At 41.6% G+C, this 121896-nt stretch overlaps 1 protein-coding gene across 2 annotated transcripts; it reads right to left on the bottom strand.

The window, feature by feature from the left end:
* Positions 1-2650: 2650 nt before the first annotated feature.
* Positions 2651-73237, bottom strand: LOC122539259 (coiled-coil domain-containing protein 68-like). Of its 2 annotated transcripts, XM_043673984.2 has the most exons (11): positions 73038-73191; positions 63954-64092; positions 61353-61439; positions 44109-44258; positions 22684-22809; positions 21634-21762; positions 17649-17743; positions 10317-10422; positions 9143-9226; positions 4301-4377; positions 2651-3270 (listed from the first exon to the last, which is right to left on the bottom strand). In XM_043673984.2, the coding sequence occupies exons 2-11, from the start codon at positions 64068-64070 to the stop codon at positions 3204-3206; spliced, it is 1038 nt and encodes a 345-aa protein (XP_043529919.1). In that variant the 5' UTR covers positions 64071-64092; positions 73038-73191; the 3' UTR covers positions 2651-3203. The 2 variants fall into 2 exon arrangements, with proteins under 2 accessions (XP_043529919.1, XP_087846705.1); XM_087990579.1 differs by lacking the exon at positions 63954-64092 and having other exon boundaries at positions 73038-73237.
* Between the last annotated feature and the right edge of the window lie 48659 nt (positions 73238-121896).

The following is a 121896-nucleotide window of genomic DNA, read 5'->3' as shown; positions in this document are numbered from 1 at the left end:
TTCAGCTGTCCGCTGTAGTGGTTAGTATATTGGGTCCAGGTCGATGTGTTTGTTGATGGAGTTTGTGGATGAATGCCATGCCTCTAGGAATTCCCTGGCTGTTCTCTGCCTGGCTTGCCCTATGTTGGTAGTGTTGTCCCAGTCGAATTCATGTTGCTTGTTGTCTGCGTGTGTGGCTACTAAGGATAGTTGGTCGTGTCGTTTCGTGGCTAGTTGATGTTCATGTATGCGGATTGTTAGCTGTCTTCCTGTTTGTCCTATATAGTGTTTAGTGCAGTCCTTGCATGGTATTTTGTACACTACATTCGTCTTGCTCATGTTGGGTATCGGGTCCTTCGTTCTGGTGAGTTGTTGTCTGAGCGTGGCTGTTGGTTTGTGTGCCGTTATGAGTCCTCCGGGTCGCAGTAGTCTGGCTGTCAGTTCCGAGATGCTCCTGATGTATGGTAGTGTGGCTAGTCCTTTTGGTTGTGGTATGTCCTCGTTCCGTGGTCTTTCTCTTAGGCATCTGTTGATGAAGTTGCGCGAGTATCCGTTTTTGGCGAATACCTTGTATAGGTGTTCCTCTTCTTCTTTTTGCAGTTCTGGTGTACTGCAGTGTGTTGTGGCCCTTTTGAATAGTGTCCTGATGCAGCTTCGTTTGTGTCTGTTGGGGTGGTTACTTTTATAGTTTAGGACTTGGTCTGTGTGTGTGGCTTTCCTGTATACCCTTGTGGTGAATTCTCCGTTCGGTGTTCTCTGTACCATCACGTCTAGGAATGGGAGTTGGCTATCCTTTTCTTCTTCTCTCGTGAATCGGATTCCTGTGAGTGTGGCGTTGATGATCCGGTGTGTTTTTTCTATTTCTGTGTTTTTAATGATTACAAACGTGTCATCGACATATCTGACCCAGAGTTTGGGTTGAATTTGTGGTAGGACTGTTTGTTCTAACCTTTGCATAACTGCCTCTGCTATGAGTCCCGAGATTGGTGATCCCATGGGTGTTCCGTTGATTTGTTCGTATATCTGGTTGTTGAATGTGAAGTGTGTTGTGAGGCACAAGTCCAGTAGTTTAAGTATGACGTCTTTGTTGATAGGTTCAGCGTCCTGTTTTCTGTTCTGTATGTCCAATAGGTTGGCTATTGTTTCTCTGGCTAGGGTTTTGTCAATCGAAGTGAACAGTGCCATCACGTCGAATGATATCATGGTTTCTTCTTTGTCTATGTGTATATTTCTGATGATGTCCAAGAATTCCTGTGTTGATTATCATAGGGCAAGCCAGACAGAGAACAGCCAGGGAATTCCTAGAGGCATGGCATTTATCCACAAACTCCATCAACAAACACATTGACCTGGACCCAATATACCAACCACTACAGCGGACAGCTGAAACTGACAACCGGAAGTGGCAGGGACAGACCACTATAAACACCGGAGGAAACATCAAAGAAGCGCTTCACAGGAGGCTCCCAAGCACTGATGATGTCGCCTAGCCAGGGGACGAAACGTTTGCAACAAAAACTTCCAGATCGGCGAACAGAACCACAGCAACGAGCACCCGAGCTACAAATCTTCGCACAAACTTTGAACACTTTATCTATGCCTAGTTTTGGTCTCTTTAATAAGGAAGAATAGAAGTTTTCAACCTGTAGAGACATATCTGCAAGCAGGTGGAACTCAGACCTTCTACCCCAAGAGAGGGGCACTACCACAGGAGTCGTCCTTTTAAGTGTTCCACTACAAATGTACCTACAAGCATCTTGTCCTAGGGGTTTGATGATTAGATTAGATTCCCTACAGCGTGGAAACAGGCCCTTCAGCCCAATTAATCCACACCAACCCTCCGAAGAGTAACCCACCCAGATCCATTTCCCTCTGACTAATGCACCTAACACTTTAGGCAATTTAGCATGGCCAATTCACCTGATCTGCACATCTTTAGACTATGGTTGGAAATCGGAGCACCTGGAGGAAACCCACGCAGATACAGGGAGAATGTGCAAACTCCACACAGACAGTCGCCCAAGGCTGGAATCGAACCTGGGACCCTGGTGCTGTGATGCAGCAGTGCTAACCACTGAGCCACCATGCTGCCAGTATTTAACTCAGTTGGCTGGACAGCTGGTTTGTAATGCAGATTGATGCTAACAGTGGCGCGGTGGCTCAGTGGTTAGCATTGCTGTCTCACAGCCCCAGAGTCCCCGAGTTGATTATACTGTCGGATAGCTGTCTGTGTGGAGTTCACACGTTCTTCCTGTATCTGCATGGGTTTCCTCCTACAGTCCAAAGATGTGCAGGTTAGGTGGATTGGCTATGCTAAATTGCCAATAGTGTCGAGGAATGTGCAAGTTAGGTGGATTAGCCATAGGAAATGCAGGGTTACAGAGATAGGGTAGAGTGATGGATCTGGATGGGATGCTGTTCAGAGGGTCGTTATGGACTCAATGAGCTGAATGGCCTACCTTCACACTGCAGAGATTCTATTAAAAGTGTGGGTTCAATTCCAGCTGAAATTACCACAAATGATTCTCTGACTCAAGTTCACCCCTTGCCTGAGGTTTAGTGACCCTCAGGTTAAACTTGCCACCTCTAATGAGAGACTAGTTTGGTTGGAAGATGGTGATTTTATCTTTACATAACTCCACCATTTACAAGTATAGTCATTCAGAATAAAAAGAATTAAATAAAAGATTTATTTCAGACAAGCAAATTACCCTGTACATGTTTAACTCTGCCCATGCTACCTCAATTAAAAATTAAAATGGGCATGCAGCATTGTTTAAAGCTATCTGCTGCTGGCTCTGCACAATAATGTGTTCTGCAAAGCAGTAAATCATATGATAATGTGCTAAGAGACTTTAAATGACGCAGTACAGAAAAGGCTTGTTTTCATAACAATGCTTGAATAAAAGTTGTATCATCATTAATTTTCGAAGCTGCACCTCATAGAACATTTTCATTTCATTGCCTCAACATTCGTCTTTTTTCATTTACAGCATTTTATTTCTTAACATGAAATGTATCTGAAAGACCACAGACTCAGGCATGAAAACTTTTTATCATCGTGTCCAGTTTCAGTCAAATTTGATTTTTGCTCTTCATCCTCTGATGCTTGTTTGGTCCCAGGGCAGCTGGAAGGCAGGTTCCGTGTGCAGAGACATCAAGCTCTCTTCTGAACAGCCCTTCTGTGGTAAACACTCTGCTGTACAGAAGCCGCTGATCCATGTTCAGGCACTTTTCTTTTTCCACTTCATTAACATTTGGTACGGGGTTTTGTTTCGAGCAGATTCATAACTATGGAGTGTGGGGCAAAGAAAGGGCGAGGACCAAAGTAGACAAACAGAAAAGACCAAAATGACCATCATCTTTCAATAACCAAGGCTTATCTTGTGACATATTACATTTACTGATATGATTATCTGCATTTCTTAATCAGTAGAATAAGACACATTGAGCCTTTCAATAAAAGCCCCTTCTCATTATCCTGAAGATGATATGTGATTAATTCATGCCCTTGGTTACCTTTGCTTTAGTTAAACTTACTTGGGATTTTTCCTGATGTTTTAAAAATCCAATATGAATTATACATTCTTGTAATCCAGTTTGCATTCAACTTTTTTTGGTTTATTTTCTTGTGTTTGTGATGGGGCCAAAATTAATTTTCAATTCTTTGGTGAATATGCCTACTTTGTCTTATTCATTTGTGGGATCTGGACGTCACTGACTTGCCTGCATTTATTGCCCGTCCCTAGTTGCCCCTTGAAAATGTGGTGGTGAGCTGCCTTCTTGAACTGCTGTAGTCCACCTGCTGTGGGTAAACCCACAATGCCATTAGGGAGGGAATTCCATTTGACCCAGTGATGGTGAAGGAAAATCAGTATATTTCCAAGTCAGAATGGTGAGTGGGAATTGGAGGGGAATTGCAGGTGGTGGTGTTCCCTTTTATATGCTGCCCTTGTCCTTCCAGATGGAAGTGGTCATGGGTTTGGAAGGTGCTGTCTGAGGATCCTTGGTGAATTTCTGCAGTGCATCTCATAGATGATACTGCTGCGAGTGAGTGTTGGTGGTGGAGGGAATGGATGCTTATGGATATGGTATCAATTGAGCGGGTTGTTTTATCTAGGATGGTGTCAAGACTCTTGACCATTGTTGGAGCTGCACCCTTCCAGGCAATAACTTCTCCATCATTGTGCAGTAGTAATTTATTTTTTAGTAAGATAGGCACAATGCTAAGAAATAACAATTATTTTCACATATTGTGCTTTAAGTATCCACTTTCCAAACTCTTTAATGTACATTACTATGAAAAAAACTCAAGATTTACCTGACAGAGGATACTGGTGAGGCATTCTTGTTTTGCTTTTCAGAGTAAACTTCTGTTTTATATTTCAGTTCTTTGTTCTGTTTAACAATAAAGTAAGTCATTTGCTAGCATTTCCATATTCTAGTACTAGATTAAAATTGTGGCAATGCTGATGAAGTTCTTAATTTTTTAAAATTTCATTAGTATGAACATGTTGTATCCAGTTAAAGGAAGGTTGTAACTTCCTTTTGCAGAGTACAAAGCCAAATAGAACATGCTGTGCAGCTCTTAAAAATGTCATTCAACCCATCATGCCTACGCCAAACCTTTAACTGTGAGAAAAGTTTAGCCAAGTTGAGCTTGAATTCTTGTCATTTGAAAAGGTGAGACTTCAAAATAACTTCAAAGAAGGTTTCAGGATTTTAAAGGAAAGTGACATTAGTGTTAAAAATTGTTGAAAGGTTGAAATGTTAAAAATTAGAAGCCATCAAATAAGAAGGTAACATGAAACAAGTTTTAAGCCAAAATGTTATAGAATGTGAAATAAATTACCAAGGCAGGGGCCTGCTGGGTCTTTCTAGCTAATATACTATCTCTAATACCATGACCGCTTGTAAAATAGCCTAACTTGTGGCATGTTAACAATGCCTTCTGAAAAACCATTGTTTCCTCTTTATCTGCCCTGCTTGTTACTTCCTCAAAGCATTCATGTTTGGCATGCTTGCCTTCATTGGGCAAAGCATTGAGAACAGAAGTTGCAATGTCATGTTGCAGCTGTCCACGACACTGGTAAGGCCACAACTGGAGAACAGTGTATAATTCTGGTTGCCCTGAAATAGGAAGGATGTTATTAAACTTGAAAGGTGCAAAAAAAATGTAAAAGGATGTTACTGAGATTGGAAGGTTTGAGTTATAAGGAAAGGTTGGGGATGGGCTGGGATTTTTTTTTCTCTGGAGCATAGGAGGCTAAGGGGTACCTTATAGAGGTTTATAGAATCACAAGAGGCATAGGAGAAAATGAGGACTGCAGATGCTGGAGAGTCAAGAGTCGAAAAGTGTGGGGCTGGAAATGTTCAGCAGGTCAGGCAGCAGCCGAGGAGCAGGAGAATTGACATTTCAGGCATAAGTCTTTCATCAGGAATGTTGCAGTTAGGCAAAGGGCATAGTTGAGGTGAATAGCAAAGGTTTTTCCCCATGATAGACGAGTCCAAAACCAGACGAGCATTGACTTAAGGTGAGAGGGGAAAGATTTAAAAGGGACAACATTTTCACACTGAGGGTGGTGTGTATATGGAACGAGATGCCAGGAAAGTGGCAAAGGCGGATACAATTACAACACTTAAAAGACCTGAGGGTTACCTCAGATTATAACAGGATCTTGACTAGATGAGCCAATGGGCTGAGAAGTGGCAGATGGAGTTTAATTCAGATAAATGCAAGGTGCTGATTTTGGGAAAGCAAATCTTAGCAGGACTTATACACTTAATGATAAGGTCTGAGGGAGTGTTGCTGAACAAAGAGACTTTGGAGTGCAGGTTCATAGCTCCTTGAAAGTGGAGTTGCAGGTAGATAGAATAGAGAAGAAGGCATTTGGTATGCTTACCTTTATTGGTCAGAGTATTGAGTACAGGAGTTGGGAGGTCATGTTGTGGCTGTACAGGACATTGGTTAGGCCACTGTTGGGATATTGTGTGTAATTCTGGTCTCCTTCCTATCAGAAACATGTTGTGAAACTTGAAAGGGTTCAGAAAAGATTTACAAGGATGTTGCCAGGGTTGGAGGATTTGAGCTATATGGAGAGGCTGAACAGGCTGGGGCTGTTTTCCCTGTAGCGTCGGAGGCTGAGGGGTGACCTTATTGAAGTTTATAAAATTTTGAGGGGCATGGATAGGGTAAATAGGCAAAGTCTTTTCCCTGGAGTCCAGAACTAGAGGGCATAGGTTTAGGGTGAGAGGGCAAAGATAAAAAAGAGACTTAAGGGCAACTTTTTCACACAGAGGGTAGTATGTGTATGGAATGCGCTGCCAAAGGAAGTGGTGGAGGCTGGTACAATTGCAACATTTAAGAGGCATTTGGATGGGTATATGAATAGCAAGGGTTTGGAGGGATATGGGCTGGGTGCTGGCAGATGGGACTAGATTGGGTTGGGTAATCTGGTCGGCAGGGACGGGTTGGACCGAAGGGTCTGTTTCCATGCTGTTCATCTCTATGACTCTATGACCTTCGGAAAGGTTTAGAGGGCCTGTTTCCTTGCTGTATACCTCTATGACTCTATGACAGCTACCAGCATGGGCAGAAGTTGGGACAAGAGGTTATTGACTTAAACAGCTGTGTTTCATAATATCAAACAAGTTGAAAATGCTATCCATTTCACAGAATCACAGAATTATTATTATGGTACAGAAGGAAGCCATTCAGCCCATCATACCTGCACCAGCAGGAGGGAGGTGGGGCTGGGGGGTGTGGCGTAGGTAGCTGAGAGTGCAATAGGTGGGTAAAGGTTGGGCTAACAAAATATTTTAGGGTGCCACAGTGGTTAGCACTGCTACCTCACAGTGCCAGGGACCCAGGTTCAATTCCAGCCTTGGGTGACTGTCTGCATGGAGTTCGCACACTCTCGCCGTGTCTGCATGGGTTTCCTCCAGGTGATCTGGGTTCCTCCCACAGTCCAAAGATGTGCAGGTCAGGTGGATTGGCCATGCTAAATTGCCCATAGTGTTAGGTGCATTAGTAGGGAGTAGGGAATATGTCTGGGTGGGTTACTCTTTGGAGGGTCGGTGTGGACTTGCTGGGCTGAAGGGCTTGTTTCCGCACTGTAGGGAATCTAATCTAATCAGCTCTGTTATCAGTAAAAGGCAGGAGAGTGGCACTAGATATGTTTGAAAGAGCAAGAGATTTGAATATGTTGCCAACTTGACAGTTCCTTTCATGGCTTTCTTGAATATGCCAATGAAATTGACAGTTCCAATGATATTTTCCATTTTTTAAGATTCCTATCTACTTTAATAATGCTAAATATTGCCTGACATCTCTTAAATGACATTTGATGTTTTCCAAAGATGTCCTGAAGCTATATTCAAAAGTACAGGGTGGCACGGTTGCTCAGCGGTTAGCACTGCTGCCTCACAGCACTGGGGTCCCAGATTCAATTGCAGCCTTGGGTGGCTGCCTGTGTGGAGTTTGCAAATTCTCCCTGTGTCTGCATTGGTTTCCTCCGGGTGCTCTGGTTTCCCCCCACAGTCCAAAGATGTGCAGGTCAGGTGGATTGGCCATGCTAAATTGCCCATAGTCAGAGGGAAATGGGTCTGGCTGGGTTACTCTTTGGAGGGTTGGTGTGGACTTGTTGGGCCGAAGGGCCTGTTTCCACACTGTAAGGAATCTAAGGTACTCTATCCTATTGAAGAACTAAAATAATTTTAAACTTTCTCCTATCGGGTCTAAAGTGCCCAAGTCATTCTTTGCAAATCCTACCAGCAAAAGTCAAAGCTAACTGAAGGTTAGAATTTTGTCTTTTTAATAGTCACTGGGTGAGAGATTAACAATATCCGGTGAAGGCACAACACAGGACGACTTGCATGCCAAACAGCAGAAGCTGTCTCTAAAATAGACAAGACTAAACAATCTCATAGCCAATGGATGAGATCTAAGCTCTTCAATCCCGTCACACTCAGATGTGGTGACAGATAATTAGACATCAGGCTGAAGGAGGAGGTGCCACAAACGTCACCATCTTCAATGATGGGTGACCAGCACATCATCCTCATTCAGACAGAAGTTCTGAGAGGGTGATCCATCTTGGCTTCCTCCAGAAGTGTCTCATCACAAGTCTCAGTCTGAATCCAATTTGAATCAATCTATGCAATATCAAGAAATAGTTGAAAAGGCTATGTGCTTTAACAATATTCTGGACATAGTATTGAAAACTGTCACTGCAAAACTAGCCAAGTTGATCCAATACATCTAAAACAATGACATTGGCCCAACAATGTGGAAAATTGTCCAGGCATGCCCTGTCCACAAATCAGGACAAATTAAACCTGGAAAATTACTGCCACTGCAGGAATTCCTCAGGATGGTCTTTGAAATACAAGGGAGTCAAGGGTCATGGACTGCTGGCAGAAAGTTAAGTTATGGCCATATCCAGATTTATCTGATCTTAATAAATGGTGGAGCAAGCTCAAAAGGCAAAATGGCCTGTACCTGTTCCTAATTCATAAGTATCTACTGCTCTAGACCCAACCATCTTTTGCTCATTCACAAATGACCTTCCCTCCATCATAACACCAGAAGTGGGGATGTACTGTGATGATTTCACAATGTTCAGTACAATTCATAAGTCCTCAGATAATTAAGTAGTCCATGTTATGTGCAGCAAGACCTGGACAATATCCTGGGATGTAAGTGGGTGGTAATATTCATGCCTGGGGGTTAACATTGACCAGTAACTGTGAGGCTAGGTATTTGATTTGAGGTTTAGGCATGGATGTTTAATGCATTCTACTGCCCATGTACTTAATGTAACCTCCATTGTTCTTTTATATATTTAATTATCCCTAAGGATAAGGGTTTAGCTTTTTTTCTTTTCAAGGTGGAAGATATATTTGCTGCACTCTGTTAAGCACCTTTTGAAATGTTTCACATTGTTGTTCCACAGTGTTAATTGCCATATTTTCTGTTCATTTGAGTCCTATCTCACACAATAATAAATTAACAGTGCTGGTTTTAATTAGGAACAAAAAGATTGTGAGATGAAAGTTAACTCAGTCAATTCATATTCTACTGTCCTGATAGATGCACAATGCAATTAATGATCATTGCAATCAACGTGTTAGCTCCATGTGCTTATAATTTACAAATAAACACCTCTGCTTCAAGTATGCCAACTTGTTCCCTCAGAGAGAGTATAATTTGATCCTGTTTTGACAACTTCATTTTCAAATTTTCAATCTGTGAAGAGAATAAAAAAAAGTATTACATAAAATACAGCAGAAGATGTTTCAGATTTCTCCTTCGTGGGTGAGGAGGTCCCTTCTAGTTCACAGTTTTTACACACACATGAAATAAAAACAACTAACACATCATATCTTGTGGGATAACTAAGAGCCACTTTTAACATAGTAACATTGGGAGATGAGTGTAAGCCACTCAACTCACCATTCAATTAGGACATTGTTGGTTTTAACCTCAACTGTATTCATCTCCTTATATACATATATATTCCTTTTTAGCCTTGCCAAGTAAATAGGTATGTGTGCATTTTTCTGATTATTCATTCATCCATCAATATCCAAAACATTATAAGTGTAGATAAAGAATGCTGATATCTGGAGCCAAAACAGAAAAACGTTGAAAGAATGAGCATCAGTGTTGAGTTAATGTTTAGTTGTAGACCTCAGACTGAGATTAATGTAGTTTCCAAACTTCATATTTTAGAAATGAACTACAGTGTCTAGACTGCAGATAATTTAACATGATTTTCTGGTATTGTCATCTGGTTGGTTAAGCGGCTCACAAACTTCCTCCTGAGGAGTACAATCATGCTATTTCTGATTACTCTAGTACTTGAGGAGTCTTAGAATATCACTACCATCAGGAATTGGATTGTGCAAAAATAATGATTTGTTATGAACAATGATGAGACATTTTACCCTAGCTTATCATCTTTTCTTAGCCTCCTTCCTCCAAGTTGTTGCTAACCCTTTTTGAATTCTTGCACGATTGTCAGCAACTTTGTTTCCTTTCCTCTTGGTTCCAATTTCTTCAGTACTATGCTTAGATACTGAGTGTTGACGGACTGCATGGTCATCTCTCAACTCTCATCCAAACTGAGGCCAGAGAACTCAACACAGATTGTGGGATGAACCTGGCACTTAACCCTGTATGACACAATATTCCATTAGCTGGCATATTTGCCCACTGAGGCACCCGGACAGCTAGATAGCAGAAGTAGTTTGATTGTTATTGAAGTGATGAATATTTTCCTACATCATGGAATAAACATTAATGTCTTATATAAATATCATGCTCTGCACCTCACCGTATTTATTACACTGTAGAGGTTTCGATGTTGTTGGGTGACAACACTGTCCAGATGAAATATCTTTTCTTGTAGCGTAGAAACTTCTAGCTGAAGATCCTGAAACCTGTTAACAAATACTTTTTGGTTGATTTGGTTAATGGCAACATTGTAAAAGCTTTCTCTCATTGCAAGCCCTTTCACCACTAGAATTAGCGAGAAAAATAAGGGAAGACAGTGTGACAGTGATAAATGATTTTTTAGCAAATAATTAACATGTGTATGGATTCAGCACACGTTCCTTAACATCAATTACTCAATCATCAGCAGGATGGGAAGCCTATCCCTGGCCTTTCCACCCAGGAGATTAGAGTCAGAATGTAAAGGTGGTGGTGTCCATCCCTAGAGCCACTCATCTGATTGAATGCTTCCTCACCACTAAATTCAACAAGGTGGGGAGAGGGAGGGTCACAAGATTCCATCCAGACATTTTAACAGGAAGTGAGAGAGAGCAAGAGTGGGACAGAACAGCAGTCATTGCATTCTGCAGAGGGAAATGACTGTTTTCTCAATTAGCTACTGTACCAAATGCTGGGAACAGTGTGTCCATTGGTTGAAGAATGGGAAACTGTGTAGCAATTTAAATAGACTTGAAACCCCCCACCCACCTTGGTGAGGTTCAGAGAAGAAACTGCTAGAAAGGGCTTAACTGCTGCATGTCAGTCTGGGAGTTCTCAGAAAGTTGAGGCACAAGGCCTACAACAGTCACTGGGTGTCATGACTCAACAAATGAGGCAAGTGAACCAGTGGAAGCTGGAAGTGACTTCAGATTCTTTGCTGAAAAGGTTGCAAATTTTGTTGAAAGAATGCTGTAAAGTATATATATATATATATATAGTGTGGGTTTATTATACAGATATGGATTTCTTTCTGACTAAGTAATGATTAGGCAATATTGCTTTTAGTTTTATAGTTATAGTAACAGTCTTAGAACTTGAAATCTTGTTGTGCAATTTCTTTAAGTCATTCACTGCAAATACATAGAAGTTATGTGTATTATTTATTGGGATTACTGCAAAGATACGGATTATTTTCTGAATTAAAAACTGATATGTCCAGGGAGAAACCATAGAGGCAATCTGTGTATAGACCTGGGAGGCATGAGCACAGTCCTCAATGAATATTTTGCAACAATATTCAAAATGGAAAAGGAGGATGCAGATATAGACATCAGGATGGAGGACCTCAGAATATTACAAGAAATTAACATGAAAAAAGAGAGAGAGAGAGAGAGAGAGAGAGAGAGAGAGAGAAGGTACCAGCAGATTCCGCAGCCTTAAAAGGGATAGTTCCACATACCTAGATGAGAGGCATTCCAGGTTTCTAAAGGAAGCAAACAAGGAGTTAGCAGGATCCCTCATAGTAATGTTCAAGTCCTGCCTGGCTACAGGTGAGGTGCCAGAGGACTAAAGAACTGCTAATGCTATCTATTCTTAAAAAAAAACTGAGAAGCTGGCAAGTTACAGGCCACTCACTCTAACCTCACTGGGGGGGGGCAGTTATTAGAAAAAACACTGAGGAACAGAATATATTTGACCTTGCAATGACACAGAAGAATCAGGGATAATCAGTACTTTTTTATATATAGAAAAGTTATGTTTAACAAATCTGACTTAACATTTTGTGGATTTAACTCGAAATTTAACAAGGCAAATTTTAACATGAGATCCATGGCAACGTGACATACAAGATCCAAAACTGGCTGAGTCAGGAAGTAGAGGGTGTTGATTGAGGGATGTATTTGTGACTAGAAGTCTGATTCCAATTGGGTTTCCTCAGAGCTCATTGTTAGGGCCCTTGCTGTTCGTAGTGTACATTAATGTCATGGACTGAAATTTGGGGGTATGGTCAAGAATTTCACAAATAACATAAAAAGTGATATAATGGTAAGTAGAAAGAATAACCATAAACTGTAAGAGGATATTATTGGACTGCTGAGCTGGGCAAAACAGTGGCAATTGGAATTCAACCTGAGAAAGTGTGAGATAATGCACTCAGGGAGGGTTAACAAGACAAGGGATGAATGGTAGGACCCTGGAAATTCCTGAGGATCAGAAGAAACATGGGGTGCATATGTGTGCATATTTACAGATCCCTGAATAAAGATAAAGTGGTTAAGAATGCATTTGGGATACTTGCCTTTATTAGTTGAGGCATAGAATGTAAACACAAAGAGGTTAAGCAGTACCTGTATAAAGCACTGGATAGGCCACAACTAGAGTACAGCATGTGGTTCTTGTCACCATGTTATAGGAGGGTTGTGATTATACTACAGATAGCTCACAGGAAATTTATCAGGATGTTGCATAGGCTGTAAGGAAAGATTGCATTGGATTGTTGGCTGACAATGGTGTGTAAGATAATGAGGAATATTAATAGAATGGATAGGAAGGTATTTTTCCATTCAAAGAAGAGTCAGTAACCAAGAGAAGATAAGAGGTGGAAGGCTAAGAGGACCGTTGAGAATTTCTTCACCCCCAAAGGGTGGTGGAAGTTTGGAATTCACTGCCTGAAAAGGTGGTTGAGTCAGAAACTCTCATAAGCATTTAACAGTATTTTTACATTGATTTTTTGTAACATAGCTTCCAGGGCTGTGGGCCATGAACTGGAACATGGCATAAATGTAGGAAGTTCATTGTTAATTGGTGGATTTGATGGCTGAAAGGCTTCCTTCTGTGTTGTGAACATCTATGTGCTGCATTGCAGTCCCATAATGGCATAGAATGAGAAGCAATTTTATTGAAAGGAATAAAATTCTTAATGGGCTTTACAAGTAGTTGCTGACTGAACATCTTACTTGCTGGAGAGGCTAGCACCTTGGTTCATGGCTTCAGCATAAAGGGTTCAATTGTATTTAGGAGTTGAATAAAGAGACATTTCTTCAATAAAAGATTTGAGTACCTTTAAAATTCTCTATCAGAGTTGGCTGTAGGTCCTTATTTTCAAAATTGACATGAATAGATTTCTGGGCGCTTAATGTAATCAAGGGATATGGAGATCATGTAATCTTATTGAATGATGAAACAGATTGAGCTGAATAGTGCATGCCTGCTGCTATTTCTTATGCTCTTACGGATATATATCTTGGGGATGTGAACGAATATATTGCCTTCCTGATATCAAGATGAGAAACATTAAGGCTCATGCTTTAAACCATCTGAAAAGGATTGGGAGAACAGTTAAATTGTTATGATTGTTTTATGTCATTTAAGGAAGGAATTTTGCAGAACATTTTAAAGGAGACCTATTAAAAAGGCTTCATGACTGGCATTCATGCAATGTTTATATGTAAATATGCAAAGTATTAATAGCTGGCAATTGAGAAACATTAATTAGAGTGTGGTGTGATGGTGGTAGGGTGTAGTCATCAGTAACTTAATTGTATTAAAAATACATTTCTTTCATCCCAGAACAAAGAAAAAAGAGCAACAGAAAAGATAAAGGAGACACACAAATTGTCATTTGCTAATGTTCTTTAGACTAGGAATTATGCCAAAGAAATAATGGCTGGCAAATGTTACACTCTATTTAAAGAAAAGCAGGGTGAGAAAAACACGTTACAGCCCAGTTAGTCTCATCCCAACTGGAGGTAAAGCTCTAAGGGATATTTTATACTTCACAACTGTGGGTGACTGTTTTAGTCACCGTAAACAGATTTCAGAAATTTGGATTGCTATTGTGCACGATTAACAGGAGAGTATCTCCAGTCACATGCGACATCTGAAAGCTGAATCTCTGGATTCCACATTTTGAGATGAAAACAGAAAGACATGGGCTGCAAAATTACAAATTTACAATCTTGCAGTATCTTTAGCCTAGTTAAACATATTCAGCATTAAATAGTGAAAATTTAAACCTTTGAAAAGTAAAAAATAAAGAACTGATTACACCTAATTTAATCATAGCTCCTTGACAGTAGAGTTGCAGGTAGACAGGATAGTGAAGAAGGTGTTTGGTATGCTTTCCTCTATTGGTCAGAGTATTGAGTACAGGAGTTGGGAGGTCATGTTGTGGCTGTACAGGATATTGGTTAGGCCACTGTTGGAATATTGCACGCAGTTCTGGTCTCCTTCCTATCAGAAAGATGTTGTGAAACTTGAAAGGGTTCATGAAAGATTTACAAGGATGTTGTTGGGGTTGGACGATCTGAGCTATATGGAGAGGTTGAATAGGCTAGGGCTGTTTTCCCTGGAGCAAGGGAGGCTGAGGGGTGACCTTATAGAGGTTTACAAAATTATGAGGGGCACGGATAAGGTAAATAGACAATTTTTTTTCCCTGGGGTGGGGGAGTGCAGAACTAGAGGGCATAGGTTTAGGGTGAGAGGGGAAAGATATAAAAGCACCTAAGGGGCAACTTTTTCACGCAGAGTGTAGCACGTGTACGGAGCTGCCAGAAGAAGTGGTGTCGGCTATTACAATTACACCATTTAAAAGGCATCTGGATGGATATATGAATAGGAAGGGCTTAGAGAGATATGGATTGGGTGCTGGCAGGTGGGACTAGATTGGGTTGGGATATCTGGTTGGCATGGGTGAGTTGGACTGAAGTGTTTCCGTGCTGTGCCATCTCTATGACTCTAAGTGGAAGCAATGCGCATTTTTGTGCTTCATCACTTCCTGAACCACTTGCACTGTGTCAGCATGCTCCACTGAATCAATAGGTTACACCTATTTTGATGGACACCAAGTAGGGGGAAAGCCAAGGAGGCAATTCCTACCATTGCCATAGGCTTCATTCTCTGCATTATATTCAATCCTCTAGCCAACTGAGCTGTCTGACCCCCAAAGTAAGAAGCAAATCGTAAGAAAAAGATGTACAGAAGGTGGGACCGGTCGAGACAACTGTGAGACAGACATTAAAACATTTCACAGGTGTTCTGAAAAATGTTCATGCTGAGAAAATCAAAAAGACCAAATGGATAATTTTCACTTCCACAGCTTGCATAGTAACCTGATGGAGCAGTTCACACAGTTAATATAGAATCAACTTGATTTCAATGGAAACGAAAATTGGGCAGGAACTGCAGAGGACAATAAGATCATTAGACCATGAGACTTGGAAGCAGAATGGGATCCAGAGAGAGCTGACTAATTGGATACAAAATTGGCTTGACAATAGGAGTCAGAGGATCATGGTAGAGGGTTGATGTTCACAACGAAAACCTGTGATCAGCAATGTACCATAAAGATCAGTGCTGGGTTCACTGTTAACGGTGAAGAAGGTTAGCTAAGACTACAATGGGATTTGATCAACTGGACCAGTGGGTCAAGGAATGGCAGATGGAATTTAATTTAGATAAATACAAGGTGTTGCATTTTGGTAAGACAAACCAGGACAGGACTTACACAGTTAATGTTAGGGCCCTGGGGCATGTTGTTGAACAGAAGGATCTGGGTGTACATGTACATAGTTCCCTTAAAGTGGCATCACAGGTACACAGGATGTTGAAAAAAACTATTTGCCTTCATCGATGAGAGCATTCATTATAGAATTTAGGATCATATTACAGCTATACAAGACATTGGCAAGGTCACATTTTGAGTACTATTCTAGTCGCCCTGTTATTGAAAGGATGTTATTAAACTGGAAAGAGTGCAAAAAAGGTTTTACAAGGATATTACTGAGACTGGAGGGTTTGAGTTATAAGGAGAAGTGAATAGGCTGGGACTTTTTCTCTGGAGTGTTGGAGTCTGAGGGGTAACCTTTTAGAGGTTTATAAAATCATGAGTGACAGTGAAAAGGTGAATAGCCAAGATCTTTTCGCCCTGGTGGGGGAGTCCAAAAATGTTTAAGGTGACGGGGGAAGATTTAAAAGGGACCTGAGGGGCAATGTTTTCATACAGAGGGTAGTGCGTATATGGAATGAGCTGCCAGCGGAAGTGGTAGTTAGCTAGTACAATTACAACATTTAAAAGATATTTGGACAGATAGATGGATAGGAAAGGTTTAGAGTGACACAGGATAATGCAGGGAAATGGGACAAATTCAGTTTAGAAAACCTGGTTGTTATGGACAAGTTGGACCAAAGGATCGCTTTATATGCTGTATGACTCTGATTCTATCAATTCATTACCAGCTGAGTGAAGAAATTCCTCCCCAACCCTGTCTGAAATGTTGAATCCCTTATTCTGAGATTATGTCCTCGGAATCTAGAATTAACCAGGAGAGGAAATAACCTTTCTCTACCTACCCTTTCAAATCTGCCAAGAATCATACATCTTTCAATAAGGTTGCGTCTCATTTTATTTACATTCCAATGAGTACTAGCCCAATCTACTTAACATTTTTGCAAGGTTTTTGCAAGGTTTGTGAAGGTTTGTACCTCAGATATAAATAGAAAGCAGGAGACAACAGATTTGCTTCACTTGGAGGTCGCCACTGATGATGTTACCTAGCCAGGTAATGAAACATCTGGATATCAAACCTACAGCTCAGCGAGCAAACCTACACCCTACTTAACATTTCCTTACAAAAGAGTCCCTCCATACCTGGTTTGAGCTGAATAAACTGAATATATAGTGGGCTACCTCCAGTGCCACTATATATTTCCATAGATAAGGGATCCAAAACTGCTCACAGTACTCCAGCTTCTAATTAATGCAGGGTACAGTTTTAGCAAAACCTTCCTACTTTTATACTCCATTTCCTTTGAAATAAAGGCTAAAATTTGTCATTTGCCTTCCCTATTACCTTCTGAATTTGAGTGCTGGCTTTTTCAGATACATGGTTGAGGACTCTCAAATCCCTCTGTTCTGTAACATTCTGCAGTCTTCCTCCATTTAAATAATATTCAGCTCCTCTATGCTCCTCAAATATTTTCTTATTATCGTCTATCTACCAAGATTTTGCCCATTCACTTAACCTGTCTGTTGGTTCTCTTTGGATTCTTTGTGTCACCACTTGCCTTCCCACCTATTTTTGCATCATTCATAATTATGGCAATAGTACATTCAGTCTATTAATATATATTGTAAATAATTTTCTGCTTGACTGATTTAAAGGTAAAGTCAAGAGTCCTTTCAGACCATAGGGCTGCTTCATTATTAGAGAGATGAGTATCTTCATAAAGGGAGAGGTTGAGAGGGACAGTCATTGATAGTAACCTCAGCCGGTATGGGAATTAAACCCGCTCTGCTGGCATCGCTTTGCATCTCAAACCAGATTTATATTCAATGAGCTAGCCAACTCCCATTGTTGAAGGTTAAAAAACGTAGCTCCAATAGACAAGAAATGGAAAGTATTAGACAATGGAAGACAAGCTGAAACATTTGTCATTGTAGTAAACCTCCTACCTCGATGAGCCATCGGGAACATCCATAGAAGTAGAACTCTTCCATTCCATGTTATTTTCCATAGACTGCTTCCTTTCTATCAACTCTTTCTTCTCCTAAATAAATATTTGAATCACAACTTCAGGAATTCTCTCAGAATACAAAATGTTTAAAACTTAGAGAGCTAACATTAATTTTCATATAGATTTAAAGAATTAGGAGTGACAAAACACTGTTCATCCAACTTGCTCTTTTGTTTAGGCCTTTATTTAGGATCCGTAGGAGACTTTATTTTCCTCTCATACAATTTTAATTAATGTATTCTTTTAAGCTTCCTTTGTGTGCTATTTTGAGACTGGTGTTAATTCATGAAACAGGTTGTGTTAAAATAGAACAGAAAGGAATTTTGTGTGAATATACTAACTAGTGCATTGCCAGAGGAAACAAAACTTCAGAAATGTTATAATCTTGCCTGTTTCTCCGTCTTTACTGTATCTTTGTTAACACAAAATATACTTGTATGCATATTTTCATTATTGCCATTAGGAATCCTGTAAAGACTGAGACTTTTGGACTGTATCCAAAAAAGCAGGGGTACAATTATAGATCCTGAGAAAGATGCTGCTGATGAAACTTAACTGGTGTGGTAGCATCTGTGGAGAGAAAACACAGTTAATGTTTTAACTCCAGTGACTCTTAATCAGAATTTTTCTGATGCACAGATGCTGCTAGACCTGCTGAGTTTCACCAGGAATTTCTTTTTTGTTTTGTTTCAGATGTCCAGAATTCACAGTTCATTGTTTGATTTATCTGAGAAAGATGTTTTGATCCCTGAGTGCATTGGATAACCTAAGCATCATTAGTCTGGATGGATAATGGAGCATGTTCTGCTACTAAGGTCTCTTTCTTTTACACCTGGACAATTTAATTGTTTAGACTTTCCACTTACAGTAAAGCAGCAAGTTTTTTTCATTAGTTGAATGCCTGATACAGATTAAAACCCATCACCACGTGTCTCAGCTTCAAATAACTCCACACAAGTAAAGTCTCTCTTTTGCACAATTTCTCTAAATAGGCCGCACTTTACAGACAGAAGGTGAATTGGTAATTGTTCCATTACATGTCCAGCAGGGATCACCCTATCCAGGAATTTTCCAGCCATCTGGAGTCAAACTGCAAAGATCCCAAGTCTGCTGACAGGTCACCATCAGCTTGGGAATGTTGCAGAGCTGTCTGCATCAGAACTTAATTGAGACAAAATCAAAATATTGCAAATATGAAATAAGAATAATTAAAAAAAGTGGAAATACTCAGTTGTGTCTGGCAGTATCGATGGAGAGAGACAAGAGTTAACTTTTCAGGTCAATGACCTCTCATCTGGATTCTGATCATCCTAGTTTGAAAGATAAGTTGTCAACCTGAAACATTAACTCTATCTGAGATGTGGCTGGTCCTGCAGGCAGCAGGAAGACAACTTAATGTGGTGGGTTGGCAGTATCCCAGAATTCTGCTGCATTCCCTCCTGAAAAAGACTTAAGTTCTGAGTGGGAACATCCAAGCTCATCTTTCACGCCCAACCACCAAGTGAGGCTCTTAATTGGTGAGACAACATAAGGACCTGATTCTTCCTGGGCTGAGATTATCTTCACACCAGATGAGATGAAAAGAAAGTTAGCCAACCTAATGCGCAGGCTAGTCACTGGCAGATTATTAATTAATGAGAGAATCACTCAAACAGCACAAGTTTGTGCTTAATTGAGGGACTGGAAATAGGGCAGAATCATGGCCACTGAGAGCCACCCCTGATCCTTGCTTCTGACACCTTTCTCCTGTGACCTCAATCCCATCCAAAAAACAAAGACCCTTACCTGACATCTTGCTCCTCGTGATCTCGGTTATACTCTAGCAGCAGTTGCAGTCTGCTGAAGATGAGAGCTGCGTATCTCTAATTGGCCAGCTGCTCTCTCTGGGCAGGCATTGTGTCAACCCAACCTTCCCTAGGTCTTTAGTTTGGAAGAAGGCCCACTGCTGCCTTCCAAACTGCCTGACTGGAGGGAGACACAGAGAGTTCTGCTCAGTCAAAATCCGTATGGGTTTCTTGCCATCTTTTTCAGCATGAAAACCTGACCTTTCATGAGGAAATAGACCAACTTCACCCCTGAGAATGGTTGTAAAGTAGAGTGTATGGATTTTATCGAGCAGAACCTCTCTTGGGTCATTACAGGCAGTGATTTTGTCTTGTCTGGAGTGGTGATTGGAAGGGAAAGCATAATTTCCTCCATGCAGGGAGCCAATATGTTAAATTGTCAGCACCATTCCTCACTGGAATAGTTCCCCAGAGGCTGGATCAAGATCAGGAATGCTGTCTGTCTTCAATTGAGATAAGTTAAAGAGCAATTAAAGCTAAAGAGCAATTAAAGCTGACTGGAATTTCCCAATCAGTCTGTGAGATCTACCCGCAGAATTAGCAGCATGGATATCAAAATACTGCCTCTAAGCAGACTCTGCCTTCTCCTGTTGCTGAATGCCTTAAAGGAGCAACTTCTTTTAATTTCAGATTTTATTTTTAAGTTGCTGAAAGACTACCTCATAATGATATACTATAGTTTCTTCTGTGCTGGAGGGCCACTTTTCTGACCCCACCCATTGAACAGCAAGTACATTCTCTCACCAATCAATGGAAAATTGCTTGTAACATGTTGCTGCCTTGGGTCCTGCATTGGATACCCCAGCATCAGAGTCCTGACCCAACAGGAAATTGTGATCTATGAAACAATACTGAAGTTGAAGGACACACTTAGAATGGACCCCAATCTCAAACACATTGAAAATCTTTCTTCTCTTGGTCAGGTTTCTTAGAGTCGTAGAGTCATAGAGTCATAGAGATGTACAGCATGGAAACAGACCCTTCGGTCCAACGTGTCCATGCTGACCAGATATCCCAACCCAATCTAGTCCCACCTGCCAGCACCCGGCCCATATCCCTCCAAGCTCTTCCTATTCATATACCCATCCAAATGCCTCTTACATGTTGCAATTGTACCAGCCTCCACCACATCCTCTGGTAACTCATTCCATACAAGTACCACACTCTGCGTGAAAAAGTTGCCCCTTAGGTCTCTTTTATATCTTTCCCCTCTCACCCGAAACCTATGCCCTCTAGTTCTGGACTCCCCGACCCCAGGGAACAGACTTTGTCTATTTATCCTATCCATGCCCCTCATAATTTTGTAAACCTCTATAAGGTTACCCCTCAGCCTCCAACGCTCCAGGGAAAACAGCCCCAGTCTGTTCAGCCTCTCCCTGTAGCTCAGATCCTCCAAACCTGGCAACATCCTTGTAAATCTTTTCTGAACCCTTTCAAGTTTCACAACATCTTTCCGATAGGAAGGAGACCAGAATTGCACGCAATATTCCATCAGTGGCCTAACCAATGTTGTGTACAAGCCGCAACATGACCTCCCAACTCCTGTACTCAATACTCTGACCAATAAAGGTAAGCATACCAAACGCCTTCTTCACTATCCTATCTATTTGCGACTCCACTTTCAAGGAGCTATGAACCTGCACTCCAAGGTCTCTTTGTTCAGTAACACTCCCTAGGACTTTACCATTAAGTGTATAAGTCCTGCTAAGATTTGCTTTCCCAAAATGCAGCCCCTCACATTTATCTGAATTAAACTCCATCTGTCACTTCTCAGCTCATTGGCCCATCTGGTCCAGATCCTGTTGTAATCTGAGGTAACCCTCTTCGCTGTCCACTACACCTCCAATTTTGGTGTCATCTGCAAACTTACTAACTGTACCTCTTATGCTCGCATCCAAATCATTTATGTAAATGACAAAAAGTAGAGGGCCCAGCACCAATCCCTGTGGCACTCCACTGGTCACAGGCCTGGAATTTCAGATAAGGTTAGCAATATTGAAATGGTCGGATTTTATGCTCCAACTTATCGTGCACCTTAAGGTCTCCCAATAGAATTTTCTCCAGGCTCACTCCATTTACCTTCTCCATCCTCTCTATTAGTTTTTCCAGTTCCGTGGCTCTATTCTGTTTCTGCTGAAGTTGTAATACCAGGTTATTGTAATTTTCCACATTTCTCTTCAAACTTTGTTCCTGCTCCTCAGCAAAAGTCTGAAAAGGAAGTGAAACATTTCAGAATAGGTCATAGATTTGATTATTGTAACTCTTATAAGCTCTAAATGAAAAAAAAATAAAACAAAGAACCATGGATCTGGAGATCTGAAACAGAAGCTGAAATTGCTGGAGAAACCCAGCAGGTCTGGCAGCATCTGTGGGAAGAAAGCAGGGTTTTGGGTCCGGTGATTCTTTATCAGCAGAAGAAGGGTCACCAGACCTGACACACTAACTCTGCTTTCTTCCCACAGATGATGTCAGTTTCTCCAGCAATTTCCGTGCTTGTTTAAAAAAACCCTGCTTTTTAGAGACTGTGGTTCCAACATCGTTTTCATGGCTTTAGTTCATCATATAACATAGACAATGAGTTGACAGACAGGCAATCTGCTCTCAGAGCTGCTGTTGAAATGTTCATTTTTCCAGGGTTGGGGGAGACCAAAACTAGAAAGCATAGGTTCAAGGTGAGAGGCGAAAGGTTTAAAAAGCATCTAAGGGGCAACAGTTTCATGTAGAGGGTGGTGCGTGTATGGAATGAGCTGCCAGAAGAAGTGATGGAGGCTGGTACACTTGTAACATTTTAAAGGCATGTGGTTGAGTACATGAATTGGAAGGGTTTAGAGGGATATAGGCCAAATGCTGGCAAATGGGACTAAATTAATTTAGGATATCTGGATGGCACAGACAAGTTGGACTGAAAGGTCTGTTTCCATACTGTACATCTTTATGACTCTTTGTGGACAAAGCCTGATCTCCAGCATACATCCTGGATATTTTGGTGAAGTATAGACACTGATCAAATTCAATTACTATCAATGTGTTAACTTCTATAGATGTGAAACTCTGTTAAATGTTTGCCATCCTCGTTCTGTCTTTGCTTTTTAATTTTTAATCTTCAGTCAGATGCTTAATGACACTGACCTGTAACTTGTGCTTCTCTTCATCATGTCGTTGTCTTAGTTCATCCATCTGCTTTTGGTAATTTTCGAAAAGTTTTTGTGAGGCTTTCCGAAGTGCTGCAGCTCCTGCTTCTTGACTGGCCTCCAACTAAACACATGAAATATTTAAACATGAGAACCACAGTCAAAACATGTACACCCAACAATAGACATTCCCACCATTTTCCTCATCCCAAATGGGAGCTCAGGGAGTATTTTGGGGAATGCATTAGCATCGATTGAGGATTGGTTAAGATGGAATGTCGGGATTAGTATGTCTTTTTCAGGTTGGAAAGATGTAATCACAAGAATCAGTCCTGGGGCCTCAAATATTTATTACCAATATCAATGACTTGTGGCAGTGCATCCATATTTGATGGCAACACAAAACAAAAGTGGGAGGTCATGTTGTAAAGAGTACATAAGGAATCTGCAAGGTGATACAGATAGGTTGAGTGACTGGGCAAAAACTTGCCAATTCGAATTTAATGTAGGAAAGTGTGAGGCTATATACTTTGGAAGGAAGAATAAAAAGGCCAACTTTAATTTAAAAACTAACATCAGACTTCAAAAAAAGTACAACACAGATGGGTCTGGGTGTTCTTGTGCATGAAACATAAAATGTGGGTTTAGCAAGAAATTAAAAACATAAATCGAATTTTGCCTTTTATCATTGGAGACTGAAGTTTAAAAATCAGAGAAGTCTTGATGCAACTGTATAGTGTGTTGGTGGGGCTGAACCTGAAATAATGTCAACAGTTTTGATCCAAAGAGGATACACTGGCACTGGAGGCTATTCAAAGAAATTCACTGGGCTGATTCCTGGGGTGAAGAGTTTACAAATAGGGAGTTCTGAAGATGGGTCACTGGACCCAAAACATTAACTCTGCTTTCTCTCTCTAGATGCTGCCAGATCTACTGAATTTTTCAAGCAATTTCTATTTTTGTTGGTGTTGTACAAATACGGAGGGCTTGTTACAACTGTACACAGGTAAAAACAATGACTGCAAATGCTAGAAACCAGATTCTGGATTAATGGTGCTGGAAAAGCACAGCAGTTCAGGCAGCATCCAAGGAGCAGGAAGATTGATGTTTCTGGCAAAAGGAATGTTGAAGGGCTTTTGCCCAAAACGTCGATTTTACTGCTTCTCGGATGCTGCCTGAACTGCTGTGCTTTTCCAGCACCACTAATCCAGAATACAACTGTACACAGCATTAGTGAGGCCTGACCTGGAGTATGGATACAGTTTTGGTCCCTATATTTAATAAAGGATATACTGGCATTGGAGACAGATTAAAAGAGATTCATGAGGTTGATTCCCGTGTGGTGACCTATCAAGAACGGCTAAGCAGCTTAGGCCTTTATTCATTAGAGTTTAGAAGAATGAATCTTATTGAAACACACAAGATTGTGAAGGGGCTTGACAGGGAAGATATTGAGAAGATGTTTCTACCAGTGGAGCATCTTGAACCATTTTGACATGGTTACAGAATAACAGGACATTCATTTAAAACAGAGATGTGGAGGATTTTCTTTTCCCAGATGGCAATGAATGTCTTAAATTCTCCACTTCAAAAAATTGTAGAGGCTAGATCACGGAAAGTATTTCAAGAGGGGTAGGGTGGACTTTTTAAATATCAGGGTGTTGATGCTTATGCTGAGCTTGCATGAAAGAGTAGTTGAAGCCTATGGCAGATCAGCCATGATCTTGTTAAATGGTGGACCAAGCTTGAGGGGCAAATGTCCTACTCTTGCTGCTATTTCTTATTTTGTCACGTACTAGCTGACTTACAAACAAGGAGCAGGAGTAGGCCTTTCAGCCTCTTGAGCATGCTCTGCCATTCAATAAGATCATGGCTAAACTTAGTGTAACTTCAAAAGTTCATTCCCACCTAACCCTGATTAACTTTCAGCCTCTTACTTAACATGAATCAATGCATCTTAAAAATAGTCAAGAACTCTGTTTCCATCAACTTTTCAGGAAGACATTTCCAAAGACTCATACCTATTAAATAGATGACTCCTTGACTGTCCCGTAAAAGAAAACATCCTCTGTCAAGATCTCTCAGGATCTTCTTACCCTTCTAATGTCCAGCAGATAGAAGTCTAATCTGTCCTATCTTTTCTGGTAAGACTTATTCCAGGTATGGTAAACCTCCTCTGAACTGCTTCCATCTTTACATCCTTCCTTAAATGACATGACTCATAATGTATGCAGTGCTCCAGATGTTGTCTCACCAATCCCCTCTAGAACTGAAGCATAAGTTTTTACATTTGTATTCAATTACTTCAGCAGTAAATTAAAATATTCCATTTGCTGTACCTTCCATCTAACTTTTTGAGAATCAGGCACGAGAAGACTCAGATCCTTATGTATCTAAGAGCTTGACATCATTTCTCTCATCATTTAGATAATATTCCTCTTTTCCATTCTTCCTTTCAAGATGGACAATTTTGCATTTTTTCCACATTATACTCCATTTGCAACATCTTTCTTTACTCAGTTAAACTATTTATATCCCTTTGCAGTTTCCTTATGACCTCTTCACAACTTAATTTCCTTCCTATCTTTGTGTCATTAGCAGATTTAGCAACAATTCTTCTGTCCCTTCATCTAAGTAATTTATATAAATTGAAAAGTATTAGGATTCCAGCAGATGATCCCTATGGCACAGCAGTCTTGTCAGGCAGAAAGTGACCCAGTTATGTTTACTGTCTGCTTCCTGTGACCTAACTAAATCTTCTATCATGCCAATATGTTAGCACAACACATGAGCTCTTATTTTCTACAACAACCTTTGATGAGGCATCTTCTGAAAAGACTTCTGGAGACCTAAGTACAGTACATCTGTTGGTTCTCCTTTATCTACAGCACTTATTTCTTCCTCAAAATACTCCAATCGGTTGGTTAAACTTGATTTCCCTTTCGCAAAACCATGTTATCTTTGTTTACTTATCTTGAATTTATCTCAGTATCTTGCCACAACTTCCTTAAAAATAGTTCTAAACACTTTCACAATTACAGATGTTAAGTTAACTGGCCTATCTGCTTTTGGGTAGTTGTTAGTTCTAGAAAATGGATTTTTAAAAAATTTTCAGCACCTTTATTCAGTATCAGCTGGTTGGCTTATATTGCATTTAGATGTCAAATATACATTTCTGTCCTGTGTCATAGCCATTTTTTAAATTCTTGTACACAAGTGTGATCTTCTTCATTTCCTCACCAAATATTCTCTCTAACTGAGATTACGGTTAAGTGCAGATTTTTCATGGATGTTTCACTGGAGTTGAGTTGGCCAGAGCGGTGTTAGTTGTGACTCCTGACTTCACATGCCGGATGCATGGAGATCTGGAATGGCTTTGGGTCACCAGCTGCAGCAATGGCATAGCAAGGACTCTTGGCAGTGGTAGACCTGGACCACAGACCCTTTCAGCGGTGAGAGGTGGTGGTGCCCAGAGCAGGGTTCCTGGCTCCCGTAGGCAAGGACAGGGGACCTTGCAGAAGTGTTGGAGCCATGTTTGAAACCCCAGCGGATGAAGATAAACTCTATTTAAGTACTCTCTCTATATTCCTTTGAACTTCAAAATGGCACCAGATTGTGGCAACAGAACAGTTTTCATTGTATCTCCTTAGATATATGTGATGATAAATCATTCATTCATTCATTAGCATTGAATCAGTAGTAAATCTATGTACATGTCCAAAAGGGACAGGGTTAAGACTGCCAAAATACATTCCACAGAGGTGTTAATGAGACTGACAGACAAGAAAACTTTCATTCCTTCATAAGGCTAACTTCACAATGGGGTTAGGAATAACAAGGAGGTATCTGAATAACTGGGAATGGGAAAAGCTCAGTAGGGAATCGCATCAAAAACACATTCTGTACATGTGCAATGGCAAATTGAATTAGGGGATAAAGCCCTAGCACTAAGATATATAACACCTTTAAATGGGATTTGAGATTGCTCCAGTAACTGTATGAGCAATTGTGTGTAGGGCTGGCTAAATGTCTAAATAATCCAGACCATCAATAACTATTTGCACTTGGAAGTAAATACAGCTTGGAACATGTACTAAATCTCTCAGTACACCTCCTGTACCCAAAATCAGTGTCCCACTTTAAGATGAAGACCAATGAAGTTATGTTGAAGCAAAGAAAAGTTTACAAATGCTTTGGAGTGAATCAAAAGTGCCTTTGAACAAAATGTCTTGGAGAATCAAACAAAATGTTCTAGAGATCAATACATGCTGTCAAAAAGTCATTTTTAATAAATGCAGATCATGAATCTGCTATTGGTGACGTGGGTGGAATGCTCCCCTGATTCATAATGAGTCAGAACAATTTTGTCTGTGTGAGCTGGGCTTGAAATTTGAAATTGGTCATGATGAATGACAGGATTCAAAATGGATACATTTAATAAGATTGAACAACTGAGAAAAGAGAAAACTCAGACGATAAGGGACTTTGATGGAAGGTCACAACTGTAGATTAGATCTTTCACTGGGACCACAAGCCACCTCCTGTAGTCATAATTTAATTATTCATATTAGATTCTAGAGCTTGAAGATTACTCAAATCAATATTTTATCATTTTTCAAATGCTGCATTTCCTACTGCCTGTGAGCTTCAGTGACTAAAGAAAGCTCATGACAATGAAAGCTGCAGCATTAAAATAACTGTATCAATGCCACGGTCTAACACCACAGACCATGCTGATGTGCATTCTGATTAAATTGTAAAGAGCTGTTCATAGTTACATACATTAAGGATCTCAGCAATTGTTGTAAATGAGATATTGCTGCAGTTGTTACAAGATATGAGTGGTGGTCTTGGAATCGGGATGAGTAGGAACATGGGAATAGTCAAAACATGTGGCGCTGGATAAACACAGCCAATCAGGCAGCATCCAAGTATCTGGATAATTGAAGTTTCAGGCACAAGCCCTTCATCAGGAATATGGAAGTTGGCCATTTGTCCCCTATGTCCTTCTCTGCCATCAGGGAGGCTGTAATCAGGGCAGTAAGAGGTGGGAGGAGATAGATCAGAGCCTGAAGAAGGAATCAGGCCAGAAATATTAGATCTGGAGGGGCCTTGGTCTGGCTCAAGATCAAAGAATGTGAGCACACTTCCTGTCTGCCATATTGGAAGAATAGTTCATGTCTGGAAAATGGACGGTGTGTGGTCAAATTTACAGACCAGGGCATACAGATTGTTAACACCAGGTAGAAGAACTGATGGCTAGTAGTATGAGTTTTTTAAAGGGGACATACAGTACAAGAAAATAGGGGAAGTGGAATTATCATTGGACTGTTAGTCCAGAGACGCAAGTAATGTTCTGGAAAGACAGGTTCGAATCCTGGTGGAATTTGAATTCAATGAAAATCTGGAATTAAGAGTCTAATGATGACCAAGAATCTATTGTTGATTGTCAGAAAAATCCATCTGGTTCACTAATGGCAGTTAGGGAATGAAACTGCCATCCACATCTGGTTTTGCTTACAACTGACTCCAGACCCACAGCAATGTGGTTGACTTTATGGGCAATAAATGCTGCTCCAGCCAGTGAAGTCCTCACCCAATGAATGAATAAAAAAACCAAAATCAACTTTAATTGATTCTTCTGGTGCAGCCAGACAGGCAGGCTGCTAAAAACAAGATTATTGACACAATCAACTGAAAATTACTTCCAATATTTTCCAACAGGATATGCATATTCCTAAGTAAGCCAGGAGTAACAGGAAGTTATACAAGGCAGGGCCTTTATATGTCAGGAAGAAGACAACGTGTTTTTAGCCTGTCTATAGAATTTCTGGGAACGAATAGGGATGCGGTGGAGTGTATAAGAGCTGCTTGATCTTTGTCTCCTGTCAGCTGCTGTGCATCATTTATACCTTTATTTCAGGATGAAAGTGGGCCAATGTGAATCAGACCCAATGGGTAAAATCTCATTCAATATTTCCAATGAGTAGGCACTCAATTCACTGGAGCAACTGCCCAATTGAAAATTACTCGGCGTTAATACACAAACAGTACTATTTCAACATAAAAAAAAACTGACAGCATTCTCTGGTTCATTTCCTTGGGTAATGTTTTGATCACTCAGAGTCAATAGGTCTTGTTTAAAATTTAAACTTGGCAGTTAACCATCTGCCATCATTAACTGATACATTCCCCACAGCAACCCATCTACCAATCAGAGTCCACTTGCTAACCAATCAGGACTTTCCTCTCATACAGTATAAATGTTGTTTTCTACTTACAATTTTGTTGCTTGCAATTTTGGCCTACAAGACAAAAAGTCTTCAAAGAAATGTGCCTTTTTCAGCAAATATTCAGATGATAAAATCGTTCATTTAATAGTAGATCTTTTGAGTGCAGTTTTGGACACTTTATTGAAAGGGCAGAAGGCCAGGAGCATGTATATGGTCTGGGATGATATAGATGTGAACCTGGATCTTCAAATGACTTAGGGAGGGTATTAAAACATCTCATCTGTAAGTTCAGACTGGGAACTTGGATTGTAGGGTGAAAAAGTAATACGCAGCAGCTTTCAATTTCACCCCAAAGTTCCAGCTGCCGAGTAGTCAGGCAATCCATCTACATTTAGCCCCCTACTCCATTAGTTAGGCTATAGGTGTCATTCAGTTTATATACAAACAAGGTGCAAGAGTAGGCCACCTGGCCCTTCAAGTCTATTATGCCACTGAATAAGATCATGGCTGCTCTGATTTTTACCCTCAACTCTACATTCCTGAATAACTCCAATAATCTTTCATTCTTGGTAATCAACAATCTACATACCTCTGCCATAAAATGTTTTCAGTTTCCATATCCAATACCTTTTGAAGAAGGGAATTCAAACAACTCATAACTCCCTAAGAGAAAACTGTTTTCTTCACCCCTGTATAAAGTGGCCAAACCCTTATTTTTAAATGATTATTTTTAGTTCTAGAAACCAATCTGCCACTTCTTATCAATCTGATCCCATTTCTTTAACGTTTTGGAAATGCCCAGTATTGGATTATAGTATAAATTTAATATTATAAGCAGTTCTAATAAATGCATCAGCACAAGGCCTATATATGCAATTCTGTTCATGTTTACATATTATTCCGGGTCAAGCGCTAAACCTAGAATTAGTTATTCAAGAGCAAGATAACTTTAACTAACAAACATAATAAATTCTTGGGTTAGGTTTGGCAGTATCAAACATGATAATTCTTTCTCTTAAATGATTCAATCCCTGACAAAAAAAGTGCCTGCATTAATAACTTTGGTTCATCTTATATTCATAAGCTTAAATGAATTAAAGTGCAATGAAATGGATTAAAATAAAATTGATGAAAAAGTTCATAATTCATGTCTCATTTCATTATTTATATTTCTTACTGTTCTAATCATAAATTCACTCTTCCCGAGAACTCAGAAATGGTCCTGAACTTGATCATGACCAATTCATTAACCATTGTGATGCAAACCTATAGCTTTGTCCTTCTGAAGCAGCAACACAGAAAGTCTTGGGCCCTGATTTGAACTTTGGTTAGTTTTTGGACAAGTGGACAAGAAGACAAGCTGAAAACGTACTTGCTCCCTCAGCAAAGACGCCGGTCAATACAATGCTAGGTAAGAAATCAGTAGAATGAAGCAGAAGAGTCGTCCATAGATACAAGGAAAACAGAAGAATCAACCATGTCATTAGGGATGGGTGAGGAAGGGAGTGGAATGTGCTTGCCAATGGTAAAGGTAGTGCCCATTCTGGAGGAGGTGAAAGTATTCCTATGTGGCATGGAGCTCCTCTGGCACCAGAGGAAAAGTTAAAATAGACTCACAAGATTGGGTCACTTCTGGCCCATAGATCTTCTTTCCTATTTCCATCACCATATGAGAAAGGTGGCTTCCCTGTTAAGATCACCAGTTACACTGACAGTAGGGTCTGCATGATTCTCTGTGGAACACTACTATATACAGAAGCACCTCCACTGGGTTTCCTTGCCACAAATTCTGATGCAATTCTCCAGTGGATCAGAAACCAGATCAATTTATCCGCTCATTAAGAGTCATTCTTTGAGAACAGCACTGGTAACAATCTCAAGGCAGGTCTCAATCTTATTGCAAATCTTTTCTGTTTTCAGATAATTCTCAATATAATGCAGCAGGATTGGAGGGTTTGAGCTGTGGGAGCTGGAGCTTCTTTCACTGGAACATTGGAGGCTGAGGTGTGACCTTACAGTGGTTTATAAAATCATGAGAGGCATGGATAGGGTAAATAGCCCACATCTTTTTCCAAGGGTAGGTGAGTCCAAAACTAGAGGGCTTTGGTTTAAGATGAGAGGTGAAAGATTTAAAAAGGATCTGAGAAGCAACTTTTTCATGCAGAGGATAGTGCACGTATGCCAAAGGAAGTGGTAGAGGCAGGAACAATTACAACGTCAAAAGGTATTTGGATGGGTACATGAATAAGAAAGGTTTAGAAAGATATGGACCAAATGCTGCTAAATGGAACTTGATCAGTTTAGGTTGGAGCAAACAAGTTGGAGCAAACAAGTTGGACCAAAGGGTGTATTTCTGTGTTGTGACTCTAAACCACCACCAATTCAACAAGAATATGTATCTTGTTGAGAACTCTCTATTTTTATGGGCACCTTAATTTCCCAAGAAACCTGGTAGGCAATTCTCCTCATCCGCCAACCTGATGACTTCTTTAAAGACATCCAATCAAATTTGTACCACACTCTCAAAAGTCAGATGTCCCTGAAAATGTCTTCACTTTCAATTTTTTTTTTCATTAAATATTGCCTTGAAGTATCTTACCAGTTACTAAAGTCAGGGCAATTTATGAACAAATTTCCCAGTTGTGTCCTATTTCCCTTTGAAAAATGCTTGAAACTGTGGTAGCAACCCACTACTCTCAGGAAACAACACGAGTATAGCATTTTCATGGCAGCCTGATCATAATTTCTTCAAAGATTTTAACCTGTTTATGATTTAAGCACAAAGATTGATCCATTAAAAAATTCTTTATTCCAGAATCAAGAGTCAGACCTGAGGATTCAACAATGCTCAGGTCAGTTCAAAGAATCTTTTCAAAGAAATACATTAGAGATTGCCTGATATACCTTTTGCAAATCAAAGATGATTCTGGCACAAGCAGCTAAATATCAGGAGACAGGTATTCCATCGCATGCTTTGGTAATCATCAGAATACTAGCAGGCAAAATGTGAGACAAGAATTTTCTTTGGCCTTTACATCTTTGTCAAATAACCACACTGAGTGTCTTGACATTATTTGGACAGAATTAAGAATATTCAGGAGCTTTATGCTGCTAAAGCACAGCAAATATGGCATCAAACCAAAGAACAAATTACTTAGTTCAGATTGTCAAGTACTCCTGGATGTGGGTGTATGGAAGACAAGACAGTGTGCGGAAGATGAATATATTTCTGACTGTGGGTGCCATCAATCTCCTGGAATTATGTCCCAGCAGCAAAATGGCAATGACATTGACCATATGTGCAATTTCTAATAGAAGTGCTGCCAGCATGGTTTAATAATGCGTGGACTTGTTTTCTTGAACTGTGTCAGATAACTTAGGTAGAGTCACTGCTACCAATCCTTCAGGTTGATATCAACCTTAGTTACAGATACCAAGTAGGAAAGGATGGTAACATGGAATTTTGTGCAGAAGATAGGTTAAATATTGATAACTAGGGTTTATTACATATTGCTTAGCTACTAACATTGCATCTGAGACACATGAGTGTCTATTTTGAGACATCAAGCTCAACGTATGGTTAGGTATACATGGCTAATATTGAAACTCTCTAATAATACATTTACGCTTTACTGATCACTGCAACTCTGCTTTATATCCTAATAGGCAGGGATTATCCAATGATGTCAGTTAACTTCCAGGTACTGACTGTCTTATATATTTCTCCCAAATTTTTCTGGTTATTAAATTCTTTACACAATTTTTCAAGTTTATTTATGAAATTAGTATCACTGGACCTGAAATATTAACTGCGCTTCCTGTCCATCGATGCTGCCAGACCTGCTACATATTTCCAGCAATTTCTGTTTTTGTGTCTGTTTCCAGCATCTGCAATTCTTTCAGTTTTTTGCAGTAGCACACATTGCTGTTACTGAGCGTCAGTGGTGGAGGGATTGGATGTTTGTGGATATGGTGCCAATCAAATGTGCTGCTTTATCCTGGATGGTACCAAGCTTTGTTAGTGTTGTTAGAGCAGCATTCAACCAGGCAAGAAGGAAGTATCCCATCATACTCCTGACTTGTGCCTTGTAAATAATGGACAGGCTTTGGGGAGTCAGGAGGTATTGTTTGACACAGGATTCTTATCCTCTAATCTGCTCTGGTACTCATTTTATATGGCTCATCCAATTCAGTTTCTGGACGTGGAACCCCCAGATTGTTGATAGCGGGGAATGCCATGATGGTAATGCCAGTTAATGTCAAAGAGTGATGGTTAGATTCCCTCTTGCTGGAGATGACCATTGCCTGTCACTTGTGTAGTGTGAATATTACTTGCCATTAGTCAGTCTGGTTATTGTAAGTTCTTGCTGCACTTGACCATAAACTGGTTTAGTATCTGAGTGGTCACAAATGGTGCTGAACATTGTTCCATCATCAGGGAACATCCTCACTTCTGAGCTTTGTAATGGAGGAAAACCATTAATTAAGCAGCTGAAGGTATTTGGGCTTGGGACTAAGTAAATGCAGAGATGTTCTGAACCTATATAAAGTAGATCTGCTGCTTGTGTGCAGGTTGAAGTTAGATTTATTGCTATACTGGAACATCAGTGGATTGGTTTTTGCTCCTGAATGCCCTTGTAGGAATCATTATGTGGCAGAAGTGCATTGCAGAAACATTGCAGTAAGTGGATCGGAGATGTGCTGTAAGTATGTGGAGAAGCTGGCATTATCAGATGCCAAGGTTCTCGAACATTGGGTGCCCTGAGCCCTTCGAGTGAGATGCCAAAATAGAGGTCCAAAGAAGCAAGCAGGGAACTGGAGTTGTATAGTATGGATTCTAATTTTCACATCAGGTATTGTCAATGTCTATTTCATATCGGCACCATGGTAGGATAGGAACCTATTAATTAATGCAGCAAGGTTCAGTGTTATTGATGGTGATAGCAAGAAAAAAAAACCCATTAATAGACATCCTGCTGCTCCCTAGTGAGAAATTTGCCGTGATGTCCTGGTTTCTGTTGGAAAATATAACTTGTTGCTCCCGCCATCAAGACATGCCTTGTCGACTTCTCCCAGAGTTCTTGACATAAATTATGTCTTTCAGGGCCCTATATAATTCCACCCCAGGTCTTCAGCAGATAAACAGTAAAGGTTTTCTAGATTTCTTTTATTCTTGCACAGAATATGGATATTGCTGGCTGGATCAGCATTTATTGCCCATACCTAAATGCTCAGAGAGCAGTTAAGCATCAACCACACTGCTGTCCATCTGGACTGGCATTAAGGCCAGCCCAAGTAAGAACAGCAGACCTCCTTCTGTAAAGGGTAGAATGAACCAAGTGAACTTTTACAACAATTTACAGTGACTATATTGGTTGCCATTCCAAATTTTGATTGAATTTAAACTTTACTATATGCCATAATGGGATTTAACCCATGTCCCTATAACATAAACCTGGAGTTCTGGATTGCTGGTTCAGTGAAAGTACCACTAAACCATAGCCGTTTACATCATAGCTGAGATACATAATGGTGTCTTGAAGACTGCAGGCTTAACTTAAGAGCAAGTACTCATTACTGTTACACACAGCAAGACTACACAAACTGGTCCGCTCCTACCAAGAACAGTCTTTTATATCCTGATGTGGAACTAGTTTTGGGATGTCAATTAACTCTCTCAGGTACTAAAAACAGCAATCCTGCAGAGATACACAGAAGTGCCACAATAAGTTTCTTATCTTCAGCCGGATAAACATATAACAGACTACACACGCTTCCCGCTTCTTGCTTGCCTACCTTTAGGATCAGGACAATTTTTCCAATCTAAAAGCAACATTTCCTTCTTATGTTGAATTATATTTTGTAGCTCGCTTAAGACACTAAAACTGCATTACACCAACCTAAAACCTCTTCCCCCATTTTAACACCTCATGCCTTTAAATTTCTGACCTCACCTCGCTTGTTCCATTAGGCATGACAATTTATCGACTTGCCTTAACTGGTTTACTTACCTCTTAATGTTGATAAGAAAGACCAAAGAAAGACCATTGGAAAGCCCTCCCCAACTTTAAACTTCTCTACCTCCGAAGGTATTGGAGGCAAGTACAATTAATATTTTTAGGTCGAGCTAGATTCATTCTTATTAAGCAAGTGAATCAAAGGGTTTTAAAAAATATATTCACTTGTGGCCAGTATTTTTAGTTGCCCTTAAGAAGGTAGTACTGAGCTGCCTTCTTGAACTGCTGCAACACATGCGCCTCTGCACAACACCATTCAGAGGATTTTGACCCAGCGACAGTGAAGGAACGTCAATATATTTCCAAGTTAGGATAGTGACTGCGTGGGGGGAGAACTTGCAGTTGTTGGTGTTTTTATGTATCTGCTGCTCTAATCCTTCTGGATGGAAGAGGTCTTGGATTTGGAAGGTGCTGTCTAAGGATTTTTCTGCAGAATTTTGGCAGTTCATCTTGTAGATAGTACACACTGCAGCTACTGAGCATCAATGTGGAGGGAGTGGATGTGGTGCCAATCAAGCAGGGTGCTTTGTCTTGGGTTGTGTTAAGCTCCTTGAGTGTTGTTGCATTCATCCAGGCAAGTGGGTAGTATTCCATCACAATCTTGATTTGTAGGAGAGCGTGAGGACTGTTGAAGGGTTGATGAAGGGTTTATGCTGAAACATCGATTCTCCTGCTTCTCAGATGCTTCCTGAATTGCTGTGCTTTTCCAGCACCACACTCCTGACTCCAATCTTGATTTGTGCTTTGTAGTTGGTGGACAGACTTTGGGTGTCAAGAGGTGAGTTACTTGCCACAGTGTTCCTAGTCTTTGACCTGGTCTTGTAGCCTTTGTGTTTATATGGTGAGTCTAGTTAAGTTTCAGGTAACCCTCCACAATGTTTTAGTGAGGGACTATCTGGGGGTAAATGGGAAGATGGAATTCAATGCCCACCCAGGGCAGCGAGGAACCTGTTGAACGACAGAGCAGGAGCAGGGTTGATGGACTCAATAGTCAACTTCCGCCTCTCATTTCCACACCCTTATGGCCACCTTTAAAACAAGGTCCGGCAATTCTGGAAGGTTATTCAACTTTTATTGTAAGAGGTATGAGAACTCTAGACTTTTGCCACGACCAGCTTATGAATGTCCCTTTTGGCATCCCTGTGATGCAACAGAGAATTATAAAACGCCATTCTCAACTCATTCATGTTGTTGACGGGCCTCACCACTGACACTTCCAATTAAAATTGGGGCTGTATATTGTGAGAAAATTACTTTATTTTAGCTTTGACAAAGGGTCAGTTAGACTCGAAACATCAGCTCTTTTCTCTCCTAACAGATGCTGCCAGACCTGCTGAGATTTTCCAGCATTTTCTCTTTTGGTTTCAGATTCCAGCATCCACAGTAATTTGCTTTTATCCAGTGTTTAATCCACTGCCACCTCTCTCCCAGGAAATGCCTACCCTGAAGAAGTACTGCTCTTCTCTCCGACAGGATTTTCGTTCGTCTCTCTCCCGCTGTCCACCTTCACTGCTTTCCTTTTCTCTCTCAGTGTTAGACAAGATATTTACTAAGACTCGCTTCCACAGCCATATTTCCTTCCTCAGTGACTGTCTTCGCCTCCAATTTACTCCACGTGGATTTCAACTCAAATCCACCCTGCATGCAGCCTCCAGGATTACAGGTACTTGCACGATATACAACATTTTTCCAACTGCTGTTCTCGCCGCATCCTAAACGACACACTCAGGGCCATGCGCCGCCACATGAAAGCACTTGATACTTCTCTCCCACAGCATCGACTTACTTTTAGCTTTGACAAAGGGTCAGTTAGACTCGAAACGTCAGCTCTTTTCTCTCCTAACAGATGCTGCCAGACCTGCTGAGATTTTCCAGCATTTTATCTTTTGGTTTCAGATTCCAGCATCCTCAGTAATTTGCTTTTTTACTTTATTTTTTGTTTTGTGTGTTACAGTATGGATGAAGACAATAACTGTGCTGATTGTTTTATTAAACTATGTTGTAATCTCCTCAGACCAAGTGAAAAATGCTTCCATGAAGTTATTGCAATACAATTTTCAGTTTTCTTGTGGTCTTAAGGAGGTTGGCAATTCCCCTAATTTTGTTTCAATGGCATCATTTCCATCTGACTGCTGAAAAGATTGTTATAATTAGAGCTCGAATGACTTCACATTACTCGCTATATAAATAAGAGACTTTCAAAATACTTGATGAAATGACCTGGGACAATTCTGAATTTCTACCAACTTCCACAGGAAATTATTTGTATGATTTGTGGACAGCAAACTCTGCTTAAATCACTCTTGAGTAAAACAAATTACATTGCCTGTATGTGTAACAACACAATGACAGTAATGTCATCAAATTGTAATGCTCAGTAAATTGAAGTGACTCAGTTACCACAGAATGGCGCCCAGTTTCTTGTTAGAACTTTAGTCGAAGTGGATGTCTATGTGTAGTTTATACTATGTTTCTAGCTATTCAATGATGTTTCTGCAAAGTTACAGCACATAAACAGGAGACACCCCATGAAAATTTGACTCTGCCCCTTCTTCCCTGAGCTGTGTACTTATCCTTCTTTTGCCCTCAGATAACATTGTATATTTATCACCGTGTTCCAGTATTGTCACATCTCACCAGAGCAAATTGTGAAACTGAATTCAGTTAATCAACTATTTGTTAATTTGTACCCAATCGTTTATCAACAAGTTACCAGACAAGTTTTTTTTCTAATTTCACGGGACCTCAAGGAGAGTAAATTAGTTTGGGGGAGTCAAGGACTGTTATGGTGCAAATTGTCTTGGAGAAGTTGGGATAAGCTGCCTTCTTGAAATGTTATAGTCCTGCTAAGGTGGAAGCTCTAGAATTTTGATCCCATGTCAATGGAAAAACAATGGTATAGTTCCACATCAGGATTGTGGTTTGTAGGGGAACATGGAGTTAGTGATGTTCCCATGCATTTGCTCCTCTCATCCTTCTAGATAGTAAAGATCACAGGTTTGGAAGGTGCTGTTGAAGGAGCCTTGGTGAATTACTGCAGTGCATTGTGTAGATGGTGCACACGGCGACAATTGTGCATCAATTGTGAAGTGAATAAAAGTCAAAGATGGTGGATGGGGTGCCAATTAAATAGCCCTGGATAGTCAATCTTCTTGAGTGTCATTAGATCTGCACCCATTCAGGCAAGTGTGGAGCACTCCCTCACACTTGTGCCTTGCAGATGGTGGACATAATTTTGGGTGACAAGTGGTGAGTTACTAGCCTAGCCTCCAACCTGCTCTGTAGTTCTATTACTGGTCCAGTTCAGTTTCTAGTCAATGTTTACTCTCAGGATATTGCTATGTTTAATTCAGTGATGATAATGTCATTGAATGTGAAGAGACAATGGTTACATTCTGTTTCTTGTTGGAAGCGTCATCACCGTGCACTTTTGTGTTGTAAATGCCAGCATGAGCAAAGCGGGGTGTTGGTTTAGCTCAGTTGGGTGAACAGTTGCTTTGCATAGTAGTTTGATGCCAATCGTGTGGGTTCAATTCCTGTATCAGCTGAGTTTACCATGGAGGACTCTCCTTCTCAATCTTTCCCCTTGCCTGAGATACGGTGGCCATTAGGTGAAATCACCATCTATTGTGTCTCTCTAATGAGAGGCCTGGAGTAGGTAAAATTATGGTGACACACTTATGAACAAAGGAGGCTTCTTCAACAGGGTACCCTACCATTCCAAAGACGTACAACATCTTTAGATCTCCTTTTTAAATTAAAACAAGTTGTATTTTGGATATCCAGTAGCATAAATTGTATTTCACTTTAAACTGTGCACTTCACAAGATATGCAAAGTACAACCTGTCCCCATTCCCATTTCCACTTAACTTCACTCATCCCGGTGAAAAAGATCAGGACTATTACTTCCCTGATGACAGTTTGGACAATCTCTCCATTAATATAAAATCTCAGATCATAGTGTCCAACATTATATATGATTGAAGATCATAAGAAATAGGAGTGGAACTAAGGCCATTCGGCCCATCGAATCCACTTCGCCATTCAATCATGGCTGATGGGCATTTCAATGCCAATTACCCGCACTCTCCCCATATCTCTTAAGTCCTTGCGTGATTAAGAATTTATCAATCTCTGCCTTGAAGACACTTAACGTCCCGGCCTCCACTGCACTCAGTGGCAGTGAATTCCACGGCCCACCAGTCTCTGGCTGAAGAAATGTCTCCTCATTTCCATTTTAAATTGACCCTCCTAATTCTAAGGCTGTGCCCACGAGTCCTAGTATCCCCGCCTGACAGAAACAATTTCCCAGCATCCACCCTTTCTAAGCCATGCATTATCTTGTAAGTTTCTATTAGATCTCCCCTCAACCTTCTGAACTCTAATGAATACAATCCCAGGATCCTCAGCTGTTCATCGTATTCCAGGAATCTCCGCTGGACACACTCCAGTGCCAGTATGTCCTTCCTGAAGTGTGGGGCCCAAAACTGGACACAGTATTCTATATGGGGCCTAACCAGAGCTTTATAAATTCTTAGTAGCAACTCCTTGGTTTTACATTCCAACCCTCTTGAAACAATATTACATTTGCTTTCTTAACCACAGACTCAACCTGCAAGTCAACCTTTAGAGAATCCTGTACAAGCACACCCAAATCCCTTTGAACTTTGGCTTTATGAATTTTCTCACCATTTATAAAATAGTCCATGCTTATGTTCTTTTTTCCAAAGTGCAAGACCTCACATTTGCTCACATTGAATTTCATCAGCCATTTCTTGGACCATTTTCCTAAACTGTCTAAATTTTTCTGTAGCCTCCCCACCTCCTCAGAACTACCTGCCTGTCCACCTAACTTTGTATCATCGGCAAACTTCACCAGAATGCCTCCAGTCTCTTCATCCAGATCATTTATATATAAAGTGAACAGCTGGGTCTCCAACACTGAATGCTACGGGACACCACTTGTCACCAGCTGCCATTCCCACTCTCTGCCTTCGGTCAGACAGACAATCCTCAATCCATGTCAATAGCTCACCTCGAACACCATGGGCCCTCACCTTATTCAGCAGCCTCCTGTGAGGCACCTTATCAAAGGGCTTTTGGAAGTCTAGGTAGATAACATTTCATAATTTGGCAGCAGTTATTGAACAAACCTGAGTGTACCAAGAATTGAACTGACAATCAATAGATTAGCAATAGGGCTCACAATGTGGCTCACTTTACTCACTCAAAAATTATATATATATTCATATGCATAGACCAACATTGTGCAGACTAAAGGAAATTGTTAAGGTGTTTTGCATTCTCAAATAAAAGCTTGGGGAACACATTCCATATGAATTGCTCATGGTAGCTGTTAACAAATTATCTATTCCCTGGTGCATATTCTATAGCAAAGCCTCAGCCAATAAGAAACCAGTTGCCTATGAATCTGCATCCTGTTTTCCATGCAACATAAATTGTTACCTTTGAGATTTGCTATTCTTGTGACTGTTCAGATGACTGCAAGTTGAAATACATTGACAGCATGTCTCTTTTTTTCAGTTCCCCCGCTTCCATTATCCTCCAATGTTCTAACTCCCAGTTCTGATGAAGAATCACTGTGTTCAAAATGTTAACATTTTTCTCTCTTCACAGACGCCGACAGACCTGCTGAGTTTCTTCAGCACTTTCGGTTTTTCTGATATTCAGCATCAACAGTTTTGTTCTAGATTCCAACCTGCCTAAAACTCCACCAGAATTAATAGGCTCTAAAACTCAGAGAGATAATCCAGACACAGGTACACAATGACAGAGGGCAGGGGTAAATGTCTATGATATAAAGGCAGCATTCACTGTTTCATCAAGAAACATAAGCAAGGTTGAAATCAGGGCGTGTCAGGGTAAAGTCTCTGTTGAGTGAAGTCATAACTGATACAAACAGAAATGCTTTTAAGGAATCAATCATCACATATTTGGGACATGGATGCAGGTATTTCTCAGGAAAGTAAAGCCCAACCATTGTTAGTTGTTTTGTCCACAACTGTTCATCCACAATATCTTTGACAATGTATTGTTAAGTTGCCAAGAGGTTGGTTTATTTAAGACTCCAGACAAGCTTTGATCCAAGATTAAAGGGACAATTTTCAATTACAAACATAGAGCAAGTTTTCAGAGCACTGCTCCTTTATCAGGTAACTGTTTTGCAGGACCATAAGACATAGAATTTATAGCAAAACATTGCATTGTCATGCAACTGAAATGATATACTGAACAAACCTAGATTGTTGTTAAGTTTGTCATCTTTTAGAATGGATTGCACATTTTGGTTCATTAATATGTAAATCCAAGAATTTCTTTTACAGCACATTCTCGAGATAACTTAAGGTTTTATAAAAATGGTGACAGCTCAGACAATGCATCAAAGGTGTGAGGTTAGAGTCTATCTATATCCCAGTCTTGGGTCAGACTGGTTCTATTTCCAAAGTGGAATTTATAAAATATTGATAATTTAGTAATGGATGTAAGCTTGCTCGCTGAGCTGGAAGGTTTGGTTTCAGATGTTTCGTCACCATACTAGGTAACATCATTAGTGAACCTCAGGTGAAGCACTGGTGGTATAGCCCACTTTTTATTTATGTGCTTAGGTTTCCTTGGGTTGGTGATGTCATTTCCTGCGGTGATGTCATTTCTTGTTCTTTTTCTAGGGGGTGGCAAATACGATCCAAGTCAATTTGTTTGTTTATAATGTTCTGGTGGGAGTGCCATGCCTTGATGAGTTCTCGCGTATGTCTCTGTTTGGCTTGTCCTAGGATGGATGTGTTATCCTAGTCATAGAGTCATAGAGTCATAGAGATGTACAGCATGGAAACAGACCCTTCGGTCCAACCCGTCCATGCCGACCACATATCCCAACCCAATCTAGTCCCACCTGCCAGCACCTGGCCCATATCCCTCCAAACCCTTCTTATCCATATACCCATCCAAATGCCTCTTAAATGTTGAAATTGTACCAGCCTCCACTACTTCCTCTGGCAGCTCATTCCATACACGTACCATTCTCTGCATGAAAATGTTGCCCCTTAGGTCTCTTTTATATCTTTCCCCTCTCATCCTAGACCTATGCCCTCTAGTTCTAGACTCCCTGACCCCAGGGAAATGACTTTGTCTATTTATTCTATCCATGCCACTCATAATTTTGTAAACCTCTATAAGGTCACCCCTCAGCCTCCGATGCTCCAGGGAAAACAGCCCAGCCTGTTCAGCCTTTCCCTGTAGCTCAAATCCTCCAACCCTGGCAACATTCTTGTAAATCTTTTCTGAACCCTTTCAAGTTTCACAACATCTTTCCGATAGGAAGGAGGCCAGAATTGCACGCAATATTCCAACAGTGGCCTAACCAATGCCTTCTACAGCTGCAATATGACCTCCCAACTCCTGTACTCATTACTCTGACCAATAAAAGAAAGCATACCAAACGACTTCTTCATATCCTATCTACCTGCGACTCCACTTTCAAGGAGCTATGAACCTGCACTCCAAGGTCTCTTTGTTCAGCAACACTCCCTAGGACCTTATCATTAAATGTATAAGTCCTGCTAAGATTTGCTTTCCCAAAATGCGACACCTCGCATTTATCTAAATTAAACTCCATCTGCCACTTCTCAGTCAAAGTGGTGTCCTTCTTCACCTGTATGTAAAAATACTAGTGAGAGTGTGTCATGTCTTTTTTTGGCTAGTTGATGTTCATATATCCTGGTAGCTAGTTTGCTGCTTGTTTGTCCAATATAGTGTTTGTTACAATTCTTGCAAGGTTTTTTGTAAATGACATTAGTTTTGTTTGTTGTCTGTATAGGGTCTTTCAAGTTCACTAGCTACTGTTTTAGTGTGTTGGTGGGTTTGTGGTCTTTACATACAGATGAGGAAAGACACCACTTTGACTGGGACAACATCTCCATTCTAGGACAAGCCAAACAGAGACACGCATGAGAATTCCTTCCAAACAAACCTGTTGGACTATAATCTGGTGTTGCATGATTTAACTTTTTCCACCCCAATCCTACATCAGCTCCTCTACAAACTGGGAGCAGACAAGGCTGTTACCAATGCCTGCATATTTAGAAAACAATCTCCAATTACAAGAATGTGAGCAAATATGATATTCGTAATTGGCCTAACATTTTTGTGTCTAGACACAGATTATGGTCACTGTATTCACAAGTATTTTATAATAACATATATTAACATGACAAATGGTCACATAGTACTTTTTCCAAGCTTTCACTTATAAAACTATTATAGTATAATGTATTTAGTTCACACAGTAGACCAGCAGTAAATTAGCTAGGAATAGAAAAATGCAAAACAGAAAAGCAATTACATTAAAAAATGATAACAGCTGAATTGAAGCAGACATGCACTCATGTTGCACAACAAAAATCTTTAAGTAGTAATGAACACTTAAAGTATTCTTTTTTGGTGTTATTTGTTGAGGGGAGAATGGTCCTCATACAATATAAGAAATAGCATGGTATCTTTTACTCTCAAATAAATGGGCATATGAGGCCTCAGTTTAACATTCATAATGCAAGTAAAACAGAAAAGGCTGGAGAAACTCAGCAGGTCTGCCAGCATCTATGGAGAGAAAAACTGACTTAATGTTTTGAGTCCGAATCGAAACCAGTTCTGAAGAAGAGCCATATCAGACCCAAAGCATTAAATCTGACCTCTCTCCACAGGTACTGGCAGACCTGTTGAAGTTTTCCAGCATTTTCTGCTTCAGCCAGTTTTGAGAAGATTTTTAGGTCAGGTTGAGGTTCTGGATATAGGTTTGCTCATTGAGCTAGAAGGTTTATCTTCAGATGTTTCATCACCATACTAGGTAACGTCATCAGTGAGTCTCAGGTGAAGCTTTTTTGGTGCTTCACTGGAGACTCACTGAAGATGTTACCTAGTATGGTGACAAAAAGCCTGAAAATGAACCTTACAGCTCAGCGAGCAAACTCACTCACATCCATTTTCTGCTTTTTTAAATTTCAGATTTCCAGCAAATGCAGTATTTTGCATTTATCCAAAATACAGTATGCAGCACTCCCTCAGTATTGCACTGAACGTCAACTTAAATTTCCAGTCCTGTAGTAATTTTATCTTTCCATTGAAGAATATTTCTGTCATAATCATTAATATTTCATACCTTTGTTAATAGCTCCTTGTTTTCCCACTGAATAGCACGGAGCTGGGCATCCTTTATTTTGATCTGTTCCAGGATCTGACGATATTTAGAACACAGCTCAGCCACACATGGCTCAGCTTCATTAACTCCAGGTGATTCCAACATTGGTCTCTATGAAACAGAAAATCATATTGGAGGAGTGGCATTAATGAAATGCTTCTTTACAAGAATATTACAAAACAAAGCATGATACCAAGCCACAAGGACACATTAGTTCAGGTGATACAAAGCTTGATGTTTGTTTCTAAGGAGTGTCTGACAGGAGGAAAGCAAGGGACAAAGAGGTGGAAGGAGAAAGTTTAAGAGCATTGCTGGGACCTAGACAATGATTCATAGAACATAGAACAGTACAATACAGGAACTGGCGCTTCAGCCCATCATGTCTGTGTTGATCATGATGCCATTGTAAACTAATCCCATCTCCCTGCACAGAGTTGTGGTTCTGTTTACCGAGCTGGGAATTTGTGTTGCAGACGTTTCGTCCCCTGTCTAGGTGACATCCTCAGTGCTTGGGAGCCTCCTGTGAAGCGCTTCTGTGATCTTTCCTCCGGCATTTATAGTGGTTTGTCTCTGCCGCTTCCAGTTGTCAGTTCCAGCTGTCCGTTGCAGTGGTCGGTATATTGGACCCAGGTTGATGTGCTTATTGATTGAATCTGTGAATGAGTGCCATGGCTCTAGGAATTCCCTGGCTGTTCTCTGTTTGGCTTATCCTATAATAGTAGTGTTGTCCCAGTCGAACTCATGTTGCTTGTCATCTGCATGTGCGGCTACTAAGGATAGCTGGTCATGTCGTTTCATGGCTAGTTGGTGTTCATGGATGCGGATCATTAGCTGTCTTCCTGTTTGTCCTATGTAGTGTTTTGTGCTGTCCTTGCATGGGATTTTGTACACTACATTGGTTTTGCTCATGTTGTCCTATGTAGTGTTTTGCGCAGTCCTTGCATGGGATTGCATAGCCACGAAACAACACGACCAGCTATCCTTAGTAGCCACACACGCAGATGACAAGCAACATGAGTTCGACTGGGACAACACTACTATTATAGGACAAGCCAAACAGAGAACAGCCAGGGAATTCCTAGAGCCATGGCACTCATCCACAGATTCAATCAATAAGCACATCGACCTGAACCCAATATACTGACCACTGCAATGGACAGCTGGAACTGACAACCAGAAGCGGCAGAGACTATAAATGCCGGAGGAAAGATCACAGAAGCTCTTCACAGGAGGCTCCCAAGCACTGAGGATGTTACCTAGAGAGGGGACGAAACGTCTGCAACACAAATTCCGAGCCACAAATCTTCTCACAAACCCTGCACATAGTCTGTAATGCTCTGTTATGTGTCTGTCTAGATGGCACTGCATCCATCTGTTTCTATCACCTCCCCTGGCAGCCTGGTCTGGGAACCTACCATATTGTGTATAAAAAAACTTATCTTGCACATCTCCTTTAAATTTTCCCCCTCTCACCTTAAACCTATGCTCTCTCGTACAATTAACAAGGGAAAATGTTTCCATCCAGCCATCCTATCCATGCCACTCATAATTTGTTATGTTTCGATCAGGTCACCCCTTAGCCTCCAACACTCCAGCAAAAACAACCACGTTTGTCCAACCTCTCCTTATAAGCTAATACACGCCAATCCAGGTAACATCCTGGTAAACCTCTTTTGCACCCTCTCCAAATCTTCCACATCCTTAATACAGTGCAGTGGCCAGAACTGCACATAATACTTCAAATGTGGCCTAACTACGTTTGATACAACTGCAAGATGATTTGCTAATTTTCACACTTGATGCCCCACCCAGTGAAGGCAAGCATGCCGTACTCCTTCTTTATCACATTATCCACTTGTTATGCCACTTTCAGGATGTGGTGGACCTCCATCCCAAGATCCCTCTGTATACCAATTCTCCTAAGGGTCCTGCCATTTACTGTATATGTTCCTCTTGCATTTTACATCCGAAAATACATCACCTCAAATTTGTCCAGATTAAACTCCATCTGCCATTTCTTTGTCCAACTTTCCAACTGATCTAATTCTGCTGTATCCTTTGATGACCTTCCTTACTTTCTTTAACTCCACTAGTTTTCATGTTGCCTCCAAATTTACTAATCTGACCACCTATTTTCATCCAAAACATTTATATGCATTACAAACAACAGAGGTCCCAGCACTGATCCCGGCAGAACACCATTCATCAGTGATCTCCCGTCAGAAAAACACTCTTACACAACTACCATCCTTCTTCTGTAACAAAGCCAATTTTTGTATCTAAATTATCAATTCACCAGGGATTCCACATGACTTAATCTTCTGGACCGGCCTACAATGACGCTTTGCCAAATGATTTAGTAAAGTCCATAGACAATATCAACTGTAATAAACTCATCAATCACCATCCTCCCATCTTCAAAAAACACAATCAAAATTGTGAGAAAAGCCTTCCCCCACACAAAGCTATCTTGACTCCCTCAAGTAAGTCTATTCTTTTCCAAACGTGAATAAATCCTGTCCCTAAAAATTTTCTCCGACAATTTCCCTCCCACTGATGTAATGTTCATCAGTTTATAATTCTCTGTTGTCCTTCTTAAACAAAGGAGCAACATTGGCTATTCGCTAGTCTTCTGGGACTTCTCCTGTGGTTAAGGAAGATGCAAAGATTTCTGTCAAGGCCTCAGCATTCTCCTCCCTTGTCTCCCTCAGTATCCCGGGATCGCTCCCATCAGGCTTGGAGGATTAATCTACCTTAATGTTTTTCAAGGCATGGACAAGTTGGACCAACTCCTGCTTCTTAGTATCGACATGACACATGATAGAGCAATTTAAATTGGAGCTGAACAAAAAGTGAGAGTTTGCAGAAATCAGATTTCTCTGAGGAGTATGTAGAAGAGGCAGAAACCTAAGGTCACTGTGGGATTCAAAAACAAGGATGAAATTTTTTAAATTATTTGTTGCTTTACCAGGAGCTAATGTAGGTCAGTGAGCACAAGAGTGATGGGGAATTGAATTTGCTCTAAGTTAAGGTACGGGCCACAGACTTCTGGATGACCTCAAGTTTACACAGGGTGGACTGCAAAAGACATGCCAGAAGTGAATTGGAATAGTTATGGAGAGGGACAAAGACATTCATGAGAGTTTCAGCAACAGAGGAGCTGAAACTGGGTTAAAGTTGGACAATGTTACAGAAGTGGAAATAGGTGATTTTAGTAATGGCATGAATATTACATCAGAAACCCATTTCAAACTCAAATGTGACACCAATATTGCAAACAGACTGAGTTAATCTTGGACAACATAGCGTTATACAACTTGGAAACGACCCTTCGGTCCAACTCGTCCATGCCGACCAGATATCCTAAACTAATCTAGTCCCATTTGCCAGCATTTGGCCCATATCCCTCTGACCCCTTCCTATTCATATACCCATCCAGATGCCTTTTAAATGTTGTAATTGAACCCACCTCCTCTGACAGCGCATTCCATACACACACCATTCTCTGCATGATAAAGTTGCCCCTCAGGTCCCTCCTAAATATTTTCCCTCTCACTTTAAAATTATGCCCTCTAACTTTAGATTCCCCTACCTTGGGAAAAAGACCTTGACCATTCACCCTATCTATGCCCCTCATGATTTTATTAACCTCTATAAGGTTACCCCTCAGCCTCCAACACTCCAAGGAAAACAACCCCAGCCTATTCAACCTCTCCCTATAACTCAAATCCTCTAATCCTTGCAATATCCTTGTAAATCTTGACTTTTATTTATAGTTATAGTTCTATATTGTAAATATATATCATCAAATTGATGCTGTCTTAGAAGTGGTTACTGGTGAGTGTAAATGAATTCTTTGAGATTATTTCTCAATCATCTGCTTAGTGAGGTGGTCATGGGGAATGTTCTCTGACAATCCATATGCAAATGTTATCTGTTTACACAGAAAATGCGAGATACGTAAAGAGAATGCAGGTCTAAATTACCTTATAGAGTAGTGGAATGAAAACCATTTGCATTTGAGAGAAATTTAAATGAACCAGAGCAAAAATAATGTAACGTTTAAGAGCTAACAAATGAAAAATCAAAGATATTTGCACATAGACCATTACTGTTCCATTACTGTTCTTTGTAAATGGGTTAACTGTGGAGTAAGGGGTTACTGTTAGTCAATAATACAACTGATAATGTAATCATAGCATAGGCCAAACGCTCTGTGAGAACTGTCTGAGGTGGAGACTGTGAGAGACACAATACTCTTTTACAATGCAGTAATGTGGACAGTGTTATTAAAGGGGTGGAATTATTTTATCATGCTTATATCCCAAATACTGATGGAGTAGAACAGATAGGTCAACCAACCTGTTCACCATGAAGTGGGCTGAGACAAGGCAAGTCTCAGATTAAGGGCTGACCCAACAATGGTTCAGACCCCTACTCCATAGTCAATACCATCCCAAGGCATTAACTACAGGGATAAAACAGGAATTAGAACAAATAGACTTTGTCAAAGAAGCAGCAGCACACATACTTCAATGCTCTAAGCATTATCCTACAGTATTTTACCAGGCTCAATTACATTGCTCAGATCTGAATTAAAGATATGAATCACGAGTAGATGTATATATTCACATATCATAAGCAATTACATCTACATGGAAAATATATTTGGATTAATTAACTTGTCACATGGAATATGAGAATCCAGCACAGCAATTAACCACCAATTTTACTAAAAAATTCCTGACCACTTAACTTTTTTCTTGAAGGGAGAATTGCATGTTTCTCTAATTTCCACTCTTTTCACTGTTTTAAAGAGATAAGTTCCAGAGATCCAAGATGGTGGTGATCTAGTAGGTTTGCCATGCTGAGCTCTGCATCATACCCAGGCAAGGTGGTGCATTTACCTTCCCTTTTTTAGCTATTATGGCAAAAATCAAAAATCTTACGTTCCCAGAATTGCTGTGTATTAGTTTTGTTAATCAGGGAAGATGACTAGGGGAAAAAGGTCCACGTGGATCACAACAAGCAGGGTACTCCCCTGTAGCAACAGACATGCCTGCAGATGCAGCATCGGCCTATGCGAACACTCTGGTCGACTTGATTAGAGTGGTGCTGGAAAAGCACAGCAGGTCAGGCAGCATCTGAGGAACAGGAGAATTGACGTTTCAGGCAGGAGCCCTTAATCAGAAATCCTGAAACTCCGAGATAAGATTGAATCAGCGATGGAAGAGACCTGGACCAGGCTGGAACCAATCTCGGCCATATTACAAAAACATGAGCAGGAGATCCAGCGTCTCGGGCAGCATGTGGATCAGGTAGAGCTACAGACCGCGGCTTCGGAGACTATAGAACATAGAACATAGAAGAATACAGCGCAGTACAGGCCCTTCGGCCCTCGATGTTGCGCCGATCCAAGCCCACCTAACCTACACTAGCCCATTATCCTCCATATGCCTATCCAATGCCCGCTTAAATGCCCATAATGAGGGAGAGTCCACCACTGCTACTGGCAGGGCATTCCATGAACTCACGACTCGCTGAATAAAGAACCTACCCCTAACATCTGTCCTATACCTACCCCCCCTTAATTTAAAGCTATGCCCCCTTGTAATAGCTGACTCCATACGTGGAAAAAGATTCTCACTGTCGACCCTATCTAAACCCCTAATCATCTTGTACACCTCTATCAAGTCACCCCTAAACCTTCTTTTCTCCAATGAAAACAACCCCAAGTCCCTCAGCCTTTCCTCATACGATCTTCCTACCATACCAGGCAACATCCTGGTAAACCTCCTTTGCACCCGTTCCAGTGCCTCCACATCCTTCCTATAGTATGGCGACCAAAACTGCACACAATACTCCAGATGTGGCCGCACCAGAGTCTTATACAACTGCAACATGACCTCAGGACTCCGGAACTCAATTCCTCTACCAATAAAAGCCATTACACCATATGCCTTCTTCACTGCACTATTTACCTGGGTGGCAACTTTCAAAGATCTGTGTACATGGACACCAAGATCCCTCTGCTCATCCACACTACTAAGTATCCGACCATTAGCCCAGTACCCCATCTTTTTGTTACTCTTACCAAAGTGAATCACCTCACACTTAGCTACATTGAACTCCATTCTGCCCAGTTCTGCAGCTTATCTATATCCCGCTGTAACCTGCCATATCCTTCCTCACTGTCTACAACTCCTCCGACTTTCGTATCATCCGCAAACTTGCTCACCCAACCTTCTAGCCCCTCCTCCAGGTCATTTATAAAAATGACAAACAGCAATGGTCCCAAAACAGATCCTTGCGGAACACCGCTAGTGACGGCACTCCAAGATGAACCTTTGCCATCAACTACTACCCTCTGTCTTCTTCCAGCCAGCCAACTCCTAATCCAAACCTCCAACTCACCCTCAATGCCATACCTCCGTATTTTTTGCAGTAGTCTACCATGGGGAACCTTATCAAACGCCTTACTAAAATCCATATACACCACATCTACTGCTTTCCCCTCGTCCACCTCCTTAGTCACCTTCTCAAAGAATTCAATAAGGTTTGTGAGGCACGACCTGCCCTTCACAAAACCATGCTGACTATGGCAGAATCCTTGGCAGGTCGGGTCCAGGACTTGGACAGGCAGGTACGGGCCTTAGCTGGGCAGGTTGCGATCTTGAAAATCGAGGCCATCGGAAGAACATTAGTCTGACCGGGCTGCTGCAACAGGAGGAAGCAGGCCAGCTAGTCAGCTTTATGGAGCAATGGCTCCTGCAGTTCTTGGGGCTGGAGGTCGAGGCAGGCTGGGTGTGAGTCAAGCGGGCCCACAGGGTCCCGCCCGGTTCTAGTGTGACTCCAGCTCTATAGAGATAAGCAAATGACGTTGGAGGTTTCCAGAGCACTGGGGAAGGATCCACAGGCCCTGATATATATGGGATCAAAAATTATGTTTTTCCAGGACTTTTCTGTGGCTGTGATCCACAAGAGGAAAGCCTTTGATGAGGTAATGAAGAGGCTGAGAGACTTAAATATTCAGAGCTCTGTAAGATATCTTACAGTGTTACATTTCAGCCATGGAGGGTCTGTGTATAAATTTGACTCATCAGGAAAGGCAAAGGACTTCCTGGACACTTGAAAATAGACTGGCTGGTTCGTAAATATGGACAATAGTGTTTTTTTTGTTTTGTCTATGGTTTACTTTGTTTACCTGTGTTTTTTTATCTTTTAATATGTAAGGGACCTTTGTTATCTTCTTTCTCCCCTCCCATTGTCTTTTTTCTATTATTTCTTTTTCTCTATTTTGGTCTGGGATGGGGTGTGGTTTTGGGGGTTTTCTTTCTTCTCAGTACTGACTGAGTCGAAGTACGGGTGGGATGGGTTGAATGCACACTTCTAATTTTCTTGTTATGAGATACATGTATACTTTTACTTTGTTTTGCCTGGGTTTGGGGCATGGCTTCAGCTAGAAGGAGCCATGGAGGGATTAGTGGGTAGTGTGAATGCCCCCTGTGGGCAAGGGGGCAAGTCTCCTTTTATTTGTTTTATGTGTTGGTTCATTGTAGAAGGTTTTAAAAAGTGATGTTTTGGTAGTTTTTGTGGTTATATTCTTAAGTTTATACAAATCTTATACTGCTTTCAATCAGCACGTTATGAGTAGGAATGTCCCCCCTCGGTCATGGGCTGTCTCGGACGGCTATGGCTAATTGTCCGTTTAAGTGGTGCACCTGGAATATTAAGGAGAGTCATTCACCGATTAAGAGAAAGAAGATACTTTGGAGCCTTAGAAATGAAAGGGTTGATGTAGTCATGTTGCAAGAAACACATTTAGGTGATAAGGAACTTTTAAATTTACAGCAGAAAGGGTTCAGCCAGGTGTTTTTCTCATCCTTTAATTCTAAAAGCAGAGGGGTAGCTATACTTATCCAGAAAAATCTCCTATTTCAGCTGTTTGACTAAATTAAGGATGAATATGGGTGGCTTGTGATCCTCAAAGCTTTAATACATGGAGAGGAGTATGGGATTTTGAATGTATATTGCCCATGGCACAACCCCTCAAATGTTTAACGGATGCACTTTCCTGGTTGATGGCCCTTGGAGCACATCATATGATTATAGGGGGAGACGTTAACCTGCTTATGGACCCCAAGGTAGACCTCAGGGGTCTCACGGGCATATCCCCGCAATCCAGACAACTGATGGACCTGTGGAGATGTCTTCACCCTGATAGTAGGGATTTTACCTTCTTCTCTAACCCACACAAGTGCCACACTAGGATTGACACCGGTCTTTTTGGCTTCGGTGCTGTCCTGTAGAATTGGGAACATAGCCATTTCTGACCATGCGGCAGTGTATCTGGAGGTTAAGGCCAGAGGCAATGGGACAGTCTTGTGGCATTGGCGCACAGATCCTTTCCTCCTAAAGGACAGTAAGTTTACTGACTATTTTTTGAGGGAATTTAAAATTTTTTTTGGATATTAATTCAAGTACGGCCAGTAACCCGTCGGTGTTCTAGAAGACTGCCAAGGGGTTTGATTATTTCTTACTCGGCGACCTGGAAGCATCAGAGGGGAGAGCACCAGTGTATGCTTGAGACCCAGTTGAAGGCAGCCGAGACAGCATACTTTGGCAGGCCGTCTGTGACCAAATTACAGTGGATTACAGCCCTCAGGGCTGCTCTGAACTCCGCGCCCACCCAAACAGCAAAGAGGGAGATCTCCTTTGTGAAACAGAAGTTATTTGAGTATGGTGATAAGCGGGGGCATATCTGGCCAGGAGGAAGTGTGCCCCAAATCTATCACATCCATTAGAGAGTGTGTTGATACTCTCACTTGCGATTCCAAAAAGATTAATGTGGCATTTAGGTGATTCTATTCTGAGTTGTACCGGTCAGAGGGCTGTGCCAACAGGTTAGGAAGACGGAGTCCTTTTTTAAGACCTTGGACCTCCCAGGTGTAATTTGGGAAAAGGCGTCCATTTGGAATGTCCCTCTGACAATCCAAGAGATACAGGAGGCGGTGAGGAAGCTCCAGAGCAGTAAAGCGCCTGGCCAGATAGATTCCAGAGTGAGTTTCATAAGCCAACATGTTGGCTGGGCCAATGTTGGACATGTACAATTATTTGTACAATCAGTACTCCTCCCATCCTCTCTGATAAAAGATAATATCTCCCTTTTCTCAAAAGAAGGAAAGCCCCAGAGGATTGTGCTTCATATCGCTATTAAACATGGATTTCAAAATGTTGTCGAAAATACTGGCATTAAGGTTGGAGAAAGTATTGCCCTCCATTGTAAAGGAGGACCAGCCAGGTTTTATTAAGGGTTGCAGGTCATAGAGTCATAGAGTCAGCTAACAACATTAAAGAGAGCTGAACATGGTCCAGGTGTGCCAGCAGAGGTCAATTCTGGGCTTGGTGTGTTTGACCGGGTGGAATGGCCATACCTCTTTTATGTCCTGGAATGGGTTTGGTCTTGTGGTGGGGGAGGGTGGGGAGGGGAGGGAGGTGGGGTGGGGGTGGGGGGTCTTCGTCAGGCAGTATTACATAGCGACCCTAAGGCAGTGGTTCTCACTAATGGCGTAAAGTCTGACAATTTTAGTATTGGTTTCGGCAGCCGACAAGGGTGCCCCTTCCACCGCTGCTGTTTACATTAGTGATTGAGCCATTGGCAGAGGCTATCCAGAGGAATGCCAATATAGTTGCTCTGGAGGTGGGATTGGGGTGCATAAAATCATCCTTTATGCAGATAACGCTCTTATTTTCCTAACTAACCCGACACCATCTGTGCCCCATTTACTGCAAATGATTAGTATATTTGGTTCTTTCTCAGGATATAAAATCAATTTTATGAAGTCGGAGACCAGGCCTGTGGGGGGGGTCTTGTCAGAGTACCCGATCTTGGGGATGGAATCCGATTCCCTTTTGGGTGGTCACAGGGAGGTTTCCTGTATTTAGGCATTTTTATTGCTCCGGCCTTTGATCCATTATACAAAGCTGATTTTGTGCAGTTGCTAGAGAAGATAAGACAGGACCTCCAGTGTTGGGACGCTCTTCAGATATCCTGGTTGGGTAGAATAGTTCTGGTTACAATGAAGTTCTTCCTCGTTTATTATATCCCATTCGAATGTTCCCTTTGATGCTACCTAGGCGAGCGCTACGTAGGCTTAACAGTTGGTTTGGGTCTTTTATGTGGCATCACAGTTAACCTCTGATTAAGGTTGGCAAATTGCAGCTCCCGCAGGGGATGGGGGTGTTTTAAGAAATATCAATTAAGTTCCCTATTATCTTATGTGACTGATTGGGTTGTCAGGACCCAAGGTCAATTTGGCTGGACGTCAAGGCTTCCCAGGCAGAATGCCTCCTCATTAATTTGCTGTTGATGGACAAGATGAGGACTGTCATGGAGCGTTTCAGAAATCTGTCCTTAAACGGTTAAAGCGCGGCGAATAATGCGACAAAACATGGGCAATTTAGATAAAACCTTTTTTACTCCCAAACTAGGAATGCCAGGATTTTGGTAGGGATCGATGGATTCTGGCTTTAGAGGAGTGTCCTGTTTAGGAGACTTATTTCAGGGGGAGGTCATGATGTCTTTTGATCAGCTGAGCCAGAAATATGAACTATCTAGTAGGTATTTCTTTCATTATTTTCATGCTTAGGGACGTTATACAGAAAAAGACTACATTATTGATAATCTTTTGAAGTCTGATGTGGAGAGGAGAGTACTTCGGTCCACAGGTACTCTCTTGTCCAGTACCCTCTGCCATTTATTAGGAGGTAGTGTCACAAAGGACATTGAGCAACTGTGCGGGATCTGGACTCAGGAATTGGGGGTGGAGATCTTGTCAGAGGCATAAGAGGATATAAGGGAGAACATAAGGAAAATGTTAATTTGTAATAGGATGCAGGCTGTGCAACTGAAGGTTCTCTACAGGGCTTTTTTGGCAGCGGAGCGGCTTGCGAAATTTAAGAAAGGAGCATCTCCAATGTGTCCCAAATGTAAAACAGATATTGGTGCTCTTACTCATTGCTTGTGGTCATGCCACAGCTTTGTAGGTATTGGGCGCTATAGCGAGTGTTTTGAAAGGGGTCCTGGGAACCGAGGTCAAGGTAGTCCCTCCTCTTGGGTCTGCCGAATCTGCCCTCTTTAGATGTGCATGGGAAGAAACTGTTTAATATTCTTTCATGTTCTGCAAGGAAGAACATTCTGATGAGCTGGATATCAGAGAATCCCCCAGGACTTTCAGGGTGGCGTAGGTTAGTTATGGAGCATATCCCCCAGACTTCCTTACAAGTGTGGTGCACCAAAAATGGAACATTTTTATAAATGTGGTGGCCCTTTTTGAACTATATAGATGCAGACTTGTCGGCTATGTTGATTAGGGCCTTTGTGTAGTCACGAGGGCTGTGTCCGGCAGGCAGAGGGCCCCTGAGAGGAAGAATCCCAAATAAATACAGGCATGTCAACTGATGCTCCCAGTGATGGTGGGGTTGTGCTGAGTGTTGTAATTTAAATGAATTTAATTTACCTTGGTTCAATCCAATTTAATTTAGTTTATTTTATTTAACTATATATTGAATTGTAGCATGGGTAGTTTTTAAAATTTTTTTTTCTTTTAAACTGTTTTAGAGTAGTTTGTTTACTGTTATTGTTGTTGCATTTTAAGATTGTTATACTATTTTGTAGTAATTTTATAATTTGTAAAAAATTCAAAACCTTTCTTCAATAAAAATATTTTTTAACAAAAGAGTTAGTTTCCTCTGCTAAAGAGAATTTCAAGCGAATGTGGAAAGTGCTCCTATAATGGTTGTGTCAGGGCCTTCCCATTCCTGTCAGAACTATTGAATGCATTTTGTAACTAACTGAGCAACTTCTAACAAAATATTATTGGAATCATACTGCAATAGCATAAAGAAACTGTGCAAGATAATAACTAATTGTCTTATGTGTGGTGGGACGCTACAAACGAAAACTGTATTATTCAGGGTAAAGCTTTCATCAGGTGATATTGCTGAGTGAGTCATGTTTTCACAATGTCACAGCCTGCAATGTGTACAACAGCCCTTTGTCAACCCGAAGTTTTAATGTTATAATTCAACCAGTGACATTGTAGTTCCAACAAAAATGCAAACATTCCGTTAGTATAGGGCATCCCAAAATGTGTTACATCTACTCAGTACTTTGAGTCATAGAGTGATACAGACTCTTTGATCGAACCAGACCATGCCGAACATAATCCCAAAGTAAACTAGTCCCATCTGCCTGCGCTTGGCCCATATCCATCCAAATGTTTCTTATTCATGTACTTATCTAAATGTCTTTTACATGTTGTAACTACCTGCATCTACCACTCCATCTGGAAGTTCATTCCAAACATGAACAACTCTGTGTAAAAAAACTGTCCCTCATGTCTTTTTAAAATATTTCACCTCTCACCTTCAAAATATGCCCGTAATTTTGAAATCCCCTATCCTAGGGAAAAGACACTTGTCTATACTGTTATGGACTAGGCTAGACCTCCTCAAAACATATCAAGACAGTAGGCTGGACCCTAACTTTGCGAGTTGTTTTAAGCAGGTGTTGAGTGGATAGGCCAGGAGAGATGCAGCTGGCCCAACCACTTAGTTTTAAACCAAACAGAATTTATTTGCAAGATTACAAAATGAAACACAAAACAGAATACAGAATAACTTAACCTAACCGAAAACTCAACAGATTATCCCAACTTAATGATGCTGTTCCAAGTACTTGCAACAATTCCACATTAACACCCCTTTACAAAAAAAAAACGAAAGATCCATCAAAGATTTTCACAGGAGAGATGTCAGAGAGAGGGAGAATAATCATGGAACTGCTTCTATGGGTCCAGAGAGAGGGAGGATTAGCATGGACCTTGTTTCTTTGGGTCCAGCAGCTTCATAACTGATTGCCTGCTAAAACCAAACCACCAAACCAGAGAAAAGCTGAGCTAGGAGAACTGGCCACTACCCTTTCAATGTACAAGTGTTTTTTTTAAACTTGAAAGCCTGTTTCCTGAGGCAGGATCTGTTAGCTATAATCAAACGGGCCCTAAAACCCTTCGCGAGTCTCTGTGTTTACGACCTCTGTGAGAAAAAAAAAATACAAGGACAACATAACCTTGTTAAAGGAACAACATCATCACAATGCCCCTCATTATTTCATAAATCTCATTAAGGTCACCTCTCAACCTCCTACGCTCCAGTGAAAAATGTCCCAGTCTATCCAGCCTCGACTTATAGCTCAAGCCTCTTCTGAACCCTCTTCGGCTTAATAGTATCCTTCCTATAACAGGGTGACCAGAAATTGACACAGTACTCCAGAAGAAGCCTCACCAATGTCCTGTACAACCTCAACTTAAAATCTCAATTCTATATTCAAACTCTGAGCTAAGGAAGCAAGCATGCTAAGCCCTATCTATATGTGACGCAAACTTCAAAGAATTATGTACTTGAACCCTTTTGAAGTGTAGTTACAGTCATGTCCAATAAATAGCAATAAGATAATAACTGGGTAATCTTTATTTGTAATATTGCTTGAGAGATCATATCTGTGGTCATCTAAATATTTGCGCCATGGGATCATTTGCCTCTATCTGAGAAGGCTTTGTCCCATCTAAAGATGAAGTACTGAGCAAAATCCTCCAGATTCCAAACCGACTTCCCATCCCATTGATGATACAACAATTATTATGCATCAGTTGTATTTGATTGATTGGGAGCACTTTGAGAGATTCTTATGTTACAAAAGGCTAAGTGGACGTTCTTCCTTTCATTCTTTGAACTAATTTGGTGTTGGGATAATGTAGATTATTCTACTCAACCAAAGTATACACAGTTTTTCATCACAGTGATGAGGCTCAATGACATTAGTTAATCCTTTTTTCGTCCTAACCCAGCTTCAATATTATCAAAGTGAGGCACAACAGAGTAGATGTGGACAATGATAACCTGCATGGTGCCACCCTGACTGAAAGTTCTCAACTCTAGTGGTCCAACTATGGAACTTCAGAGACTATCTCCCTCTGTTTAAAATACATTAGCAGTTGGAGTATTTCAGTGAAGGGTGAAAATCAGTGGAGAATTATTAGCCAGGGTTTCTACCTCTGTTGCCATTATCAATTCATTCATGGGATATGGGCATCACTGGCTAGGTCAGCATTTATTGCCTATCCCTAATTACCCAGGGGGCAGTTAAGTGTCAGCCACATTGCTGTGGGTCTGGACTCATGTGTAACCATTCAATAAGACCATGACCAATCACTTTGAGGGACTCAGCTCCACTTACCTGCCTGTTTACCTTAACCCTTAATTCCTTTACTATTCAAAAATGTATCTATCTGTGCCTTTAAAACATTCACCAAGGTAGCCTCAACTGCCTCATTGGGCAGGGAATTCCACAGATTCACAATCCTTTGGGAGAAGAAGGTCCTACTCAACTCAGTCCTAAATCTGGTGTCCCTTGTTTTAAGGCTGTATCCCCTAGTTCTAGTTCTACCTGCCATTGAATACAACCTGCCCGTTTCTATCTTATCTATACCATTTATAACTCTATGTTTCTGCAAGCAAGAGTGAAGAGGTCCCAGAGATTGAGAGACCAGTGGGTGACCTGTGAGGAACTTGGGAGTGACAGCAGTGAGGTTAAAAGGAGCACTGAGTGGAGAGATGTCCCAGATGCAGACAGATCAGTAATAGAGCTGTTTATAAAAAAATCAAAGTGAGATCTCCCAGGAGCTGCAGTTTAAGGAAGTCCATGCAGAGAGGGAATGGAGACCAATAGAGAGAAGAAGGGGAACAGCTAGAGGTTATGATCCATGTTGTGACTGATGACATTGGAAGAAAGAGAAATCAGATCCTGCAAGCAGACTTTAGGAAGTCAGGAAGAGTATTGAAAAGCAGAACTTCAGATGAGGTAATGTCTGCATTACTCCCGATGTGATGCAACATTGAGTATAACAATAGAAAGATAGAGCAGATGAATGTGTGGCTGGAGCATTGAGGGCTTTAAATTCCTCAGGCATTTGGGATCATTTCTGGGGAAGGTGAGTCCTGTATGAATCGGATGGGTTACTTTTTAACAGGAACAGGGCCAACATCTTTGTGGGGAGTTTACTGTTGATGTTGGGGCAAGATTAAACTAGATTGCCTGAAAGACAAAGCTACTAACAGTTCTGATGAAGGGTCACCAGACACAAAATGTTAACTCTGCTTTCTTCTCGCAGACCTGCTGAGTGTCTAGCAATTTCTGTTTTTGTGTTAGATCTTCAGCATTTGCAGTTTTGTTCGTTTTGCTTTAGTGAATTCTTATTTAGTATACTATCAAGACAATGGATTATACTATGAATGGTAGAACCCTAGAAAATGCTGAAGATCAAAAAGATCTTGGTGAGCACACCACAGATTTCAGAAGGTAACAATGCTAGCAGAAAAAGTGGTTGAGAAGGCATATGGGGTATTTTTCATTTATTTTCTGAGATATAGAACACAAAAGCAAGGAAATCATGCTGGGACTGTATAAAATGTTGGTTAGGCCACAATTGGATACTTCATACAGTTCTGGTCGTCCTATTATAGGAAGGAAATGATTGCATTAGAGTGGGTGAGGAAGTGAATTATCAAGATACTGACCTTGGAGGATCTGAGCTGTGAGAAAAGATTTTCCATTAGTAGAGGGGTCAATAACCAAATGGCAGAGAAGAGGAAGAAAGCCATGTGGAGAGTTGAGGACAAATGTTTTCACTCAGAGGGTGGTGGAGCTCTGGAACTCACTACCTGAAAGGGTCATTCTGTCAGAAACTCTTGTAACATTTTAGCAACATTTAGATATTCACTTGTGTTGAAAATGTGTTGCTGGAAAAGCGCAGCAGGTCAGGCAGCATCCAAGGAGCAGGAGAATCGACGTTTCGGGCATGAGCCCTTCTTCAGGAATGAGGAAAGTGTGTCCAGCAGGCTAAGATAAAAGGTAGGGGGGAGGGACTTGGGGGAGGGGCATTGGAAATGCGATAGGTGGAAGGAGGTCAAGGTGAGGGTGATAGGCCGGAGTGGGGGTGGGGACGGAGAGGTCAGGAAGAAGATTGCAGGTTAGGAAGGCGGTGCTGAGTTCGAGGGATTTGACTGAGACAAGGTGGGGGGAGGGGAAATGAGGAAACTGGAGAAATCTGAGTTCATCCCTTGTGGTTGGAGGGTTCCTAGGCGGAAGATGAGGCACTCTTCCTCCAGCCGTCGTGTTGCTATGGTCTGGCGATGGAGGAGGATGCATGTCCTTGGTGGAGTGGGAGGGGGAGTTGAAGTGTTGAGCCACGGGGAGGTTGGGTTGGTTGGTGCAGGTGTCCCAGAGGTGTTCTCTGAAACGTTCCGCAAGTAGGAGGCCTGTCTCCCCAATATAGAGGAGGCCACATCGGGTGCAGCGGATGCAGTAAATGATGTGTGTGGAGGTGCAGGTGAATTTGTGGCGGATATGGAAGGATCCCTTGGGGCCTTGGAGGGAAGTAAGGGGGGAGGTGTGGGCGCAAGTTTTGCATTTCTTGCGGTTGCAGGGGAAGGTGCTGGGAGTGGAGCCACTTGTGTTGCCATAGTCTCCAGGGCTATGGGTTAAGAGCTAGAAAATTGGATTAGTGCAATGAGATCATTATTGACTGACATGGACACAATGGGCTGAATGGCTTCCTTCTGTGAGACAACTTATGAAAGTCCATTCAAATAAGTAAATAAATGCCAGAAAGGGATCAGTTATCACAATTTCTACCTTCACTGCATTGAGTATGATGGATGCTGCTTTGACTAGTGTTTTACTGGCACTCACTATTTACTAGGTCTGAGGGAAGGGGGTTTGGCTGTATAAAAAGGAGGCATGCTCCTCCGGCTGCAGAGTTTGAATTTCACGGCTGCACACCAGGGTGACATTGGTGACACCCTGGTGTGACACCTAAGTGGCGCATATCTATTCTTATAGCAACTGTCTTCCCCAAAATGGTGAAATATTCCCTGGCATGAGTGGAATCACTCTGGGAGTGAATTTGTGAATTGTTTTTGGTCAGGTGAGTGCAAGGTCAGTCTCACCAATCTAATGTCAGCTATTTTAGCAAAACATGGAATCCTGATTCTAATAACACACCGCTAATGTTGACAGTGCATACTCTTGAGATTCTCACAAAGTATTAGTAAAATCAGCAAATATAAAGAAAATACAAAGAGTACCTTCAACTCTTGAACTTGTTGATTGTCAGCCACTTCACCTTCATTTCCAAATAGCTGTTGTCGCATATTCTGTAATGTAATTCGCATCTAAATAGAAAGGGAGAAAGATAAAAGTCTGGATAACTGAACACCCCTGACTCATCCTGCTCACAGACTGAGTTCCTGATTTCTCTGAGAGCCTTTGTCTTGACCAAATCCAAGGCTTTCCCTTAATCAATATTTTAATTAAAACGAACAACCTTCTTGTGTGAAGTGTCATTTTCTAATGTAAGAGTACTGTACTATGCTTGGAATAGTACATTATTTTGCAGTTATTTTTAATTTAGTTATTTGTAAACACAGCAAGATCTGGACAATATCTATGTTTGCGTTGAGAAGTAGTAGGTTACACTTGCACCACACATACTGTCGTGGAGTCATAGAGATGGACAACACAGAAATAGACCTATCGGTCCAACTTGCCCATGCTGACCAAATATCCTAAATTAATCTAGTGTCATTTGCTAGCATTTGGCCCATTTCCCTCTAAAAACTTCCTATTTTTACACCCATCCTGATGTCTTTTACCTGTAAATGTTGTAATTGTACCAGCCTCCACCACTTCCTCCAGCAGCTCATTTCATACACACACCAACCTGTATGAAAACATTGCCCCTTAGGTCCCTTTTAAATCTTTCACCTCTCATCTTAAACCTATGGCTTCTAGTTTTGGATTCCCCTCCCTTATCGATGTCCACACAAATGCCAGACAATGACAATCTCTAACAACAGAAAATTGAATCACTGCCCCTCGACATTGAATGATGTTTCCATCAATGAATCACTCAGTATGAACATCCTGAGGGTTACCATTGACCAGAAACTCAGCTGGACTAACCATATTAATACACTGGCTACAAAGAGTAAGTCAGAGGGTTTAGGAATACCCTGCAGAGAGCAACTCACCTGCTGACACCCCAATGCCTAGCCATTATCAACAAAGTACAAGCCAGGAGTATAATGGAATACTCCCCACTTGTCTGGATGAGTACAGCGAGGAGAAAGTGAGGACTGCAGGTGCTGGAGATCAGAGCTGAAAATGTGTTGCTGGAAAAGCGCAGCAGGTCAGGCAGCATCCAAGGAGCAGGAGAATCGACGTTTCGGGCATGAGCCCTTCTTCAGGAATGATTCCTGAAGAAGGGCTCATGCCTGAAACGTCGATTCTCCTGCTCCTTGGATGCTGCCTGACCTGCTGCGCTTTTCCAGCAACACATTTTCAGCCCTGGATGAGTACAGCCCCAACAACACTCTAGACGCTTGACACACCATCCAGAACAAAGCAGCCCACTTGATTGGCACCACATCTTGAAGCATCCATTCCTTCCACCACCAATGTTCATTAGGAACGGTGTGTATCATCTACAAGATGCACTGCCAAAATTCACGAAGGGTCCTTAAACCTTTCACCTTCCAAACCCATGACCACTTCCATCTAGAAGGGCAACGGCAGTATACACATGGAAATACGTCTGCAAGTCCTCCTCCAAGCTACTCACTATCCTGACTTGGAAATATATCACTGTTCCTTCAATCTCACTCGGTCAGAATCCTGGAATTCCCCCGCTAATAGTATTATAGGTCTGCCTAGAGCAAATGGACTGCAATAGCTCAAGCAGCCAGCTCACCACCACCTTCTCAAGGACAACTAAAGATGGGGAATAAATGTTGGCCCAGCCAGTGATGTCCACGGCCCATCAGCGAACTTCGAAAAAACTTTATTTTTATGTTGGCCTTTACTTTCAAGACAAGAAATTCTAATTGCTAAAAGTGAACATACATAAGATTATTCAAATTTCAATTGTTGCCTGGTCAATAAATGTTGCTAATTGGAACATACGTGCCCATTTATTACTGCAGTAGAGAAATACTCAGCAAAATAGTATTGTTTTATATCTGTCCCTAGAAATTGAAACATTCATGCTCATTACTTGGGGTGAAAATCTGGCTGACTCAGTTTGCACAGGGAAACATCACATTCCAATCTTTTAGGACACAGGCCAAAATGTTGTATTATGTTCATTGCCTGTGGAAATTATAGAATCATGACAACAAGAGGCCAGATGATCCATCATGTCTCTGCTGGCCCTCTGAGGGAGAAATTATTCTAGTGCCACGGTCTGTGATCTTGATTTTTCTTTTCAGCTAATAATCTAATTTCATTTTGCATGCCTCAATTGTTCATGTCTCTACCATGCTGTACCATGCATGGTCATACATTACAGTAAGATTTTTCCCTTGCCCCTTGGATGATCCACCCTCGTCCTCAGTTCAACCTCAAATCTCCAATGATCCCAATCTAATCTTCCTCTTTACTGGTACCCTAGTACACTGTCTGTTAGATGCCATCTAGAATCCTGGGATGCCAGTCATGCCTGATGGAAATACAGCACCTATTTTGCACAATCTTACACCTGGTTTTCAGACAGAAATTGTTGACATTACATGAATTAACCACGTGAAATATCACAGGAGTCACACATAGTGCTTTAAGTGATAATAAGAATAGGTTATTCAGCAAGTCTTTGCAAAGTGCATTATGAGTAATCAAGATTATTATTTCACCTTTTTAACGTATTCTGTCTCTTCCTTAATTTGTGTCATGGCAGAACCATAATAGAGTTGTTTCCCTTCTGATCCTTGGCTGTTGTTTTCCAACACTCTACTCTCGGTGCAATACATTTTAGTGCAATAAAAATGTAACCTTTTTAAATGACAAAGAAAGGAAAAATTCGATTAGACGACTCTTTAATTAGTTTTATTTTGTCATAAGTCTGAATTGTACTTGTATCTTCAATAACATTAACCTGCATTTTGTCCACAGATGCTGCCAGACAAGCTGAGTTTCTCCATTTATTTCTATTCTTGAATTGTACTTGTATTTGTTTAGATTAATATCTATTATCTCCTCAGACAGACAATGCTCAATTTAGATCCTTTATGTTGTAATGCTGAAAACTCTTGTAGCCTACATAAATAATCTCCCCTTACCTGGATGCTTGCAGCCGTAATGACAAAACTGGACACCATCCAGGTCAAACAGCTCACTGGGTTGGTACTCAATCCACCATTTTAATCTTTTGCTCCTTTCAACGCTGGTTACATTGGCTGCAGTATGTACCATCAATAAGATGCACTATTGCAAATTACCAAGAATTATTTGATAGCATCTTTCAAACCTTTATCTAGAAGATTTGCTCATTGGCAGGAGACACAGGATGGTGATAGAAGTTGTTTGTGTGACTGGAGCCTGGTATCCAGTGGCATACAACAAGGTCAGTGCTGGGTCCCTTCTTGTTCAAGATATGTATACTATATATATAAATGATGTGGATGAGAGTACGGGGGTTATGATAAGCAAGTTTGCCCATGATAATATGATTGGCCAAGTGGTTGGCATTGAGGAAGAAGGGCTTAGGTTACAGGAGGATATACACTGATTAGTAATATGGGCAGATCAATGGCAGATGAAATTTAACCTTGATGAATGTGAAGTGTGCACTTTGGAACAACTAAGGGAGTACTCAATGAATGATAGGACACTAGGAAACTCAGAGGAACAAAGGAATCTTAAAGTCCACAAATTCCTGAAGCTGACAGGACATGTTTATAATGTAGTTAAGAAGGCATTGTCTTTATCAGTCGAGGCATAGATGATAAGAGCAGGGAGGTTATGTTGGAGCTGTCCAGGACTTTGGTTAGACCACAGCTGGAGTACTGTGGTCACCCAAACTATAGGAGATAGTGAGGACTGCAGATGCTGGAGATCAGAGCTGAAAATGTGTTGCTGGAAAAGTGCAGCAGATCAGGCAGCATCCAAGGAGCAGGAGAATCGACGTTTCGGGCATGAGCCCTTCTTCAGGAATCCTGAAACGTCCATTCTCCTGCTCCTTGGATGCTGCCTTACCTGCTGCGCTTTTCCAGCAACACATTTTCAGCTCACCCAAACTATAGGAAAGATGTGATTGCACTGAAGGAGGTACAGAGGAGATTCACCAGGATATTGTTTGGTTTGGAGAACTTCTGCTTTGAAGCGAGCCTGCATTAGTTTGGGTTGTTTTCTTTGGAGTAGAGAAGGTTGAGAGGAACCTGATAGAGGTGTATAAAGTTATGAGGGGTCTATACAGAATGGATAACAAGCAGCTGTTGCCCTTAGTTGAAGTGTCAATTTAAGAGGGTATAATTTTAAAATGGAAGGTAGAAGGTTTCGAAGAGATTTGAGGAAAATACATTTCACCCAGAGAATTGTGGGGGTCTGGAATACACAGCCTAGGAGGATAGTTGAGGCATGAAACTTCATAACCTTTTATAAAATATTTGAATGGGCACTTGAAGCATCAAAATATTCAAGGCTATGGACCAAGTGTTGGAAAGTGGGACTACTGTACATTTAGTGTAGATTTAATGGTACTTACTCAATGGGCCAAAGGGCCTGTTTTACTTTATGGTTCTATTACTCTGAGAACAAGCGTAGCAGACACATAGGAGCACTGTCACCTGTTTGCTCAACTCCAAGTCATACGCCATCCTGATTTGGAACAATATCTACAATCCTAGAGACATAGTAAGATAGAGAATTGAAGCAGCAATATTCCTTTCTGCACTTCAAGCCTGCTCTGCCATTCATTTTGCTCTTGGCTCGTCAGTACAACATTCTTGCTTTCTCCCCATACCCTTTGATCGCTTTAGCACTAACAATTATATCAAACCTAAATTATTTAAAATCTAAATCATCACTAAGTCTAAATCTTATACCTGCACTGCAGTGTTGGTAACCTCACCACAGGGACTTTTTAAAAAATCTATTCCTGGAGAGTAGGCATTGCTGGCCGGACCAACATCTATTGCCTGTCCCTAGTTGCCCTCAAGAATGTGGTAGTGAGCTACCTTTTAGAAATGCTGAAGCATATCCTAAGAATGAATAAAAATTGTAAAGCATATCATTTCTTCTTAATTGAAGATCTAATTACATACTGCAGATCTGGAAACTAAGACCAAGTTGCACTATGTCGTTGGTGGGAATTTGTTAAGCACAGATAACCTGGTAAGATGGATGTTGACACAACACTCCCTGATCTTCAACAAAAACAAAATATTATTTACATCAGAAATCTTAATAAACCACAGAGGCCTGGCAGCATCCATGGTGAGAAAAACAGAGTTAGCATTTCAGTTCCAATATGTTGTTTCTTGATAACTGAAAAGTTGGAAAAATTATGGGTTTTAAGCAGTAAGGAAAGTTAGGGAGGAATTATTGGAGCATAAGGTAAAGTCAGAGTAAAGTTAGGGAGAGATTAGAGGTAACAAAGAACAAAAGGCAAAGGGAGTGGATATGGTTGTAGAGAAGAAAGGACCAATGTAGGTGTGAAACTGGTATGGCAAAATAAAAAGAAATACCTTTTGTGAATACTGGTAATGCTAGAGAGAGTGTAATTAGATGTGTGAATATTGATATACAAAAAATAAATGCATATGTAAGTAATTGTCTTAATACATAATTTTAAAATATCAATGTACTGAGAAAGGAATTTCATAGAGTCTCCACAATAGTGTTTAAGGATCAAATATCTTTGGGCAGCATGGTGGTTCAGTGGTTAGCACTGCTACCTCACAGCACCAGGGACCCAGGTTTGACTCCAGCCTTGGGTGACTGTCTGTGTGGAGTTTGCACATTCTCCCCGTGTCTGCATGGATTTCCTCCCACAGTCCAACGCTGTGCAGGTCAGGTGAATTGGCCATGCTAAATTGCCCATAGTGTTAGGTGGATTAGTCGGAAGGAAATGTGTTACTCTTCAGAGGGTCAGTGTGGATTTGTTGGGCTGAAAGGCCTGTTTCCACACCGTAGGGAATCTAATCTCAAAAATATTCAAAAATTGTAGGACTTCAGAATAAGCAAAACAAGGTTGAAAGGCATGTTGTTTTATAACACAGCATAATCTGCAAACTGGCAATATAATAGTTTGCCCACATTTGGTAACTTGACAGCCCTCCATATGTTACTTTTGCAGATGAACTATATCTTCCAAGCCATTGCATTGTGATTGACAGCACACCAATTCACAGCGGAGCAGAATAAGTATGAATTAACAGAACACGTTGCTACCCTAGTAGAATATAACGCAAAAGGTGCTATGCTGCATTTGTATTGTGTGTCAGTGAAACCAGATCTTGAATTATATATTTAATTTTGGTAAGAAAGCCAAAAATAGGAATGGTACTTTGCCTTCCTAGGTGGTCGATGATACTAAAGTTTGTCTTTTTTCCATAAAGGAAAATAACTGCCTATAATCTAGTGAACCCTGGGTATCTAGAGATATACTGGATTGGATGAAGAGAAAAAGGGAGGCTTATGACAGAGACTGAGGGCTGAAAACAGCAGAAGCACTGGAGCAGTACTGCTTGTGCAAGGGAATCATTATAAGGAAATTAGGACAGCAAAAAGAAGACATGAAAGGATAATGACAGATAAAATAAAGAAAATTCCAGTTATCCAAAAGTAAGTTAAATGTAAAAGAATAACAAGGAAAAGAACTGAGCCCATTAAGGACCACAGTGGTAATTTATGCATGGAGTTGGAGGACGCAGGTAGGGTTCTGAATGAACACTTTGCATCAGAGTAAACTCGTGTGAGGAATGAGATGGTTATAGAAATCAGGAGAAGGCCAGTGCTGCAATTAAATTAAAGAAATCAGCATAGACAGAGAAGAGATTCTGAGTGGTCTGCTAGGCTAAAAAGTAGGTAATTCGCCAGGAGCGGACGAATGTATCCCAGACTGGTGAGTAAGATAAGGCAGGAAATTGCAGTGACTCTGGAAAAAATGTCCAATTTCACTCTAGCCTCTGGAGAGGTGTCAGAGGACAGGAAGACAGCGAATGTGGTCTGATTATTCGGGAAGGGAGCAACGAATAAACGATGAAACTAAAGGCAGGTCAGTCTAACCACAGTGGTGGGGAAACAATTAGAAGCAATTTTGATGAGCAGAATTAATCTGCACTTGGGGATTAGTCAAGAGCAGTCAACATGACTTTGTTTAGGGATGTTACGGACAATACCAAACCCCTTCAAAACACATTAGGAAGATAATCTAGACCCTAACTTTTTCTTATTTAAAAGGTAAGTAAGGTGCTATGTTCTGGATGCAATTTGATTGGTCAAATTATCAGGTTTGAAACAAAACACACTTTATTCATACACTATGATTAAAATGCAAAACAAAATTAAAAGGAAAGAATTGGTTTAATTGTAACTATATCAAAATGCTTAACTACACACACACACATATATATAGATAAACTACTAATAATGAACTGTTTCAATATAGTAAAATCCCATTAACACTCCCTTGACAAAAGCAAAGTCAGTAAAATAGATTGTCTCATATGCAATTCTAGCAGGTGGATGAGAATCCCAGCCTTCTAGCTGTAACAGAGAGAGGAATAGAAGCTCCCATATTTCACTTCAAGACCCCAACTGCTACTGAAGGCTGCTTCTATTGTTCCAACTTTTAAAAAAAAAGACTTCACAAGCTGTTTACTTTATTAGCTTTGGAGCAGACTGCTCATCACGTATGTCTGAGTCTTTCTTCATAAAGAATAACAGGACAAAATACATCTCTTAAAGTCACATTATCCTCACAGGGGAGTCATTTCTGACAAACTTGATTAAATTTTTTGAAGAGATGACTAGGCATGCAGTTGAGGTCAATTTATTTAATGTAGTCTACGTGAACTTCATTGAAGCTTTTGGAAAGGTTCAGCATGGGAGATCGACAGTGAAGAGAAGAGCTCATTCGGTCCAGATTAGCTGAGCAGCAGGAAGCAGAGGCTGATGGTTGAAGGGTGTTTTTGTGACTGTAAGCCTGTGTCCAGTAAGGTTCTACAGAATTAGTGTTGGGGCCCTTGCTGTTTTTGATTTAAATAAATTATTTAGATTTGAATGCAGGAAGATTGATCAGTAAGTTTATTGATGATACAAAAATTGGTAAGGTGGTAAGTACTGAGGTGGATAGCTTTAGATTACAGGAGGATTTAGACAGGCTGATCAGATGGGCCGATCAGTGATGAATGGAATTCAGTCTGGATAAGTGTGAAGTGATGCACTTGGGCAGAACAAGCAAGGCAAGGGAATACATGATGAACAGTAGGACCCTGGGAATCAGCGATAATCAGAGGGACCATGGTGTGCACAATTCACCAGTCTGTTCGGACATGTCAATGAAGTGTTTAAAAAGGCATAGTGGATAATTAACTTTGTTAGTCAATGCACGGAGCTGAAGAGCAAGGAGGTATGCTGTTAATATATAAATCGTTGATTAGGCCTCAGCTAGAGTATTGTGTGCAGTTCTGGAAACCAAATTATAGCAGGGATGTGACTGCAGTGGAAAGGATGCAGAGGAGATTTATTAGGACTTTCTCTGGAGAGTTTTAATTATAAAAAGAGATTGGACAGACTGGGGTTGTTTTCCTTGGAGCAGAGGAGACTGAGGGAGCATATGGTTGAGATGTATAAAATTATGAGGGGGATAAATAGGATAGACAGGAAACTTTTACCCTTGACAGAGGGATCAATGGCCAGGAGTCATAGGTTTAGGATAAGAGGCAGTAGGTTTAGAAGAGATATGAGGAAAAGGTTTTTCACAGAGAGGGTGATGAGAATCTGGAACTCACTGGCTGTAAAGGTGATCAAGCAGAAATTCTCATAAAATTTAAGAAGTATTCAGATGTACACGTGTGATGTCAAGACAAGGATAGAGACAAGGTCCTGGAAAATTATATTAAAATAATTAAATTCTTGACCAGCACAGACTTGATGAGCCAAAGGACCTTTTTCTGTGCTATAGACTCTCTGAATCTATTACTTCTATTAGATATAATAAGCCCACAATTTATTACCATGGCTTCTCCCCTTCTTTAGCAACTTTCCAAGTCACAGTATGAAATTCATGCCTATTCTCAGCAAACGTGGGTCTGGCAGGCCATATTAGCTAACTGTCCAGATATCTAATCAACATCCCCAGACACGCCAAAAGATTGCTCCTGGGTTGTGATAGGGGCAAGTGAGGTTTGCAGATGCTGGAGATCAGAGCTGAAAATGTGTTGCTGGAAAAGCGCAGCAGGTCAGGCAGCATCCAGGGAACAGGAGAATCGACGTTTCGGGCATAAGCCCTTCTTCAGGAATGAGGAAAGTGTGTCCAGCAGGCTATGATAAAAGGTAGAGAGGAGGGACTTGGGGGAGGGGCGTTGGAAATGCAATAGGTGGAAAGAGGTCAAGGTGAGGGTGATAGGTCAGACTGGGGTGGGGGCGGAGAGGTCAGGAAGAAGATTGCAGGTTAGGAAGGCGGTGCTGAGTTCGATGGATTTGACTTAGACAAGGTGGGGGGAGGGGAAATGAGGAAACTGGTGAAATCCGAGTTCATCCCTTGTGGTTGGAGGGTTCCTAGGCGGAAGATGAGGCGCTCTTCCTCCAACCGTCATGTTGTTGTGGTCTGGCGATGGAGGAGTCCAAAGACCTGCATATCCTTGGTGGAGTGGGAGGGGGAGTTGAAGTGTTGAGCCACAGGGTGGTTGGGTTGGTTGGTCCGGGTGTCCCAGAGGTGTTCTCTGAAACGCTCCGCAAGTAGGCGGCCTGTCTCCCCAATATAGAGGAGGCCACATCGGGTGCAGAGGATGCAATAGCTGATGTGTGTGGAGGTGCAGGTGAATTTGTGGCGGATATGGAAGTTTCCTTTGGGGCCTTGGAGGGAGGTGAGGGGGAGGTGTGGGCGCAAGTCTTGCACCTCCTGTGGTTGCAGGGGAAGGTGCCGTGAGTGGATGTTGGGTTGGTGGGGGGTGTGGATCTGACGAGGGAGTCACGGAGGGAGTGGTCTTTATGGAATGCTGATAGGGGAGGGGAGGGAAATATATCCTTGGTGGTGGGGTCCATTTGGAGGTGCCAGAAATGACGGCGGATGATGCGCTGTACATGGAGATTGGTGGGGTGGTCGGTGAGGACCAGTGGGGTTCTGTCCTGGTTTTGTGATAGGGGCAGCAGGTAGAAGATCTGGGAGACATTTCATTGTAGTTTTGGTTTGTGGGTAAATGGGATAGTAACAGAATATCACCCTGAGCCACCCACATAAGCTGCTCTCCTTTCCAGCCATGATGTTTAGAGTCACAAATATTAAATACTGTAATGTAAACCTATGTCAGATTATGCTAATTTACTCAAATTAGGATACAGATTAAATTAGAATAAAGGTACGTTTTAGACATGGTAAGGAAAAAGCTTCTGCATAAAGTTCGTGCAATTCTATGCATGTATTTGATTCACAATATTACTCTTTTGTTTCCTGCCATAAGGAAGCTGATCCCTCTGTTCTTAAATCAAAACTAGTGCAACTAAGTGCTGGGAACAGACATGTACCTAACTTCCTGATCTTACTTCAGTGGAAGGCCTGTAGTTAAAAAGCAGTTCAGCAAGAGTTGTGATCCTACCTGATCCTAGCCTGTTCTGGTTTCCATTGCCTCACCTGAGACAAAGGATTCAGGCGTGTACCAAATTGAGACATTATTTTATATGCTCTAACAAAATACACAGTTCAACATATGCTACAGTGCAAACAGAATTCAACTTGACTCTTTGGATTGGAATTTTAACTGAAAGGCAGACCAAATGCAAAGTTAGAATTCAATGATTGAGGTAAGCATACTTAGTATCCCAATTTCCAATGGTTCAGTTTGCAGATATTATGAGGGCAGATTAGAACATAGAACATAGAACATAGAACAATACAGCACAGAACAGGCCCTTTGGCCCACGATGTTGTGCCGAACATTTGTCCTAGCTTAAGCACCCATCCATGTACGTATCCAATTGCCACTTAAAGGTCACCAATGATTCTGACTCTGCCACTCCCACAAGCAGCGCATTCCATGCCCCCACCACTCTCTGGGTAAAGAACCCACCCCTGACATCCCTCCTTTCCCTTCCACCCTTCACCTTAAATTTATGTCCCCTGGTAACACTCTGTTGTACCCGGGGAAAAAGTTTCTGACTGTCTACTCTATCTATTCCTCTGATCATCTTATAAACCTCTGTCAAGTCACCCCTCATCCTTCGCTGTTCCAATGAGAAAAGGCCTAGCACTCTCAACCTAGAGTGCTGGCCCAGACAGTACAGAACCCCCTGCAACTGTTGCCATATGAACATAAAGTTAAATACAAATGGCATAAAGGATTTAGTCTTCTCCCTTGTTTCTATATACCTTAATTTTAGTGGCCATTTTTATTTTTGACTGATGGGGAGACTGTGTGCATGTGATGTTAAACATCACATGCTGTTATGCTAATACTAGCACGAGAACAGAGGGATCAGCTTCCTTATGGCAGGAAACAAAAGAGTAATATTGTGAATCAAATACATGCATAGAATTGCACGAACTTTATGCAGAAGCTTTTTCCTCAACAAAGATTCTTTGTACATTCCAATCTAGAAATTTCTGATTAAAAAATCAGACTGTTCTATAAAAGAAATGAATACTACATTTTTTAATCTTTCATCTTAACCAGAAATCACAAACCAGGCTCTTTAGGTATCCCTAAATAATTTAAATATGTGCAATTATTGTTAACTTTTGTATATAAAAAAATTAAAAAGAACATCTCACTCACCTTTCTGAAATGAAATGAAACTAGATATGTCTGTAATTCAGCACCTGGCAACTGAGGCATTCCTGACAAAAACCTTTGTAGACTGATTATCCAAATCTAGACATGGTCACATATACCCCTGCATTTAGACAAGATATTTCACAGTTAAAGATCTATAGAGACCCATTAGTTCCTGTCCATACTGCAGAGCCTGTCACTGATACTCAAGCTATACATTTGTACTTCCTTATTGGCACGTTGCCACGAATGACAACATTACGTAAAGGTAGACTGTCATAGTGTCAGGTGCTAACAGAATAGTAAACTCATAAACAGACACTTTCTGCTGTAGTTGATTTTAATAGAAAGAATTGCACTATCACAGATAAATATCTCTGCGCCCGCAATGGGGCTACCTTGGTAATACAGCATTGAAGGTCATGCTTGAAGACATTCCTGGTAGTTTAACGCATGTATTCTAGCTAGTATTAGCATAACAGCATGTGATGTTTAACATCACATGCACACAGTCTCCCCATCAGTCAAAAATAAAAATGGCCACTAAAATTAAGGTATATAGAAACAAGGGAGAAGACTAAATCCTTTATGCCATTTGTATTTAACTTTATGTTCATATGGCAACAGTTGCAGGGGGTTCTGTACTGTCTGGGCCAGCTGTTTTATTAAGAGTTTAGTTTAAAGTTACATCATTGACTCCGCCTCGTTCTGCAAACAATTTTATTGTAACTCTGCTGCTACTACAGAATAAAGATACAAGCATGTCTTTACTACATTAATATTGTACTAACAAGATAATTCATTTGGACAGGACTCAATGTTTTGGACCAATGATAACATATCAGGAAAATGAAATTAAAATCGGACCTGATCAGGTACAATGATTAATCTCTGAAACCCACCCGATTGCCTGACGTGATTTAGAGGTAATGAAGGAAACCAGCTGTGACTATAACATGTTACTACATTAATAAATCTCAAAGAGGCAATTATCCAGCTACTTATAATTGTATTAATGATAATGAAGTTAATAGCTCAGCCCCAGCGTTTATTAAAGTTTTCCTATTGACATCATCAATAGTGCTCAATCCAAATACCAAGAGTGCTCACTTCCTCCAAAACTGTCATACATTTGTGGCCTGCCTCAGATTGAGCAGTTCAGATTGACTGTCTACCTGACCCATGAGTCAAGAATTCCAACTCTGTTTCCCACATCTGGGAAAATCACCTGGAAGTGGGATATAGGGACTTAAGAACACCTGAGAGATAAGGGTTTGAAGGAGTGCAGTGCTGACCAAACAAATTTCTTCCCACTTTCCTGATTCCTGAGCTGAAAAACTTGGCTCCAACCAAACATGCATTTTTTTCCTAGCTCTAAGTTAAGTAATTTTTTTAAAAAGGGATTAATCTGTTTGTTAATAGCTGCTGGCTGAGCCACTAGCTCCTAAAGACTTGGAATTGGTTGGCTTGATGCTCACAAATTGATTTAAGTTGCTTAACCAAACATTAGACAAATGTATTTATAAATTTAAGGGCTTAACACCTTTTAAGATCTTCCACCTGGGAATCCTGAGAATGATTTTCGGAGTACAGGATATCATCATCAGAACATTCGTAACAAACCTAAGAATTTGGATTGGGAGTAGGGCATTCTTCCCCTCCTGCTTGCTCTGCCATTTGATAAGATCATGGATCACCTGACCGTGGCCTCTACATTCCTATCTACTTCCTATAACCCTTTCCTCCCTTGTCAATTAAAACAAATAATTTGTCAATTCAACATTAAAAATACTCAAAGACCCTGCCTCCACTGCTCTCTGGGGAAGAAAGTCTCCACATGACCCCTGGGAGAAAGAAAATCTCCTCATTTCAATCATAAATGGGAGTTAACTAATTCCTAAAATGCAATCCTAGTTCTAGTCTCTCACCCAAGAATAAACATCCCTCAGGATAAGACCACTCAGGGTACTCTTATACTTCTAAACCCCAATGATACCGGCCCAATTTGTCCAACCTTTAGTTTTCTCAAGATTTTTTTTTTATTTCAGAATATACTTTATTTGTAGAAATAGATCTTTGGTACTTGTACAATTTGTCATGTCGTTCATAGATATATATATTGCATGTCTTAACATTACAAAGAACAGATTGAAATTAATCGAATTTACAGTTATCCTATTTACAGTTCCCTTTATTAACTATCCAGTCTCTTAGTATTTAGCTGTGGCTTATCTTGAGAAATTAGGTTCCTTGCTTTCTATGTGGAAAATATTTCGAAGACCTAGTTTCTATCCTACTATTTACTTCAGTGTGCTCATCTAATTCCCTTGCAAATGTTACGACAAACCTGCATTTAACAGTCAGTGCAAATTCTAGGTTTGTGATTAGCAGTTCCAGGAGGTACTTTAATTTCCTCTGTGTGATTGTTAAGTGACTCACTCAACCAGAGTTCCAGACGCATCCCTGAAATCCATTCGGACCTTGCTGACAGTCCGATACTGTGATATGTCCTGTTGAATATGCTCATTGTCGCTTTCGATTGCTATCTTGGTGGGGATCTCCTGATTAGTTAAGATGACTACAATGATGGCTCCCCTCTCCATATGATGTCACTGGTGTTTTCATGGTATCAAAATATGTTACATATCATTTTTACAGATAAATAGCCAAAGGAAAATTCACAATGATAGAAAAGAAAAGCATGTGCATGCATGTTTTTCAACTTACCAATACAGAAAGGTTAAAGAACATGTGCTGAAAAATGTGTTGCTGGAAAAGCGCAGCAGGTCAGGCAGCATCAAAGGAGCAGGAGAATCGACGTTTCGGGCATAAGCCCTTCCTCAGCCTGAAGAAGGGCTTATGCCCGAAACGTCAATTCTCCTGCTTCTTTGATGCTGCCTGACCTGCTGCGCTTTTCCAGCAACACATTTTTCAGCTCTGATCTCCAGCATCTGCAGTCCTCACTTTCTCCTAAAGAACATGTGGACATGATATGAATATGCATATAGGGATCACATGCCTACTGACGCTATCTTTAATTTTTTTGTATTTACTAAGCTAAAATGTAATTAGCCAAATCTAGATTCCCAATTAGTCATGTGTGACTCAAGACATATATATTGGACAAGATCAAATTGTGACATTGCAATTATCCACATGATACTCATGTTGAGTGATTAAAGGTTCATAGTTCAGAAGAAAAAACCAACGGCTCCAAGGAGCTGATTGTAATCTTTTAAAGGATGAAAACTTGCAATATGACTGAACAGAGGAATAGAGTTGCCACAATTTTATCTTTCTGTTTCTTCAGATAGAGATGGAGAAGTAATGAGCGCCATCTCCTTCAGCCTCCATAATTACATGTCCTCTGCAATTACTCTGCATGTGCCCTAGGTGGCTCTAAACCCAGATCATATAAGGAGACAGTGTCTGTCACTGCTCCCTCAGGGAGCCTTGATGTATTCCATATATTATCACATGCAGGTTGTAACCTAAAGCTGTGGATAGTAATAATGGAGGCTCCATGTTTCTCTCTATTACATCGATAACTTGCCATCCCTTTTAGACTTAACCACCTACAACATTTTGTTCCCTTATAGGTTCCGGACATCACTGGCTGGACCAGAATTTACTGTCCATCCCTATTCACCCTTGGATAAAACTAAGTGGTTTGCTAGGTCATTTCAGAAGGCAAATAGAAGTCAGCGATGTTGCTCTGATCATTGTAAGACTTTTAACTTCACATTTTTTTAAATTGAATTCTCAGTGGGATTCAAACGCAGGTCTTTGGGATTGATATAGTCTCGTATGACTATTTGGAGCATTTGCAAATTATCACGCAACTTGTTTGTGCTGCACACTGAAAGTACGTTCCTTGATGATCACATCCTGGGATGAGGCACAAAACTGCAGCTTCAGACTCAGAAACAGGGAATTAGCTAATCTGCCCCAAGATCCCATGTGTACATGTACATCCTTTGGGGTACATCTTCACTCCCTAGTTCAAAACACTACACATGGCAGAAATCTGAAATCGAAATAGAATACGGTGGTCAATTCTCAGCAACTAGAGTTGCCACTGTGAAGACAGAATTAACATTTTAAATGAATGGCCTTGCATAAGACTTCAAATGTCATCAGTCTGATATGTTGGGCTGAAATGTATTCCTTCGGTTGTGGGGGTTGGGGTGGGGTGGGGGGGCATGGTAATGACAGGCTGGAAAGCTGGAAAGTCCCTGCTTCTGCAGTTTGAGGGATCTGTGGCCCCATTTTATGGAGTCAGGCATGACAAGTTGCCTTAGGGGCTGCTATCCCTTTAAAGAATGGCCACAAGAGTTGAGATCATTCAGACAACTGGCAGCTCAGCAGAACCACCACCAATAATCATAGCATTGTATCTGGGAGCAGAAATACCACCGAATACCCCACCTCCTGTAAAGTAGAGTCTCAGATCTGGGATTAGTCAGGTTGGTCTTGAGAAGATCTTGAGGGCTGGGGCATTGGTGAGGGTAGTTAACCATTCAGCACCATTGCTTCAGGGGTAGTTAAAGGTTGCATGACAAGGTGAATTGTCCATCTTTCCCCATGCCCAGCAGCCTGCATCCTCATACCCCTGTCAATGGCAAAACAACAGTACCATTAGGAAAATGACCTTAATTGACATTTAAAGGGTACAATTGGCCCTGGAGTGGGATGGCCAACACCCACCTTCTCTATGACTTTAAATGACATGGCAGCAGGAAGACAAAGGGCACTGGACCCCCACTTTTCCTCACAAGATTATGGGCATCTTCCTCCCTGCACCCATCCTGCTGCGAGAGGACTGATAGAATCTGGCCTGTTGACTCTGTTAAATTAAACATTTCCTTTAAGAAGGTTCCAGCTCAAGTTAATGATTTGCATTGCCATAAATATGATTTTGACCTAAATGGGTCTACTTCTGTGATTAAGTATGGCTCAGTCGAAACATTTTTTTTTACAAGTTAATAAATGTATCTTTTTTTAAAATTATAGGAATTGCTATTCTTAACTGTTATTGCTATCGTTTATGTTGCAGGATGAATACCAAGACTTTGGAGAGGGTGCAGAGGAGATTTGTCAGACTGGTACCAGGGACGTGAGACATCAGGGATGTGTTTGAAAAAGGACTGGAAAATTTGGGATTGTTTTCTTTAGTGGAGAGAAGGTTAAAGAAGGATAAAGTAAAAAAAACAATTCCCAGTGCCAGAATGTGCAGTAAGGAGAGGACACAAATTGACAAAGAAACCGGCAGCAAGTTGGAGGTAAGGAGACAATTGTATCATATCGTTACAATCGGAAAGATATTTCATGAAATGTGGTGAAAGAACTTCAAAAGTAACTTTCACAAGGGAATTTGAGGTTGATAAACATTTCAGGATTATGGAAATGATGAATGGAATAGGACAAAGATTTTCCAAAGAACAGGCACAAAATAGTGCACTGACTTGCCTCTTGCTGCATAGTGTTGATGTGTGAAGTTGTGCCTGTCTGAATGAAGAAACAATGTAGAGTTCTTCCTGCCTGTCTGATTGGAAGTTCTGATTTTCACAGCAAACAATCAAATTATCAGCTCCAAACGGACAGTGACCATTCTATCTGCTGGAATGACAATGCCCTTTAAACAAGATTACCTCATTGAAATAATAACCTTACAAAACCAGATTGCAAGTCTCAACTGGATGGATAGAGCAATATTGCCTGAAGCCTGTTGTGCAATCCCATAGAATGCTGGCAGTGTTCTTAATGTGTTTGTTTGTTCTGACCCACAGTCAGCTGTTACTATCAGAGTGCTGGGGATGGTGTGCAGGAAAAGCCTCAGAGGTCATAGAGTCATAGAGAAGCACAGCAGGGAAACAAGGTCCTTCCATCCAATGCGCCCATGCTGAACAGATATCCCAACCTATTCTAGTCCCATCTGCCAGCACTTGGCCCATATCCCTCTAAACCCTCCCTATCCATATACCTACCCAGATGCCTTTTAAATGCTGCAATTGTACCAGCCTTCACCACTTGCTCTGGCAGCTCATTCTATACACGCGCCACCCTCTGTGTTAAAAAATTGCCCCTTAGGTCCCTTTTATATCTTTCCCCTCACCCTCAGTGCCCTCTAGTTCTAGACTCCCCGACCCCAGACTTTGTTTATTTACCCTATCCATGCCCCTCATGATTTTATGAACCTCTATAAGGTCACCTCTCAACCTCTGATGATCCAGGAAAAATTGCCCCAGCCTATTCAGCATCTCCCTATAGCTCAAACCCTCCAACCCTGGCAACATCCTTGTAAAACCTTTCTGAACCATTTCAAGATTCACAACACCCTTCCGATACAATATTCCAAAAGCTTTCAGCCACATCCTTCATCTTCCTATACTCTAGTGACAGCACAAAGGAAAAAGTTGACCCTGACAGAGTGGCACATTCCAAGATCTGAAGCTTGGGATAGCTGCTGCCACAGAGCGGTGGGGGAAAGACCACCATCGAAGGCCTTTCTGCCAAATGATAACAAAGGCCTCTTCAATTTCAAAACCTCCTTTGCCTTAATGGGCATGCCAATAAATTCCCTTTGTTATTAGAAAATGCCTTTTCTTTGTTCTTGCTCATGGATTCAAGCTCAAATAAAGAATGTCTAAATCTACCGCTTTTCTTTCATACAAAGTCCGTATAGAACTGTTTTGGACCTTTGTACAGTACATATAGATAATTTATGAATACGGCATGTTTTATTAATAAATAAGAGAAGATATCCCATCAGCACTTAGTGAAACAAAAGTCAAGATTATTGGATCATACATTAGCGTTGTTATTTCTGTTAAATATATTTAATAGGGAGTTAACAATGCATAGTCTTTTACAAAATACAAATAGTGATTGACTTGCATTTTTTTTTGTTTCACTTCTAGCTCTCCCTGTTACTTATTCCAATAGTCATCATTCAGTTCACCAATTCCAATTCCTTAGTATTGATGTCATCATCAAAGTAACTAACTGGAAGTTAAAAATCCCACAACATCAGGTTATAGTCCAACAGGTTTATTTGGAAGCACTAGCTTTCAGAGCGCTGCTCCTTCATCAGGTGGTTGTAGAGCAGCATCTTAAGACACAGAACTTATGGCAAAAGATTTCAGTGTCATGCAGCTGAAATGATAAACCTAGACTAAGTCTTTCATCTTTTAGAATGGGTTTGCTCGTTTCAGTTCTTTAATATATAAATCCCAGAACTTCGTTTAAGTCTCATTCTCAAATTAACTTCAGGTTTTCTAACAAAAACTTCAATCTCAGCTGAGACAATGCATTAAAGGTATAAGGTTAAAGGCACACAGTCTGTCTCTTGAGTCACACTGATTCTATTTCGAAAGCGGGATTTATAGAATATTACATGGATTGACTGTAGGCTATGCATATTTGAGCAAAATAGAATGCATCTGTAAATACAATTCTGCAGATACAAATTCACCTCAGAAGATTATATGTGCGCACGTGCAGGAGAGACAGAGTGAGTGTGTATGTGAGTGTGTGCGTGTGTGTGTGAGCACATGTGAAACAGTGTGTGTGGGCCTGTGTGTAACCTTGGTAAAATATGTGTGTGAGTGTGATGGGATATAAGCCTGTGAAAGGGTACGTGCATAGGTGTGGGTATGGGGGTGTATGTGTGTGTGTATGAAAGAGAGCTTGTGTATGAGGAAGGGTCTGTGTTAGTGTGTGAGTATCTAAGAGAGAGGGAGTGTGTGTGTGTGTGCGCATGTGTGCGCATGTGTGTGTGAGAGTGTGCAGTGCAGTGGGGTCTCCTGTAGTGAGACAAGCACGCAAGGTCCCAGTTGACCTTGGGTTCATGTCACACTACAGGTGGACCCACTGTACTATACACACATGCACACACACACACTCCTACATATTCACACACTAACACAGGCCATCTCTCCTACACAAGCTCTCTCTCATATGCTCATGCATACACCCCATACTCATACCCATGCACGGACCCTCTCACAGGCTTATCCACCATTACACTCACACACATACTTTACCAGGTTTACACACGCCCATACACCACACTCTCTCACATGTACGCAAACCCACACGTGCATAATCACAGACACACACTCAATCTATCTCTCCTGTACACACACATATAGGTTTTTGTGGTGAATCTGGATTTGCAGAATTATATTTTGTTTGCTCAAAAAATGCATAACCCGCAGTCAATCATATAAGATTCTGTAAATCCCACTTTAGAAATAGAACCAGTCTGATTCAAGATGGGAACACAGACGAACCTTACACCTTTAATGTATTGCCTGAGCTGAGATGACACATTTTGTTGGAAAACCTGAAGTTATCTTGAAGAATGTGACTTAAAAGGAGTTACATAGTAATGAACTGAAACTAGCAAAACCATTCTAAAAGATGAAAGACTTAATTTAGGTTTACCATTTCAGTTGTATGACACCGTAACCTTTTGCTATAAACTCTGTGTCTTATGATCCTGTTACACAGCTACCTGATGAAGGAGTAGCGCTCCAAAAGCTAGTGCTTCCAAATTAACCTGGTGTTGTGTGATTTTTAACTTTGTTCACCCCAATCCAACACTGGCTCCTCCAAATCATAACTGGAAGTTGATACTGGAACAGACTATATGGAAACAAAATTGTCAGGGCATAGCTTCTAAACAAGTTTATTGTCAATCACCTTATTTGATTTGATTTTATTATTGTCACATGTACCAAAATACAGTGAAAAGTATTGTTTTGCATGTTATCCAGGCAAATTGTAGCATTTAATAGTATGATTAGATTCCCTACAGTGTGGAAACAGGCTCTTCGGCCCAACCAGTCCACACCGACCCTCCGAAGAGTAACCCACCCAGACCCATTTTCCTCTGACTAATGCACCTAACATTATGGGCAATTTAGCATGGCCAATTCACCTGACCTGCACATCTTTTGGACTGTGGGAGGAAACCCACGCAGACACAGGGAGAATGTGCAAACTCCACACAGACAGTCGCCTGAGGCTGGAATCGAACCTGACACATCAGGGTAATAGAACAGAATGCAGAATATAGTGTTACAGCTACATGGAAGGTGCAGATAAAGATCAACTCTAATATTTGAAACGTCCATTCATAAGCCTGATAACAGCGGGGAATAAACTATTCTGAAATTTGTTGTACCCATTTTCAAACTTTTATATCTTCTGCCTGATGGAAGAGAGTATAACCAGGGAGGGAGAGTTCTTTGATGATGTTGGCTGCTTTCCCGAGGCAGCAGGAAGTGCAGAAGGAATCAATGGATGGAAGACTGGTTTGCGTGATGGACTGGGCTGCGTTCACAACTCTCTGTCATTTCTTGCAGTCTTAGGCAGAGCAGTTGCCATACCAAGCTGTGATGCACCTGAATGGGATGCTATCTATGGTGTATTGATAAAAATTGGTCAGAGCAATTGTGGACATGCCGAATTCCCTTAACCTTCTGAGGAAGTAGAGACATTGTGTGTCTTCTTGACTGTAGAATCGACATGGGTGGACCAAATAATTCATCCCTCAGGCTTATGAATGCAATAATTAATTGCAAATAATTAGTCACTAGAATTATTAACATCTTTAAATGAAATTATTCAAAATAATTACAGAAGTGAATGCAAGCCTGACAGGATTTTAAAAATAAAAGTGAACCACAGTGTATCAACATAAAAACCAAAAGAACTGCAGAAGCTGCAAATCAGAAACCATACAGAAGTTGATGAAAAAACCCAACAGGTCTGGTAGCACCTGTGAAGAGAAATCAGAGTTAATTTTTCAGTTTCAGTAATCCTTCCTCAGAACTGAAGGTGGCTAGGAAAATGTCAGTTATATGCAGAAGTTAGGGTGGGGGGGAGCATGTAAGTAGTAAACAATGGGTGGGGAGAGAGCCCAAAGAGGGAGAAGAACAGTTGGAATGACAAAGGACTGGAGAATGATCTGGCTAGGAGAGTGAATCACTGTTAAAGGAGACTGTTGTTGGTTAACAATAGATAATGTGTAATGGTAAACTATGTGATAACAAGGCCTGGTGTGTGTGTGGAGGGGACAAGGACATGGGAGAATTCAGGCCGTAAAATTATTGAACTCGATTTTGAGTCCAGAGGGCTGCGGGTTTGAAAATGAAATGTTCTTCTAGCTGTGCAAAGCTTCGCTGGAACAATGCAGCAAGCCTGAGACAGAGATGTTGGCCATGGAACAGCTTGAACACACCGCCCTGTTCCTTGGCCAACATCTCTGTCTCAGGCTTGCACATTGTTCCAGTGAAACTCTGTGCAAGCTGGAAAACAATGCTTCATTTTTTATTTGGAGTCCCTGCATAATTTCAGACTCAATAATTTTAGGGTCTGAATTTTGGAAAGGCTAATCAGGGCAGGACTTATACACTTAATGATAAGATCCTGGGGCTGAACAAAGAGACCTTGGAGCACAGATTCATAGTTCCTTGAAAGTAGAGTCGCAGTTAAATAGGATAGTGAAGAAGGCATTCCTTTATTGGTCCAAACATTGAGTGTAGGAGTTGGGAGGTCATGTTGCAACTGTAGAGGACATTGGTTAGGCCACTTTTAGAATATTGTGTGCAATTCTGGTCTCCTTCCTATCAGAAGGATGTTGCGAAATTTGAAAGAGTTCAGAAAAGATTTACAAGGATTTTGCCAGGGTAGGAGGGTTTGAGCTATAGGGAGAGACTGAATAGGCTGTAGCTGTTTTCCTCGGAGCATTGAAGGCTGAGGGGTGACCTTATAGAGATTTAAAAGATCATGAGGGGCATGGATAGGGTGAATAGACAAGGTTCTGGGGAAATCCAGAACTAGAGGGCATAGGTTTAGGATGAGGGAGGAAAAATATAAAGGGGACCTAAGTGGCAACATTTTTATGCAAAGGGTGGTGCATGTATGGAATGAGCTGTCAGAGGAAGTGTTGGAGTCTGGTACAATTACAACATTTAAAAGGCATCAGGATGGATATAGGAAGGATTAGAGCGATATGGGCCACGTGCTGGCAAATTGAACTAGATTAATTTAGAATATCTGGTTGGCATGGATGAGTTGGATCAAAGAGTCTGTTTCCATGCTGTCTATCTCTATGACTCTATGACTCTGTGTCCCAGCCCCCAACCCCACACACCAAGCCTTGTTATCACATAGTCTGCCATTACACACTACCCATTGTTAGCCACTAACAGTCTTCATTAACAGCGATTCACCCTCCCAGCCAGATCATTATCCACTCCTATATCTGTCCAAATGTTCTTCTCTCTCTTTGGTTTATCCCTACCTATCATTTACTCCTGACCTCCTCCCCACACCCTATCTTTTGCATATAACTTACATCTTCCTAGCTACTGTTAGTTCCAAGGAAGGGTCACCGGACCTGCAACGTTAACTCTGATTTCTCTTCACAGATGCTACTACCAGACCTGCGGAGCTTTTACAGCCATTTCTGTTTTTTTTATTTCAACATAAAACTCCTTCACTGTATTTATATATGATTATATTGTTTAGAAAGGAAATTGAAACAGTTTCATTGTGCATTGTATGCAATGTAGAAACAAGCTATTTTGGTGTAGTACATTGCTCATGAGTCTCCTCCGCTTACCCTTCATCTAACTTATCAATATATCCATCAATTCTATTTGCCATCATGAGTTTATCTTTGCATTTCATTATGTATCCATACCAGTTACTTGCCACCTGATGTTAGTGGTAGAAGGTTGTTTTTCAGACTGGAGGCCTGCGACCAGTTGTGTTTCGCATGTTGTTTTTTAAATAAATTATTTGGATTGGAATATGGGTAATGTAGTTTGTAAGTTTGTGGGTGACACCAAAATTGGTAGTGTAGTGGACTGTGAAAAAGTGGACAATGGGATCTTGATCAATTGGGCCAAAGGGTTGAGGAGTGGCTGACATAGTTTAATTTATATAAATGTGAGGTGATGCATTTTGGTAAAACAAATCAGGATAGGACATTCACAGTTAATGTTAGGGCCCTGGGGATGTTGTTGGACAGAGGGACCTAAGGGTTCATGTACATAGTGCCTTGAAAATGTTGTTACGGGTAGACAGAAGAAGGCATTTGGCATGCTTGCCTTCATTAATCAAAGCATTGAGTACAGGAGTTGGAACATCATTTGGCGGCTCTGATATGGTGAGGCCACCTTTGGAGTAATGCATACAGTTTTAGTCACCCTGCTATTGGAAGGATATTATTGAATTGGAAAGAGTGCAATAAGTTTTATAAGGATATTATTGGGTGTACAAGCATTGGCTTATAAGGCTAGATATCTGGAGATCTTGAATAATTACTTTGCTTCAGTATTTACAGTGGAAAAGGAGGATAGTTTGTCAAATATCCCGTGGAAAACAATAGTGGATAGGAAACAGGGACTGAACAATGTTAAAGTAAATAAACAATCAGTAATAAATCTATGGAACCTGATAGTTTCCATCTGAAGCTATTAAAGGAAGTAATGGAGCAGCTTGTAGATACCCTAACTATAACAGACAGGGAGATAAATTATTTCCACTGGTTGGGGATTCAAGAACTAAAGGCACATTCAGAGAATTAGGAGCAGACCAATCAGAAGAGATCCAAGGAAGCACTTTGACACATAAAGGGTGGTAGATGTTTGCAACTCTCTACACTACACAACAGTGAATGCTGGATTAATTGTTAATTTTATATCTGAGACAGTTAACTTTTTGATAAGCAAATATATTAAGGGATATTGTCCAAAGGCATATATATAAATGGAGTTAGGCCACAGATTAGCCATGATCTCATTGAATGATGGAATAAGTTTGAAGGGCTGAATGGCCTACTCCTGTTCTGATGTTCCTATATTTATTTCCCAAGGAGCATGGTCCACCTTGTTCTTCCTATCAAAATTAGTTTGTGCATTGTGGTTTTATTATTTTTCTTGAGTTCATAGGTAATTAACTTGCTCATTCTTTCACTCAAGAAAACATTTTAACTTTATTTAATCATAATGAGATTAATCTGCTAATTATACATCCATGCACAAATGTTTTTGATGGGCAAAGAGAGAGAAAGCAACATAGATTGAGAACAGCAAAGTTAGTGAAAGCTCCGTCAGTATCTATTAAAAATAATAATAGTAAATTTTATATTAAGAATATTAATAATAGGGTGGCATGGTGGCTCAGTGGTTAGCACTTGCTGCCTCACAGCACCAGGGACCCTAGTTCAATTCCATTCTTGGACAACTGTCTGTGTGGAGTTCGCATATTCTCACCATGACTGTGTAGATTTCCTCCCACAGTCCAAAGATGTATGGATTGGTCATGTTAAATGGCCCATAGCATCTTGGGATGTGCAGACTTGATGGATTAGCCATGGGAAGTTTCAAGGATAGGGTGAGGGGTGGATCTGAGTGGGATCCTCTTCAGATGGTCGGTGTGAACTTGATGGGCTGAATAATCTGTTTCCACACTGTAGGGATTCTGTGACTAATTTGTTGCAGGTTTTTTTGTGTTAAGTACACCTGGTATGGCTGTTGTGAGCAAATGTTGAAATGGTACTTCTGATTCTGAAGTCCCAATTCTTGATGTAAATGATGAACAACACTGCTCCCAACATGGCTCTTGTTAAACACACTTCCTCCTAGTTGCCTGGTTGAGTTTGTATCTTTAATCTGTATCTTCTACTTTACTGCATTCAGTTTGCAGCTGGATTGCTATCCATCAGAGCTTTCTATATTGTAACAAATATTGCAAACATTATTTTTCAAAGCATTTATATTGCTATGCACAGCAATTCCTTTCTGTGCTTGGGGATCAGTCACAAAATTGAATGTAATTTATCTGCAAATATCCTCTCTTTGTTTTTCTACTCATTAAGTTTGGCACTTTTATTACAACCAGATGAGGAGGGGTGAACAGCTTCCCTCTTTTTAACTTCTTCATGGCTGGTTGCAACAGTTAAAAAAAAAAATTTCTAAGCATGCAGCTATCACACCAATTAATTGGAAGATTTACTTGAGCAAAAGAAAGAGAAATGTTATTAGCTATAAACCCAAGAAAAATATTAAAAGTGCAACAGCAAACACATGCAGAAACCCAGATAATAATCCCAAGAAAGGGAGGTTGGGTCTCTCTTTGATGTCTGTACCAGAAGACAAAACAGTTACAATTTAAAAACCTTGCAGTCTTTGAGTTGTGAGAATGGCCAAATCTGTTGGACAATAATCTGATGTGTGCGATTTTTAGCTTTGTCCAACACCAGCACCTCCACATCAGACCTATGTGATGACTGTTCAGCTGTTGTCTTGTTTTTCCAGCTGTGATGAAGCTTAAAGTTTTGATTTTTAAGGTTGAAGGGGAGGAAGAGAGGGGTAGAGAAAAAGCTCCCAATGACTGTACTGTTATCAGTTCATGTTGTTTTTCTTGTCTCTGCTCACCAAAAACGAGCAACTGCAAAATGGTTCATTTGTGCATCCCAAGCCTAATTTCATTGTTTTTATCAAACTGGATATTCTGCAAGTGATCTTTCATCTTCCAATATGTGAATTTATCGTACAAGTATGTGTAAAACAAGTAAAGTAAATTCTTGATGCCTCATTGAGTTTCAGTGTCTGATGATTCAAATTGCAAATCTGATGCTACTCATGCGTGTATTTTGTGTGGATTCCTGTGAACATAGCAGCCATGTTCAGGCAGTGTTGTCCTTAGCAAGGTTAGATCTCATGGAGTACAGGGTGAATTAGCCATTGGGATACAGAACTGGCTCAAAGGTAGAAGAGTTGAAAAGAGTGGTGCTGGAAAAGCGCAGCAGGCCAGGTAGCATCCGAGGAGCAGGAGAATCGACATTTCGGGCATAAGCCCTTCTTCAGGACTGAGGCTGGTGTGCCAAGTGGGCTGAGATAAAAGGTAGGGGGGGGGTGGAATTTGGGGGAGGGGCGCTGGGAATAAGATAGGTGGAAGGAGGTGAGGGTAAGGGTGATGGTGATAGGCCGGAGAGGGGGTGGGGGCGGAGAGGTCGGGAAGAAGGTTGCAGGTCAAGAGGGCAATGCTGAATCCGCGGGTTGGGACTGAGATAAGGTGGGGGAGGGGAAATGAGGAAGCTGGAGAAATCTACATTCATCCCGTGTGGTTGGAGGGTTCCTAGGCGGAAGATGAGGCGCTCTTCCTCCAGGCGTCATGTGGCCAGTGTCTGGCGATGGAGGAGGCCAAGGACCTGCATGTCCTTGGCGGAGTGGGACGGGGAGTTAAAGTGTTCAGCCATAGGGCAATCGACTCAACACAGTATCCACCCGACCTCAAATTTACCTGGCCATGCAGACCCTGGCCAGCAGGAAAATCGATGTTTCCGGCAAAAGCCCTTCATCAGGAAGGGCTTTTGCCCGAAACATCGATTTTCCTGCTTCTCAGATACTGCCTGACCTGCTATGCTTTTCCAGCATCACTCTAACCTAAACTCTGGTTTCCAGCATCTGCAATCCTCACTTCTGACTCTGAGTCCATAAAATTTCAAATATTAAAGTTAAATGATGAAAGTTGACTAATGATAATCCATTTTCACTACGATTGGAACACGTTTGTATTGGCAAAGGCTTTGGGTTAGACCTGAATGCTTCCAAGTGGAAATACTTTTTCAAACATAATTTCTGAAATTACTACAAGAAATCAAACTAACTAAAAATACAAAAGATGAGAATTAACACTTTAAGTAAGAGGTAGGTCCTAGATCTTTCTTTTTAACCATTATTCTTAACACCATAATTTTTCTTAATGAAATTTAAATGAGATTTTCTCCTTTGATATTAATGTTATCTTGCATTAGGCATTTTCAGAATCAAAACAATTTTCTTGTGTTTTCTGTGGCAGATTTTTACATTGTTTGACAACCTTCCTGCAGAAATATTGTTTGAATTTTGATCTTCCCTCATTATTCTTTTGTTTTTCAGATCTCCAACCTCAGTACTTTCATCTGTATTTTCTCTCTCCATCTGGAATGGTGATGGGTTTTACAATTCTCGACACTGCTGAGCTCAGTTTCTTTTAGTGTCGGCTAATTATCAGGTGAGACTTTGAATTACGGGCTACGATGACATTCAAAGTTATTATTCACATTTCATGAAAGCTTACTTTGTATTAGTTGTGTAAGATCCGATATAAATGTGAAAAATTTGGATATCTGAAGGGTGTAACCCTGTCTGTAATTTGAACTAATGGGAATGAATAAGCAAGGGTGAACTCCCTGTAAAAGGTTCAACACTTGTCACACACCCTCCCAGGTGAATACACAATAGGCTCTGGTGCATTCTGCCTGTTTTGTATACTTAGGCAAGTCAAACTGATGCTGGGTGCAGCCAATTGAATCAGTTAACCTCTAGAGTGCCGGCAGCTCTAATAAATTATTTTCTCCCTGAATGGATATTTTCTTTCCTCCTGAAACAAATTCAACAACAGTTACAGCAAGGGGACAACGGTCTATCACACAAAGTCAAAGTGATGCTCCCTCGTCTGGCTCTATTGATTGGGCCACAACCCTTTCTTGTGTGCCCTCTTGGTTCTTGACAGGAGTCTGCCTGAGCACATCCACCTGTATCACAGTGTTGTATAACTTAATTGTCAGGTCCTTTTATAAGTAATAGTTTCTCAGTATTCTGTTAGTGGATCTAGTTCCTGCTAAGCATCTCTTCATCCTCAGTTCTTTCTTGATACAAACTGACATCTGTAAAGTTTGGCACCTTTATAAGAATTCCTTTCACTTTCCCAATGGAACAAATTCAATTTTATCAAACACCTATCACTTGACACTTACTTATTTTTTGGTTCATTCACAAGATGTAGGCATTGCTGGCCAGCCCAGCATTTTCAGCCCATCCTTAATTGCCCGGAGTTGAGAATCAACCTCATCTTGATCAGACCAATTAAGTTCAGAATAGTTCCTTGGTGAACCACTTGGGTTTATATGACAATTGACGGTGGTTGTGTTGTACAGACTTTTTTTAATAAAATGAATTTAAATTCCACCATCTGCCATGGCAGGATTTGAACCCATGCTCCCAGAGCATTAGATTCTGGGTTGCTAGCCCAGTGACATTACCATTACATCACTGCCTCTCTATATTGTGAAGCAAAACCCTGGCTTTCCTCCAGCTTTTCTCTTTCATTGCTTGGTGGCTGCAGTGATGGTTGTGGGGCATCTTAACTTTAGAAGTGGGAAGTTAAAACCATCCAGGTTACTGCAGTTACTGGGAGCTAAAGGCACTTGGGAATCAGAGCAAGACGCTATACCGATCCCTGTATTCCTATATTAATTTCTCTACGTGATTCAAACAAGCAGGAACACTAAATAAAGTGAGGCTCCACTGCTGTAGGGCTATTGGCATGACCCCACCAGCTGCCAGATTTCCTAACCTCAACATGATCCCTGCAGCCAAATTTGCCACAGATCTAAACATAGGAACAGGAAGCAAGTTATTAGGTCTATTGAACCTGCCCACCATTCAATATGATCATGGTTGACCCTGTGGTGTCAACTACTGGCCATTGAGGGCATTTTTCAATGCAGCCTACAGTCTTCCCACCTGGAGCCTGATGTTAACCTGAACGAGTTCAATCATGCCTGGCTCCTGTTCAAGGGCCATTTATGAGTTTGTGCACTCACTCAAACCAGCCTGCAGTTAACATGGGAGGCTTTTGTTCCAAAGCACTAGCCTGACTTGTCTGTTGCACTGGCTTTAAATTGTTGGGAATTTCACTGTTTCTCTTGGTGAATTGTAACAATTGAAGAGACTGTTTCATGACTGGTGCTGAATTTTAAAAGTATTCTGTACTTTACATTTAAACTACAGACTGATGACATGATTGACCTCTTGTACAAATTTTTGTAATTCCCTTGAGTAAAGTAATGAACCAATGACTGTACTAACCTCATTTGGAACACCATCAGTCCACTTAGCAATTAAAAATGTGAGCTGTTGTTTTATCTTCTTCCAAAAACTGTAATATGACTTTACTGCAAGGACTTCCCAATATTTGATGGGTTGGAAAGAAGTGACTATTATCATTCAACATGCAACTGCGATTGTGTACCATATTTGGTTTTCTATGTCACAATATCCTTAACCTAAGGAGTAGCTTATTTCCAATTCTGCTTGACTGGAAACTCTGCAGTGATATCCTCACAGACAAGGGTAACAATACAATCTGAAAAATTTGTTGCTGGAAATGCGCAGCAGGTCAGGCAGCATCCAAGGAGCAGGAGAATCGACGCTGCCTGACCTGCTGCACTTTTCCAGCAACACATTTTTCAGCTCTGATCTCCAGCATCTGCAGTCCTCACTTTCTCCTAACAATACAATCTCCCTTGAATACCAATTTAGTCAAATATACAGTAAAATCAATTTTCCTTTAGCATGCAAAATTAACCCAGCTCAGACAGTGATAGAGGAAATAAAATAAAACACTGAAAATAAGGCACGTTAGCAGACGAGACTGAGAGTATGATTAAAGTATGATGCAATGATGCAAGTATGATTAAATTGGTGGGTTTTTAAAGATTTTTAATGGCAAAGAAGGGGCACAAAGACACACTGCTTTCTGTATGGATTTCCTGAGAGTCGTGCTAAAACACTGAAGTTGTTCGACTAATGTTGAACATACTAGTTGCATCTTTTCTGTCTTACCTGTGAACCAGCTGAGGACCCTACAGTAATCTGTTGATTTCTCCATGACAATGCCAAAGGCAATCAGTGTTGACTTGCCATGCAGTACAGATTGTAATGATTGTTTGAAATTTATCATTCTCCTCTCCAGTCGCACCCCTCCATGATGTCATCTCCTACTGGGAGAATTCAGTGATAGTGGTGGCAATACTTTGTGGTACTATCGCAGGACTGTTAATCCAGAGACCCAGCTAATGTCTGGCAATCCTGCCACAGCAGATAGTGAAAATTACATGAAAATCTAGAGTTAAGAGTCTAATGATGACCATGACTCCACTGTTGATTATTGGAAAAACCCATCTGGTTTAAGGGAAGGAAACTGCCATCCTTTGCTGGTCTGGCCTACATGTGACTCCAGATCCACAGCAATGTGGGTCTTAGCTGCCCTCTGGCAACTGGGGATAGGCAATAGATGCTTCCCAGCCATTGATGCACTTATCCTGTGAATGAACAAGAAAAAAGATACCAATGTGTACCAAGAGTTAGATTGTCTCTCGGAGGAAATGTTCATTGCCTCACATTCATGTGACTCGAATTTTAAGAATCAAGTGCTGTTTCTGCTGCCTTGAAGTTATTGCACTGAAAAGTATTCTTACCACTTAGTGGGTCTAGTACCTTCTTCATCACTATTTGGCCACTTGTCTGCACTGTGAAGCAGCTGGGCCTTTGCCCTCCAATTTCCTCTTTTCATTGAGACAATAGCAAACCATGTTGTAACTTCCATTTGCCTCTGAGGATTCTACTCCAGCGTCAGTACCTGCCTCCTGGCAGTGCCCAGTGCCATGAATTGGACACTGAGATCATCTCGGGCCCAACTTAAGGCGTCTGTTAAAATAGACTTGCATTAGTGCTGATGATGCAGCATGGGATCAGAACCCAAAACTGACCTTAGAAGTCATATTAGGTTAGGTGGATTGGCCATAATGTCCAGGGACATGTAGACTAGGTGGATTAACATTGTGAAATGCAGGGTGACAGATGTCAGGTAGTATGTGGGTCTGGGTGGGATGCTTTTCAGAGGGTTGGTATTGACTTGATGGGCTGAATAACCTACTTCTGCAATGAAGGAATTCTAAAATTCTAATGAAGGGCTTGAGCAAGAATATCACAGCTGGCATTACAGTTTAATACTTGCGGGAGTATTATAATGTTGGAAGTACTACTTTTTGGATGAAGCACTAAACTGAGGCCTTATCTGTCTGCTCAACACCACCAGCTGCATGTCCCCCCTCCAAGACACTCATCATCCTGATTTGGAAATATGTTACTATTCCTTCACCGTCACTGGGTTAAAATCCTGGAATTCCCACCCCAAAGACATTGTGAGTCAACTCACAGCAGGTGAACTGCAGCAGTTCAAGAAGGCAGCTCACCACCACCTTCTCAAGGGCAGCTAGGGGCAGGCAATAAATGCTGGCCAGCCAGTGAAGCCCACATCCCACTAATGAATAATAAAAATGTTTTGTATAGTTAACCATAACATAGCAAACAAATGTGTTAAAGCTGCAGGAATTGTGGAAAGCAGTGTTTGTTTCAGATGCCCACAAAATGAAATAAACTGAAACATGACCATCTTCTCCTCTGCATGAAGTCAAGCTTCTAACTTCACAAGCTTCATTCCCCAGGAGAACTGTCTTAACTTCTCCAGTTTCATTACCTGAAGTTGATGTTCTTTGTTCTACAGAAATATTAAAGGAATAAATAAGGATAATAACATTATAAAATATTTAAATATAAGTTTACATTACGGTTATTGTACAGCTGCAGCATGTGAAGCGTGCTGGTCAACACTGCCATCTGCTGTAAATTTGCTGTACTATTTAGTGTGGAATATTTGCAAATCACACAAACTGAGCACAGGAGATGGGGAATTCATTTAGGCCCATTTTAGGGTTCAGGGATCATAATGAAGCAGACAATGCACAAACTGCATGTTTCTCCTGGTCAGAATGTTTTCAATGAATAGCTAACCTTATAACTTGCTGCACATTGGCTGTGTACAGCTGCTTGTTCCTCCTAAATGGGTCACTGTTCATATTGTACCAAAGCTGCTGTAGATTTGGACATGAGTGTAGGAGGAATGATCAGTTAGGCATAATCAGTAAGTTTGCAGATGACATGAAAATTGGTGGTGCGGTAAATAGTGAGGAGGGAAACCTTAGATGACAGGACAACATAAATGAGCGGAAGAGTGCAATGGAATTTAATCCTGAGAAGTGTGAGCTGTTGAATTTTGGGGGGAATAACAAGGCAAGGGAATACATGTTGAAAGATAGGGCTGTATGAAATATTTAGGATCAGAGAGATGGGAAGGTAGAGCAAGGCACGGATGCTGTGAGCCTGCAGGTAGGTGCAAAGCAAGCGAGTGCTAAGAGAGCAAGCAAGCAGCCCTGACACACTGCCTCGTCCGAACTTTGATTTGGTGCCTGTCCTTGCAGTGAAGTGTCCTTGCAGCAGCCCTTCATTGCTGGCTGTCAGTGTGCCCTGCATAGTTAGTCTGTGCTTTTTAAGCAATCTACAAGAGGAAGGGAAGTCGCCACAATTATTATGAGGAGCTGGCAAATGTCAGGTGCCAATGTTCGTGGGTGAGTGGTGTGTGTGGGTAGTGCCCGTGGATCATGCCCTGAGATGCCGTTTGGTGCTGGGTAATGTGGAGGCTGATCAGAGCTAGAGGTGAGCTAAAGTCGCCAGGTACCCACTCTAAATTCCATGTCAAAAATTCTCAATGTTTAAGTTAGAAAGTTGGATATTAATCAGGTGAGTTGTGTCATTAATAAGGTGTTTAACAAGCTATAATTCCCCTTAACTGCTAACTTGATGCTGCAGTAAGAAACAGTAAGCAGTAAGAAACACACCTCATCATTCAGCAATGGGGTGGCATCGTGGCTCAGTGGTTAGCACTGCGGCGTCATAGTGCCAGGGACCTGGGTTCAATTCCAGCCTCAGACCACTGTCTGTGTGGAGTTTGCGTATTCTCCCCTTGTCTGTGTGGGTTTCCTCCAGGTGCTTGGGTTTCCTCTCACAATCCAAAGATGTGCAGGTCAGGTGAATTGGCGTTGCTAAATTGCCCATAGTGTTCAGGGGTGTGTAGGTTAGGGGTAAATGTAGAGTAATGGAGAATGGGTTTGGGTGGGATATTCTTTGGAGGGTTGGTGTGGACTTGTAGGGCCGAAGGGCCTGTTTCCACACAGTAGGAATTCAAGGAAAAATCTATGAATAAAATATGCAGTGAATAGCTCCCAGCGTTGAGATATACCTTGTCAGGTTTCTCACACAAATCCCACCAGAGTCCTCATTGTTGAAAGCTGAACCTATTCGAACAGAAATAACCCTGGACGTGAGTAGAATTTTGATTTCTTAACAGAATTGGGTAGGAGTTTTCCAAATTTTGTTCTCCTACTTTCTGATTGAAGAAAAACATTCTGTGTCAACATACCAAGTTTGAGGAATATTGTGAGACTCTTGGAATGCTGCATTTAATTCTGGTTTGCCTGCGATAGGAAAGATGTTGCTAAACTTGAAAGGGTTCAGGAACGATTTACAAGGATGTTGCCAAGGTGAGAGGGTTTGAGCTATAGGGAGAGGCTGAATAGGCTGCATGAATTTTACCTGGAGCATCAGAGACTGCGGAGTGATCTTATAGAGGTTTATAAAGTCATGAGGGGCATCGTTAGGGTGAATAGCCAAAGTCTTTTCTCCAGGGTAGGGAAGTCCAAAACTAGAGAGCATTGGTTTAAGGTGACAGTGAAAAGAATTAAAAGAGAATTTAGGGCCAACTTGTTCATGCAAAGGTGATGCATATATGAAATGAACTGCCAGAGGTACTGGTGGAGGCACATTTAAAAGGCATCTGGATGAGCACATCAATAGGAAGGGTTTAGAGAGATATGGGCAAAATGCTGGCAAATGGGACTAGATTAATTCAGGATATCAGGTCAGCATGGAAGAGTTGGACTGAAGGATCTGTTTCTGTGCTGTATATCTCTATGACTCTATGGCAAGTTGCTTTCATGCATCCTATACATGAGTGTTATTGTGGCTCCATCTGTTACAGCAAGAAGCTAATACTCCATTTCTGATGAGCTTGTAGATGATAAAGAAGCTTTAACAAGTCCATAGGTTCCAAAGCCACAGATTTCCTCTGCCTCGCTGTTACTGATACATTGATCAGTGAAGCTTGATGTCAGTGGTGACCCCCTAGATAGTGATCAACTCAATAATTAGTGCCATTGGAAATCAGGAAGAGACAAGTGGAGATTTTCTTGTTACAGATAATTACCTTCATGGCTAATGTGTTACCTATCAATTGTTTAAACTGGCACGGTGTACACCGGAGTCATAGCCTTACCTGAAATCAAAACATTAATCATGGCATAGTTTCTACAACAAATCTTGTTACTGAAATGAAGCTATTGTTGTTTACTTGTGCAGAATGATATTAATAAATTATCTTTTACATGTATTCCCTCCCAGAAATGAAACCTGATTTGCTTTGTTTTGTAATGTTTTAATACAGTTGAGACAGACTGATCATGCTGTCAATGTGCAACATCAAATTCCTGGTTTTAGCTGTGCAATGCTAGGAAAACAGCATCTAGCTGGGTGGAGTGATGAGTTAGTTGTTAGAGCACTTGGGCATTATTTAAGTAGAGACAGGGAGATGTAGGAAATAGTTATCCCATACCCTGCCTGTACAATATTAACAAAAACTCAGCTGCAAGCAATTTTGAAAACATGTGGGAGAATAGAACTATCCAGAGTAAGTGTTTGAATTCTGATGTGCATTGCCAATAAGAGAAGCTCCTGATGGGAAATGGGAAAACTATTCTAAAATTATTTACCTCACCCTCCTCTGAAAGTAGAAGTTGTCGATGTATGACTTCTCTAATCAGAAGTACAGCCTCTGTTTCTGTTTGTCAATGTGTACAATGGTTCTCCATTTGCTTCAGTCCCCAGCAGGTATTGTTCATCTCTCTCTCTCTCTCTCTCTGTCTCTCGTCTTCAAGCTCTGCTGGCAGCAGATGAATCTGTATTTCAACATGCAGGCATCAAAAGCTGGATTTGAAAGAAAAAAGTGATGCTGTGGAAAAGTAAGCTGCTTCTTAGCTTTGATGAGACAAGTATGAAACAAATGTCATCTCATCAGTAACATCAGAGAGTTTGACCCTCCAGCTGTGAACCATCATTGTGTGTTTACTTGCTTCCTGTGATGTCTGTTCAAATGATACCCTCCAGGTCAAGAGGGAGATCCTGGCTCCACAGAAAGATTTTTTTTTAAATTAGCTGAACTGATTTTTCTGCCTCCATCAGTCCATTTAAGCATTGCTGGTTGGATTGTTTTACATTTGGAAAGTTAATTAATATGTGTATGGCATATCCTATGACTAGACTGTGGCTAATATTTGGGTGGAATCTAAATGTGGTTTCAGGTACATTCTTCACATTTCCTATAAAACAAATGCCTATTTCACATGGATACCTGAGATGCCACCTTTATTTATATGGTAGCATTATAAATTAGGTGAGGGATGTCGTGCCCTGAAATTGGTTCAAAGAAATACCTCACTTTATGAAAGTAAGTGCAACGAGGAAAAATTAGAACATTCGGCCCTGGCTTCATGTTGAAGCTTCAACACATTCTAACCCGACTGCACTGTAGATTTCTCTGCTTCAAGTATCTATCTCAACTTAAAGGATATAACTGCCTTAGCTTCAACTGCCTTCATAATGAAATGTTTCTTAATTTCTCTTTTCATTCTCTCAGTGGCAATTCAAAATTAATAACCTCATGTTACCAATTCCTCCAGCACAAGAAATTGTCTTTCCCCTTTGCGCCATCAACGTACTGCGTAATTTTATGGGCTGTTAAATGTCTTAATGATCCCTACTGGAAATATTGCCAGAACTCCAATCCTGGCAAATGCCGTTTCACACATCTTTCCAAACTGCACATATTTATGAACACTTCATTTTGTTTCATGTCCATCAAACAACATTTGACCCATACTCAGACGTTCAAGCAATATTTGCAGAGAGAAAAACAAGAATTTTAACAGCAATTAGCCAAGTGTCAATATTGGTGAATTTCCTGCACAGACTTTGCCTGTGAGCTTGACTGAGTTTTCTGTTCTATCTTCCCAAATTTGCCTTATTATCTAGCACCACACCCCTATGGCACCCGTTTGATTGTGTTCTCCCACATGGATGAGTTGGACTGGAAGGCCTGTTTCTATGCTGTATGATTCTTTGATTCACTGAAGGTTGAAGTGTTGGTTTCTGGTGGCAGTGATGCCATCTTTAGATTAGATTACATTACATTACAGTGTGGAAACAGGCCCTTCGGCCCAACAAATCCACACCGACCCGCCGAAGCGAAACCCAACCATACCCCTACATTTACCCCTTACCTAACACTACGGGCAATTTAGCATGGCCAATTCACCTGGCCCTGCACATCTTTTAAAGTCCAGCTATGCACCCAGTTAAGTATTGGTAGTCCACTGTAGCCCTGCTTGCCTCCTGTCAATTGCCCCAGAGTTGTCAGATATAGGAAATTAGCATCCCACTTTGCCACCACAGTCGTGGAGGTCCTGGTGGATGGGGGTTGTGTTCAGTCACTGCTCATAAACGTGCTCTGAGATGGTAAGTGGTGTCCAAAATGGAGGGCCATAGGAGCACGAGGTGACTTGATGTGGTTGGTTACCACTCTGAATTCCATTCTGAAAATTTTTATCTATGTTCTTTCTGTGAAAGAATGGGAAACTGCATATCAATGAGGTGAAATGAGGTAATAATGTGAATACTAATGCATGTAGATCTGTTGCCACCTACTAGTGAGAATCTTATCGTCCTGTTCAACACTTGGTTGGAAAATAGGACTCTCAACATCAAGAATCTCCTTCATGCTGATGTCACATGATTCTCCCAACTTATCAACGCCCAAATCATTTAGGGGCTGGAAAGGTTTGCCCAAATTAACATTTCAGGTTGATAACCTATCCTGCTTCTTTCAAGAATCAGCAAACTCAACTCTTAATGGCTGGCCTCAGCATATTGTTCATATTTTTATTGTTCTTGTTTGTATTATTGCTGTGGGGTGGTCTTTTTTTCTGAAAATAAATTAATTCTTCTCAGGAAAATCCCCACCTCAAAACAAAAAATCAGTCCCTTAAAGCTGATGAGAATCATTGGGTTAGAGTCATGTCTGGTACAATGAAGATGGTAGAGATTGCTGGAGGACAATCATCTCAGCTCCAGGTAATTGCAAAAAGTATTCCTCAGGATAGTGGCCTATGCCCAACCAACTTCAGCTGCTTTACCTATTTGCTCCTTCATAAGGTGGGGATGTTCACTAGTGATTGTACAATGTTCAGCATCATTCACGACTCCTCAGATACTGAAGCAGTCTATGACTGCATGCAACAAGACAAGGACATACTTTGGGCTTCGTCTGATAAATGACAAGTATCATTTATATCAAAGATGTTGCACGCAATTGCCAACGAACAAGTGAGAGTCTCATTATCTCGATTGACATTCAATGACATCACCACTGCTGAATCTCCCATCATTATCTGGTTGCCGTGAACTAGAAATGACAATTCTACAGTGTGTACCTGGCTTCAATAGATGGTAACTATTTGAGAAGGCTCTTCAGTATGGAGGTCTGCTGTCAGCATCGTTATTAAAAATTTAATTAAAATTTTTTTAAAAGCTAGACCACCCCAAGGGGTGGACGAGGAGTGAGTAGGGTAACAATGCAGCTGCACCCACATTCAGTCAGACAGCGAGGATGTGTCACAAGTGCTGAACCCCCACACTGCTACCGGGTGCCCACCTCAAAATGGGTGAACTGCCCCAGTTTGCAGCAAAAAACTGAAAAACTGAAAATTCCAAGTTGGCCTCGGTTATTTTGCCTTCCTGGTTCATGGACTCCAATACACGCAGTCAAAATGGGTGGGAAAATTGACACTTTGGCTGATGCTGGCAACACTGAACCTAATTCTCCTGCATTCCAGACTAGCTTGATCTGAAAATCCTGTCTAGAATATCAATGCAGGCCATTCTAATGCACTTGCTGGCAAACCAGCAGTAGACAGATATCAGCAGAGTCCTAGAGAAGTTTTTGCTTGCTGTTGCTAATAGACATAATATAATATAGATGTGATATTCAAAGCATTTAGATAACACTTTGAGATAATAATTAGTAACACACAGGTACAGACATAGTGGGCTGAAGGGCCCACATGCATTACTGCTATAAATTCATATGATTCTATATGTGGCAGTAATATGGATTTTTTTAAATCTGCAAAGTTATTTACTTCACATTCTTCATGTTCAGGGCAGACTGGAACTCTCTGGACTGTAACCATAATCAAGGCAAATCCTTCTGTACCTTACTGGCATCCACTCAACCTGTGAGAACACATGGAAAATTGAGTCAGTCTTCAAAGACTGTTTTTCAGACTGTATCGGGCAATCAAATACATGAGGTGAAAGTATAATGTGTAAAGCCACTGGGGAGACTCATTCCCAGAGACCATGGATTTAACGGCCTTTGTCTAAACTGCTTGGTTCGCAGCCAATGGGACAGCACCTCAAATGTCTTTGTGCTCGAACTGTAGGGCTGAGTTTTACAATTTTAGTTCACTTTAACTTTATTTGTTATCCATAATAACAAATACAGATTGTGGCAACAGCTTTAATTGCACTGCATGAGCAGTCTGATACTGATTTCAAACTCCCATTCATGACAATATAATATTTAATTAATCTTTTTGAATGATGTTTGAAAGTACAGTGTATGAAAGTATACAACAGGCAGCAATGAGAATAGATCATTACCATAATGCGTCAGCAACACCTTTTTGAGGACAATAAATACCAGCAGCATTCAGATTCCGTGAATGAATACTAAAACAAGCCTTAATTATTTTAATTATTAATCACTGTTGGATATTTTGGGCCTCGATTTTCTGCTTTCGCTTTGCTTCAATCCAGACTGTTGTCTTGATTTTCCATGGTCAAGCATATTACCATGTTCTACAGGTGTTTACCTTGGCACAGGGAAGGATGTGTAACTCACCTTAAGGTCATGTGCTACCACAGCAGCCACAAAGGAATGGATTTTTCCTCAATTCATTTAACTCTCACACTTAAACCAGTGAGGGCTCTCCACCGACTACATGTTATTAGAATGACAGACAGCAGGAAACACTTTCTGTTGTCAGGGTGCAAATTATACCAAAAATGCCAGATGACTTATCCCTGTTATTGGCATACTCTTCGAATATGCTCATCCACATTTGTTTTATATGGTGTAAATGGGCAAGAGCGAGCAAGAAGCTGGTAGAATGACATGCAAAAAGTTTCTCAGCCCCATTCCTGGTGGTGTAAACCCAATTGAATTCCCCATCTATTTTGTGGATACTTGCTGGCCTCTCAGGATTGCAGTTCTACAGTCAAATCATAGCCTTTCCACATCTTGGGTTTGTTGCATTCTTAAAAAAATTCTCTCTTGTTCATATTCCTTGAGATCCTAACTCAAAGACAGTGGAGGTCAGTAAGAGGTTAACAACAGTCTAGCACTTGTTCCCCCATAATGCTGACAGTGCACAATCAACAAATTTATACTATGTGATATGCACTCCATTAGTCATTGTGTACACGTAAAAATCAACAGTTGCCAGGATAGAACATTCGAAACTACATCTTTTTTCCCACAACTACATGCTTTCTTTAGTGATTATGATCCGCATTCAATGCTACTGTTCTTTATAATTATAATAAATGAATAAATCCTAAATGCGAACTGCTGGGATCATTACTTGAAGACCATGCTGAATGTTTACTTACAGAGTCTCATGAAAGAGCATAATTAATGGTTCTAATGAAGTCGTCCTACTTCTTTGCTCCAGTAGTTTGACTTATTCTGAGTTCTCATCACTGATTTCTGCCCACTCTTTACAAACCTCTGTTAATTATGGGCTATCTGGTCCACATTTACCCTTGCAGAGTACCACTAGTCCACTTCCTTCTCAAACCATTTATAATTTACACTTCAATACACTTTCAGGAAAATCATTCCACAAGCCAAGTGTTTTGTTTAAAGGTTTCCACTTGGCCTCCTTTATTGCTGTTAACTCCACCACCACTTTTTGATAGTTGGAACTTTTGCAACAGCACTCCACATCCAATAAATCCTATTTACCAATTTATCGGTTCATAAATATGAGCTCGAGCAGGTACCTGACCATTTGTTACCAGATTGCTCATTAAAAGTTAATTAAAATGTTACTGACCCATGACTGCTGCATTGTGGTCTGCACCTTGCTCTGTAAAAACTAGCGTTGTTTTCTCCAGATCTCTTATCCCTGCATTCATCTGCTCCATTGTGAATTTATTTTTGGTATATTACCTGATTTTCGTGGGTCTGTTTGTTGAGGCCTATAAGACAGATAGATTTAAAGGTAAGTTCACATGCACTGAATGCCTCAAAGTGCTTTGCAACAAATGAAATGCTTGTGAATGCTTTGTAATAGGAAACAAATACACTATAATTTCCTATTGTAGTGTAGGAAAGGCTACTTCTTCTAAAATTAACCTGAAATGGAATAATACTAATTTTACATTTTGTTTTAGTTCACTAAAAATACAAAATAATGAATCAATTAATCCACAGTGGTGCAGAGGCACATGCTGGCTCAAGTCCTGAGTTGCATTCACCTGGGACTTCAGCCCCTTCCCTGTCACTATTTGGAGGATCAGGAAGGTCGTTTACTTACCACTCACTATTGAATACATGGAGGCTGGGATTCGGGTCTGTCTGGGAAAAGCTAAGTATTTTCCAACAAGAAACACATATTCATATATTTTTACAAACCTGACTATGTGATCTTATGTGTCCAACAGTTTCATGTGATGTGTCTACTGCATGAAGAGAGTTAGCATTGCCCTTTTAACTGCTAGTTTGCTTCACATTTTCAGCATACATCACTAGCTAACAGCAATTTCAAATTGAGAGCCAAATGTGTAAGTCTGTTACATGCTGCCCATATCAGAGTTGGAGGAACCCGATCCGGTGCTATAACACCCCGGGAGGATATACGAAAAGAAGAACCCTCACAGGGGGGGGGATGTAGTGATTGTAATGAGGCCAGTCAGCTGGACATCGTAGATTATGAGTTCTCTGATTGGGGCTTTTAACCTGGTCCAATCAGGGAGCCCTGGCTGAGAGGTAAGAACAGACATGTCCCAGCCCAACTGCTTGTTCTGTGGCGCTGTGGAGTCCATGGACCATGTGTATATTGGGTGTGGGCATTTGCACTCTCTTTTTGATTTTCTTAAAAACCTTCTCCTCTGTTTTTGGTTGCACTTCAGTCCCACGCTCCTGATCTTTGGGCATCCGGTACGGAGGAGGGAGGGCAGGTCTGAAGACCTCCTCATGGGTCTGCTCCTGGGCCTGGCCAAACTGGCCATAAACAGGTTCAGGCAGCGGGCCGTGGAGGGGGTTGTTAGGGCCGATTGCCTGCCCCTCTTCCACGGTCACTTTAGAGCCCGGGTGTCTCTGGAAAAGGAGCACACAGTGTCCACCAACACCGTGGAGTTGTTCAGGGAGAGGTGGGCGCCACAGGGAGTGGAGTGCATCATTTCCCCCTCCAACTCTATTTTGATTTAATCCCTACCCTCCCCTTCACTGTTTGATCACACAGCATCGCCCTTTGATGTGAAGGGCACTGCTTGTTACTGGCCACTTGGGTGTTTGTTTTCTTCCTGGTGGTGGAAATTTGAATAAAGATTTGTGTACCTTGTGTCTTTCACTGTGTCTCACACCTGCGCTAGGGTAAAAATAAGCACTACCGCAGTTAGGCGGTAGTGTGGGGGTAAAAGAAAAAAAACAACAACAGGAGTGTTAAAAAAACAAAAAAAAACAGGAGTGTCAGAAGTTCTGCTCAAAAAAAGAACAGACATGTCAGACATCCTGGGCTGAAAAATGTGTTGCTGGAAAAGCGCAGCAGGTCAGGCAGCATCAAAGGAGCAGGAGAAGCGAGCAGGAGCAGGCATAAGCCCTTCTTCAGGATGTCAGACATCCTGTTCACTCTGAGAGCTGCTTCTGAGGGAGCTGAATCTGTATCAAGGACTCTCCATATGTAAATGAAAGATAACTTGGTGGCTGGATACCAGCCTCTGTGGAGTTATTTCAGTGACCAGTCACACAGAACGAGAGACAAGCTGAAATTCAAATTCAAGCCAACAACCACTGAAGGACAAAGCCAGTCCACTGATTCCAACTAGGGAGAGCCTTGAGAGGAACCCAGTGAAAATAGAGAGCTGTGCACAAAGTGCATTAGTTTCCATAATGGCTGTGGAGTTGAAACTTTATTGCTGGAACAGCACAGCAGGTCAGGCAGCATCCAGGGAACAGGAGATTCGACGTTTCGGGCACAGGCCCTTCTTCAGGAATGAGCAGAGAGTGTTCAGCAGGAGAAGATAAAAGGTAGGGAGGAGGGACTTGGAGGAGGGGAGTTGGAAATGTGATAGGTGGAAAGAGGTCAAGGTGAGGGTGATAGGTCGGAGTAGGATGGAGGCGGAGAGGTCAAGAAGAAGACTGCAGGTCAGGAAGGCGGTGCCGGGCTGGAGGGATCCGGCTGAGACAAGGTGGGGGGAGGGGGGATGAAGAAACTGGTGAAGTCCAAGTTCATCCCCTGCGGTTGGAGGGTTCCCAGTCGGAAGATAAGACGCTCCTCCTCCGACCGTCGGGTTGTTGTGGTTTGGCGGTGGATGAGTCCAATGACCTGCATATCCTCGGTGGAGTGGGAGGGGGAGTTGAAATGCTGTGCCACAGGTTGGTTGGGTTGGTTCGTCCGGGTGGCCCAGAGGTGCTCTCTGAATCGCTCCGCAAGTAGGCGGCCTGTCTCCCCAATATTGAGGAGGCCACACCGGCTGCAGCGGATGCAGTAGATGATGTGGGTGGAGGTGCAGGTGAATCTGTGGCGGATATGGAAGTTTCCCTTGGGGCCTTGGAGAGAAGTGAGGGGGGAGGTGTGGGCGCAAGTGTTGCACCTCCTGCGGTTGCAAGGGAAGGTGCCGGGAGTGGTGGTTGGGTCGGTGGGGGGTGTGGATCTGACAAGGGAGTCGCGGAGGGAGTGGTCTCTACGGAAAGCTGATAGGGGAGGGGAGGGAAATATATCCTTGGTGCTGGGGTCTGTTTGGAGGTGGCGGAAGTGACGGCGGATGATGCGCTGTACATGGAGATTGGTGGGGTGGTAGGTGAGGACCAGTGGGGTTCTGTCCTGGTGGCGGTTGGAGGGGCGGGGCTCAAGGGCGGAGGAGCGGGAAGTGGAGGAGATGCGGTGGAGGGCACCGTCGACCACGTCGGGGGGGAAATTGCGGTCCTTGAAGAAGGAGGCCATCTGTGTTGTACGTATTTTGAACTGGTCCTCCTGGGAGCAGATGCGGCGGAGACGAAGGAATTGGGAGAATGGGATGGCGTTTTTACAGGGGGCAGGATGGGAGGAGGTGTAGTCAAGGTAGCTGTGGGAGTCGGTTGGAGCTGTGGGAGTCGGTTCTACTACAAACCAACCGACTCCCACAGCTCCAACCGACTCCCACAGCTCCAACCGACTCCCACAGCTACCTTGACTACACCTCCTCCCATCCTGCCCCCTGTAAAAACGCCATCCCATTCTCCCAATTCCTTCGTCTCCGCCGCATCTGCTCCCAGGAGGACCAGTTCAAAATACGTACAACACAGATGGCCTCCTTCTTCAAGGACCGCAATTTCCCCCCCGACGTGGTCGACGGTGCCCTCCACCGCATCTCCTCCACTTCCCGCTCCTCCGCCCTTGAGCCCCGCCCCTCCAACCGCCACCAGGACAGAACCCCACTGGTCCTCACCTACCACCCCACCAATCTCCATGTACAGCGCATCATCCGCCGTCACTTCCGCCACCTCCAAACAGACCCCAGCATCAAGGATATATTTCCCTCCCCTCCCCTATCAGCTTTCCGTAGAGACCACTCCCTCCGCGACTCCCTTGTCAGATCCACACCCCCCACCGACCCAACCACCACTCCCGGCACCTTCCCTTGCAACCGCAGGAGGTGCAACACTTGCGCCCACACCTCCCCCCTCACTTCTCTCCAAGGCCCCAAGGGAAACTTCCATATCCGCCACAGATTCACCTGCACCTCCACCCACATCATCTACTGCATCCGCTGCAGCCGGTGTGGCCTCCTCTATATTGGGGAGACAGGCCGCCTACTTGCGGAGCGATTCAGAGAGCACCTCTGGGCCACCCGGACGAACCAACCCAACCAACCTGTGGCACAGCATTTCAACTCCCCCTCCCACTCCACCGAGGATATGCAGGTCATTGGACTCATCCACCGCCAAACCACAACAACCCGACGGTCGGAGGAGGAGCGTCTTATCTTCCGACTGGGAACCCTCCAACCGCAGGGGATGAACTTGGACTTCACCAGTTTCTTCATCCCCCCTCCCCCCACCTTGTCTCAGCCGGATCCCTCCAGCCCGGCACCGCCTTCCTGACCTGCAGTCTTCTTCTTGACCTCTCCGCCTCCATCCTACTCCGACCTATCACCCTCACCTTGACCTCTTTCCACCTATCACATTTCCAACTCCCCTCCTCCAAGTCCCTCCTCCCTACCTTTTATCTTCTCCTGCTGAACACTCTCTGCTCATTCCTGAAGAAGGGCCTGTGCCCGAAACGTCGAATCTCCTGTTCCCTGGATGCTGCCTGACCTGCTGTGCTGTTCCAGCAATAAAGTTTCAACTTTGATCTCCAGCATCTGCAGACCTCACTTTCTCCTCGATAATGGCTGTGGAACCAGAAATAGCTGCAACCAGGAGAAGTGCAGAAATCATGTCAAGCATCACTTCGAAAGCTTCCTGCTAAGGCACAAAATGGTTCACAGAAGGGAAGAAGGCCTACTCACACCAATTACGGCCACCATTGTAGAGACAGAGGTCCCTCTAAAATCCCATTTTCAAAATGCACATGATAATCATTTTTACAGACAATCGCACAGAGTAAATCATTCCTTTCAGGGACTGTTACAGACCAGGATAGTTACATATTAGAGTGTAAACATCACCGTTAATGGCCACAGCATGCACTTTAACTAATGTCACAGTTAAAGATTCCGTTACAGCTTCCATCTGTCCAGCTGCAAGGCCTTTATGGACCAGCTACAAGGAAATCTCATTTCAGATTCTATTCAGGCATAAAAACAAATAAATATTTGGAACACTATAATATGTCCCTGACCAGTCATGTTCATTGCTAAGCAAGAGATCCTATGTAGGCCTCAAAATCCATTGTCAAGGTCAAATCAATTATCAGACAAAAAAAAGTGCTTTAGCAACAATTCCCAAAACTATTCTAAGGCCTGGGGAAACTCTGTATCACATCATGCTGAAAGCAGACAAACAGTCTATGATCACCCAAGATGCTCCCTCACCCACTTAAGACCAAGGTACATACTGAGATGCAAGCCATACTTAAATAGGGGGTTATTCCAAAGGTTGACTGCCTGATGCACTGCTGTAATGCTAGTTCTCAAAACAAAGCATTAGGGTTGCATTACAGTACAATGAGTGATACATCCAACATGTGTGCTTATAGACAGCAGCCTAGCTAAACTTGGGAAAGGTACAATCTGCAGTAAATTGGACACGAACAATGGTTTACCAACTTCCCCTGGATGAGGACTCCACTCTGTAGACCACCTTTCTAGCATTCTCTGAACATTATTATTTTTAACTGTCTGACCTTTGGGATATTTCTGCACTTGCGATCTTCCAATGGAAGACAGCCAACATACTGGAAGGTATACAAGATGAACTATGCCACAGGAATAATATTCTCTACTAGGAATCCGCTAAAGCACAATATGACAATGACGGTGTGAGAGGGCTGGGGGATGCCATTTCGAGATAGTTATGGGATTCTGGTTGACACCCAATGACAAGTGTGGACGTTTTAAAACCAAAGATAAAATATTTGAGCCGCATGATTCAATCAACAGGATCATAAACAATTTTCAGAAATTGGAAGTCATTAAGACATTTCCTCTGCCCAGAAATATTATGGAACGCCAATGGTTTTGGAAATGGTGAAACAATTGGGAAAGTTATAACTCCACTTAGCCATACTTAATGAACTAATGATAAAAGATTGGGTGTTATTTTGGGCTGAGGTTAGGTGTTGTTTTTCCTTGCCCAAAGGTTTTTGACAAAATCATAGACACGCTCATTTCATCTGAGGTCCTTGCATACTATGATCATGATCTTCCGACTAAAATGGCAGCAGATGCATTATCTACAGGTTTAAATGGAGTCTTAATCCAAATTCAGCATAATAGGCTCATAACAGTTGATTGACTGTGCTTCTTACTGCCATAGATATAAATTGAGAAAGAAGCACTTGCAGTGTCTTAGGTGTGAAAATTCTCTGATCATAACTGAGGCCCTACTGGTCAAGATTGACACTGACCATAAGCCAAAGGTTACTTCATTGAACACAAAGAAGCTTTCAAATCTGTCTCTCAGAATGCAGAGATATGGACCAAGGAAATACGATACAGTTACAGAATATTTACAACAGAAACACCAGACGACAGCTGACATTATATCAAGGATAACTATCAACCAGTCCAGAGCAGGTCGATGAAAAATGACTTCTAGAAGTTGAAGCCTTTGCAATCTTAGCAATTCATATCTCCCAGCCACGGTAAAGACTTTCAGGGGATATCATGAGGCTTAATTGAGTGTATCAACTTTGCACCACAGCATTGGCCACAAAATGTCATTAGTAAGCATGGTCTGTGACACTTTTGTGAACAATACCAAGAACATAAAGAAAAATAAGAAAATAAGAACTAGGCAATTCAGCCTCTGCACCCACGCCTCATTTAATACAGTCATGGCTAATCTCATCTTGGCCTCAACTTCACTTTCATTCCCACACCCCATAACCCTTCAATTTTTTACTAACTAAAAATATGTCTATCTCCTCTGTAAATGTATTCAGTGTCTCAGAATCTACTGCACACATCTCTGTTTAAAATCTGCCACCCTTAGCCTAAAACCATGACCTCTTGTTCCAGATTGCCCCTCAAAGGGAAACACCATCTCTACATTTACTTTGTGAATTCCCTTTAGCATTTTAAATCCTTCAATTTGATCTCCTCTCATCCTTTGAAAGTTGAACAAGTATCAGCCAACATTATACAATCTCTCTTCATAAAAAAAGTTATTTATCTCTGGATTTAATCTGGCGAACCTTCCCTGAATTGCCTCCACTGCAATTATATCCTTCGTTAAGATAAGGAGCTTAAAACTATACACAATACTCCAGATACAGTCTCACCAATGTCTTTCACAATTGCAACAACACTTCCCTGCTTTTTTATACTCCACTCCTTTTGAAAAAAAATGCCAAAATTCCATTTACTCTCTTTATTTTCTGCTGTGCCTGCATACTAGCTTTGTGTGACACTTGTACGTTGACATCAGATCCCTCTGCACGGAAGCATTTGAAGTTTTTCTCCATTCAGGTAATAAATTGCTTTTTAATTCTTCCATCCAAAATGGATAACCTCACGCTGATTCACATTTAACTCCATCTGATAAATTTTGGCACATACAGCTGTCTTATCCACATCCATTTGTAAATTTCTTATTTAGTCATTGCAACATACTTTCTTTGATGTTTTCGTGTCACCTGAAGATTTGGCTATGGTACTTTCTGTCCCCGCATTTATAGATTGTTATTAGTTGAAGCCGGAGGACTGAACACTGAACACTGCAGCACCCCAGCTCACGAACCACAAAAATACCATTTATCTTCTTTGTCTATGGTCGAACAGGTTATCTGTCTGGATGTTCTTCAATAAGTCCACCAGGGAGACCTAGATATTTCCAATGGTCAGACCAGTGTACAGCAATCTGTATGATGGCATGCCATCTCATGTTTCATTTAGGATGTAGCATCTAATTGTGTCACTTGAACCAGTTGGGAGGTCATGTTGTGGCTACATAGGACATTGGTTAGGCCACTTTTGGAATATCACGTGCAATTCTGATCTCCTTCCTATCGGAAGTATGTTGTGATTCTTGAAATAATTCAGAAAATATTTACAAGGATATTGCCAGGGCTGAAGGGTTTTGAGCTATAGGGAGTGGTTGAATAGGCTGGGGCCTTTTTCCCTGGAGCATCGAAGGCTGAGGAGTGACCTCATAGAGATTTATAAAATCATGAGGGGCATGGATGGGATAAATAGACAAAGACTTTTCCCTGGGACAGGGGAGTCCAGAACTAGAGGGCAGAGGTTTAGGGTGAGAGGGAAAAGATATAAAGAGGAGCTATGAAGCAACTTTTTCATGCAGTGGGTGGTGCGTGTATAGAATGAGCTGCCAGAGGAAGTGGAGGAGGTTGGTACAATTGCAACATTTAAAAGGCATCTGGATGGGCGTATTAATAGGAAGGGTTTAGAGGGATATGAGCCAAGTGCTGGCAAATGGGACTAGATTAGGTTAGGATATCTGATCCGCATGGATGAGTTGGACTGAAGGTTGTGTTTCCATGCTGTACATCTCTATGACTCAATGACTTCTTTTGCCCTTGAAAGCTAAGTCATTGGACAATCCTGGCATACAACTATTTGAATTTAAGGGTTTTTTTTATTCTGGTCAACTAATTTCTACTGGATACTGAAACTCAATCCAAGCATGCTGGAAATTGTTATAACCTCTTGAAAGTCACATTTGCCACATATGGAATCCTGAACAAAGCAAATAGGTGCAGGAATAAGCCATTCCGCCCTTCGAGCCTGAACATAATCATCTCTGACAGTGGGCCATTATTTACCAATTATTTTCAATCCTGTGCAAACTCATGTTAACATTTCGCATGACAAGCTCATCCTCAGGCAAATGGTGAAGCCCAGAGATGAATACATACTGTTAGAAAAAGCACCTGAGAATGAACGACGATTTTCATTTCTCTCTTCTCGTCTTGTGCTCTACACTGCTGCAGGGCAGCTTTGCTCCTGACCAAACTTTGATAGCCTACAGGCTGTCAATTCAACTTTCTTCCTCTTTCTATGCACTAATGCTAAATGCTAAGTGCTATGGTGCAGGAACATGAACAAGTACAACAAGAGGAACAATGGTATAGAGCAGACTGAGCCCACACCGTCCACTGGAGATGCAGGACTCCCGACCTGCCCAAATTGGTAAAAACAGTCCAAGCGTGATTTAGGGTCCAGTAGTGAGGGAACATCATGGCTGCAAGGCTCCCAACATTATGTCTCATTCAAACACCAGACAGCATTACTTGATGAAATAGGACTTAATTTCACTAAAAACAAGACCAATAGCCAGAAGGCTTGCATACCTGATCCTCAGGAAGAAACTGTAACAACACAACCATTGACGATTGGCAGAAAGGCTGAAGGCTCTCATAAATGGAGTTTGTCATGCACAGACACACTGCAGTGTCCAAAAGAACACAGATTTTTCCAGTGAAGCCCAGATACTTTTGGACGTGCGTGGCTGGGAGTATATAATGGAGGTGGTGAAATGCGGGAAGATGTGCAAATGGTATAAAGATCAGTGGGGATAAAGATTTGGGGTGGTAATTGTATGGAATAATGGCTTAACTGATAAAGAAAAGGAAAAGAGAGTATGAATGCAAGCTAGCAACAAACATAATGGTAGACTATAAAAGCTTCACGTTGTAGGTTTGCTCGCTTAGCTAGAAGACTTGTTCTCAGACGTTTTGTCACCATGCTAGGTAACATCATCAGTGAGCCTCTGATGAATCGCTGGTGTACTGTCCCACTTCCTATTAATGTGTCTGGATCTCTTGTGGTGGGTGATATCACTACCATTCTTTTCCTGAGAGGTTGGTAAATGGAGTCCAAATCGATGTGTTTATTGATGGAGTTCTAGTTTGAAAGCCAGACCTCTCGGAATTGCCGCGTATGTCTTTGTTTAACCTGTCCCAGGATGGATGTATTGTCCAGCTGAACTGGTGTCCCTCTTCATCTGTATGTAAAGATAGTTGGTCATGTCTTTTGGCAGCTAGTTGATGTTTATGTATCCTGGTGGTTAGTTTCCTGCCAGTCTGTCCGATGTGATGTTTGTTACAGTCCTTGCAGGATATTATGTATATGATGTTTGTTCTGCTGGTTGTTGGTACTGATGATGAATCTTAATAAATCTAAAGAGCCCGGCATCTTCACTTCTTTCCCCGCTTGGTGTTCTCTTCAGAGGTAAAGAGGGCAAATTGGAGCAAATTGGTCTGGAGGCCTGAGCGGAGTGGGTATGGCCAGTGAGTGGGAGGTCCGAACGGAGCTGAAATAGACAGCAAGTGGGAAGACTGCGTGGAGCTGGTATGGCACTGCAGAGATTGTCAGTGGACGGGAGGCCCGAGTGAAGCAGGGATGGTCAGTGGGCGGGAGGCCTGAGCGATGTGGGGATGGTCAGTGTGTGGGAGGCCCTAGCACTGTAGGGATTGCCAGTGGACGGGAGGCCCGAGTGAAGCAGGGATAGTCAGTGAGTGGGAGGCCTGAGCGATGTGGGGATGGTCAGTGGGCGGGAGGCCTGAGCGATATGGGGATGGTCGGTGGGCGGGAGGCCTGAGTGATGCGGAGATGGTCAGTGGGCGGGAGGCCTGAGTGATGTGGAGATGGTCAGTGGGCGGGAGGCCTGAATGATGTGGGGATGGTCAGTGGGCAGGAGGCCTGAATGATGTGGGGATGGTCAATGGGCGGGAGGCCTGAATGATGTGGGGATGGTCAGTGGGCGGGAGGCCTGAGCAATGTGGAGATGGTCAGTGGGCGGGAGGCCTGAGCAATGTGGGGATGGTCAGTGGACAGGAGGCCTGAGCTATGTGGGGATGGTCAGTGGGTGGGAGGCCTGAGTGATGTGGAGATGGTCAGTGGGCGGGAGGCCTGAACGATGTGGGATGGTCAGTGGACGGGAGGCCTGAGCGATGTGGAGATGGTCAGTGGGCGGGAGGCCTGAGCAATGTGGAGATGGTCAGTGAGTGGGAGGCCCGAGCGGAGCGGCGACGGTCAGTGGGCAGGAGGCCCAAGTGGCCTGGATGGTTGTTGTATTCACAATTGGAGTGGGTGGTCAGTGCCTTGCAAGCCGAGGCAAACCACATTTGTAAGCCCCCTGCGTACAGAAAGACTGTAATGTTTATCTTTTTAATTTTATTCTCATTTGTCTAACTTATATAAGAACAACTATAAGTAAAGTAACTTTTTTTCCTTTCTTTGTCCCTTTATTTCTATATTTTATATCTAAGAGCTGTACCTACGTACTTTGTGCCTAAGAAGTGCAATATTACATAGAACATTACCGTGCAGTACAGGCCCTTCGGCCCTCGATGTTGCGCCGCCCTGTCATACTAACCTGAAGCCAATCTCACATATACTATTCCACGTACGTCCATATGCCTGTCCAATGACGACTTAAATGCACTTAAACTTGGCAAATCTACTACTGTTGCAGGCAAAGCATTCCATACCCTTACTACTCTCGGAGTAAAAAAACTACCTCTGACATCTGTCTTATACCTATCTCCCCTCACTTTAAAGTTGTGTCCCCTCCTGTTTGCTATCCCCATACTTGGAAAAAGGTTCTACCTGTCCACCCTATCTAACCCTCTGATTATCTTGTATGTCTCTATTAAGTCACCTCTCAACCTTCTTCTCTCTAACGAGAACAGCTTCAAGGCCCTCAGCCTTTCCTCGTAAGACATTTCTTCCAAACCAGGCAACATCCTTGTAAATCTCCTCTGCACCCTTTCCAAAGCTTCCACATCCTTCTTATAATGCGGTGACCAGAACTGGACATAATACTCCAAGTGTGGCCGTACCAGAGCTTGGTACAGCTGCAGCATAACCTCCAGGTTCTGGAATTCGATCCCTCCATTAATAAAGGCCAAAACACTGTATGCCTTCTTAACAACCCTGTCAATCTGGGTGGCAACTTTCAGGGATCTACGTACATGGACACCGAGATCTCTCTGCTCATCTGCATTCCCAAGAATCTTACCATTAGCCCAGTACTTTGCATTCCGATTACTCCATCCAAAGTGTATCACCTCACACTTGTCCACATTAAACTCCATTTGCCATATCTCAGCCCAGCTTTGCATCCTATCTATGTCTCTTTGCAATCTATTACATCCTTCATCACTATCCACAACTCCACTGACCTTAGTATCGTCCGCAAATTTACTAACCCACCCTTCTAAGCCCTCATATAGGTCATTTATAAAAATGACGAACAGCAGTGGACCCAACACCGACCCTTGCGGTACGCCGCTAGTAACTGGACACCAAGATGAACATGTTCCATCAACTACAACCCTCTGTTTTCTGATCAGCCAATTACTGATCCAAACTGCTACATCTCCCACAATCCCATTCTTCTGTATTTTGTATAATAGACTACTGTGGGGAACTTTATTGAATGCCTTGCTGAAATCCATATACACCACATCAACCGGTTTACTCTCATCTACCTGTTTGGTCACTTTGTCAAAAAACTCAGTAAGATTCGTTAGGCACGACCTACCCTTCACAAAACCATGCTGACTGTCCCTGATCAGATTATTCTTTTCTAGATGGTTATAAATCCTATCTCTTATAACCTTTTCCAACACTTTACCAACAACTGAAGTGAGACTACTGGTCTGTAATTACCAGGATTGCCTCTACTACCCTTTTTGAACAAGGGAACCACATTTGCTATCCTCCAGTCCTCAGGCACTATTCCTGTAGACAATGATGATTTGAAAATCAATGCCAAAGGCTCGGCAATCTCTTCCCTTGCTTCCCAGAGGATCCTAGGATAGATCCCATCCGGCCCAGGGGACTTGTCTATTTTCACACTCTGCAGTATTTCTAATACCTTTTCCTTGTGAACCTCAATCTTTTCTAGTCTAGATGCAAGTATCTCTGTATCTTCCTCACCAACATTTTCATTTTCTATAGTAAACACTGTTGAAAAATATTTATTTTGTGCGTTCCCTATCTCCTCTGACTCCACACACAACTTCCCACTATTATCCTCGGTTGGCCCTAATTTAACTCTCGTCATTCTTTTATTCCTGACATACCTATGGAAAGCCTTAGGGTTAACTCTGATCCTATCCGCCAACAACTTCTCATGTCTCCTCCTGGCTCTTCTGAGCCCTCTTTTTAGGTCTTTCCTGACTTCCTTGTAACCCTCAAGCACCCTGACTGAGTTTTCACATTTTGTCCTAACATAAGCCTCCTTCTTCTTCTTGACCAGGGATTCCACTTCCTTAGTAAACCATGACTCACGCGTTCTATATCTTTCTCCCTACCTGACAGGTACATACTTATCTAGGACACCCAGGACAGTATTGTAAACTTTTCACTGCACTCCTATACTTTTGTACTTGAGTGCACAAGACAATAAAAGGTCTTCCTGCTGAGCTTTTCTGGCAATTTCTGTTTTTGTCTTTACTTCCATAGCCGGAGTGCAATGAACGTTTACCAGAATAATCCCTGGGATTTTGGAATTGTGTTATGAGGAGAGATTGAGGAATTGGATATGCATTCCATAGAGATTTAAAAAATGGGGGGTTATCTCACTGAAACTTAGTAGATCCTTATGTATCATAACAAAGGTGTTTGTGGAAAGCAATATTTCCCATGGCTGGTGAGCCGACATCTAAGGAGCATATTTTCTGAATAAGGGACAGGCCATTTAATACTGACATGAAGGTGAACGACTTCACTCAGAGAGTAGTGAATCTTTGAAATTCTGGAGGGTTATTCAAGCTCAATTGTTAAACATATTAAAGACATAAACCAATAGGTTTCTGGAGACTAATACCATTGAAAGCTATGGGATTACCAATGTAAAATGGTATTGAGATCAACCATGATCTAATTGAATTGTTGAACAGGTTCAACTGGCTGAATGGCCCACTCCTATGTTCCTACACTTTTACACTAAAAAATGTTACTGAGCATTTGTGTAAGGAGCGATGCCAGTGACATGAGATTATATGATACTGAGAACCTGAGGCTGGAGCGTTTCCCCTCTTGCAATTCCATCTACACAGTCACAGTTAATAAAGTCTGTTAATATTAATTTGATTGATATTATTACAGGTTCCTCATAGCTTCAGGCTAAACTTTCAGAGGAGCATAGAGGAGACCTATTCACCCCCGCCCGCTCCAACATGCACTGTCCAGGCCCCTTGGGATGTGGACTTACTCTGGCACTCATGAACCAAATTTGAACTTTGGTGAATTACAAGTAAAAAGGTTTTGGGCCAATTCTTTCTGACCATGAGCACATAGACTGGGATCACATCCAGCTAATCATTCCTGTCTTGCTGCCTCGTCTAGGATGGAGACGGGTTTTATTACATCAAGCTCTCCCACATCTGGCACAATTAAGATGAAGGAAGATATTTACAGCACTCTCGCACCCTCTAGTGTCTCATTAAAGAACAATATTTGCAAAACCTTATGAACGCATCAGGATCCTATAACTTCAAGAGTGCTTTGTGACGTACAGCAAAAATGCAACAAAAACATTAATAGAGATTTGAATCATGATCATTTATAATGGAAATTTGTATCCACTCATCCTTTTACTGCTGTCCAACAGTAGTATTAATTCTTAAATATAATCCTTCTTTATTTGAAGCTCAGTTCAGTTTTTTTAGACAGTGCAGTCTGTCAGATCAAATGGCAAAGAAAATATCTCATTTTTAAAAACTAAACTGCTGGAGTTTTGGCTCCACGATTAAAAAGGTGTCATTTTTCTGGGTGTCCACTGCTGGCACCTTTTAGTATTTGTCATTCTACCAGTCTGTGGTTCTGGGTAAAGACTGTGTGAGGTTGATCTCTGTCACCAACATACTTTTTCTTTGTTTTGTCTTGGGCCTTTCTAATGATTAGTGGTTGAGGATACGCTGTCATAGATACACTGTAGAAGAGCCACTGTTCTTAGATATTCTGAAGATTTATTGTGTGATAATGCTAAGTACAACTACATTTGGTCAAGTATAGTTACTGGAACATCTGTTCCCTCCAAACTAAAGTCAAACACCTGTCTCCACCTGACTGTGTGTGACAACATTAGAATGAATGGAGCCAATCTAACATTGACATTAATGCCTTAAGCAACAGGACATTGTGGCATTCCCATAAATTTATAACAGAAAAGGAAGGAATTGATCATGTGATAGACAAGAGACCATTGGCCTAAAGGGTTAACTGTTTCACTTTTCACAGCTGCTGTTAAGCCTGTTGAGTATTTGATTGATTGGTTTAATGTTGTTGCATGCATTGAGATACAGTGAAAAGTGCTGTATCGTATGCTCTACAGGCAGATTGTACCATACAAAGTGCATCAGGGTAACAGAACAGAGTGCAGTGTGTTACAGCCGTAGAGAAGGTGCAGATATTCTTTTAGTATATATGATACACACATATTTGCTATACCTGTATCAAATTTCACTCTTGGGAAAATTGCTGCAATAGTATTTAATGACAGTCACAAGCCTAAAGAAGCTGCCTAAAAAGGTGTATCTTGAAGTATCATTTTAACCTATCGTGTTACTGAGTGGAGGAGGTTATGATTCAGAATATAATCCATTCCAAGAGACAATAGACAATAGACAATAGGTGCAGGAGTAGGCCATTCTGCCCTTCGAGCCTGCACCACCATTCATTATGATCATGACTGATCATCCTCAATCAGTATCCTGTTCCTGCCTTATCTCCATAACCCTTGATTCCACTATCCTTAAGAGCTCTATCCAACTCTTTCTTAAACAAATCCAGAGACTGGGCCTCCACTGCCTTCTGGGGCAGAGCATTCCACACACCCACCACTCTCTGGGTGAAGAAGTTTCTCCTCATCTCTGTCCTAAATGGTCTACCCCGTATTTTTAAGCTGTGCCCTCTGGTTCGGGACTCACCCATCAGCGGAAACATGTTTCCTGCCTCCAGAGTGTCCCATCCTTTAATAATCTTATATGTCTCAATTAGATCCCCTCTCAGATTTTATGCATCTCTTATCTGTTGACTTGCTCCAAGAAAAGAGACCTTTTAATAGTCTATATTTATTTAGTACTTTACATTCTGTGCTCCAATCTTTATCAGTTCTTCATGATGTTTTTGCCTTTCTTTATTGTTACAAGGAAACCCCGGGCACGGTTTCTCAATTTGCAAATATAAAAGGGATCTAAAGGTCAACTTTTTCACACAGAGGGTGGTGCGTGTATGGAATGAGCTGCCAGAGGAAGTGGTGGAGGCTGGTGCATTTACAACATTTAAAAGGCATCTGGGTGGGTATATGAATAGGAACGGTTTAGAGTGATATGGACCAAGTGCTGACAAATAGGACTAGATTAGATATCTGGTTGGCATGGACGAGTTGGACTGAAGGGTCTGTTTCCATGCTGAATATCTCTATGACTCGATAAGCAGATAACCTAAAGTAATCTAGTCATATTTGCCAGCACTGGGCCCATATCCCTCTAAATCCTTCCTGTTCATATACCCATCCAGATGCCTTAAGTGTTCTAACTATATCAGTCTCCATTATTTCTTCTGGCATCTTATGCCTATGCATGAAAAAGTTGCCCTGCAGGTCCTTTTTAAATGTTTCCCCTCTCGTCTTTAACCTATGCCCTCTAGTTTTGGACTCCCCTACCCTCGGAAAAAGACCTTGGCTCTATCCATGCCCCTTGATGTTATAAACCTTTATAAAGTCGCCCCTCAGCCTCTGAAGGTCCAGAGAAAATAAGCCCAGCCAATTTAGCTCAATAGCTCAAACCCTCGAATTCGACAACATTCTAGTAAATCTTTTCTGAATCCTTTCATGTTTAACAACGTCCTTCCTATAGAAGGGAGACCAAAATTGAGTGCAGTATTCTAAAAGTTGCCTAACCAATGTCCTTTACAACCATAACATAACATCCCAAATCCTATACTGACCAATGACGGCAAGTATGCCAAATGCCTTCTTCACCACCCTGTCTACCTGCAACTCCACTTTCAAGGAACTATGTCCTTGCACCTGTAGGTCTCTTTGTTCAGCAACACTCCACAGGGCCATATCATTAACTGGATAAGCCCTGCTTTGATTTGCCTTACCAAAATGCAACACCTCACACTAAATTACACTCTATTTGCCACTCCTCCACCCATTGGCCCATTTGGTCGTGGTCTCGTTGTACTGTGAGATAACTTTCTAGAGTGGCTTGCTGTTGAACAGAGGTTCATCAGCTCCTCATTAACTTCATATTCTCTTTGATTAAATTTTCTTTTGACACTTTTAGGTGTTAAATCCTATCAGTCCCGTGAAGATTTTTTAAAAACTCACATTAATCTTGAATCTGAAGCAATTCGGTCTTAAAAACATATTTTGGAACTAGGGGTGAAAACAGACAGATTATTTTGGGGATCTGACCAGTCATCATAACATTATCATAGAGTCATAGAGATGTGCTGCATGGAAACAGACCCTTTGGTCCAACTTGTCCATGCCAACCAGATGTCCCAGCCCAATCTAGTCCAACCAGCCAGCACCTGGCCCATATCCCTCCAAACCCTTCCTATTCATATATCCATCCAAATGCCTTTTAAATGTTGCAATTGTACCAGCCTCGACCACTTTCTCTGACGGCTCATTCCATACACATACCACCCTCTGCTTGAAAAAGTTGCCCCTTAGGTCTCTTTTATATCCTTCCCCTCTCAGCCTAAACCTTTGTCCTCTTGTTCTGGACTTCCCCACCCCAGGGAAAAGACTTTATCTATTTATCCTATCCATGCCCCTCATGATTTTATAAACCTCTATATGGTCACCCCTCAGCCTTCGTGGCTCCAGGGAAAACAGCCCAGCCTGTTCAGCCTCTCCCTATAGCTCAAATCCTCCAACCCTGGAAACATCCTTGTAAATCTTTTCTGAACCCTTTCAAGTTTCACAACATCTTTCCAATAGGAAGGAGACCAGAATTGCATGCAATATTCCAACAGTGGCCTAACTAATGTCCTGTACAGCCGCAACATGACCTGTGGGCGGCACGGTGGCACAGCAGTTAGCACTGCTGCCTCACAGCGCCAGAGATCCGGGTTCAATTCCCGCCTCAGGCGACTGACTGTGTGGAGTTTGCACATTCTCCCCGTGTCTGCGTGGGTTTCCTCCGGGTGCTCTGGTTTCCTCCCACAGTCCAAAAATGTGCAGGTTAGGTGAATTGGCCATGCTAAATTGCCCATAGTGTTAGGTGAAGGGGTAAATGTAGGGGAACAGGTCTGGGTGGGTTGCTCTTCGGCGGGTCGGTGTGGACTTGTTGGGCCGAAGGGCCTGTTTCCACACTGTAAGTAATCTAATCTAATACCCAAGATCTAATGTCCTGTACAGCCGCAACATGACCTCCCAACTCCTGTACTCAATACTCTGACCAATAAAGGAAAGCATACCAAATGCCTTCTTCACTATCCTACCTACCTGCGACTCCACTTTCAAGGAGCTATGAACCTGCACTCCAAGGTATCTTATAATATAACATTGGTGAGTATAACTGAGTCTCCTACACTTTTTGTCCGAAAACAAAACTTATTTTACCTGCTGTTCCAAAACATTTCTTCACTTTACCTGAAAGTGTAGATCCCTTTTAAATTCCCTATGGTTTTCCTTTCTTTTACGATGGATTTTTAAGTGTGAATTTTACATTAATTAACAACCAAAGGCTGAATCTAACATATCTTGGCATTGTTTTTGTCGAAATTATAGGAGGTTGTGTGCACAGCCTGGACCATCCTGTAAGCCAACCTCCCATCCATGGACTTTATTTACACTTCTCATTGTCACAGAGAGGCTGCTAACATCATCAAAGACCCCTCCCGTCCCAGTAAATCCCTCTTACAACCTCTTCCTTTAGACAGAAGAAACATAAACTTGAACAAATGTACCAACAGGTTCAAGAACAGCTTCTTCCCTGCTGTTATCAGACTGATGAATGGACTCTTTGGCTTCAAATAATGTTGATCTTGTCAATGTTGGTAACGCTTCGTGCAACTCCTGTGCAACTGTAACCTGTATGCCTCACTCAGTCTAAGCCCCCTATAAACTGTATGGCCTTGTTTGCTGTGATCTGCCTGCACAGCTCGCAAACAAAGCTTTTCACTGTGCTTAGGAACACGTGACTACGATAAATCAAATCAAATACAATATCCTGTGAGGCAATACATCTCATACTAAAATAAACAAATTATTCACTGTCAGTGGAAGATCATGTCAAATATTACTGATATGATGAGTGAACTTTATGTTCATTGAAGTAAAGGATGTCAATATCAGAATCAAAGTCCTTTCCATTTTCAGTACCCAATGTCAGTATCACATTTTGTTAGGTCCTGAACAGCTGGTGCAAAATGCAGAGTTAAATTCTGCCTCAAAAAATTAACTTTAGACCCAACATTGATACAGTTATATTGTCCCCAAATGTATTGATAAAAATACCTTTCATTTTTCAACTGTCAATGTTCTCAGAAGTTGCAAAATTACTCCACGTTACTTGTGTGCTTGTGCAGATTCAGACCAATCTATTTCACATACCACACTTATAAGGTGGTGGTGAACATGTGTGATGTTTTTTGGAGTATCTCACCATTTAAATAATAGTCTGCCTTTTAATTCTTCTGACCACACATTTCCCTCTATTAATTTTCATGTGCTTAGTTGTTTTGCCAACTCACACAACGTATCTCTATCCCCTTTCTTCTTCTGGTTCCTTAAGTACTCATCAAAACATGTCCTCCCACCTATTTAAATATCATCAGCAAGTCTGAATACATTGCACTCTACCCCCTGTCCCCCCCCACCTAAATTATTAAGTTGGATATAAATATCTGCAGGCCTCGGACTTATCCTTGTGGCACCGCATGAGTTATATTTTTCCAATCTGAAAAAGATCCATTAATTCTGACTTTTTATCTCCTGTGTCAACCCTTGGTTTCAATAAAAATCTGGATTGAACAGCTTTCCCCCAGCTCAATCCCCATCACCTATTTATCTCTCAGCCCCA

This window comes from Chiloscyllium plagiosum, unplaced genomic scaffold (assembly GCF_037043375.1).
Source record: "Chiloscyllium plagiosum isolate Xiang-an unplaced genomic scaffold, Cpla_swu_hap1 HiC_scaffold_1, whole genome shotgun sequence".
Taxonomy (NCBI): Eukaryota; Metazoa; Chordata; class Chondrichthyes; order Orectolobiformes; family Hemiscylliidae; genus Chiloscyllium; species Chiloscyllium plagiosum.
The sequence above is the reverse complement of the archived record's forward strand: the minus strand, read 5'-3'. Positions and strand labels throughout refer to the sequence as shown.

Excerpts from the sequence above, each read along its gene's own strand:
- LOC122539259 (XM_043673984.2), bottom strand. The coding sequence starts at position 64,070 with ATGTATTGCACCGAGAGTAGAGTGTTGGAAAACAACAGCCAAGGATCA. Across the intron at positions 44,259-61,352 it reads AACAAGTTCAAGAGTTGAAG|AGACCAATGTTGGAATCACC; the intron begins GTACTCTTTGTA and ends TCTGTTTCATAG. Across the intron at positions 21,763-22,683 it reads AAGAGAAGCACAAGTTACAG|ACTTTTGCTGAGGAGCAGGA; the intron begins GTCAGTGTCATT and ends CTTCCTTTTCAG.